This window comes from Emys orbicularis, chromosome 3 (genome assembly GCF_028017835.1).
Source record: "Emys orbicularis isolate rEmyOrb1 chromosome 3, rEmyOrb1.hap1, whole genome shotgun sequence".
NCBI classification, from domain to species: domain Eukaryota; kingdom Metazoa; phylum Chordata; order Testudines; family Emydidae; genus Emys; species Emys orbicularis.
This window is the reverse complement of record NC_088685.1, coordinates 47898084-48023741: the sequence shown is the minus strand read 5'-3', so window position 1 is coordinate 48023741 and position 125658 is coordinate 47898084. Positions and strand designations below refer to the sequence as shown.

Sequence of the window (125658 nt, the reverse complement as noted above, 5' to 3'; positions counted from 1 at the left end):
GCTCTCGGGGAACCAAGTGGAAGAGGTCTTGCAGGCTATCCCAACTTAGTGGTGTTGTGACTGAGATTCGAATCGAGGTTGCTGCGGCCACAACACGGGGTATCTTTACACTGCAATTAGACGCCTGCAGCTGGCCCCTGCCAGCTGACTTGGACTCGTGGGACTCGGGCTACCATCTCACAGGGTCGTAGAGCCTGGGCTCCAGCCTGAGTCTGAGTGACTTCACAGCAATTAAACAGCCCCTTAGCCCGAGCCCCGAGAGCCTAAATCAGCGGGCAAGGGCCAGACATGGGTTTTTAATTGCAGTGTAGATGTACCCACAGAATACTAATCACTGTACAGTCACAGCTTTAATAGGATTGGCACAGACACTGGGCTGTTTGAAATTAGTATGCTATTCTCAAACCAAGCTGACATCGATATGCTGTCAGCATTTTAACAGAAGATAGCAGCAAAAGTACTGCATCCCTTGAATGAGCAAAGCCAAGAACGTTAATGAAGCTTTGTTAATTGTATATAATATACATGATGTCATTGCTTTTTAAAAAGTATGATATTATGTCAATGTATTTTAATATTAATATCATGTTTTGTCTGTGGGGGATACATGCTATGCAAAGTAAGAGCGGCCTTAAGCAATATGGAGCAAGAAAACTGGCCCTCTTATCACCACAGAAAATTTAAACATTTGATACAAAAGAGGTGACACCAGTTGGTGCAAGGTAAGAAAATTAACCAGGGTCCAACATCATGAAGTTAAAAGTGAAACCACTGCAGCCCAGACAGTGTGGAAGAAGTTTGTTTTCCCTCCTCAAATACTGTGGCAAGACAATGCAGGGTCTGGAAAGCCTCAGACTTGTACCACTGTTTGTTCCTGGGTGTAATGTCTTACAGAGTTGCTGGTATGTGGGTTCACTCTAGGGAACAGTTTCCAAGTCGCACAGTAGATCTGAGATGCTGGGACATTGGAAAGTAAAAACTGCCTATGTTGGTGGCGATAAGCACTGAGGACCACTTCAGGTATGGACCCAGGGAGTGTTACTTTAATTGGCTTATGTTCTGTTTCATACCTAAACTTCCTGTGGTGATAAATGGAAAGATTTTTCTATTTTGTACCAGTTTTTTATTGTGTAATTAAAATAAAAGCAAATTTAAAATTACAGAAGTATGTTTTAAAGGAACAGCAAGCTTATAACGTGGGATTACACCCTGGTGGCCTATACTGGAGGTGGTGATCTTGCACCCCCTGGTTCATAATTTGAGCCCAGTATTTATGGTGGTTCAAATGATTACAATTATTGTGGTCTTGTGAATGTGTTGCTGGGTAATAAACTTTAAAAAGAAGGCATAGATAGAAAGATAACAATATGAGAGAAATGATTATGAAGAAAAGGGGAAAAAAGAAAGGCAGTGGAAGATAAGCCTGGCTTGACATGAGAAATTAAACATGGGGGAGGCCTCATTTCTTGGAAGACAGTATTAGGGAGGTATCAGAGGGAACCGAGTCAGGCAAAGAGACAGAACTGCTGGAGGTCACCCCACCAATAGAACTGCCCCCATAGAGTGGAGGGGCACCTATAATGGACCCAGAGCTAAGATGGAACCTAAGGTCACACAGAGAATGCAGAACCCCCTGCTAACACCAGAACTTCCACACGGACTAGCACTAGATGAGAGGATGCATTCTTTTTCAGAGAGGAGGGAGGTGAGATTGATCTGCAAAGCTGGGGACTAACACACCCATTGCACTTTCCTTTCCCCTGGCCAAGTAAGGGGAAAGATCCTGAACCAGGAAGTGGCCGGGCTGTTTGGGAGTGGGAGCTGCATGGCCACAGGGAGCCGGAGGTAAGCCCTGGAACTGTGGACAGTGCCTATGTGCTGGAAGAGAGAGACTGAACTGGAGAGGACACTCCAGGCACGAGGCCTGAAGAGCTGTGACTCTCAATTAGTCGGCCCAGGAACCCAAACACCGAGACGACGCATGGGGGTCATGTGCCCCCCTCCCCCCCTGATTTGTTGCTTGGTTTGTACTGAGCATGCTCACACAGACTGAGCATGCTCAGTAACACTGCTGAAGTCGGTTGCCCTCACTCTGCACCCCACTATCTGCAGGCACGGGTTGTCTCTGCCCAAACAGGAACCGCTGTTACTCACTTTGAACTGTGTAAGCCTCTGTACCTGGGATACCTGCAACCTTTCCCTCTCCTGCCAGCCCTCATAAAATACTCTTCACTTAGCCACATTTCTCAGAGGTTATTGGGACACTGTCCCCTCCTCCCCCCCTGAAGGCCTAGCTGCGGAAGCATCTGCAGTGTTTTCTCCAAGTTGTGGTCTACCAGGCACACTCCTGGCCGGGTGTTTGGGTTTGGTGTACAATAATCCCCCTTTGGGGGTTTGGTGTACAATAATCACAACAATAACTCCCATAATTCCCTGGGTACTGCTGCCAGGGAATTTTCTCTAATGGGAGGCCAGGATGCATGCTCCGCTATTGCTCAGGGTTCTACTGGGCTTTAGAAAACCAATCAGTGGCTGCAGCCAGGTGATGGAGGTATACTGCAGGTACCTACAGAGAGCCAGGGAGAGAGCAGCTGTTCATGACAAAGGGCTACGTAACCTCCCCTGCTGCAACAGTTGCATCCATGCATTTATCAAGGATGCTGTTCGGCTGATGGAGCACTGCTTTTGTGTCCTGACCACAACCACAGTTGTTCTCGACCTGAGATGAGCAGCAGTCATGGGCAGCGGGTACCATAATCTGGGGGAGGCTGTGCCTCTCCAAACAGCCAGGTGTGGCCCTGCCCACATTCCACCCCCCAGTCCTTCCCCCCCACTCCATTTGTGGCTCCAGTATCCCAGTGCTGTCCCCAGCTGGGGCTGGGGCCGGGGCCATGCCACCCACCCTCCTGGCGCTCCGGGGCTGGGGGTTCTAGCCTCGGATGGGGGCCGGGGGCCATGGTGGGGCTCTGGGCTCCGGCGAGGGGACATAGAAGGGGTGGGGCCTCAGGCAGAAGGGGCATGGCTGGGGGCTAGCCTCCCCCAGATGGTGGTTCACACGCTGCCCATGGCAACAGTGATTGTATTATGGTTAGAATGAGGAAAAAGGCTCTTTCTGTACCTCTGTGGTGAATTAGCCTCAAAATTGCAGAGTCAGAACAAAAGTATAAGATCTCTGATAAGAGTTATCTAAACTGGTTACCCTATCAGTTAGTTGCGCACCAATGTGGTTTTGTGATTTCCAAAATGGGTGCTGTTCTCACAGAGGCTTGCATGTCAATGCATTGCTTGTTGCAGAGGCATATGCTCAAAGTGAACAGTGTGCCAGATATCACAGAGAGATATAAACAATTGGGCTTCCCAAAAGGCTGTACCTATCAATTCCACCTGTATGCCCATTCCATTCCCCACCCCCATTTCCTCCCACAACCAGCCCAGGCTTCCAGAGTGATGCAGGCCCTAGTGGATCATCACAGCAGGTTCTTGGTCATGCACAGAGGGTGGGTAAGCATAGCACAGAATGCCAGAATTTTCCAAAGCTCTGTACCTTCCAACGCAAAGCAGAGGGGTACACTCCTCTCACCAAACAACATTGCCAACACCAGTGTCTAATCTATAGATCCTGCATTTGCAGAGAGGTGGACTGGGTAATCCAATGGGACTTTTCTAATTTCTCTGTTTCTCTCTTGTGTTCATCAGAGATCTTTCTCTCTACTGCTTATCCTTTGGTAAAAAAGTTTAAGTATTTTGCTTCTCTTATTTCACCTCTATCTTTTGTTCTCTCTAAAAATATACACTTCCTGCCTGTATGTGTCTCTCTTCTTTTTTTTGTTTTTTATTTCACTGAAATATAGTTGCACAGTCTGATTCTCATTTACACTAAGGACCTGCAACAGTACATTTGCACACCCTTTAAGGGCAAAGCACTGAAAAAGGGCCTTAGTGCAAATGAGAATTGAGCCCTAAGCATCTGTTCTAGCTTTCCTCTTCTCATCTCTGACTTAGGTTATGGCTACACTAGAGCTTACAGCAGCGCTGATGCAGCTGTGCCGCTGTAAGCTCTTTAGTGCATTGGCTCTCACCCTTTCAGACTACTGTACCCCTTTCAGGAGTCTGATTTGTCTTGCATACCCCAAGTTTCACCTCACAAAAAACTACATGCTTACAAAATCAGACATAAAAACACAAAAGTGTCACAGCACACTATTGTTGAAAAATGGCTTACTTTCTCATTTGTACCATAAAATTCTAAAATAAATCAGTTGGAATATAAACATTGCACTTACATTTCAGTGTATAGTATACAGTGCAGTATAAATAAGTCATTGTCTGTATGAAATTTTAGTTTGTACTGACTTCGCTAGGCTTTTTATGTAGCCTGTTATAAAACTAGGCAAATATCTAGATGAGTTAATGTACCCCCTGCAAGACCTCTGTGAACCACTGCTCTAGTGGACCTGCTCTAAGCTGATGGGAGAGAGCTCTCCTGTCGACTTAATTAATCTACTCCCAATGAGCGGCCGCAGCCATGTTGGCAGAAGAAGCTCTCCTGCTGACAGAGTGCTGTCCACACTGGGATTTAGGTTGGTGTAACTTATGTCAGTCAGGTGTGGTGGTGGTGGTGGGGGGGCTTATTCACACCCCTGAGCTACATAAGTTATACTGACAGTAGTAGTAGTGTAGATATAACCTCAATCAACACCTTTGCTCCCTCCTGGTCTGCTAGTGTTCAAAGATACCCGTGTGGCTCATTCTTTTTCCTCATGTCTGGTTCAGAAGTTATCTTGTAAAATAAATAAGACTGTTCACTTACGTGGCTTTTTTTTCCCTACAGATCTCTAAAGTGCTTTACAAAGGCCTCCCCAGTTTGTGGTCTCAGAAGAGGACTGGAGAGGAGCTGCCAGGAGCTGGGCGGTTCTGGTAAGGAAGCCCCAGGTCAGGGGAACAGACCTGTTTTAGCTGCTGGATTTATTTAAACGGCAGTTTGTTTGTTTTCTATTTTGCAGTTGAGCTGAAAATTCTTGGTGCAACCAATAAATGGTGCTCCGCAGAAAGGGCCTGAGCAGACTCTGGGTGTGGTGTTTAATCCTTCCTGGGCTGGGGGGACAACCAGCAGATACACTGACTAATATTTTTGAAAAGTGGCAAACAAAATGTGAGCTTCCTGACCCAGAGCATATCTACCAGGTTTACACCCAAGAAACATAAATTCCCTCAAAATGGGATTTACAATGGAAACGCTGACAGTGCTTCAGATGTAGCACATAGCAGCAGAACGGGCACCAACTAGTCAGAGAATGAAATGTCCCAACCCAGGAAAACCTTGCATCTGCCCTCTGTGTAGCTCTTTTCCACGTAATCTGAATGCACTAATAATTAAAATATTTAAAATATTGATTAGATGCAAATTATTTGCATAATCACTTTATCAAAGCACAGATATTGTTATTACAGATACAAAGGTGTTGGCATAACGTCCAATGTGGAGAACCATTTTGTATGTGGTCCAAGTGACAGCTGGCATTTCTATGATGGAATTTTTGAGTTAAAAAGGAAAGGAAGTGGAGATATTCCAGCCAGAAATGAAGAGTTCCTCAAGTTCCTTGAAAAGGAAAGTGTACCAAGCTACATTGCAGTTTACTAGCATCACTAAAGATGCTAGCTGGTTCAACTAATCATAGTGTACGGGAATAGGGTAGTATCCCTGGAAGTGGTTTGTGAGCCATAGTCTAGAGACACTCACTGTGTTCTATGTTCTGGAATCTACCAGAAACCTGCTGGGGCAGTAGTGTGCAATAAGTCAATTCTTGGATGTTGTACAGAGTTTATAAGCATGATTAGCTGGGGGTCAGATGTGCCTGGTACTTTCTTCATATTACCTGTGTTTTGTAAAACAAGCAAAAGGCACAACACTAATCATTAATGTATTTCTAACACAATACAATTTGATAAATGTAGCCATTTTCCTCTTCTCCATTTGTCTAAGAACAAACGAGGGTTCCTATAGACTTCCTAATATCTAGCTGTCCATATCATTTCTGTGAAAACATTACAGACAGATTTGTAGCAAGTTACTTGACTTGTTGATTTTTACATGCCTTAGAAAAGGAGGTGCTGTATTTGGCAGAGTGCCGCAGGTTAGTGGCGAACTGGGACGAGCACCCTGGTTCCACAGGTCCAAAACCATGGGCCTCTATCATCCGAGTTAAACAGAATTGTTGTAGTTGTTAGCACTAGATCAAGTAACTATTCAAGAATTGAGGTGGTAAACTGTAAGTAATGGCTTTTGTTAAGGATACTGCAATAAAGACATTTGCTACTTAACCCCCCCAGGATTTTAACCTGACAGAATCATTGTGATTCCCTTTTGATTATTTGTACTGTATTTGTATTGCAATAGCGCCTAGGAGCCCCAGTCATGGACCAGGACCCCATTGTGCTAGGTGCTGTACAAACATAACTTACGAATTACTATCATCTCAACCTTTCCTGGCCATTCACACATTCTTGGTGCCAACACACAACACTGCCAATTCTTAAATGTCAGAAATCAGCCATTCTAACTTGTTGCTGAGAATAATTGACCTTAATTTAAAAAATGTATGTAGTCATCTCTGTTATCAACAGCGTGGGCTGCTGTGCTAAGACTCCCATAATGCTGCTTTCACACATTGCTTTGATGCCATTGCTATACACGCTGTTTTTATTAGCTGGATGGAAACGAATAAATCTGCCAATAGCTAATGAATAAGTAGGATGGGGTTTTCTGATGAATCTTTGAATATGAATATGCACAGCTATTCTACTCACTGAGAGATAAGCCAGAACTATATGTCCTGACTTGTGTTTTCTTTGCAGTCAGAGTTCTCAACAAAGAGCTAGATCAAAAGTGTGATGTTTTTAACTGATATGATCAATGCTCCAAACAAGAAATGTACCCAGGCAACTACCTCAATGTTGGCCAAAACAAGAGGAAGAACTGGAATCATTTCACTGAGGGTTTTCATTAACATCTGCCTTCGTTAACACCTGTGGGAAAACGCTGTATCCTGGCTTCCATTACTAGTGAGCATATTCTCTGAACAGCTTCCATTACATCTCTTATTATATAATAAAATACAACAAATACTCTTTACTAAAAGCATCCACATGCGCTAATTTCACATTAAAAGCAACATTCAAGTGTTGAAGTGGTCTGTTTTAGCACAGATTACACTGAAGCAGCATGCTTTACGTTTTTAATGAGCTAGCAATGACTGCCCAAAATTCAGTACATTACAGCAATAAACTGGAGCATACACAACTCTTAACTTGTGTAATGATAGCATCAGGTAGTGATGCTGCAGGTATGAATGCAGAGGCACTTTTATATGTTGGCTAGAAGAGCTTCTGGCACCAACCAGGGTTACCTGAAGCTATAAGAGTTTCACTGTCCTCTATGACTATTCCTTTTGCACAGGTATTTGGGGGATGTAATTGTGTGTGTGCGGGTGCTTTCTGTAGCAGAGGCTAGGTTGAAGGCAGTGATGTTCTAGAAAGAAGCTCTAAAGTAAAACAGGTAGAGACACAGTAACTTTAGAGGTAATGCTGTTTTCCTGATTCTAATAAACAGCCTTTGTCAATGTTAGAAGAAAGTAACTCCTTCTGTAAGCCTTTACCTTTGTTTCAATACATTTTGGATTTTTTAAATTAACCTTCCTGAAGAAAAAGCGTAACCGAGCCCCATTTTGGTTACAAAGTTTTTAAAAAAGGCAAATCCCAACCTCAATACTTTATTTCAGTGTTAGAAAACTGCCTTTCATGCATGTCACAGTGCTCTACATTAAATGACAGAACAATATAATGAGACAAGCCTAGTAAGTAGAACAATATGTTTTAAGCCTTTTTAAAAAATTGTAATAACCAGCCAACTTTTTATATTTTTGAAAGTAAAGACCACCACTAAAATGGAATGGATAAAAGCCTGACGTTTAAGGCTAGCAAATGGTAAAAATGTAGCTGCTAGACCAGGGGTGGGCAAACTACAGCCCGGGGGCCACATCTGGCCCTCCAGATGTTTTAATCTGGCCCTCGAGCTCCTGCTGGGGAACAGGATCCGGGGCTTGCCCCGCTCTGGCGGTCCAGCTGGGGAGTGGGGTCAGGGGCTTGCCCCACTCCACTCGGCTCCCGGAAGCAGCAGCATGTCCCCCCTCCGGCTCCTACATGTAGGGGCAGCCAGGGGCTCTGCACGCTGTTCCCACCCCAAGCACTGCCCCCGCAGCGCCCATTGGCCGGGAACCACGGCCAATGGGAGCTGCAGAGGTGGTGCCTGCGGACAGGCGTAGGAGCCGGAGGGGAGACATGCTGCTGCTTCTGGGAGCTGCGTGAGGTAAATGCTGCCCAGAGCCTGCACCCCTGACCCCCTCCCGCACCCCAACCCCCTGCCCCAGCCCTGATCCCCCTCCCACCCTCCAAACCCTTTAGTCCCAGCCCAGAGCACTGTCCTGCACCCCAACTCCTCATCTCCAGCCCCACCCCAGAGCCCGCACCTCCAGCCGGAGCCCTCATCCCCTCCCCCACCCCGCATCCCAAGCCCCTGCCCCAGCCCAGAGCCCCCTCCCGCACCTTGAACTCCTCATTTCTGGCCACACCCCAGAGCCTGCACCCCCAGCCAGAGCCTGCACCTCAACCCCCAATTTCGTGAGCATTCATGGCCTGCCATACAATTTCCATACCCAGATGTGGCCCTCAGGCCAAAAAGTTTGCCCATCCCTGTGCTAGACATAAACCAGAAAATGATATGTGTATATACAGAAACCACAGTACACAAAACGTGAAGTGCTTAGCCTCACATGCTAAGGATAAAACATTATATTAAATACACAGAGAAAGAGGAAGCCTGTTAAAGGCCTTTAAATAATGGAGTCATATGAGAGAAACAAGAACAGTCAAAGATCAAGGACTAGATTGTATAACTTTTATTCCTCTGGCAAGCACCTGCTCACATGAGTGGTACTATTGACTTTTCACCAGCGAAAGTAAAATTTATACTCTTGGGCCGCAGGTGAGCTGTATCATATTTTTAAAAACTACAATTTGGCATGTATAGACACTCATGCAATATTCCAGTTGCTAGTTTAATGTATTAGTCTTGCCAGGAAAGAATCAGGTCATGCACCACGGTCCTGATCCTGCAAACGCTTACACGTGCTTAACTTTAAGCACAAGTAATCCTGTCAGTGCGACGACTCAAATGGTTTAAGTTAAGCTTGCTTTTAAGTGTTTGCAAGGTCTGGGCCCAAGATCATAGTGGCATAAATTTCTCAGATGTTTAGGTCTTAACAACAGACTAAATTTAGGCATGCAACCTAGAGCTAGAGCTTGGATAGAAATTTTAAATAAGCTGAATAAACAGGAAGTTTGAATAATCAAAAGCTACAGCCCAAACGCCGTGCCAGTGGCACAGAAAAAATGTCAGGTGCACATATCTCAAAATACCTTAAAGTGGAAAGATGAGCAAGAGATCTGAAAAACTTGGATTTCAGTCTTTAAATGTATTTGTAGTGAAAGATTGTCCAAGTGGCATCCTAATAAGAAATACAAGGAACCTCAAAATTCAAAAGAGTGTATATTCATGTATTGTCTGCACATATACAGGATAATTAAACTACAGAAGTATTAAGTGAACCGATACAGTGTTATTGTTGATTATTTTTTATTATGGTTGCCCCCTGGCTATGCGGCAGCCAAAATTTGGGTCCTGGAAGGGTGGTTTCCCTTTAGGTGAGAAATCAGTGACATGGAGTCATAATGTATTATTTACAAAATGTATGTATTATTTACAAAAATGTACACCAGCCCTGTTGCCTTGAACAGCAGCAGGAACAAACTATCTGCAACCCTCTTTTGTAGAAACCCCGGATAAGCCACTCTGGCCCCTGTCCCAAGAAGTAACTATCTTTTTGTATCTACTTCTCTTCAGGGACCCACAGAAACTCCGTCTGCTCACTCACGCCAACTGCTTAAAACACATAATGTTGCAGCCTCCAACCACTACGTTTGGAAGTGGAAAACCTTGTTAGCTCCACACTCCTCCACTGAGGCCATGTGGTCTCTGGGGTGAGCCTGGACTGCTAATCTCATGCTATCCCCTGGTGACTACTTGCATTACACCCAATCTTTCTGTAGAGAATTTCTCCCTGGGTGATTACTTCAAGTTAAGGCCGGAAGGGACCACCAGATCATCACACTTAATGGACGAGCCATTCCATACCTTTTTCATAACATTGCTATGGTTTATATTCTGATAGTGCCTAGAGGCCTCAACCACAATCAGGGCTTCATTGCGCTAGGCACTGTACAAATACATTGTAAGAGACTGTCCTTGCCACGAGGAGCTCACAATTAAATGGTTGAGACAGATAAAGCGTGGCAGGGGAAGGAGAGGTATATATCTTATTATATGTATACACACTCACATGAAAAAAGAGCACTTATCTCTTGATCTAGACAGTCCTTGATAATTGTGTGAAGCACGGAGCACAGTACAGCTGTCTAAGAGAAAAACACTTTCGCCTTTTCAGGAATAAACTTATACCGAAACACCTTCTATCCAAAATCATCTTGGATTTCTGGCGATGTTACCACAACGCACATTACCTTTTGTAGACCCCACTGCAACTGTAACCAGGTGCACTCTTGTAAAACTCTTGTTTTCAGGGGTGACATAAGCAGGATTTGGTCACAGGCCCAATCCATCTCTGTAGAACTAAGTTATCAAAAGTGATCAGTAGTTTTGGGTGTTTCAATTTTTGGTTGCCCATTTTGAGAAGTTATCTCAAGCTGAGTAATGAAAAATTGAAGCACCCAAAATTATTGGTCATTTTTGAAAGTTTAGGCCTTAACCTACTACTCCATGTATCGCGTGCATGTGGGCTTTTTCAGTATGTGTGGTAATGGGCGGCATGGTTTTTAAGAGAGGTTCAGGCTCAGCAACTACCTGTGCTTGCTGTCCTCACAGATTATATGACCATAGGTGACAACAAGTTCTGCTGAGAAAGAGAAAGCAGGATATAAAAGACAGATCCTGTCCTCCAATATGGAGAGAGAAGAGAATATTTGGGAGTTTCTCCAATGGGAAAAGGCTCAGGAAAGGGTAAAGACTTCCTGGAACCTTATCCCTCTGCCTTAGGAGAAGGACTTCTGAACTCCTGATACAAAATTAAAAAGGTTACTCTCACCCTAGTGAGTATGCTGACAAGAATAAAGAGGAATTAGAGAGAATTTGGACAAAACAAGTGAAGAAATCCTGAGAAGGCACAGGTTGGAGGGGATATATATTGTGTGTGTTAATGAGATTTTATTACACCACACCTCAGGAGGGAAGAGTTTGCACATGTCTGCATTTAGTCCAAAATAAATTAAGGAATGAATTTAAATTGCAATAGCTTTCCCAGAATAACTCCCCATGGAATAAGAGAGTCCACACACAGGAGCATTGGAACATTTTTATAGTGGTGGTGCTGAAAGCAGAAACCATGTATTTGGTTGTTATTACTACTTCAATCCAGGGGGTGCTGCCACATCCCCAATGCCCCTAGTTCCAGCACCCCTGTCCACACATGGAGCTATTGCAGAATACTTATTTTGGTCAATTTCCCTATGTAGATAAGCCCTTTGTTTTGGAACATCAGTCTTCTCCTGCCATTACATAGGACCCAGGAAGGAAAATGAGGCATGCTGCACTAGAATTTTGGAGAGGGAAACAACCCCTTCACAACATACTTAGTGGTAAGGATATATGTATACACAAAAATTGGCACTGGGAAGTTAAGAACAAGGCAAATCTGAAAGCATTTGACAGCTGTTTTTTTTCTGACTGGTTTTCATTCCTTTTGGTTACTATTCCTTGTTGGTATTATGTACATGCTATGTTTGGGTTTTTTTTAAATGAATAAATCAGACCATTTACAAAATGCTTTCCCCCTGACTCTTCCACATTTAATTGTCATGATTCACTATTTGCGTCAAGCAAAGGTGCTGTCTTGAATAATTTTACTACTGGCTGTGGTTACATCAAAATGGATAGGAACCAACAATCACAGATGGAGTCTGACTTTTTTCAGTGTAGCTGCCATTGACTTTAACTGAAGAGGAGGGTGCTCAATGCTTCTGAAAACCAGCACTATTACCATCTCCAGGGATAAATATCCAAAAGTTGGACAGTGAAAATCTGGAAAAGGTTGGGAAGGATGTCCTTGTAGAAGATTTTTTTATCAGAAAAACAGCGTTCTCCATAGCTGGTGAGTATTCATTGCATTATGGGTCTGATCCTATGTCTATTGAAGTCAATAGCTTGGATTTCAGTGGTGCAGGACTGGGCTCTCTACGTCTTCTTTTTGTTTAATTTTTGATATCTACTCCTGTATCCCTTTTTGTGCTTGATTTCTTCCTGAAGTGTTTGTCTCTGAATTAGACTATAAAGGCAAGGATCTTGTCTTCACATATATCTGTAAAATATGTTCACCTGTGGTACTGTATAAACATGAATAGTAATAAAATATATAGGCATATGGTTTCAATTTGTGATGTTTGTTAAAAGTGAATGCTATAACTAATTGCTCCTGGAAAATGAATTAGAATAGCTGATATTCTCATGGAAATATAGTGTCATATTCATACCTACCCAATTATTGTATATAATGTAGTAGACAAAGCCTACTTCAACAACTGTTGTAAGTTGGGGAGGTGAAAAAGATGGGGAGGTGCAGCAACTGTTGACTGAATTTCAGAGTCCACAACTGTAGTGTTGCACCTTGAAATTGTGAGATCTATCTTCCTTCCTTCCATGGAGTGGATTGTGATTAACACTGCAATCCACGCACTGTACCCCCAAAAAGAATACACAGATGTAGTCAAGGATCAGGCTTCCAATCAATAATTCAATGTAATTCAGAGTTAATACTTAAACTTCAAGTCATTCCCTTGTGCTATTACAATTATAGCACCCAGAAGCTGCTTTCTGCAGTAATTAAAAGACATAGTCCCTGTCTGAAGAGTTTAGAATCTAAATTCAGATGTGAAACCGTGAGGGGAATAAACAAATAAAAGGCCGGGGAAGAGAGAAGTAGGACAAAGCTTCATGGCCTTTCTGCAGTTGTGCACCTTCTTCAGGGGGTGGGGGAGGGAAGAATGGCAAGCTCCAGGATCGTCTGCCTCAGAGCTGAGGTACCCCTGGAATCTTGGCCCATCCACTGTAACGTGAAACAAGAGAATGAAACCAGTTCTGCTGCCACAGGAGACACTGTAGTTTATATGAGACAGGATTTTCCCTGAGAGAGAGATGCAGGCTGAGCACAGACCTGTGAGTTAGAAGTTCCTGAATGCCAGTCATAGAATATCAAGGTTCAAAGGGACCTCAGGAGGTCATCTAGTCCAATCCCTTACTCAAAGCAGGACCAATCCCCAGACAGATTTTTGCCCCAGATCCCTAAATGGCCCCCTCATGGATTAAACTCACAACCCTGGGTTTAGTAGGCCAATGCTCAAATCACTGAGCTATCCCAGTCCTAGTGAAGATGCTAATACCCTTGCCTAGGTGGTCACTTAACCTCTCTGTGCCATGTAGGTGGCTAGAAAAACTACTGATGATACCTCCTAATCTCAGAGGGGTGGTTTATTCTGTGTAAAGTGCTTTCATGATGCTGAGTGCTCAGTGTTTTTATCTTCCTTATTTGCCTTTCATCCTCTCTTTTATCTTCATGCCTCTTCCGTCTTTTTCTGGCTCTAGCCACCCCTTCCTTTTTAAAATTCTCCTGCATTTTCCACGGACAGCTCTATTGGCTGCCAACAAGGGCCAAGGGGATGATATCTGATGGAAAGATCCACAGAGCTTGCTGTTTTCTCGGATCAAGGCAATCACAAGGTGGCAGGGCTAACATTGATGTCAAATAAGTATGTATGTGCTCCTGAGTGGCTAGGATAAGAAGTGTCAACACTGGGAGGTTTTTAATTACAGTTTCTATCTGAAATGGGAAGGAAATATAACATGAGAGGAAGATGTACTAGCAGGAATGAGAAATACAAATTTAATTATTTGACCTGAATTTTCGTTGTCTTGAAACTATATATTTTCCTGTTGCTAGTCACCACCTGTTCCACCTACATGGTAGAGTTGGCTCTGGGAATCCACAGTAAGTTTGATATTTCAACCCAGGTCTGAGCAACAGAGCTAGCTAGGTTAATATAATATTTAGGTATAATCCAGGCCTTAGAGAGTAATCAGTTGCCTACAGCACTGAGTACTGCGATGAGATGTAAAAGAATAAGTGAGAATGAAAATCCAATTACAACCTGTCAGTAAGTCTTCAGTTTCTCTTAGGGCAGCAGCTTCTGTGTTAATGTGAATCACAGGAACTGGGTTAGAAATGTTCAGACAGGGCATGACAGTACATTGTAATGGGTGGGAAATTGGCCACTGATTTCAATGGGGGCAGGGCTAGCCTGACATGAATTACATTGGGATGAGATGGATAGCAAAAGCACTCTCAAGGAATAAAGTAAATATTAAAAATACAAATGCCAGTAATTAGCTCATCTCTAGGAAAGAAGGGTTAGTTTATTCACAGCTGGTCTTGTGCTGTGGTGTTAAAATAGTCAGAACAAAGTTTCAGCCAATCATCTGTTTATAATACCTGCCAGGCAAGAAACACTGAAGCAAAAAGAAACTTGGTCAGAAACTTTTTCCACGAGGATCAAGTAATTATGTAGTTGGACACAGTTGTACAAACAGCATGAAGAGGAGCATTTGTGGTTGGTACAAAAGAAGAAAATACTGTATTCAGTAGAGGGAGTAGATATTGAAATTTAAACCTAAGACTTTTAGTACAATATTTGATTTAAAGGGAGCTGTAATCATATCCCCCTTACCTTGCTGATAAAAAACCTGAAGCTGCCTAAGTAAGCCTGGACAGAAGCCAATGAAACACAAGATTGAGGATTTTGGACTAAATGGGAGAGTGGCAAATAATGAATGGTGATGTCTATAACCTTCTAATCAAATAAAATATAATAATATTTTTAAACATTTATATCTAGCAGTGCCTGGGGCTTCAAACTGACATAAAATTGTAGCAGAAAAAATATCTATTAATCCAGCTCCATACCAATGTGGAGTTGTTCCTTGAAATATATCTTTCAATTTTTTTGTCCCCCCTATTTTAAATATCTCCACTACTTCTTTAGATTGTTTCATGATTCTCTTATTGTCAAGAGATTTCTGCCTAATATTAACAAATTATTACTCTTCCTCCTTGGTATTTATACCCTTAAATATTAGTAGTTATTTATTATGTCCCACTTAATCCTCATTTAGCCAAGCTCTATAGTACATATGTAAGGAGGGAGTGTGTCTAATGACTACAGCGGTAGCTGTCATGTCATGACTCGAGTTCTGTTTTCATCAAGGACTAATCACTTATTCCTGATTTCCATAAGTGCTCAGCCCTTCGCATAAGCATTGTGAGAACTAATGTTTATGAAGTACTTTGAGATTCTTGCATGAAAGATGCTATATGAATGCAAAGTATTATTTAAAACTTCCTCAAATCTGTCTGTCCAAGTCCCTGATCATTTTTGTTGCTGGGCTCTGACCTCCTCCTACTTCATCTACATCTTTCTGATAATGAGGTGCCAATAACTTACTGAACACAGCATTCCACCTGCAGTGTCAGTGGATTTCTGCAGAAAGGGGCCTTCGTGTCATTAATAAGAGTAATATCTTCGCTCATGGTGCAGTTGTGATGTATGTTCCAAACCCCTGACCTATGATGTCATGCCTCAGTATACACAGCCCAAAAATCTGACCTCTTCCTGAGCCTTTGGTTAAAGTATTACTCTTAATACCAAAGCTACATTCCAAATCTGAAAAGCTCTTAAATAATTAAACCACAATCTGTTTGATTGCTTAATTCTGATTACCGGATAATTCTGAGATTGCATTTCACTTTTAATGACCTTGTCCTCTTTTTCTGATTGATAACCAGGTCTGCTTGGGCACCCTCTAGAGATGTCTGGGTGAGCAGGGAAACAGCTGCTGATGGGCCACTTGCAAACTGTCACACTGGGAACCTGCTAGCAAAAACAAAACCCCTCTCCCCTATCTCTCTACACTACCTAGGCTGGAGGAGGGGCTTTTAGCAGTGGGTGAGCTAGCACTCGCCCACATCCCGGTGCTCAAAAGGATCTTCCTCCACTAACTAATAATGGTCACTCCCTCCCTCAAATGCTAGCAGTTGTGGGAGAAGGAGACAACCAGCCAGGCAGGCACACAGGGCCTAATGCAAAGCCCTTGAAGGCAATGGAAAAACTCCAGTTGACTATAGTGGGTTCTGAGTCATTTTCGTACTTTTATACCACAGTGACTGGGCACTTGAGAGATATGGAGTTCACACCTTATATATCTGCTATGGAATAGTCCCATTAGCACCTTCATTCTGCCTCAGAGGGCTTTACCGAGCTCCGCCTACCTATCCTTGGAAGCAGTATCTCTGCTCCCCCGCCTTCTGCTTCTCTTCTTTTTACATGCAGCTCTGGGGTGGTACTTTTATTTTAAAAAATACTAGATTGGGTCTTAATTAGTTAAGTATTTTTCAGATTTCGAAAGCTGTTTTGGCTGTGAAAGTAACACTTTAAGGAATCATAATTCATCCATAAACCAGAGACACAAATGTGTTAGACAGCAGACTGCTGGGGCCCAAGGAATGAGTTTATCTAAAGCACATTTTCAAGCCAATTTTAGCTCTACAGGTGTGAAAACACCTGTTCCATTCTATAGGCATGCAAAGACAACTTAACTAAAGTGGAAAAACAGCTCTGCTCCTTCTCCCATTAAAATTAATGGCAAAACTACCATTGACTTCATTAGCAGCAGAATTGGGGCCATAGGCGGAAATGAATATTCCTCCAATGTCTAAAAGAAATGGATTTCAAACTTAAGAGCCTCTTAAGTGGCAACTTGTTTGAAGTGCTGCAGCTGAGATATCTTGAGCTTGATTTATCAGAAGTGCTGAACACACCACGTTCCAGGTGAAGTCAAAGAGGGATGTGAGTGCTCAGTCCCTTGGAAATTATGGCTAACTCTCAAGTCATACACCCAAAGTCACTGGGTGCTTTTAAAAATGTAGGCCTTGGTCTTTCAGACATAATGTGCCTTGTGAATTTAGGGTTCAAGACAAAATCCTTACTCTGACAATGTTCTCTATAGATTTTTTAATTTTTCTGTTAATAAAAGAGTGATCAATGATGCAGGAGCAGGTGATTATAGAGAGAGAGAATGTGTGTGAGTGTATGTGTATAGAATTTTAAATGGGAAGATATCACCCATCCCCCTTTTCTCTCCTACACTTCTGCGATCTATTCATCACAATAAAATACTAACTAAATTTGAAATCCATATTACTTTTGGCAGTTTATTTAATAAAGAGATCTACAGTGATATTCCAGTCCAATACTGAGACATGAATTGGCAGATAAAACTTGGAATCTTACCAACGTGTACTTTATATCATCCAGCTAAGAGCCATGATAGACAAAGTGTTGCTGAAAACTGGCCCTGAAGGGCATTTTATAATTACAGTACTAATGGAATTACTCCACCAGTTACTAACTTACTTCAAAATCTAAACTGCGTAACAGAATCAGAGAAAATAATGTAAGTAAAACTACTTCAGTAAAAATCCTTTTTTAGCATGTTTTCAAAGTAACAGATTTTTATTTAAAGCTTCTTAACTAGCAATCATCAGAAGATGCAATTGCTATCTCCCTTACCATCCACACAAATCCTAGTTTTTGTTTTTTAAATAGACTGCTGATGGTCAATTTGTAGATTATAATAATTGTTAGTCAGAGTGATTTAGGACTGAAAAGTTGAGCAATTTAGGCCCGCCTTACATAGTGGCAAAACAGTTTAAAGCTGGTTGTGGACAACCAGGGATAAAAGCCCCATAAAGCAGTTTTATTTTGTTTGTTTTTTATTTGGTTTAAAAATGATTGACCCTTGCCACTCTAGCCAACCAAACTGTGTTATAATCTTGTGTGACAGACCCAGACCAGTGGGGTACAGGAGTCTGGTAGAGGGCAAATATACTGGTCACTGGATGAGTAGTTTTCTGTTCCCTGAGTGACCAGACCTATTGGGATCCAGGAAGTGGGCGGGCGAAGCCCGCCCACTGCTAAAGGATCCCCCCCAGCCTAAGGGGGGGTCCACAGGACCTGGAGACCAAAAAATTACGGGGGACAACTAATAAAAGAACAGGGACAGGAGTGAGGTCAAAGGGTCAAACGAAGCGAACCAGACGGGGACACCGAGCAGAGAACCCCGGACAGCGCCCACTGCTCCTCGAAGGCGTTAAGGGAGCCAGTGGACGCCGCCCAGAGGAACTCTGCCCGGATACGTGAAAGAACGGAGGACCTGAAATACGCCCCACAGTCACAGGAAACTCCATCGGCCAACCTCCTCACTCTGGTTTTATAGATGGCCAATTTCGCTAGGGCCAGAAGGAGGTTGACCAGGAGGTCCCGCGACTTTGTGGGGCGACGGATAGGGAGTGCATAAATAAAAAGGTGAGGAGAAAAGTGCAACCAAAATCTTAACAAAATATCCGTGAGGAGCCGGAATAGGGGCTGCAGCCTGGCGCACTCCAGGTAAACATGCGCCAGGGTCTCCCTCACGCCGCAAAAGGGGCAGGTGTCTGGGATAGGGGTAAACCGCGCCAAGTACACGCCCGTGCTCACGGCTCCGTGAAGGAGCCGCGAACTGATGTCCCCGGTGGGCTTCGGGATCAGAGCAGAATAAAAGCTGGCCCACCGGGGCTTCTCACCCTCCAGAGGTGGCAGAAGGTCCCGCCACTTCGTATCGGGGCGGGACGCGAGGGTGAGGACATGAAGAACATGGAGCACGAGCGTGTATAGATGTTTCCTTGGTGCGGTCCGGAACAGAACCGGCTGCAGATGGTGCAGCCGGCTCATGGCGAATGGACGGGGAGGGGGCTGGTTGGGTCCACGGAGCAGGGGCCCGATGAAAAAGTCTGGAGGACTCGGAGTGGAGGGTGGGCGGGGCGTGCCCTCTCGCAGGACCCGGTCGAGATAATCCCGAGCAGCGGGCGGCAAAGCGGCCCTCACCTCCTGAAGTACGTGCCGGGGAGTACGAGGTCTGGAGAGCCCCCATGCGCTGAGCGAGCGTCAGGGGATCCAGCCAGTCTCCCCGGTCGTAGTCCAGGAGGTCTCCGACTTTGGTGACTTCTGCCAGGACCAACCTCTGGCGCACCATGGGGGACTCCGCCACCTGCACACGAAGCTGGGGGTTGTGTAGCAGGGGCTCCGCGAGGAGATCTGCCCCCACGGTGGCCGCCACGGACCTGGTCACTGAAAACAGTTTCCAGGTGCGGAGGAGGTCCTGGTAGAAGACCGGCAGCTCGGAGAGGCCTCGCGGAAGACCTCTCGGATGGAGACAAAGGAGCTGCCGGTCATATCGGAGCCCTCGGAAGCGGCGCAGGAAGGCGTGCGCCAATATGCTCCATGCCGGACTACCTGCACCATAAAGGAGCCTCTGCAGGGCCTGGAGGCAGAAGACGTGGACCTGAGCGTGCAGACACTTCAGGCCCTGCCCTCCCTCCTCCAGGGGTAGATGGAGAACCCCCTCAGAGACCCAGTGCAGTCCTGACCAAAAGAACTCCAGAATCAACGTCCGGAGGGTGGTCAGGAAGCCCGGGGCCGGGACCAGGGTGTTGAGCCGGGACCAGAGCATGGACAGGACTAGTTGATTGAGCACCAGTGCTCTCCCTCGAAGGGAGAGACACCGGAGCAGTCCTGTCCATTTCCGGAGCCGCTCCGACACCCCGCCCTCTAAACCTAGCCAGTTCTCCGGCGGAGACGGATGCGTGGCAGAAAGGTAAACGCCGAGATAGAGCAGCGGACCCGCGCTCCACCGGATGGCCTGAAGCGTGGGTGGGAGGGAGCTCGCCTGCCACCTGTCCCCTACCACCAGGCCAGAGCTCTTGACCCAGTTGACCCGGGCGGAGGAGGCCGCCGAATAGATGGTCTGGCAAGCCTCCACCCGCACCAAGTCGCCCGGGTCCTGGACCACGAGGAGCACGTCGTCGGCGTACACCGACAGGACCAGCCGCAGCTCCGGCTCCCGCAGCACCAACCCTGCCAACCTCCTACGGAGGAGACAGAGGAAGGGCTCGATCGCCAGAGCATACAGCTGGCCCGAGAGGGGGCACCCTTGACGCACTCCTCGCCCGAAGCTGACCGGTTCGGTCAGGGTCCAGTTGAGCCTGACCAAACACTCTGCGGAGGCGTACAGCACCTGGAGAAAACCCACAAACTGGGGCCCGAAGCCAAACGCTCGCAGAGTGCCCAGGAGATACCCGTGGTCCACCCTGTCGAACGCCTTCTCCTGATCCAGGGACAGGAGGGCGAACGACAGACCATCCCTACACCCGAGTTCCAAGAGGTCCCGGACCAGATACAAGTTGTCGAAGATGGTGCGGCCCGGGACGGTGTAGGTCTGGTCTGGGTGGATCATGTCCGCCAGCACGGACCCTAGCTGCAGCGAGATGGCCTTCGCTACGATTTTATAGTCCGTGCTGAGGAGCGAGATGGGACGCCAATTCCGTAAATCGCGGAGGTCCCCCTTCTTCGGCAATAAGGCGAGCATGGCTCGCCTGCACGAAAGAGGGAGGACCCCGCCCTGCAAGGACTCGGCCCAGATGGTGACAAGGTCCGGGCCGAGGACGTCCCAAAACACGCGGTAGAACTCCACGGTCAGCCCGTCCATGCCCGGAGATTTATTGGTGGGCATGCGGCGGAGGGCTTCTGAGAACTCGGCCAGAGTGAGAGGCAGCTCCAGCCAGTCTCGGTCGCCCGCGCTGACCGTCGGGAGTTCATCCCAGAGCATTCTGCAAGCGTTAGGATCGGTCGGATCCGGGGAGAAAAGGCCTGCGTAGAAGGCCCTGGCCCTCCCGCACATTTCCGCCGGATCCATGAGGGGGGTGCCGTCCTCTGCTAGAAGGCAGGTGACGTGCTTCTTGGCCCCCCTCTTTTTCTCCAGGGCGTAGAAGAAGTGGGAACCGCGATCCATCTCCCGAAGGAGGCGGATGTGGGATCGAACAAAGGCACCTCGGGCCCGATGGTCCTCGAGGGTCCGGAGCTCTTCCCGCTTCTCCCGGCATGCTCCGCAGAGGGATGGATCACCGGGGCTGGCGGCCAGACGCCTCTCCAGCTCGAAGACCTCCCGTTCCAACTGCCCTATCGCCGCATCCCTCCGTCGGCTGGCGCCCCGGGTGTAGTCACGGCAGAAGAGCCGGGCGTGCACCTTCCCCAGGTCCCACCACCGCCGTGCCGAGGGAAAGGCACGCCGCTGCCCTCGCCAGGCCAGCCAGAACTCCTGGAAGGACGCCACGAAGCCCACATCCGCCAACAAGCTATTATTAAAGTGCCAATAGGCCGGCCCTGGCCTCTCCGCGCAGAGAGAGGCTGTCACGGTGGCTAGATGGTGATCTGAAAAAGGGGCCGGACGGACGCTGGAGGAGTGGGCCCAGGAAAGATGGAAGCGTGACATATAGATGCGGTCCAACCGGGAGTGGTACAACCGATGGACCTCCACTCGGACAAAAGTGAATGTCGAAACGTCATCCGGGTGGTGGTCGCGCCAGACGTCCACCAGGGAGTGATGTTCGACGATCTCCCGGAGGACATCCGCAGCGGCCGGGTGCTGCTCGGTCCCCGAGCGGTCCCGTTCCTCAAGGGTGGCGTTAAAGTCCCCGCCCAGGACCAGGCACTCGCGAGGATCCAAGGTGCCGAGGAAGGCGGACGCCTGCTGATAAAAACACAACCTCTCCGGGCCCAATGTCGGGGCGTAAACGTTGACGAGATTAACCACAAGCCCCTCCATGCGGACCCGGAGGTGTAGCAGGCGGCCTGGCACAGCCTCGGCGACCCCCAGCACCTCGGGCCGTAGGTCGGGGGAGAACAGGGTCGCCACTCCAGCTGTACGAACTGTGAGGTGGCTAAAATAGACCCTGTCCCCCCACTCCAGCCGCCAGCTAGCATCAGCGGCCGGATCCGTATGGGTCTCCTGCAGGAAAATCACAGAGTACCCCCCCTCCCGAAGGAAGAAGAGCACCTGGCTCCTGCGGAGACCCATCCTACAGCCCCGGGTGTTTAATGTTGCAAAGATGATCGGTGCCATAAGGAGGGCTGGGGGGGATCCTCACCGGCAGAGACGCTCACGGCCTCTGTCGGGCCACGCAACAATCCGTGACCTACCCCGTGGGCGATTAAGGAGTCACGGAAGAGGCGGACCCGTTGGTAGGCCGCAGCGGTCTGCCTCCCGGTCCTCTTACCCTCCCCCATGAGGGCCCTCGCGGCCCGGAGGATCTGATGAAAATCCCCCCATCGCTGGAGTGCAAGCTGTACCTTGTTGCGGGAGCCACGGACGTCCTCAAGGAACTCCCGTAGCTCCTCTCTCAGCGTATGGGGGGGTGGGGTCACTGATCTATGGCTTTCCCCCAGTGGGGCCCCTGTCACAGCCCCGTGGCCCACCGAGACGGGCAAGCAGGGGGCAGACCCTCGACGTGGCGTCCGATGGGCCGACACCACGTGGCCCGCCTCAGATCCTGGCTCAATGGGGGGCGGCGGAGGGAAAATAGCAGCCCCTGGGGGGTCGGGACAGGGAAAAACAAAGGCCGCTCCTTGGGGGTCATCCTCTGGGATATAGAAGGAGACAGCCCCAGGGGCGGCAAAAGCATCACGGGAAGTGGAGGGGACAGGGACGGGGTCAGTGTCAGGGGTAGGGCTGGAATCAGGAATAGGGACAGGGGAAGGGGCGATATTGGGATCGGGGGTCCCAGCAGCCAGGCCACTGGGTGGGGGGGGGTAACACCCCGCAAATGGGCTCAGGGATTTGCGGGGAGGGAGGTGGGCCCTCGGCGATGCCGGGCTCGTGCTCCAAGGCAGATGGTAAGGCCACGGCATCTGTAGGTGGAGAATCAACGATGGGGCCCCCACCCGGGAAGGAGGTTGGCTGCCCCACAGCCACGAGGGAGTCCCCGGCGACTCGGGTCCCGGCTGCGTGGCACTGGCCGTCGCCTCAAGAGGCTCGGCGTCTGCTAGCGGGGTGCCATCTGCGGCCTGGCTGGTGGAAGAGTCCAGGGGCTCCTCGGAGGCGGGAACGGAGGCAGTGGATAAGGGGACGGAACACGGGGAAAGGGGGGCCGAGGCGAGGTCGTTCAAATCGAGGCCCACTGGCAGAGGGTCGTCCTCCCCCTGGGTAACCGGGGTCAGACCCAGGGCCTAGATCTCCTCATAAATGGAGGGGAGATCACCTTCCACCACCCCAGGGTTCTCCCCGCTAGCACCCAAAGCGACGCTCGCCTTGGTGCTTGCAGGGGCTTCAGATTGTAAGGGGACGAGAGGGGCCTCAGCAGGGGCTTCCATAGGAAGGGACTCTGGAGGAGGGGCGATATTACCTTCCAGTGCTGCCACGGCATCCCCAGCCGGCACCATTGAATTGGAATCGGCAGGGGGCAAAGCGGAAGGCTCGGCATCGGTGCCCCCCTTCCTGGTCTTCCTGGGGGCTACCGCATCAGGTGGGAGGAGCGGAGCTCGAGCCTTCCGCTTGCCCCGCTTCCCCTGTACTAAGGACCAGCCCTCCATGGCATCATCCGGGGGTTGGCTAACAGGGGTCGGGTCAGGGAGCAAGAGCGAAGGCTTAGGGACTCGGGGAGGTAATGGAGGGGCAGCATGTAGGATGGAGGAGCCACCCTGGGGCATGCCCTTTCCTATGCCCGGCGGTATCCCTACCTCACCCTCCTCCACAGGCCCCGCCAGATCGCAGGCGGCAGAGGCGGGGCCCTCCCGCTCGTCTGGGCACACTACGGGAGATACCCCTTGGGCCCGAGCGGGAGCGTTGTTGGGCCGGAAAGGAGGAGGGGCGGCTTCGGGCGCCGGGCAGCCAGGGGCACCGGCGATGACGGGGCCGGCACCCTGCCGGGGCTCGGGGCTCCCGGATGCCCCTCCGTGCTGGGCCAAGGGGCAGTCCCTCCGGACGTGTCCCATCGCCCGGCAGAGGTAGCACCGGGCCTCCCCCGTTGAATAATGCACCCGGTAGCGGGCCCCCTGGTAGGGGACCAAGAAGGACCCCTCAAGCGCCTCACCGTCACGTGCCGCCGGCTGCAGTTGTAACTGTACCTGCCGGCGGAACGAGAGGACATGACGGAGGGCGGGGTCTTTGCAGCCCAATGGGAGAGGGCTGACCACAGAGATTGGCCTCCCCAGGGTAGAGAGGGCGGGTAACAGGGCGGCATTTGGAAGGAAGGGAGGGACAGAAGTCAGGACCAGTCGGGCGCCCAGGTCTTCTAGCGGCTCCAGGGGGACGTACATGCCCCCCACCGCCAGGCCCTTCTCCACTGCCTCCTGGGCGGCGGCCTCCGCTGCTAGGAAGAAGACGACCTTTCCGTACATCTTGGAGGCCGCCACAATGGCCGTGGGCCCCACCACCCTCGCCAACGCCCGCATGTAGGTCTCCACGTGGGGCGAGGCGGGTACCAGGAGGCAACGGAAGCCGTGCTTCCTAGTCAAGGTGGGGAAAGGGCCCCGGCCGCTATAGATGGTAGCGGAGGCGGTGGATGGGGGAGATGACATAGCGGCAGGCGGGGGGGCCGCCGCCACCTGGGCGTATGCCCTGGGGGCTGGGGGAGGGACACCCACAGAGCTGGTGGAGGGAACAGCAGGGAGGGACGCCATGGCCGGTTGCAGGGCCGCGGCAGTGGGGGCACCCCCTGCCATGGAGGGCCTGGCTTTTTTAGCGGGGCCTTTACCCTTCTTTGTGCCCTGGCCGTTCCTGCCGGTTGGAGGGACTCCCCCAGAGTCAGAGGGGGTGAGGGACGTGGCAGCAGCGGAGGTCACCTCGTTATCCACCGCTGCCAGTGCTCCAGCAGGGGTGGTAGTAGGTGGCTCGGCAGCGGCGGTTGAGGTAGAGGCTAGGGGGGACGATGGTGGGGCGGGTGGAGGAGGGGCAGCAGGGTCTGCCCGAGGGGTCTCACTCTCCTCGTCCCCTGCCATAATGAGGACGGGGGGAGAGCAAACACTGGAGGGGGGGGAGGGAAGGGGGAAGCAGGTCGACCACTCCTCCCCGCTAGGCTGTAGGCAGGGGAGGAGGGCGCCAAAAAAAAAAGGGGGGGGTGGATGGGGGGGCTATCAAGGGCTAGGGGTCAGTCACTGACTCAGGGAAGGTTTCCGGCTCCTCTTGTTGCACCAAGGAAGGGAGGATATAACAGCATTGGGGGGTGCAGTGAGACAGAATCAAACTAAAACGGGGAGGGGTACAAGCGCATAGGAGGGGACATGGGCGCACGAGGGGAGGGGCTAATCAGGGCAAGGGGACCGCAGGGGGAAGGGAGCAACCAGGCGGGAAATGGGGCAGAGGAACCACGGGGCTAGCTTCAGAGGCTGGGGTGGGTCAAACAAAGGCTGCAGAGGGAAAGGGCGGGGCAGGCAGACAAACTGGAGCTAGCGAGGGGCTGGGGCAAGGGGGAGGGGCAAAAGGCAGCAAGGGGCAAATGGGTAGGCAGCAGGGGCAAAGCTGGGGGCTTGCTGCAGCGGGGAGGGGGTCAGTCCAAAAGGGGGGGTACATGCACCCACGTGCGCTTGTAACAATAGGAAAGTCTTTGGAAGCTGGCTGCTGTATCAGGCCCAATGGTGGCAACAGGGCATAGCAAGCCTAGGTGAGCAGCTGAAATCCCAGAGGCAGGAGCTCAAGGTAGATGGTAAGTAGCCAGTGGGGGTGGTGGAGGGGGCAACGATGATGGTGGTGGTGGGGGTCGGGGGACACACAGATGGACCAGGGGGCAGGCTCCACACCACACCCCCTGTGTCCCCACAAACACAGTCTAGATCCCCACCACAAGAGCACAGTTCAAAAGTTACTCAGTCCGGGAGGGCCCCCTCCACAGCGGTCTGTAGAATTCCTACGCGCTCCCCCACTGGCAGATGGTCCTCTTCTTCTCCTCAGGGCTCCAGCAGCTCCCCAGCAGCAAACGCAGCAGCTCCAGGCGGCAGTCTGGTGGCCAGCAGGAAGGACCCTTCTCAGGTGGAGGTGGTGGTGGCATCCCCAGCCGCAGGAGCAATGGCTGGGGTCTCTCCCTCCCCTCCGCTGGGGAGTGGGCCAGCAGCCCCCCCAGGGGCTGTAGCTGGAGCAGCAGCAACCAAGGGTGTGGGTGGGCAGCCCCCTCCCTCCAGACCAGAGGGCTACAGGAGAGTGATCTATTAGTCCCAGGTCAGACAGGGTTTCTGTTCCTTGAGTGACCAGAGAAGGGGCTGTACTAGAGTAATCAGGAACCTGCTAGAACCAGTTAAGGCAGGCAGGCTAATTAGAACACCTGGAGCCAATTAAGAAGAAGCTTCTAGAATCAATTAAGGCAGGCTAATCAGGGCACCTCGGTTTTAAAAAGGAGCTCACTTCAGTTTGTGGTGGGAGTGTGAGGAGCTGGGAGCAAGAGGCTCAAGGAGTTGAGGGTGTGCTGCTGGAGGACTGAGGAGCACAAGTGTTATCAGACACCAGGAGGAAGGTCCTGTGGTGAGAATAAGGAAGGTGTTTGGAGGAGGCCATGGGGAAGTAGCCCAGGGAGTTGTAGCGGTCATGCAGCTGTTACAGGAGGCACTATAGACAGCTGCAGTCCACAGGGCCCTGGGCTGGAACCCAGAGTAGAGGGTGGGCCTGGGTTCCCCCCCCCCCAAACCTCCCAATTGACCTGGACTGTGGGTTCTTCCAGAGGGGAAGGTCTTTGGGCTGTTCCCCAACCCACATGGTGAATCTCTGAGGCAAGAAAATCCACCAATAAGAGTAGGACCCACCAAGATAGAGGAGGAACTTTGTCACACTTGTTTATCTGCAAAAGTTTAAACTAAACTTAGGGTTTGTTTGCAAGTGTAATTCTGTCAGTCCATCTAATAGAACCATTAGGGAATTGTGACATAGGCTTAAACATGATTCCCTAATGGTTCTACAACATGTTGTCCCAAACAAAAAAACGGTGTCAATCCAATTGTCTAGCCTAGCTAGTCCCGCACTTTAGATGGGCCCTCAAAGTTGTTTTATCTGTGTAGACTCTATGCTAAGGGGACTGAGGAAAACCCTTCCTTCCTCCTGGACCTCTTAGTTTGTGCCTCTAACTCAGAGATTCACAAACATTTTGAATAGTGTGATGTGAAACAATCTCCATTATCTCCCCCTTCTACTGTAATTTCCATGGATCATTTCACCTCCTAGTCATGACTGCATAAAATCATTGTGGCAATTACAGCAATTGCTTCCATAAAGTATGAGTATTTAGGAGCTAGTAACGTGATCAGCCCGCTCTCCATAGACTACAATCGATCCACAGACCAGTTTGAGAATCTCTGGTGTAACTATTGAATAACTTTCCAACTCTGGAGAATGCATTTTCCTCTGTACTCTCCTAGATTTTCCATTATTATTTTCTAAATGCTACAGCATACTCTTTACTATGCCTCTGCACTTTGCTACCCTTTTTATGGCTTCCTCTTCCCTCCAATTCCACTACAAACATTTGAATTTTCTAAATCACTGCTTTCCATAATAAAATAACAGTAGTCAATGCCTACATTAAATGAATAACCAACTAGTTATGTTTTCAAAATTTAAAATGGTTTCCATCCATCTTGGGGATTTCAATCACACCCACCACTATAATAACTAAGGCTCAAATTCACAAAGATACTTGGGTGCCTATCTGCCTCTTTAGGCCACATTTAGGTGCCACTGACGTTCTCAAAACTGCCACTCAACTGTTGCCTAATCCCATAGGCACCTAAATCTCCTAGGTGCCTATGTTCCTACTGGTCAGCATTTGCAAAGCCACCCAAGGGCTGACTTCTCCCCACAGCAAACAGGCTCCTTGGAGTGCTAGTACAAGCCAATGCCCTGATGGCCCCAAAGGGTGATTCTCAAACTGGGAGGTGGTGGGGGGGCTACACCTACCTTGCCCATGGGGCCCAATCCTGTAGGCGTGCTCTGAACACATCAAGGACCTAATACTTGCCACATCCCACAGCAGGTGGGCTGGATGCAGATGGGGGGAGGGGAGGCAGTATATCATCTGTACAAAAGACAGCCTGAGGCAAGCAGGTTAAGAATTTTTTGGAAAAAAGGTACACACATCCTGGTGGTTAGGACAGTCACCTAGGATGTGAGAGACTTGGGTTCTTGTCCCTGCTCCAGACTTCAACTCAAGCCTCACATCCCCAATGACTACCCTAATCACTAGGTTATTGGGTATTCTGGGATGGGTCTTCTCTCAGCATCTCCTGGTGGAGCTGTTCTGCTTTGTATAAATATTTATTGAAGCACAGACTTAAACTTGAGTCTCCCACACCCTAAGTAAGTGCCCTAACCAGAGATTTTTCATGAGGGTTCATGGCTGAGGATCCCATCTGACAGGAGGCATCTTTCTCTGGTCTGTCCATCAGATGACTAATACTGAGATCAATGGGAGTTAGATCCCTCGATGTCCTCTGAGGATCTGGGCCTTATGCCCTGCTGCTTTGCTCAGCACTTCCGGCAAGCTTAAGTGACTCCCTGCTCAGCTTGCTGGCTACTGAGAATCCCTTCCTTTGGTGCCTCTCTCCCCGCATGCATTGAAAAGGGAGCCCTGGTGCCTAATTTGCAGCTGAGAATTCCACTAGGGAGCAGTGTACATAGAGATTAGTCATTGCACAAAATACCTTTGTGAATCTGGATTTAAGTGCTCTCAGGTAAATTTGATCCTCTGTGAATTTCATGAAGTCTGCTTTTCTCCCTTCCCTGATAAAGTGAAGCTCTTCTTGGAATGTGCAACTTTTTGTTTAATTTATCTTAACTAGCAGAAACTCACAACCTACTCATTCAAACAGTTCACACTCACTCAATTTCAGCTGGCTGGCTGCAAGAAGCTGTCATTTACTTTCATTTGTGAAATTCCTTTTTGAGGAGGGAGAGACACATCAGGTAAATATTGATCTCCATTCTAGTCTCCAAGCCAGTCACTATCCCCAAATTTTAGTATATTATGTTATTACCAAAGAGATGGCAACATCTAAACCAGGGGTGGGCAAACTTTTTGGCCCGAGGGCCACATCGGGGAATAGAAATTGTATGGCGGGCCATGAATGCTCACAAAATTGAGGTTGGGCCGTGGGAGAGGGTGAGGGTTCTGGTTGGGGGTGTGGGCTCTGGGATGGGGATGGGGTTGAGGAGTTTGGGGTGTAGGAGGGTGCTCTGGGCTGGGACCGAGGGGTTTGGAGGGCGGGAGGGGAATCACGGCTGGGGCAGGGGTGCAGGAAGGGGGCAGGTTCCAGGTGGGGGTGTGGGCTCTGGGGTGGAGCTGGGGATAAGAGGTTTTGGGTGCAGGAGGGTGCTCCAGGCTGGAATCGAGGGGTTTGGAGAGCAGGAGGGGGATCAGGGATGGGGCAGGCGGTCGGGGCATGGGGAGAGGCTCGGGGTGCAGGCTCCGAGTGGCACTTACCCCAAGCGGCTCCTGGAAGCAGCAGCATGTCCCTTCTCCGGCTCCTATGCAGAGGCGCGGTCAGGCAGCTCTGCATGCTGTCCCATACGCAGGCACCGCCCCTGCAGCTCCCATTGGAGTGCTGGAGGGGGCCATGGGAGTGTGGGACCATGCCGTGGCTTCTGGGAGCCGCATGGTGTGGCTCCTGACCCTGCACCCCGGCCGGAGTGCCAGAACGGGGCCGAGCCATGTGGTCCGTGGTCCGGCCCCCGACCCAGCACCCCGGCCAGAGTGCCGGAGTGGGGCTGAGCTGCGTGATGCAGCCTCGACCCTGCGCCCCGGCTAGAGTGGGGCTGAACCGTGTGGTGCAGCCCCCGACCCAGCACCAGAGCAGGGCTGAGCCACATGGTGCAGCCCCCGACCCTGTTCCCCTCCCCGATCGACACATTACTATTAGTTAAGGCTACACTTTAGTCACAGGTATTTTTAATAAACAAAAATTCACGGCTGGTGACCTGTCCATAACTTTTACTAAAAATACCAGTGAATAAAACTTGGGAGGGGGGCTGCCTGGGGGCCCCACGGGTGCTGGGGGAAGGTGGCCCAAATGCTTGGGGGGGACTGGGGTGGGTGATGGCACATGGCACGGGACCCCTGCTGGTGCTGGGGGAGGTATGGGCAGCGGTGCGTGGCCCGGGACCCCCGCTGGTGCTGGGAGAGAATGGGGGGTGTTGGCGGGGCCAGCAGGCTCCCTACCTGACTCCGCGCCTCCCTCCCTCCCTCCCCCAGCAGCAGCAGAATTTGGGTTTGGGAGGGGGCAGTGGGTTGGGGCACGGGATGGGGTGAGGAGGGCTCTGCGCATTGCTTATCTGGGGGGTTCCCCGAAAGCGGCGACATCCCCCTTGCTCAGCTGCTAGGTGGAGGCGTGGTGGTCAGGTAGCTCTGCGGGCTGCCTCCACCCAGAGCATTGGCTTCGCTTTGGGAACCACGGCCAATAGGAGCTGCGGCAGCGGTGCCTGCAGGCAGAAGCAGCGCACAGAGCTGCCTGGCCACGCCTCCACCTGGGAGCTAAGCGAGGGGGACGTCGCCGCTTCCGAGGAGCGCCCCCCAGGTAAGCGCCACCCAGAGCCCGCCTCACCCCATCCCATGCCCCAACCCCCTCCCACACCCAAACTCTGCTGCTGGTGGTGGCCTGAGACTGACCCAGCAGCGGCCGGTTCGCCTTGTGCAGGGACTGCCTGTGCTGCCCCTGAGCCAGGCGCATTGGCCGCTGCAGAAGTCATGGAGGTCACGGAAAGTCACAGAATCCATGACTTCTGTGACAAACTCACAGCCTTACTATTAGTTTATCTCACAATTCCCTCCCTTTATTTATTGTCCTTATTTCCTGTGTTAAAGACTATCTAATTTGGATGGCAAACACCCCTGGAGCAGGAGAATTTTATTTCTCTATTAAGTACCCTAATTTCTGGAAAGAAACCCAGAATATAATTTAACTGTGGATACTGTAACTTTTGTAAACACTCAGATATTCTTGTGAGGAGTTGGGTAACTAGAGAGAAAGAGGATAGTTATCTAGAACTGTATTTATTATATTACACAAAACTACATTAAACTACTGTAATGTTATTAAGATTGCACAGTTAAGCACTCAAACGTTAGAAAATGGCAGAATTATAGTTGCCTATGAAACCTTAATTCAACCCCTTATGCATATGAATGATACTCTTTAATTATATGATCACATGATATTTCTCCACAGGATCTATGCCTCACTCAGTGCACAGGCTACAGCTTTTCAAAGAAAGGGTCACACTTAGTTAACATGGGAAAGATAATATATTTTCCCTAGTCTCATTCTCAGACACAGCTGAACTGTTTTGGCTTAAAATTTTCCCCAAAAATTCAGCCTGAGGCAGACACTTGGCATGCAAAATTTCAGTCCAAACTGTTGAAGTTCAGCAAAGTTATAAGCAACTGAAAACAAGGTCTTATGAGGTACATCTACAATGCAAGTGAAGGTGTGACTGTAGTGCAGGTAGGCAAACCCTTGCTAGTTTTAATCTAGGCAGCAAGGGTAACAACAGCAGTGTAGATGTGTCAGCAGGGCTAGCGACCAGAGTACAAGTGCTCCTGACACTGGCAGGGAAGGGTCAGGCAACCTAAATAACAGGCTGTTCCAGAAGCCCTCTCCATTTAGCAGTGCTAATGTGATCAGAAAACATCAACAGGGGACAGTGAAAGAATGTATGGGATGGTTATTGCCAGGCTGGCCGGCTGGGCCAAAGTCCTGCCTTGCCCTGCATGTTACCCCTTTGCTCCAGACATTGCCTGTGCGGGAGCCCACGGGTCATTAACCCTTGTGCACTGTCCTGAACGCAAGCCACGCTCAGTGCAGCAACCTCCTGCACCCAGGGCCGGTGCAAGGATATTTTGCACCCTAGGCGAAACTTCCACCTTGCGCCCCCCCCTCCGATGTCCAGCCCCCACCTTCCTATGGCCAAGTTCCCCCCAGGGGCCCAGATGTTCACAAAGTGCAGGGGCCACGGGGGGGGGGGCTGCAAAGAGGAGGATCGTATGGGGGCTCTTGCAGGGGGTGAAGGTGGCAGAGAGGGGAGTGCATGGGATTGTTGCAGGGGGTGGAGGTGGCCAAGAGGTGGAGGGGGCGGGGGTGTAGTGGCAGGGAAAAGATTGCACAGAGGCAAAAGGGGTTCGTTGCAGGGGGTGCAGTGGCAGGGAGGGAGTGGCACAAGGGAGAAGTGGGCAGGAGGGGGTTGTTGCAAGGGGCTGGCAGGTGGGGGGGTGTCTGTGCCCGGGGTTATTGAAAGGGGTGAAGGTGGCACGGAGGGGTTTGCACAAGGGAGGAGCGGGCAGAAGGGAGATGGCAGGTGGGAGGGGGTCCCCGAGGTTGATGCAGGAGTGAAGGTGACCGTGGCTGGCTGGGGGTGTGGGGGGGAGTTCCTGGGTGGAGGTTGCCCAGAGGCAAAAGTGGCAGGACAGGGTGGGTTGTTGGGGCAGGGGGTGCACAGGGAAGAAGGTAGCTGGTCAGTGGGTGTTGGAGGGGGTGGCGCTGGCTGGGGGAGGGATGCCCGACTCGGAGGAGAGCTCCGGGGGCGGCAGGGAGCCCGACTCGGCCCGCGGCGTGGGGAAGAAGGCACAGCTGCTAGCGCTGGACCCTCCCCTTCCCTGCTCTGCCACCGGCTGCTCCCCTGGGGGGAAGGACTGGCCGCGCCGCGGGCAGCCCCTCTGGAGCCGGGAGGCGGGGAGCAGCGGCAGCCTTGTGTTCCGCTGTTTAAAAAAAATGTTTGGGGCACCGATTTTTGGCGCCCCCAACCACTTGGCGCCCTAGGTGGCCGCCTAGTGGTTGCACTGGCCCTGCCTGCATCATTTCTGGGCCCGCTCTGCCACCCGCTCTCACTACAGGGGGTAAGATGACGAGATGTCCCAATCTTATAGAGCCAGTCCCGATATTCGGGCCTTTTCTTATTTATATAAGAGTCTATCCCCATCCCCTGTCCTGATTTTTCACATTCACTATCTGGTCACCCTAGCAGGGGGGCGGGCAGTGTCTGGGCTGACCCCCGCTGGGAGCTGCCAAGTCAGTGGCCCGCACTAGCAGTGAGGAGGAGTGGGGGAGCCTAGGCAGCACCTCCCCACAACCGACCTGATTGGCCGCCTCGGCCGCCGGCTGACTGGGGTGATGAGCCGAGAGTTTGGGTTTCCAGCGGCAGACAGCGGTGAGCTCAGCGCGGACCCGCCCCGCATGCGGAGTGGGGCATGCTCTGAGCGGCACAGGGGCCCGGCTGGATGGGAGACATAACGGTCCCGGGCCGGGCTGTGTAGCTTTGCTCGGGGGGGCTAGAGGGGAAGGGCGCGATGGGGCGCAACCAATCCCCAGCCCCGCCATTCACTCCTCCCCCAGCCCCACTACCCCCGCCTCCTCTGGATCGGACCTCGGATCCCAACTGCTCCTCGGGATCGTGCTTCACTTGTCCCCATGCCGGTGCTTTGCCCGTCAGCAGGCGAGTCTCTGCCCTTCGCTCCCAGGGCTCCCCTGCCAGTCAGTCTCGCCCCCTTCTCCCCGCCCCGTCTCTTCCTGTCCCTGTGGGGCTCCCGAGTCCCGAACGTTCCATTATCCCTGGATTGGTCCTGGCGATCATGACGTCATAGCGCCCCCCTTTCCAGACAGCTTCTCATTTGTCCCCAGCACCATTGTTACGTCACAATCAGCCCACGATTTACTCAGGGGACCGCACTTCCCTCTCTTCCCCCCGCCTTCCTCCGCGCGGCGCCCGGCCCTTCCCTTCCCTCCCCGCCTCGCCTCTGCAGCGTGACAGCGCCGGCCGGCAGCCGCTACCTCGCCGCCTCCCTCCTCCAGCACCAGCTGCCGCCGCCCGAAGCTGCTCGCGGAGTGAGGAGAAGGTAAAGTCCTGCCGGGCAAACTTCCCTAGAGCCTCCGGGCCGGGTCCCTGCTGCCCCTCCAGGGGGAACGGCAACTTGTGCTGCCCGGCCCGCGCCTGGGGAGCGGCGGCGCCCGTGGGGTGGTGGTGGTGAGCTGGGCCCCCGCAGCAGCCTGTGGGAGCAGCGGTTGGTGGTTGGGCTGGGAGCCGCTGACAGACGGTGCGGGCAGGGGGAAGCGGCGGCGGCGGCCGGGTGGTGGAGGAAGCCTGGTGCTGTTTCCAGGCAGCGTTCATGCAACCGTGCGGCTGCACGCAATACATAAATAAATAAATAAAAATCAGAACATGAAAGGGCGCGCGGTGCATCCGCCGGTTGGGCGGTGCTGCGTCCAGGCCCGGCGAGTTGGAGCGTACTGCCAGGAGCTAGCGCTGGCTCTCGTGCCTGGGGAAGAGGGCTGGGGAGTAGCTGGAGCTTTTTCGACGGCCGGGAGAGTCGCAACAAGTGGTGCCTCTGGTGTCCTGCTGCTGCTTGGGGATTTTCCATCCCGGTGCGCGTAGCCAGGAACCGCTCCTGCACCGAGAGCTACTTCGGACTCATCCCCAGCGCCCTGCTCCCGCTGGCTGAGGGGATCGCGACCATTTCCTAGTTCCGGAGGGCAGCCGTGCTCTTGGGGCTGGGAGCCAGGAGTTCTGGCTTTTCACCTGACTGGCTGCGTGGCCTCTAGTTAGCCACAGAGCCTCCGTGTGTCTTGGTTTAAATCCCCGCTGTAGCACGGTGGTTAGAATCCGCACCTCATTCCCATCGGTGTGAGATTAATAATGAGCGCTTGCAAAGCATGCTGAGATCCTCAAATGGACGGAGCTGTGAAAGTGCAAAGCGGTGCATCATGCTGGTGGATAAACTGAACATCAGAGGGGAAATTTCCCAGATTGACTATTACTGGGGATTTATTATTGATCTACAATATATTGCCATATGAATGGAAAATGTGCTGGTTTGGTAATGTCTGAAGGTTCTTTCATTTTATGGAATGTAATTAAGTGAAAGCAAATGGGGGGGGGAGGGTGGAAGGGAGCATAGACTTTCACTTGAAGCTTTTTCTTGATTACAACCACTCAAGAGTGTGATGCAATTTCTCATTACCGTGACTACTGCATCCTCTTTAACTTCAGCAGCAGCTGACTTCCTCCTTTTGCTTGCTTGACACACAAGTAGAGAAAGAGGGAATATAGAATGGAAAGCAGGGAAGAATTGTTCCCAGAAGTCGAGGTGTTAATCATAAGGGAATTGTAATCGTTTGTATAATATCCCCAAAGGTGCCCCTGAAAGAGTTAGATAAACTGCTCCTGAGGGAGGGCTAAATCCTATTATGGTGTAAGAAGATTTCTGCTGCCTTTCCCCCTCATGTGATATAATACTAATCCATAATGTATTTGGATGGGAAGAAACAAATTCCAGATTGAACATGTTCCGTGAATAAGAACAACACACAGATTTTGATCTTAAGGAAGCACCACTGTGCATTAGTATCAGATGAGGTAGGGTTTCAGTAGAGGTGACTGGATATGAACAGTATTTTGGCAATCTAGATTTAGAGCTGGTGGAGAATGTTTTGATTAAGTGTTTTTCTGCCACAAAATTCCAGTTATTCAAAACTGAAACTTTCTGTGGAAATAAATCCATTTCTATGAGAATTTCATTGGGAAGGTTTCTTCAGTCTAGAATGGAATTTTTGGTGAAAACAAGAGAGACACACCAGATAAACTCAATAGTTAGGGCACTCACCTGAGATATGGGAATCAGGCAGAACAGGGACTTACTAAATATTCTTTAGGCCAGACAGCAAATCAGGCAGAGCAGAAGTTTGAACTTGAGTCTCCCACATCCTAGGTGACTGTCCTGACCACTGGCTATTCTGTGTATGGGTATGTAAGAGAGAGATCTTGGTTTTTCATGGAAAAAATTCAAACGGTCTTTATTTCGTTCTGTATTAGAATTAAAACTATTTCTGAAACCTGAATTTTTTGCAAACAGGAAATCTCATTTTCTGGCCAGCCCTAAACTACCTACACTTAAAAAATGGAACAATACATATGAATTTAAGGGGAAATTTCTGAGTGAGTGTGGGGGGGCAAGCTATTATATTCCATTTATGCAGAGCCATAGAGGTGTGCAATCCTTTTAAAAATGTGAGAAGACTAGGTATCTGTCCTGAATAATTTATTAATCCTTGTGTTACTTAACTAATTTAGATTTTAATCAGGTGAAAGAGCAGACAGGATGGTCTCGATGACTGAAAGGCATTGGTGTTGAGGCATTTTTTTTAAATATAGACATAATGCCTAAGGTATTGTACAAGGTATTTCAGTGTCAGCAAAACTACACATTAAAGCTTTGTGGAAGCCAACTAACAGTTCTACATCTTCTCTACTTAAGTCCCTCCACCTCCTTCCCTAAACACATTAGTCTTCAAAGCCCCTAATCTGACTCTTAAGTACACCCTCCCAGCCTACATCCATGTTCAGATTCTTGAGAGGTTCCATATTGTAGCCAGCATCCTTTCAACTGTAACTTTGTTGTTGTCAAAAGACCCAAGACATATCCTCTCCAGAGGTGAGCATGTTGGCTGCACAGCGCTCTCAGCCCAGGGAGCAAGAGACTAGCATAAAGGGCCTAACCAGTTGTGGGAGTGCATAATACAACCATTATGCCTCCCCGTGTCCTAATTGACATCTGTTGGTGGGGGGAAGAGTCAGATGCCTGTCTCTGATCAGCAAAGCATTGATGGCTGCTGGTAAAAGTGCAATGCAAGAGGCTCAACAGGGGTATTATTGATTGGGTGATGGGGGGGAACTAATACTACTGTAGATAAGGTGCTGGTCTACAGAGTAGGAAGCCACTGAAAATGAATCTGTGCTACCTGAAGCACAGTTATGCTGCTGAAGCTAAAAGAAGGTAGGTGTAGTGGTGTGAGGAAATGAGTACTTATGTTACAGTAACTTTCAACAAGGCTTTGTCTGAGTAGTATTTTCCACAAAACCTCCCACCATCACATTATCACTCGTGGCAGCCACTGTTGGAGCATTAGTGTATTCAGGCCATTGGCAACTGCTAACATTTTAATCATTTGGTTTACACTAATGCTCTTGGTGGACTTGGCCTGGTGGTGGTTTATGGCTGTATAATTTAAATGTAGATTCAGGTAAATGTATTTAAGAGTAGGTTAGATAAATGTCTATCAGGGATAGTCTAGACAGTATTTGGTCCTGCCATGAGGGCAGGGGACTGGACTCGATGACCTCTCGAGGTCCCTTCCAGCCCTAGAATCTGTGAATCTATGAAATGCTATACTGTATTGGTATTGAGTTGCTAGTGTAAACAGGAGGCAAGTATTCAGATTTTCAGGATGGGGGGGGGAGGAGTGGGTAAAACATCTGAGCTTTGTCTATACTAGTACTTATACCATTGTCCTGCCTCATTGGGTCTTATGTACACTGGTAAACTTTGTGGCTGCAAGATACCACTGGTGTAGCTTTGCCAATGGTAGTAGTGATGGAAGCTGTAATAGAGACAGGAATCACGTGCTTACCACTGTCATCTAAATCTGTTCAGCAACTATGCCTGGAGTTCTGTAACATGGATGCTAATTTTTCTAGGGTGGACTAGACAAGGTTGGCGTAAGGAGAGATCAACATCTTTTGATGGGGAATTGGGATAGTTGCCAAATGAGGACTTGTACCCATCCCATGTGATGGGAACTGCACCTGTGCTAATGGGATGCAGGCCAGCTACAAATGTCTATCAGTATTTTTCTGAAGACTTTTGATGCCATTAAATTACATGAGTTGGTCTAGAGGAAATAACTTTTCACCTTTGTTGCATGCCGGAGCCTGATAAAAGGACATTGTACTTAAATTACCAAGCTTACATTTTAAGACTGTTTTTAAAGGTGAAGACTTCATTACTGGATAACAAGACTCACAGGTCAAGTAAACTGAAAGAGAAGCCAAAGTTTGCTTATATAACTGAATTCCTTGAAGGGTACATATTGCTTAACAAAAACACACTGGAAAAACTCCAGGGGTGTCTCTAAGTGCCTATTATGCTTAATGTCTTTATTGAAAATGAGTTAATACACTTGCACATTGACACGCAGAAGATTTGTAACTGCAAAAGAGGATAGTAGCAAAAATAACTGACATGAGTTCTGTTGTGTAAGATTAGGAAGAGACTGACAAAATGGACCTTTTGTTCTATTATATAGTGCATGCTGTGTTTTAAAACTGTTACATGTATGACACTTGTATATTGTATTTTATATGTCTCATCTACTGATGTATCAAGTATCTCGCCTGTTACATTGTTTCACTGTTAATACATTGGTGTGGAGAAGTGTAAACAAGGTCAGAGGAATTCTCATATCACATACTTGGTCCCTGTTAACACAAGGGTTAGAATCAAGCATTCAAATAGGAATTTTCCCTTCTCTATCCACTTCTTTTCCTCTGACCATTTAATGTCATCTAGATGAGGAATTAAATAGAGATGAAGTGATTAATTGAGTTGAAATATGCAATTATGTCAATTAAGAAATATCTAATTTGATAAGAATCCCAGATGATGGGGCTCCAGACCAGAATATCTTAAAGTGGGTAATCTTTTGCACCTCAGTACTTATGGTTGTTTGGAAATGGGTTGAAGACTCATGTTTTTAAAACTGAGAAGTAGCTTTTTTAAAGATTTCAAACCTATTTCATGTCCTTGCTGAGGTTCCTAAAGTAAGCATCTTTTTTAAAGTAATGGGAGTTACAATGTTTAGGCCTGGGAAGTTTAAAGTGGCTGGGCTGTGTTCTAAATCGACTGTTGGGGGAAATGTTTTGTTGTAAATTATATTCAGGTGATAATTGAGAACCTTCCAACACTGGACAGCCCTTCTTTCTGTGCCTTTGCCACTTTGCTGTCCCAACCTTTGTGGCCATACATGACTCACTTCTGCTTCAGCAAGGCTTGAAAAAATTACCCAACTCCTGTGCCCAAAGTCTACTTACCAGATTGAAATGCATCAGTGCCCTATGCCACCCTCCTCTCGCCCCATCACCCAGTGGTCAGGTATCACAACAGTCCTTGGTCTATTGCTAGCTGAACTGTGAGTTCCCAATTAATGTCCCCTCCCCTGCACAAACTATCTAAATCAATGTGTGTGTGTGTGTGTGTGTGTGTGTGTGTGTGTGTGTGTGTGTGTGTGTTTCAAGGGGATGAAAAATGAATACTATGATGCCTGTAAATACATTAACTAATGCTGTACCTGCCACACCCTCTCCCCCCCCCCCCCAATGAAATTAATGCTGGCCAACCCTCTTGCACTGTAAATACATTCGTTGCCCCTAAATATAGTCCTCTGTTGGGGTGATGGGGGGCTGAGGTGTCTCTCCTCCTGGACTGGACCCCAGCCCATGCAGAAACAGGGAGAGGTGCGTTGAGGACTGGAGAGGCCCTGGCCAGCCTGAAAAGGAGCGATAGCCCTCTGCCTGTCTCCCTGACAGAAGGCTCTTGTATTGGTGACCACCTTATCAAGCAGAGTGCCCTTCCATGGGTGGGGGGTGGATTTTGAGGGATTCTGGTGAAGTGGTATACTGCCACTGTCCCAGCTAACATCTGTTGGGGTAATGGAATCCCCTACGCTTACAGAGAATCTCTCCCATCCCAGAAGAGGTAGTGTTGGAGGGACCCCTTCATGCGTGTAGAGCTTTCATGGGGCTCCTAGTGTTTCTAGTTCCACATGGTGGTGGCTATTCCTCCACTACCCTAACAGGTGGCAGTTGGGCCCCCTAGTCTCCTATAGCATTGGTGGTGGTGGTGCTGGCATTGTTTCTCTGCAGATGTACAAAGGTGCTCCATGTTTAATTCCACACTGCCTTTGTAGATGGAACACCTGTCTTAAGCTGGTTCACAAGGCTACCATGCTCCATCAAAGTTCCACTTCATGATGCCTACAAGAAATTGGCAAACTAGGCACCTATATACTTTGATATCTCTCATGCTATGTGCATTAGTAGCATAGTGACACTGAGTAACAAGGTAATCTTAATGATATTGCCTTTGTCCTTCCCCTCTCAACCCTTCTACACTGCTTGTGTTGCCTCCCTTCATTGTTATGTCTGAAATTAGTTTGTGAGCTCTTTGGGGTAGTGCTCCTATTTTCCTTTCAGTATTGTGAAATACTTAGTGTTCTGTGGAGAACAGTGAAATATTAATGTAGGGGAATATCATGAAATTGATCATACTTAGCACTTTTCATCCATAGATCTCAAAATACTTCACATGGTGAGTAAGCATCTGTGAGAGATTGACAATATCCTGAACAAACTCTATGGAATTAAGATAAACGTTATTGAATTAAGTTAACCTTATTGAATTAGGGTTAATACCTCTGGTGTACATTGTATTCAGATGCATTTGTGTATGTGTTATTGAGTAATTGTATAACTTCCATGATAATGTTATACCAATAGAATAAAAACCAGCAGGATCTTAAGAGGGATAAGGCAAAGATGCCACATTTATTGTAAATATAATGATAAAGCAAAAGATAAAAGTAAACAACATTGACTACTTATTCCTATCACTACTTATTCCTCTCTCTCTCTCTTGCGCGCGCGCGCACACACGCACATATTCATTCACACAATCATTCATTCAAGTTCTGTATTGGTGTTATAGTTACCAGCCTAGAAGTTGCTCATGCCAAGTTACTGGCCAGGTATCTTGGTCATGAGGATGGAGCCGAGTCCGTGTCAGGTGCACCTGATGTTCCTGGAGGCTGGCAGCAGAACCAGAGGCTCAAAGTCCTCAATCTTTAGAGTCCATTCTTATAGGAATTAATTCCTATGTTAGTCTATGGGAGCTGTTTCATCCTGCTGTTGCTGACTCAATCAGCAGATGGCACATTCCTGGTGGCTCCACACTGTCCAAAGTTTGTGTTTCTCATCCTTCCAGGTGATGGGGTGGATCCCAGTTTACCCTCAGGGGGTTGTCTGGTGGTCCTACTCGACACATTCTTCGGCCGACGGATACTCCCTTTCTAGGCTGGCACCTCCCTAACCATTCATGTACATCAAGCATTCATCAACATACATTCCATATCTTAGCCATATTTTAATTTACTGTCTCCACCACTTTCGGGGTGTGTGCTAATTCATTTGAGACTCCTGGCCCTTTAATCACAGAGGGTGGGGGTCTGTTCCTAGGAGCTGTTGCTGTTACAATGAAGTGAAAGTCACTTAACGGCTTATAGCATTTGTTTACGTTGTATCAATTACTTCAAGAACAAAGTCAATTAACTTGTTTGTAAGTTTTACATAGTAATAAAGTATCTTTCACAGGACAGATACAATCAATGGTTTCTACAGACAGTAGCTTACAAGTTTTAACAGAAGACCCACGAGATTTTTGTACTTGGTGAAACTGTTGAATTTTAAAGTGTGGGGGACAAATTATGGGGGGGGGTCACTGTCACTTGGGGGAATCACTGTTAGTACCTTCTTTAATATCCCTACAAGAAGGGTAAATAGGAGAACAGCAGGGGCGAGCAAGCAAATTCACTCAGGTTGTGAAATCTCCAGAGAAGCCATCCCCATGGAAAAGGTTTGCATATAGTAATTGTCTCTGGAAAATCCAATTTTAAACAGACAAAGAAAGGGGTTTTTGGATAAATAGCCTGGCTTTAAACTGGCTCAGGGCCTCCTTCCTGATCAGGACCTCTGATGCACAGAGGAAGGATTGGAAGGACTTTGCCTACTGAGGTCCAATAAGACTCTGATTGTTCTGAGTGAAATGGTGATGAACTTTTAACCACAAAGAATCCCCCTTGGGTGGGGGTTTGAAGGACTCCTCCTACCAGAATCCATGTTAGGGCTGAGGTTAACTCTAGTAAGCTTATTAGCATGCGTGTAGTTTCTTTTATTGTTTTTGGTGTTTTCTCTGTAATACTTTTTACCTTAATAATAAAATAGGCTCGCATAGACAGAACTGTGTGGTACTTATAGCTGTAGCTATTATACCTGTTAAGTGTCTCTGAAGGAGGAAGCAAGCAGGTGCCTTTGGCAACTGGTCTGTGCTGGGAATAATACAGTGAAGGCAAAGAACTGTATAGCTTGGACATACCCAGTCAGAAGGGAGAGAGATGCAGGTCCTCACACAGAAAGTCAATGGCTGGGGAGCCAGTGGGTGCCCTTGCTGGACCTTTGAGGGGAAACGCACGTACAGTTGTCCTGAACTGTGACCGCATTGTCTCCATTTTACATGATGATGATCATTGTAAAATATATAATTTATAGCATGTGATAAATTCCCCTGTTTGCTTTGAGCTTCTCAACTAGCTTGTTGTTGAAAACCTACAAAATCCCTTTATCCTGCAGGTTCTTGCAAACTTTATCATGTAGAATCCAGCATTTTAGCTCTGGAAATAATTGCCATAATAAAATAACAGTAGTCAATGCCTATATTTAAAGAATAACCAACTAGTTATGTTTTCAAAATTTAAAATTGTTTTTGTATTCAAATCATCTCGATGAGAGTACTTAAAAATGGTTCAACTAAATACTGGACTACTTCAGGAATATGATTAGTGGAATGACTTATCCAAGAGGAAGGGAAGGGAGCTGTCTAGATTGCCTTCTCTAAGGTTCACTAGCATTGATCAGTGTAAATGAGAGATTTCCGTGTTTTTAAATGCACCTAAGGTTGTTGTTAAAACTTTGTAGCAGCTCCCCATGTTTTGATTCTTACAATGAAAATAAACACTTCCTTGAAATCTGTTTTAAAGATAAATTGAATAGGCCTTGTGACCTACAGATTTACACAACTAGAATCTCTCTCTGTTTAATTAGTGAAATTAACTCTCCTAAATACATTCCCTTGGTTTCTCTGATTGTGTGTAAAATAGGAGATCAAGAACAGACTAGTTCAAAGTAAATGAGTTCTGAAAGCTTCTCCAGTGTACTTTGGTGTATATTAGAGAATTTATTTGTATTTTCTTAAGATGGTTAACTTGTATTAAACACAAAGTTCCAAGGCATTTAGAGAGAAAAACAGTAGTGTAACCATCTCCCTTACCAGTCCTCCAAGCTTAGCAGTTATAGTTATCTAGAATTGCTAACTCCAGTTAAAATTGAATCAGACTGTTTCTCTTGAGCTCAGTATTGCAAGTTAAAACAACAGTCAGTCAGTCCGGGCACTGCATCCACTCCACTGCATCTCGGGATTGTGTATGCTTTTTACTAAAACAGAACTTTTACCTCAGTGGCTATGCTTCATTAATGGTAGCTACTTCAATGACACATCACATTTCTAGTTGGTAGGAATACAAACCTCTTGCATGGACCTCTAGTTTCTCTGGATTTATTAACCTTTAGTTTAAATTACTAAACCAAAAACCTGTCCAACAGATGGGGATATTGTTTATGTTGGTTTCATTTGTCAGGTTACAGTAAAGCTTGCAGTAAATGAAGCTGGCTTGTTGTTTTTATGTAATATCAAACTATAGATCAGGGGTCTTAAATTTTTCCTCCCATGATCTAAAATCCAGCCACATCCTTGTACCCTTTGTGCCACTTTTGCAATGATTTAAATGAGATGCTAATTCTATTGTTACCTCAAAGGATCTCCGCTCCCCTCCCTTCTGTTCACTACCTTGAGGAGAAAAGTAGCACTCTTCTTCTCTCTGTGGTTGGAAGAATAACTCCTCTTGCTCTCTACCCACAGGGTTAGAGCTCCTGTTGTAGAATTAAGGTGATGGACTTCAGCTCAAATGATGTTCTGGCTGTTGAGGAATATATGGCATGGGGGACTTCTTTTGTTAGTGTCGCAGTTCTTATGGATGTTGCTGATGGTGATGCTTTGAAGGGTTTAACCCAAACTGGCATGTACTGAGATGAGGAAGTAAACATTTAATTTCATATAACTTACAGTATTACTTGGATTTATGCCATTCATTTCAGTAAAATATTGATGAGATAAGTGGCTTTTCTTTGCTTCCACTTTAAATGTTATGTTACATTTCATATTACTTTTTATATTATATTTAAAGTGTCACAAGTGAATCTTTAAGTAGCAGATGTTTACCATGAAAGTCTAATTGTGTATTTTTTTTTTTCTTGAACCACAGGCTTATAACATTTGTTCTTTCCTGACCACAAATGCTGCTTGCTGGCACCAGCTCTGAATTGTTTGTCTCAGACTAGGGCAGCAGATCTGTCCATCAGTCCATACTTGTACAATGGCTTTTTAGTTTCTGCTAAGCTTTACATTTGTCATGTGAGGAGCACAGTTCATTGCATTCATCAGTTCCTGATTATAGGAAAGGCAGCTCTGTTTGTTACAGTGATCAGAATTTCCTGTTCACATCAAAAATATATATTTTCTGAGCAGGAAACTAACACTGACCAACAAGCCTAGCAACTTTAGGTTTGTGTCCACCATTTTCCTTCTTCGTCACTCTTTCATCACTTTTCTGCCTATAAAAATGTCTAGCCATACACTTATTTACATGATCTGCTCTAGTGGCTTTGACAGTGTCTTTCATGTTCATTATTTTAGTGATAATTCTGATTAATTTTCTCACTTTCCCTTATTCTTTAAAGCCTGTCTACACAGCAACTGTAACCAAGTTTCATAATCCATTCATGACATCATAATTTGAATCAGCTACAACAAACAAGGCTGAGCTGTGCCCACACAGCTTCTCTTTTCACAACAGTCACATTTGTGCATCCATGCCCACCACACTGCCTACTGATGTGTCCATACATTCTCAGGAAATCTGGGCAGTTCTCGTGTAGTCCCTCTACATGGGAAATGCACACAGAGAGCAGCACCAGGAGCCCCTGGAGCAATGCACTCTGGCACACCCTACCACACCGAGCTGGGAAGAAGTGTTCCTGGCGAAGCTGGCTATACATGCGTGTCTAGGAAGCTTTATCTATACTGTAGAAAACCAGGATGATCAGGTTATAGGAAGACAAGCATGTTTCAGCCTAAGTCAATGAAAGGGTAAAACATTAACTGCTACCTTTACTTCTGGAATATTAACTATACTGTCTGGGCAAAAACAATGTTTAGAGTCATTTGCATCCCTGAGGCTACACACCGTGTTAAGTTATTGTGAAAAGAGCATTGTCCTGACTTTTAAACCCTTCACCAACTACCTATATAATTCTGAAATCTTCAGAACTGCCTCCTGAGCAAGATAAAGCCTAAATCTTTTAGCCTTTATTTGTGACAAATTCCTGAAACCTATATCTTCATTGCCCTTTGTTTTGTCCTTTCAAGGGCAATAATAATCGTGCTTTGAAACAGAAACCAAAGCAAGAACATGGCACTCTATCTTAGGGCTGACAATGCCTTATAGAACAAACATAGCTTGTGTTAATTTTTTATCCTTCCACTGATTTCTCAGTTTCTCAGTTTCCCATTACAGGGTGGTTTCAGTGTAGAGGTGTGTGTGTGAAGAGAAACATTAGCATTTTTTCCAAGGGGTTTTTCTATAACTCTGCCTAAAATCAACTGTCTAGTTGGCTTATGTCTACTCTAATCCATTCACTAGATAATTAATTTATAAATAAAATCATGGAGCAGTTGCAAGACCATAGCTAAAGTTGCACAGCGTAATTTGTTTACACGAACTCACTTGCTCACTCTGTTGCTGGAAAGAAAGAGACTGGTGGAAGGAACAGAAGGTAAGATTACTCAGGGAAGAGGAAAAGGATGCAAGACCACTTCCCTGTTCGAGAACTTTTTATTGTTGTTCGCTTTATTTATATATAAAAATCATTGGCTGTTGCCAAGACTGTAAGTGAATGGCCAGTTTGAGGTGATTTATGAAGAGGTGTGGATTATGCCTTTTTTTTTTTTTTTTTTTTCCCCCTTCATCTTTTCCTGGCTGTTCTTTCTTGCTTTTACATCTGCCCGTCCCATCTGGTCTGTGTGTGTCTCTATGTTAAACATTTACTTTTAAAAGCCATTTTCCCAGTTACAGAAAATTCTTTGGGAGTTTGTCTTGCAAAAGCAGATAGTCCAAGGTTGGATTGTGTGATGAACTGCAGTAGGGGGTCTCCATATTTGATGTGGGGGCAAGGAAGGGGTCAGGAACGCTCCTTAAAGAAGTACAGATCTTTATCAAGCATCCTCAGCAAGGTTGCACCTAAAATCATTGGGGTGCAGCTTAACATTTTTCTTCCTACAGTTAATTTAAACAAAACTATGGACAATTTTGTTTTTTCCCTTCCCTGTTCTCCCACCAAATTATCAATTCCTTAGTGAACTCCAGAAGGGTGGATTAGCCCTGATTGTCTAGAATAACACTACTAATTTTTATGTTTGTTTTATAAATAGCACCTCTGTGTGCAGAGATTAGGTACCATGGTGATAGGCACACTAGACAAACCTTTAATCACTGGAATTTACTTTCTAACTTTATTCCTTAATAAGAGAGATGGTTTGGACCAGATCATTTTTAGCTTTCAAAAAGTGGTAAGCATTAGAATTGCAGTAACAGCAAAGTTTTAAGGGGAAAAAAAAAATCAGGTGCAGCGCTGTATGTGAAGACTAGCCCTATTTTTCCATTGCTACAATAGACATGAATAAAATTTGTATGGATACATACATGGTTTTTGTATATAAGATTAATGATTTAGGTCTGAGCAGAGAGCTATGATGCTTGGTATTATCATGACAATACCTCAGACTCCCTATCGAATTTGGTCTTCTGTAGATTGCTATTTTTATAGTTTGGCTCAAATCATTGCCATGGATGGCAATTTTCATTTTAAGTGTAATGTATTATGAGACTCAAAGCTAACTCCTCTAAATACAACCCCTTTCCTCCAGGATCTTCACTTTCTGGTTAGTCTGAAAGAGGCAAGAAGCTATCGTCACTGACTCCAAGCAAATAATGTGTTTTAATATGGCTAAATGTAAATGTATACATCCAGCTGCAAAGAATGTAGGCCATACTTGTACAATGTGGGTCTCTACTCTGGAAAGCAGGGACTCTGAAAAAGATTTGAGGATCCTGGTGGATAATCAGCTGAACGTGAGCCTCTAGTGTGACGCTGTGGCTAAAAAAGCCATGCGATCTTGGAATGCAGAAACCGGAATCTGGTGTAGGAGCAGTGAGGTTATTTTACCTCTATATTTGGCACTGGTCTGACTGCAGCTGGAGTACGGTGTCCAGTTCTGGTGTCCACAATTCAAGAAGGATGCTGATAAATTGGAGAGGGCTCTGAGAAGAGCCACAAGAATGATTAAAGGGTTAGAAAACATATCTTATAATGCTAGACTCAGAGTTCATTCTGTTTAGATTAACAAAGTGAATGTTAAGGGGTGGCTTTATTGCAGTCTATAAGTACCTAAGTGGGGAACAAATAGTTAATAATGGGCTCATCAATCTAGCAGAGACAGATGTAACACAATCCAATGACTAGAAGTTTAAGCTAGACTAATTCAGTCTGGAAACAAGGTGTAAATTTTTAATGGTGAGAGTAATTAACTATTGGAACAATTTACCAAGGATTGTGGTGGATTCTCCTTCACTGAAGATTGGATGTTTTCTAAAAGATATGTTCTTGGAATTACTTTGCGCAAGTTCTGTGGCCTATGTAATAGAGGAAGTCAGACTAGATGATCATAATGGTCCTTTCTGGCCTGGGAATCCATGAATCTATTTAGTCATTTGGCTGAATCCCTGTATTTAAATTTCTATTTTTTTTTTCTATATACTTTAACTTTTATCAGTTGTGGTTTTTCTTGGACTGTGGTACACTGTGTTTTAGGTTGTGCCAAAACATTGGGAGCGGCTTTCTTTGAGAAGTCTTACAATATATTTGGCCTTTTCACAGCTAATATTCTCCTGTTCCTTAACATTTATTCCTGTCTTGTCAAAAATCTGATTCCTGAGTCAGATCCATCTTTCTTGTGTCCCTGTTTCAGACAGAAGCAAAGTGAAATACCTTTTTAACAAATCAGCAGTTTCCTTAGTCTTCTGAATACTCCACGTTTGGCCTTTTTTCCCTCTTTCAGTTCACCTTCTTAAATATAGTCCCAAAATCAGAACTATTTATAAATTCCTACTTGACATTGTGTTTTTTTGCCATTTTAAACATTTTTGCTTTCACAATTCTACAGTTCTCACCCAATCATCCATATTTTTAAAGCTATGTGTATAACATACATCTGTTACACACTATTAAACAGAAGCTAATGTAAGTAATTCTGCTTTCTGATTATACAGACATCTGGCATTTGTCTAATGTATATTAAACCTCCTTTTTGCTATGGTGTCAGACCTGGTCTTTGCTTAAAACTTAGGTTGATATAGCTATAGGACTCCGGGACAGGGATGCTGGGGGTGTGGCAGTACCCCTTGCCTTGAAGTAGTTTCCATCATATACAGGGTTTATAGTTTTGTTCAATGACTTTCAGCACCCCCACTATAAAAACTATTCCAACGCCACTGCTCAGGGGTGTAAAAAATCTGTATCCCTGAGAGCCATAGCTATGTTGGCCTTATCCCTGGTGTAAACACAACTAGGTCAATGGAAGAATGCTTCGACCTAGCCACCATCACTCAGAGAGGTAGTGGTCTTACAGTGACAGGAAAAACCCCTTACATCGCTGTAGGCAGTGTCTATGTTCCAGGGCTATGACTGTATAGCCATGGTGCCATAACTATGATGCTGTAGTCCCTGCAGCATAGACCAATCTCATTATCTCTTAATGTCAGACTAGTGGGTGTGGAACCTTAGGGCAGGTCTACACTATGGGGCTAAGTCGACCTAAGTTACGCAACTCCAGCTACGTGAATAATGTAGCTGGAGTCGACTTACCTTAGGTTGACTTATTGCGGTGTCTACACCACGCTGGGTTGATGGGAGAAACTCTCCCGTTGACTTACCTTATGCTTCTCATTCTGGTGGAGTACCGGAGTCGACGGGAGAGCAATTGGTGGTTGATTTAGTGGGTCTTCACTAGACTGGCTAAATTGACCTCCGGTGGATCAATCGCTCTGCATCAGTTCCCCAGGTAAGTACAGACAAGCCCTAAGATCTGTGTAGCAAAGCTTCAGCAGAGGTGTTTTAGCCTGGAGTACCTTGTTCTGAAGCATGAAGACTGCTTTTCAGAACACAGAATAGCTATAAGATGAGTTGAGCTCTGTCTTCTGCTTTTTAGATGGCTGGTTAGTCTTTAGTGTCTTCCTTTTTGGAGCAGACTCTTCTATACCAAAGGGCAGTGTTTATCCCATAAATCATTGCATTTTGGGGTAGATGCATTAAAATAGTAAAACTTTGTCTATCCAAACTTTAAAACTTGGGTTTCAGTATAATTGGCTTCTTTGTACAAATATGACACTCCTTTTTTTTTTTTTTTTGAATGGAAATGATAACTTTGTAGTGCTTTTTGAATATCTGGATTCTTTTGAAATTCTTGTGTGTTTTGTGGTGTTGCATGCTGAAGACAGAAATTATTCACTGTACCAAAGTATTTGTCCCCACATACTGGAAGGAAAGGTAAACTGCTGCATTTCAGCTTGCAGAAACTAAATTTTTGGGAAACCAGAAAATTACCCTTGTGTAGTGCCAGAGGCTTCACCAGTGGACCTCTGTGAATGCCCATCCTGTATCTGAAATCCTAACTTCTAGGGGTCACAGGAGGGCTGCAGCACATTTGCAAGTTCAGGGTTGCCCATAAAGCAGCATTTTTCCAAAGTGTGGGGCATAAAAAACTAGCTGAGGGAGCTTGGAAAATGTTAAAAGCTGACATCTTAATTTATACACCACCTGGCAGGGTTGCAGGGTGTGTGTATGACTAGTTGTTTTTTTGAAGGGGCTGTTCAATTTTCAAAAGCTTGGCAAATGTTAAAATGTGGTGACTGTATACTTCATTTTGTACACCCACATTTTCATTGAAAGCCTCCCCCAACAACTTGATCCAAAAATCTATTACTTGCAAATGTAACTTTAAGCTTCTATTAAACTCATGCACCCCTGGAGTGAGATGGGGAGGGAGAGAAATGGAAAACTTAGGTGGAGAATGTAACAAGCTGATAAGTCTTTGGGAAACTCTAGGTAACTTTTAAGCAGAGCAAGTTCCTCAGTGGTCTTTACTACAAATTGTACATTTAAAGTTTCAATATGATTGCACTAAGCATTTCCCCAAGTTGTGTTGAGTTGAGTCAGTTTTTCCAACAAGTTGATTCATGCTGTCTCCTGCCTGTGGAGAAAAGTAACCTGTATGATTACTGCAGAATAGAAGAAGTTGCAGTGTTTGATGCATTCTGGAGCAGAGGTCTCTGATGAAACATCTCAAAAGCACAGCCAATGTCTGCATAAGGAGATTTACAGATGAAAATATTTCTGTAGTTACTCTACTGTTGGGTGGATAGCTTTCACTGGGGTAACTGACTGAATTCAGAATTTTGACATGGAAAATCCCATGTCAAATCAAACTATTTGTCTGTTTAGTTTAGTTTCCCACTTCTTGCAGAAGCCAATATCATGTGCTTTTGGTAAAGGTGAAGACCCCAATAACTGTAGCCAATTTTACAGTGGTAAAGGGAGAAAACATACAGGTGAGAATTCCTGGTCCCCACAGGTGATCACCCTACACCTGGTAGTATGAGATCAGGCTATTTTATTATCTTGCATAGCAACAAATGTTGGTGATAAAAGTATTTAGCCCTCCTTAAAAATTCAACCATAGTCCTGGACTCTGAACTTCTGTGGCAGTAAATTTCACAAGTTGACTACATGCTGCTCCAAGCAGTATTTCTCTTTCTTGGTTCCAAACTTCGACCAACCATTTACATAATATGAGGACACTTGATGAAGAAAACAAAAAAGGAGGAAATGCTCATTCATTTTGGCCTTTATAACTTTGAATGAATTCCACAGTCAAGTCCCTTCTAGCTTTTTTTAACCACTTTACTGGCTTAAACAATCTTAGTTTTTGATAGGTATACCACAACTGGCGTGCACTATCATTGCCCTTCTGCAGATAGGTTTGATTTCTTCTGTACCTTTCTGGAAAAGAGATCATGACAGGGCACATTATTACAGAAGTGTGCTTACCATTTTTCAAAATGGTAAGCAAATTTTTGGCACTTTTTTTTTTTTTTTTTAAAGTTGTTTGTTTTAACTAAACTTCCAGCTCTAGGGTTATGTTTTGAGCAGCATATGGCGATGACATAAAGACTGTTACTGGAGTCCTAATTCCATTTTCTTCTTCCCTTCCCTCTCCCACAATTATTCCATCATGTTTTGTCTGGGGTTGGCTGAGGCATTCACTCTGCTTTTTTTGACAGCACAAAGGATATATGAGAATACTTTCCTCCATTGTTCAAGGGTCTATAGTGAACAGTGTCCATTGGCACAATGTCAACATCTTAGAATCAAACTTAGCAAGCAGTGGTGCAGCCCTGATCATATGGTATTAAGTAGCTATTTTACAAGACCACAATGTTGGAATATTAAAGACATTTTTAATTTAGGCTTTCAGAGTGTCCTCCTGTATCCCCAGCTACAAGTGGTCCCTCAAGCATTACCATCTGTGATGCTGTAACTTGCTATATATCCCTCAGTGAACACACTGTCAACCTCCTAGGACCCTGCTCTGTCACCCTCAACTTCCTTCCATGCCTCTTCCTATTTGTTTCCCTGCTTTTTATCGGATTAGGGTATCTAGTCACCGTGTGATCCCTGGATAATCTCTTTTTAACTAATCCTGTTTATTGGATAGCTATCCTCCGAGTACTCTTGCCAGGCACAGTATTTGACTTGTCCAATAGCAGTGTAATGGCTCTTATTCTCTGACCAAACAATGTGCATACTTTAAACTAATAAATCAAAAGCCATGAGCAAGGCAACACCTGAAATCCAAGCTAATTCCTTTAGGTTCTGTTTTGTACTTGAATGTCACTTGCTAAGATTTTTTTTTTCTTTCACATTTCTGTTTGACTTGGCAAGATGCCATTCAAAAGCTGCAACAGCAGTATTTGTGCAGTAATAGAAGGGTATACTGGCAATGAGTGTCCTTTTACAGCTGTTAGAAAGTACATTTCTGCTTTATGATATTCATAGGGTTCAAACTTCTTTTGGCATTGTGTAGGAGTAATCTTCCCCCTCGCCCCGCTTCTCCAATCTTAATTCTTACATCTGAAATCCAGTTCATTAGCCAATCAAAGATGTAGATTTCTTATGGACAAAGGGCAAAATTCTCCTCTTGTATGGCAGTTTTCAGGTCTGCTGTTCTATGTGGATTTCCTGGGAGGCCCAGAACTCCCTTTGATGGTAGTGGGAGTTCTGTGCTTGTAGGGAGAGTACAACAGTGGAGCTGGAAACTGCCATGTAGAACAGAGCATACCTTTCAGGTACATGAATTCTCTCAGTACTTTAGGAGTGGCCAGGTGATTGGACCTTTAAACTCTCTTCTCAATAAGTGTTTTCCATGCATACCTGTGGATTTCAGCCATGGAACTAAGTGCCTTGTGGAAGAGGGCTGCTTAGCCTGTGCATTTTTTAGCAAGAATCCCAGTCGATGCAGACTCCAGGACACCCTTCTTCACTATATCTCTTGATAGAGGTTGAAGGTTGAGATGTTTTGCGTGGAAATTCACAAATAATCTGAGATTTAAGTGGTCTACTGTATTTAAAAAAGAGAGAGCAAGAGATTAAACCTGTTTGCAAAACATATCAAGTCTTACACTCAGAAAAAAGCAGAGCTAGATAGGAATGATATACTTTGGCCTGGTATATGCTGGGGGGGGTGAGGGATGTAAGTTATGCAACTTCAGCTACATGAATAACCTAGCTGAAGTCGACATACTTAGATCTATGTACTGTGGTGTCTTCACTATGGTGAGTCGACTGCTGCTGCTCCCCTATCGACTCTGCCTGTGCCTCTTGCCGAGCTGGAGTACAGGAGTTGACGGGAGAGCGCTCAGGGATCAATTTATTGCGTCTAGACTAGCGTTTTAGCGTCCCTTCTGACCAAGTATGTCAGACTCACGCTGTCTTTTGTCCTCTCTCTTGCCCATCAGTTATTGTCTGTGATCCTTTTGATCTTAAAGGTGTTAGTGTGCCTTAAAATCAGGCATCACCCCATGAAAATACTTACCCATTTTTATTATGGTAGTATCCAGACATTCCCATCAAGAAAAGGGCTCTGTTGTGATAGGGACTGTACAAAGATAGACATGTTCCTACTTTAAAAAACTTACTCTAAGAAGACAATTTACCTAATATCTGCTAGCCTGAAAATTAAGATGAGTGGGGTGAAAAATACCTGTTGGGCCACACCCTCAAGGTCATGCCCTTGGTGTTTAAAGGAATAAACTGTTGCCTGCTGTCTATCTTGCACTGTATTTAATTATAGTACCTGTCAACTTTCTATTATGCATTTAAAGAATGTTAGTTACCATGCTTCTCTTGCACTTGTTTTATCTTCTTTCCTTTCCTGGCTTCTTTCTTTCTTTCTCAGTACCCTACCTACTTCTCTCTTCTAATTTATCCTATCAGAACCTTCCACTCTCTCTCAGCCGCCAGCTCCCAAACTCTCTCAATCCCTTCCCATCCACTTCCTCATATATAGCACTTTGAAAACTTTATCGTACAACTTTAATTGTTAAACTGCTAAACTAAGATGAGAGGCCCTACTATCTGTGGACAACACCCTGGTGAGAAGTCAAAATCCCTGGCACTTGGAGGTTGCTTTTACTTCTCCCAGGGGCTAATCTTTTATAGCCTCTGGCTAGTAAGTATCTAGTAAACTAGTAGGGAGTTGTTCCTGAAGGCAGAAGGGGAACTCTCAGGGATCCCTGAATTCGTCCTTATACACCTCCACCCCGATATAATGCGACCCGATATAACACGAATTCGGATATAACGTGGTAAAGCAGTGCTCCGGGGGGGCGGGGCTGCGCACTCTGGTGGATCAAAGCAATAACGCGGTTTCACCTATAACGCGGTAAGATTTTTTGGCTCCCGAGGACAGCGTTATATCGAGGTAGAGGGGTAGTATTTTCTAAATAGATCTGCAGTGGTTTCTAACCTTCCCCTTTTTTAGTGAGAGAGTATCCCTTAGACTGGAATAGGGTACATCTTTCTAGTGAGGAGACTTGTAGATTGTTCTGCTTTATTGCCTTGTCTCAGTGTTCCTATTAATGTATTTTATTTAGTACTAGGTGTTCCTTGTTCTTGGCTATCGTCCCTAGTTTTCTTCTTCAGGCTTAAGATATTTATCACAAAGAAATCATAGAATATCTGGGTTGGAAGGGACCTCAGGAGGTCATCTAGTCCAACCCCCTGCTCAAAGCAGGACTTTTCCCCAGACAATTTTTTTTACCCCTGTTCCCTAAATGGCCCCCTTAAGGATTGAACTCACAAGCCTGGGTTTAGCAGGCCAATGCTCAAACCACTGAGCTATCATTGTCTGTATCAAGAGACTGAAATATAGGATAATGTCATGATAACTAATTTTCAGCTTGAAGGGGGGAAACACATCTTTCTTATACATTTTCAGTGTTCTCGTACTTGCCAGTTACCCTGCAAGGCCTGTAGGATTTTGGATATGTCTACACTGCAATTAGACACCCACGGCTGGCTGATGCCAGCTGACTCCAGCTTGTGGGCAGGGGCGCTATTTCAGATTGGGGTGGGGGGGCAACTTTTTATTGTGATTCCAAGGGCTACTTAAGCACCTGAAAACTCTAGGGTTTTTTTGCAGATAACTTAGAAATTAGCTGATAGGAGCACTGTATCTAATTCCTATATTTAAAAAAGAGGATTTAATAAATATTAGATCCACTCAACTCTAATACGAACATGTTCTCATATCTTGTGTCAAGTCACTTAAGTAACACTGGTTACAATTAAAATTTTAATGTATATTCTTTGTTACTAACTCTTGAATACAACAATTGAAACAATTGTAGAAAAATCTAGATGACTTTCTATCACTTTTTTGCAGTTCACCAAGCTTGGAATAGATCATTTAAATTTGGAAAATCCTACTAGGGCAAGGCCTCGTGTGTTTATACTGCACCTGCCTGGGGCTCTAGATGTGTCCCCTCACTACAAATAATAGACTAGAAACTAATCTTAAACACGAGTGAAACTGACACTTTCATGTCATTTTCACAGTATTGCCAATCCCAAATGTTCAAAAATCATGACTCAGGCTCACCAAAAATCATGAGATTAGCTTTAAAATCATTAAATTATGTAAATTGTATAACAGATTTGGGGTTCTTTTTATTTGCCTTCTGCTTTTTGAGCCTTTAGGGTGCACTGGGGTCACATTTTGGAGCTTTCTCCACAGGCACGAGGACTAGAAACTTCATTTTTCTTTAAGAATGAAGGCTGAAATCATCACATATCCACTTGACTTCAGGAACTGGGGCTTCAAGGAAAACAATTATGAGACTCATGACAAAATTATGAGAGTTGGCAACACTGCACTTCTGTTTGAAGGCTAGTTACTTTCCAGAAGGCTCTTAAACACAGCACTACAGCGATGGAGTTGCAGTTCTCACAGGAGAATATTTAAAACCAAACACCAAGAAAATTCTATATTTTAAAGATGAGAAAAAAATTGACACTTCTGAGGTATATCGGGCCACTGCAGGCAGGAAAGGAAAATAAACAAGCACGGGAGCTCTGGGCAGCTCCTCCTTTAGAAAGAAAGTTGGAGGGTCAAATCTTCTAGTCCTTAATCAACTAAAACTTCTATTGCCATCAGTGCCTCCACGTCTAGATATAAACATCACAGTGACCATGTGATAACATGTGTGGTCAATAACTATACACTTCATACTTAAATATCGGAGCCATCTTAACTAGAGTTACACATCTTATATACATTGGCTCAGGGACTGGATTTTTTGGCATATTCTGAATGGTGCTGACCACACAGATGGTGTCCAGTGAATAATGCAAATCACGACAATAATCGTCGACTTTATGGACTCTGGATGCAGTTTCTGTTCTTTGTTCTGGAATTGGCCTGAATACAGCTGAAACCCTAAGAATTTGAGGCACAAACACATCTGATACTTATGACACTTTCTCATTCCTTCCTTTTCTCAAACAAAGAACAAAAAATGACCGAGCAAAATGGTTTTCAGTTAAAATGTAAAATTGCACAGCAGCCATTGCTGTACAACCCAGCATGGGGCAGAACTTGCCACCCCTTGGGAGTTAAGTGATTTCCTCTCATTCTCCATCCTTCCTAACCTCTGAGCTGCTTTTCATGCTGTCAACCATGACATTCATCCTGGGACCATTTGCTGGAGTCTCAGAGAACTGGCTGCCTTGGTTTTGCTCCTATATGAGTACTTCCCCCCCCCCCTTTCCTCTCTCTCTCCCCCCCCCCCCCCCTCCAACATGCAGCGCAGAGAGAGAGGCTGGTCTTCTGGATAGGGAGCTAGCCCTGGAAGACCTGGGTTCTACTTGCCCCCCCCCCCATGGACTTCCTGTCTGACCCCAGCCCAGTGCTTTAAGGACAGAATTTCAAAGGTTTTTAGGCACCCAAAGATGCAGCTAGATATCTAGTGGGGTTTACAAAGCACCAAACCGTCTAAGTGCATCTGAAAATCTCACTAGGTGCCTAAATACCTTTGAAAATCTGGCCTTTAGTCTGTGTATGTGTCAGTGCCCCATCTGTACAATGGGGATAATAGCACTGCTCTACCTCACCGAGGGGCTGGGAGGAGAAATAGGTTAGACATTGTGAGGCACAGCCTCATACCATGGTGATGGGGGTCACATAAGTACCACAGAGAGTGGGAACTTCTCTATACACTACTAGCCCATCCCTGAGTTTGACCCCTTCTTTTTACCTACGCCCCCAAATCTCCCCCTTTTCTGAATGTAACCTAGGCTCAGTGCTTTGCTGTATTTTTTTCTAAGCCCCCCCTTCCCCCCCCCCGTGTTCTCTCTCTAAAACAACTTCTCCCTGCACAAAGGGATTCCTCTTTTACAGGCTAAACTTCCATATCCTTAATTTACTCAGTTATCTTAATCACCCTGCCTCTGTTTGTAAACAAAATACTGACTCCGTGCCCCAGCGGCACCTCTCCTCTGCAGAACTTAGGCCTTGTCTACACTGCCACTTTACAGTGCTGCAGCTTTCTCGCTCAGGGGTGTGGAAAAATATTCCTCCCCCCCCCCCCCCCCCCGAGCGCTGCAAGTTTCCGACAAGTGTAGACCGTGCACCAGTGCTGGGAGCTACTCCCCTTGTGGGGGTGGGGTGTTTTGTTTTGTTTTGTTTTTTTACAGTGCTGGGAGAGCCATGACTACATAGCCATGTTAAAGCGCTGCCACGGCAGTGCTTTAACATTGCTAGTGAAAACGTACCCTTACATTTCACACTAATGCTGTGCTGTAGTTGAGAGCTCCACCTGGGAGCTTACACACCCCTTGTATGAAACTCGGGGGGAGGACTTCCGCCCTCCCCTGCCCCTCCTAATTGGCACCCTTGCTTGTGGGGCTCAGGCTAAGTTTAATTGCAGTGTAGATGTTCAGGCTCGCACTGGAGTCCAGGATTTAGGTCCATGCAAAGTGGGAGGTTCCCAGAGCTCGTGCTGTATACATGTTCGCTCTTTACCACAATGGCTCCAGGGTTAAAAAGAGCTATTTTTAACCCTGGAACCATTATATGCACCTGTCTAACGCCTTTCTTTACCTACATTTCCAGTAGCATATAAATTGTTCCTTTGGTTTCTTTAAAGTATGTGCCTTTGAACCCACCTTTTTGTTCCCTGTGTTTTATCTCTTCTTGTCTCATTTAGTGGGGAAGCCCAGCATACAAGCTCAGTAGCTTTTTTTTTTTTTTTTTTTTTTTTTTTTTTTTTTTTTTCAAGTTATGCCATGATGACCCATCAGCATATTTTAGAATTTATCACCAATGAAAGGTGGACCAAAATTCTGAAGCAGTCTGGTAGATGTTCAGTGGCAGAATAAACATTTAGAAATAAGTTATCATTAAATTTAAATATGAAAATAATGAAATCAGTATGATAGTCCCTATGGTGTTTGTTTACATATTACACTTATTTTATGTGACACTTTCACTTCGAAGTATGCAGACAATTTTTTTTATTGCTAATGCAAAGTCACACTGTAAAAGTTGAGGGAAAGTGGGAGGCCTTGGAGGAGACTGTTGTGGGGCTTGGTATCCTCTAGGAAGGCATGCAGAGGCAGTTTAGAATTGTGGGCGGAAGTATGATGGCTTGGTAATATTACTAAAATCAGCAGCAAACAGTTAATGCTGCTGATTTTGTATTTTTAGGTTTCAGCATTAACAATCAGTTGCAATAAATGGGGAAGCCCATCTCTTGGCTGTTGTTTCAGGCTGTTTGCAAACTCAAGAAGGTAACACTACAACAGTTTCTACTTTACTTGTATTTTGAGGATTATCTTTGTAACCATGAGGACTGAAAACATCACCTAAAAAAATCAGGCCAACATTTTCAAAATTGGGCACTATCATGGATTCATAGGGTCTGATCTACTCCCCAACCTGTAACCAGTCCCTTGTGAGTGACCCATTTGGTGCACTGAACCTCAAGGGTCCACATCGTTCCACAGGGGGCAAGTCTGTGGCCTCCACAACTCTGAAACGGTCTTCGGGCACTAGTGGTCCCCGTCTCTCTCTGTGGCTCCCTGCAGAGTCCAGCCAAGCCAGACTCCTGCAGGAGGCTTGTTCTTTACCCTGTCAGGGCACAGTGCTCTGAGTGAGTATTTGCAGTGATAGGGCAGCCTTACCAAAATAAGGTAACAGTTTATTGGTCACCTGGCATACAGAATTTGAAAGTCCTTAAGTTAGTAGAGAACAGCAAAGGTTAAGACCGGGTTTAGACTGGCCAATCCCAGGGCTCTTTTTTTTTTTTAAATTAATGGAGATATCCTATCTCCTAGAACTGGAAGGGACCTTGAAAGGTCATCAAGTCCAGCCCCCTGCCTTCACTAGCAGGACCAAGTACTGAATTTTGCCCCAGATCCCTAAGTGGCCCTCTCAAGGATTGAACTTACAACCCTGGGTTTAGCAGGCCAATGCTCAAACCACTGAGCTATCCCTCCCCCCACTTGAGCTATGCTGTTGTAGGAACCATCTCCACTTCCTTCCTCAGTCTATTTCTTTTTCTTTAGGCCCTCCCAGGTGAGAGTCCTGTGTCTCTGTGAGCTCAACTCTTAACACAGCTCTTCCCTTTGTTCTCCAGCTCAGGGTCTTTGCTCTGCTTCCATGCCAAGAGCTATGGGGAAATCTCCTTCCTCTTGGCTGTTGGTTGCTAGGTATGAATGTTCCAGCCATTGGTGTTTCCATTGTCTTTTTTTCCTCATCTTCCATTCACATATGTAGGCTTTCCTCGGGTCTCCAACCATGTGGCTATTTGAATCCAACACCTTGTTTCTTCCCTTTACACTCAGCTCATAGCAATACAAAGCCCAGAGGGAAACTGAGGCATGCACAGGAATCCTAAAATATCACCAAAATTCCCACATTTGTCTCAGGTGCCCATAGTTAAGTTCCCAAATCCCATTGTAAGCACTGAATAAGTGGCCTGACTTTTTAAAAAGTGCTGAGTCGCAGACACTCCCACTGATGTCACTGAGTGTACATCTAGGCTGCAGCTGGGAGTGCTTCCCACCTCAGACAGAGGGACCCTAAAAATAGCAGTGTAGGTGGGAGTAGCACAGGGGGGCAGCTTAGGCTAGCCACTTGAGTACAAATCTGCCCAGACCCCCTGGGTATGTACTTGAAGAGCTAACCAGCGCCACCGCCTATACTACCCCTGTAGTGTGCTAGATTGAGCAGGGCTAGTGCATGTCTGTCTCTGTCTGTCTGTCTAACCAAACTGGGAAGCAGGCCCCCAGCTGCAATATAGACGTACCTTGTTAATGGCTGGCTACTCCAGACTCTCGAATGTAGATTTATTTAATTCCTAAACTAGGATTTAAGAGCCTGACTTTAGGCATCTACTTTTGGAAATCTTCTGCAGCGAAGGGGGAAGTCTATTTACTGCGGCAGAATGAAGAATACGCAGGACACTGCTTATAAGTACTTAAAGCAGGGACCTTACTCTATATCCAGCCCAAAATACATTAGCTATTTAGCACTTAGCTATTTAAGAAATATTTGAGTTCACAATTTTTGGACGTGGAAACACTGACTGAAGTAGCAACTATATTACAGTCTGATCAAGAATGTTTAGAATACAGCATGTTTGACATAAAAATACATACTTTGATTCAAAATAGTGGGAAAGAACTTGCTTTATCACATTAAAAAATTGGGAAAAGATACAGTACTTTGTCACATTTAGTGTAGTTCCTAGTCAGGGACAAATGAGGAGGAGGTGAAATTCTGTATCTAAATGGATTGGAAGAAACCCAGCTGCACTTTGAGTCGTTGCAGAAGTGTATGTTTGACGTTAACCCTGCTGATTCAGATTGTTCATAAAATCTGTGCACACAAGCCAGGGTACAAAAACAACTGTTGATCACTGTGTAACCTTTCACCTGCATTTTTATTTGGCATGTGAATGAAGGCAAATCAATGGTCATCTGTTTTTGGATTAAATTGCAGAATAGCATTAATCCCTTCTCAGAAATATGATGTGACATTTTATCCTGATTATAACATAACACAGGACAATAGAATGAGACAATACAATACAAAATGCTTTATTGGACATATTGTACTTTTTTTTTCATGTTTTCACCCTGAGTGCATTGCACAAATTGCATGACTTGGAACTATCGCCAAAACTGAAGATTTTTTTTTTTTTTTTTTTTAAGGAGTCTCTGCCTGAGACAAAGTATTTTTTAATAGGGAAATCTCCCAAAGGCTTGACTTGTTCATTCAAAATGAAACTTTTCCCTATACAGAGATTTTTATTGCTGAATTGGAAAGTCAGAGGCTTTACCAAAAAAAAAATCTGGGTAACTTTCTAAAGATGGATGCTGCCCAAAGACGCTAATAAACTTTAAAAATGAAAACAATAGAAAGGTGGCCAAAGAAATATGATCCATGGGAACATTTGTTATGTTTTTTGGAATAATACACTATCTAAAGAAGAGGGACAAGCCATACTTAAAATTATCTGTAGTATGACAAATATATTTAACATTACCTTCTGTTTCTGGTTATACAGGAACCACTTATGACACTAAACACTTCCCATGAAGTGTGCTTTTTGCTTAAGGCTGTACTAGCATAAATTGTGTTGTGTGAATGTAAAATTGCAGGATGGAGAATTAAATCCATAGTGTCGTATTAAAATGTGGCATATAGCAAAAAGAAAATAATTTAAATATTAACTCCTTGGAGTGTTGTCATCTGTCCCCCGTCTGTGATTTAAAAAGCTGAAGGAAATGCTGATATGGAATGAAATTTTAGAAGACACTACATCCAAAACAGTCTCCCTTTTCACCTGTAGTCTGCTTCATTAACATAGAGATTTGGAAGACTGTACGAAAGGAGCTTTATCACCCAAGACTTTTCTTTCAGAAATATGCCAGATTTAAAACAAAAAGCCTAGGTGAAAGAGCGTGCTCTTGGTACAGGGTGCTGTGAATTTCATAGGACCCATAGCAGATATCAGTATTTCACTTACGCAGGAAAGAGTTGTAGTAGGGAAGGAGTGTTTAAAAACATTGGGCCGTACCCTGTAACTTCCTTACAGCTGATGAAGCTATATTGATTTATGCTAACTGAGGATCTGGCTCATTCTTTCTAATGGAGAAGAAGTTTGGAGCATTAACTGTTGTAGGGAAGTTTAAAAAAAAAAAAAAAGGCTGAAAAGACTTGGATACTCACAGCAATTTGGTTAAGGCTTGCAAACTGTTTGTTGCAAGTCTTTCCTGCTGAACAACTTCCATCTTGACGTGTTATCTCTTATTGATTGGATAGAGTTTGACGCAGTCTGCCTGGTGCTGATTCTATTGCCACTTCTGTCAGTAGGTAGAGCAGTAGAGACAGTCACGACCTTGGTCTTCCCTATCTCAACTGGCTTGAGTCCCAAGTTTTGTCTCCTTTTGAAAAGTCAATGACTAGGTTGGTTTTAGATTGCATTATCTCATGTCCCATTTTTAACCTGTCTGGCTGAAATGGATTTGTAGAGTATGACAGTACTGCCACTCAAGGTACAGAAAGTGAATAGTTGTGAACCACGGAGTTCACGTATAAAGAGAGAGAACTGCACTAGCCAAATTTGACTGCCTGTGTCTGGGCTGTAATGCCATAATTTTGCTATGGGAAGAGGAAACTAGCAACATATATAGACTGTTCCTTTAGTACACTGAAGGAGATTGCTACTTCCACCCCACAATCACATAGCTGTCTTCAGACTGGTAAGTGCTTCAGCCTTTCCTCATAACTGGTGCTCAGCTAGTAGAGTCTTTCTGGGCCTTCTTCCCTATGCATCCAAAACTGGCTGTGCTACCCCAGGTGATGCTTCAAAATCATAATACCCTTCTGATGCAATTCAGGATCCTGTTTAATGCCTTCTTCAACTGCCCAATGCATTCCCATCTTCACATTCCTGCTTACTTGAATCTTCATGTTTGTTAAATGACTTTGGTTATTTACCCAGCAGTATGCGGATTCCTTTAATGATTTTATGTTTGTTTTATATTGCCAAGCATTTGTTTACACTAAAATCTATCAGATGTTTCACAGCCCACTTGAGAAAGTTTTCAGAAATATGTGAATACATCATAACTATTGCAAATGCTGCTGTCTTTGGCCAATTTTCCCACTTTACAGGCACAATCTGAGAACAGAGTATTTGTGGTATGCTGTCCACTGCTCCAGTCTAGTTTAGATAGATCTCATACAAATACTGTTAGTAGCCATACTGATATTTAAAAAAAAAATATTGCTAGATCATCAATTCTTTTGAAGTTTTACTATTTAACTCTTCTGGGAATGCCTCTTCTGGGAGTATTGACAACCTGTTTCACCAGTCTTTCCCTTATGATAGTCTCTTTTGAAAGGTTGGGGAGCCTTTGCCACCCATCAGTACTATGGCGGCTAACCTGATTAATTATATACGTACATTGGGTCTTTGATCTCCATTCAGTAACCTAAGATGTAATCATTCTTGGTTCAATAATTTGAATAATTAGACTCAGTATAATTTTGTGAGGATAGTGTTAGTGGTTATTCCTTGCCTACATAAACAATGTTTATTGGGAACATTCACTCTCCCTTAATATGAATGCCGGGGAACTTTGCTGTGGAAATCTATTGCATATACCTATTGAATAATTTATTGTCTCTAAAAATTAACTGTAAAATAAAAAATACTGAGGTCATGTCTACATTTATAAGCCTACACCGGCACAGCTGTACTGATACAGCTGTGCCGCAGTAAGATTGCTCCTGTAGCCGCACTATGCTGACTGGTGAGAGCTCTCCTGTTGACATAAAACAACCAGGTCACACACTGCATGTTTGAGACCCCTGCTCTAGAAAGTGTCATCAAGATGTGGTTTGCTTGGGACTTGCATTTCCTAGATTCTGGAATATCACTAATTGTCAAATATAAGCATTATATATAGGCAAATGCTCATGGTTGCTCCAACCTTTATTTTCCAGTGCTAGAAAATGTCTGTTACAAGATCTTAAATATTGCACAGATTGAGTTTTTACAACTTGCTTCATTTCTCCAGGAAACTTTCGTTGTTCTTCTGAGGTGTTGGTAAACCACTTTTTGTTGTTGTTGTTTTGTTTTTAATTAAACTGCAGCAGTTGAAGCAGAGTTTAATTTTGGATAGTAACTGGCAAGAAATTTGAAGAATGTTCCCATGACCCTCTGAAACAAAAGCTGACTGTTTGTTTGAAAAGAAATTCATTTGTATAATAGAAAAACAGAATGAAACATTTTTTTGTTTCTGCAGACTGACACCAAGGCTAGTTCATCCTGCATTTGTACCCATTTATTCTACTACATGATGATAATGGAACAAAAAAAGTTACATTAGAGAAGCTAACTTGTTAAGTGAGACTTCTGCAGGAAGACTTTCTACTGTGGAATGAGTTTCTCTTCTGTTTTGTGAATGGGATTGAAAAGTAACTACACTTTATTTTCCTTAGTTACCGCTATACTTCAGCACTATGCAGTTTTTAAAATTACTTAGCTCGCTCATATCTCTGCTGCCCTTTTGCATAAAGAAATGATTGACATAGAAATATGGTGAACCAGTTTTGTATATGAATTCAGTTAATGCTATTAATTACTAACTTTTAATATGCTTCTCTTCTGTTTAATTTTTTTCTTTAAAAATATCCGAATAAGAAGCTGATTGTGGTGTATCCAGTGATGGTGTTCTATAACTGAATCAATTTCTTGTTAGAGCAAAGTAATGGCTAACGGGATGAGCAAATGGAGATTTCAAATATAAAATTGATGACCTACTAGGGAGTACTGCGCCTTAGGGGTGCATCTAATGACAGAAGATTTTCCACATCAGTTGATTATCTTCTGGGAAGTTAAGTTCCTTGCCTTATTCTGTACCGCCTTTGGCGTGTTTGGATCAGAAACATATTGCAGCATAACCTTTTCTGTTAATTTTTATTATTCACAGGAAACCAGTATTTGAGGGTGTCCAGGACATTTATATGGGCACTGGTAATTTGTGTAGATCCAAAATTTTGATCTAATTTTAAAATGGTTGTATTCTGATGGAGAAGCCCCTTGCTTGTTTCAGTAACATTGTTTATAAAAAGATTGCATTGAAATGTACAAACGCATCAAAAATAGTACTGGAAAATGGAGAAACTAATGTCATTCTATATACCTAAAATTATTTTAATCCATCACTTTAACCCAAGCAGGCTTCGACATCTGTATATGGTCCAGTTAAAAGAACATACTGGAGATCCTGCTATAAAGGGACTTTAATAGTAGGTCTCTCCAGAGCAGTGAGGAAAGATTGATGGAGGGGTGTGTGTGTGTGTGCGCATGCACGCGCGCTATACTCTTTTGGGGGGGGGGAAGACTTGGAGATTCCTTCCAACTCTTCTGTCATAGGGTGGAGAGGGGTATGGAGAAAAGAAAATACTGTGTAATTAAAAGTGGACAAATTCATTTGTTTTCTTTGCAACAAGGGAAGTAGAAGCTGCCTTATCAAAAATGAAATTCCAGCTCCTACTTGCCTTCTAAGCAAACATTGCAATTTTGAAATGTTTTGCAGCCCAGCATGCTGGGCTTGGGGCAGGGGAGAGCATGTATCATGTTCTTGTCTTCTCCTGCCATTTCAGTTTGGTGAACAGAATTCTTTGGAGTCATACAAGGAATGGTGAGAAGACTTTCGTGTTTTCCCTCTTTAAGTCCTGGGCTTCAAAAGGTTATAGGTTACAAAAGCAGTGTGGTATCATTCCAGGGTGGGATCCTTTTAAAACTAGAAGAAAAAAGAGGCAGGTATTAATGTCACTTGTGCACATGGGGAGTATTCCACAAACCATTATTTAACATGGTGAGGTGAGAGATGTCTTTCCCCAGCTGAGGGTTGGGGATCATTAACCTAGACTGCCTTAATGTGCCTTGTGTGGTCGCGGTGCAGAGCTAGGAGAGAGTTCTCCCAGCACTCTAAAAAAAAAAAAAACCACCTCAACAAGAGGCGTAGCTTCCAGTGCTGGGGCACTGTTTACACTGGCGCTTTACAGCGCTGCAACTTGCTGAACTCAGGGGGGTGTTTTTTCACACCCCTGAGCGAGAACGTTGCAGCGCTGTTAATTGCCAGTGTAGACAAGCCCCGAAGGGTTTCTTACTACTTGCCTCCTTGTTGGGTTAATGTCCTCACCTATTTTGGAGGCGTACTGTTAAAAGCACAAAGAGATGTTGCCACCTGTTAAGATTTGTTTAAATATTTAAAGTAAAGTTCTGTAAAGTTTACAGTTTACACGGAACTGTAAACATTTAGAACAAGGACACTTGCTGGGATGATTGTTTTTTTTCATCTGATTTAGAAGTTCTCTTGCCAGAGCTATTTTGGCATTAGCTCTTAGCACTTGACCTTGGGTTGTCTCTTCTTTATTATTACTATATTTCAAACGTTGTGTGCAATGTTCCATTAGACTTCTGTCTCAGATAGGGTGACCAGATGTCCCGTTTTTAAAGGGGCAGTCCCGTTTTTTGGGACTTTTTCTTATATAGGCGCCTATTATCCCCCACCCCCTGTCCCATTTTTTCACAGTTGCTATCTGGTAACCCAGTCTCAGACATCCAGCAATGGGATTTAACCATCTCTGGTAAGGCTTTTCTTAAAATTTTCATTGCTTAGGGACTGTGTGTGACTTGTATTGTTGCTTCAAACGATCACCATGGAAATATTCCATGTGAATAAAAAATAACGTGTTGTGGGGGTTTCACTGTCTCTTTTCCTCCCTCCACCCTCAGCAGCTGAGGGTTAACACTAACATTGAAATCTGAGAACTATATTAAATAACTGAAGAGACTACTTTAGCAGCAGGTAAACAGTGGGCAAATTACAGCCTCATGAGCAAAAAGACCATTTTGTGCACAGCTGACTATGGCCAATAATAAAATCTTTTGCAGATTTCAGGCATTGTACTTTGACTTTTAGAAGTGTAAAACACTTCAGCAGTGCTACTTTACAATAAGAGGCCAGTAACATTACCTTTATATTTAGGAGGCTGATTATCTTTTGACCCCTTCTCTGTACTGTGCTTTCTGGTTCGGCTTTATTCTTCTGGCTATTTTGCCATTGTAGAAGTTTTTAGAACTGGAGCTTTCACTTGTTCTAGTAAGTTGCATCTTCCTTCTTCTCTCCTCACCCCACTCCCTCTGCCCCAACCCTCTACACTATCCTAGTCTTTCAGACTTTCAGCCAGTTTAGTTTTCTGCTGCTGTCCATCACTGTAGAATCTGAGCACCTTCCACGTAAAGTTGATAGCAATAGCGAAGGTTGTAGTGGACTCCATGGAGTCTCTGGCTCTTCCTTTCTGCTGTGAAAATTCTGATTGAGAGGTTGTCTTTGTTCTGTTAGTTTGTTTTAGGTCTTGGGGCGGGGGGGGGGGGGGTGATGTTGTGGAAGCCTCCCATTGCAAGGAAACAGCTCCTAATTAACTGAAAATGTCTGTGAAGTTATTAAAAATTCCACACACCCATTCATTTTACACTTCAAATGGTATTTTTTACTTTGCTGTTCTAAACTAAACGCAGCACTTAGTATTGCCAGCTCTTATGACTTTTATTGTGAGTCACATGATATTTGGTATCTTGCATAAAGCCCTAGCTTCTGGAGAGTAATAATAAATGTGCGAATCTCACCTTTTTTTATGAAAGTTTCTAGTCCTTGTGGTTGCAGAATAAAGCTTGAAAAGGTGATCTGAATATACCCTAAACTGGGCCCCAAAATGAGAAAACAACAAGAACCATGAAGTTATTTAATTCTTGGCTTAAAAGTATTGAGAAAAATCTCAACCTTCCTGGGACTCAGTGTTTGAGCACTTGGGTTTGGAAATATTGAACTTACAACTTTCTGCAAAGGTAGCAGCTCTTTGGGGCTGGGACAGTCTTTCTATGGGCTTATCTACACACACATTTTGTTTGAAGCAGATGGGGAATGAACGTACCCCACACTAGCGTGCCCAGCAATAAGGGTGTGTCTGCACCGCAATAAAACACCCACGGCTAGCTCGTGTCAGCTGACTCGGGCTGTGGGGCTATAAAATTGAAGTGTAGATGCCTTGGTTTGGCATCTGGGCTCTGAGACCCCACAAGGGAGAAAGATCCCACCCAGGCTCTGACATTTACACTTCAGTTTTATAGCCTGCAGCACAAGCCTCATGATCCCGAGTCAGCTGACACTAGCTAGCTACGTGTGTTCTGTTGTAGTGTAGACATACCTTAAGTGTTTGTCTGGACCCTGCCGATGCATTTCATTAGCGTGCTTCAGTCTGCTCAAAGCAGGGTAGATCGAAGCATGCTAGGGAATTGTTAGTGCCTGTCAGCAGGGTCCACATGGATGCTTAATTTGTGGCAGGTTAGTTCAGGGTGGATTGATTTAAATCAAGGCCAATTTAAATCTGTGATTTATATCGCAAAGTGGAAAGCCTCAATTTGAATAATCAATTTTTAATCTACATTTCCATTTGTGCTTCAGTTATTGTCTAAAGGAAGGTGCATTCTCATAGGTTGATATAACCATTAAAATACGTTGATTTACAACTAAATAGAGCCTTTACCCTGGACTTGGTAACTTTTTGCTACCTAGGAGGGTACACTGTTATATACATTTAGTTAAGCAATTATCTAGCTTAATGTTTTAAGATTCTTATTAATTGTACAATTTTGGTATGTTAGAAAATGGTGAATAATGTATTGCTTATTGACTAGAGCAATTAACTTTTTGCTCATGAGTTATGTAAAGCTGCATTCAAATGGTAACTGAAATTTAATTAAACATGCACAACAGCATATAAAACTTACTTATTAAACAAAGCAACCTTAATTGTTTGGCATACATAAACTTCACTGCCCTCCCCCCACCCCAAGAGCTGGAGAGTAAGTTTTCATGGTAGGCTGAGTTATAAATATGAATGATGAGAGAACTGAGCCAATCAGAGTTCAGATAGGGAGAAACTACAAAATAGGAGTATGAGGCCATCCAGATGGGATCAGCGGATGATCCTGATGAGATACATGCTGGTGTCTCTGGAATCAGAAGTTTGTTCGCAACACCAGTGGTGACTTTGCCAGTCTTTCCCATCCAGTAGCACAGACCGCCCCCCGCCCCCTCCCCAGGATCAAGCTCTTTATCCAGTACACAACCTTTGTGCCAGATTTATAAAGCTTGATCTCAAAAGTTAGATATTTTTCCCCCTGATTCTTTCTTTATATAGAAAAGCAGCCTTTAACTCAACGTTTTTTTCATAGAGGCTCATGGATTCAGCATATGTATTCTTTATTGAACTATTTTGGAGGTTATGATAAGATTAAGGCCTTAACATGTTTTATATTCAATTCAGATTTAATTTTAAACAAGTTGATTTTTTTTAGAAGAAAAATTTATTAATTAAATAATCAAAATCCAATTTAAATCTTTTTTTCTGAAAAAATCATTTAATCCAACATGGGCTAGTGCGGGTGGATTTACGCCGTAGCTTGCCATGACCTTTATCACCTGCAGAAATAACTCTTTTCTCACTCTCTATTTTTATAGGTTGTACGATGGAATCCCTGGATCAAACAATCAATAGCTACCTGGATGTCTGGCTCGGGCCAAGAGGTAAGTTATTCATTTTATAAATATGCACATTTAATTTCTAGAACCAAAGTTCAAATGCATATATTGGAGTATAAAAACTGCCATAGTGGAAGAGATTGGCTTTCTAGTATCCTGAAGCTAATAGTAGTTTGTGTCAGCTGCTTTGGTGCCCATAAACACCCAATTGTGTAAAACTGTGATGTTCAGAGAAAAGGGCTTTTGACGCTACTGAGTGATCGGCTTATGACTTGAAGAGTGAGGAATGAAAGACCTTGAAACTTTATCTGAGCTAATGTACTGCAGCTGCTATTCTTATTTCTATAAGTGTCGACCTGTTTTTTGGTCTTACTCAGCTAGTTGCCTCAACAATACCTTGCAACACGAAATCCTACCAATTAATTAAATGTTGCATGAAAAATACCCTGTTTTAAGTTTGCTCTTCATGAAGTACCCTCTTGTATTGAGGGAGAAGGTAAATAAGAGTGTCTGTTACTGAAGACCAGTCATTCATGAATTAAAATGACACTATCCTATCCTCTCCTTTTTTTCAAATGAATTAGTTTTTGTTTGGTCTTTTAAATTTTTTCTCATGTCCCTAATGCCTTATGCTCCTAATCCATTTTGCTTACCTTCTTTCGTTTTGATTTTTTTCTTCTCTCCTTTTTTGAGATGAGGTGACAAAATGAATGCCGTATTCTAACTAAGGAGATTCTATCTGTTTTATGTACTGGTTTTATAATATGCTATGTATTTGTCATGTTGTTTTGAAAACATTGATCTGAAAAAAAGTACATCTAAACAATTTGCAGGCTTCCCTTCTCAACACTTACCAAGCTTTAAGGCCTCATCTTAGGGCCTCATTAATGATCTGGATGATGGGCTGGATTGCACCCTCAGAAAGTAGATACGCTGCAGGGTACGGATGGGGTCCAGAGTGCTCTAGACAAATTGGAGGATTGGGCCAAAAGAAATATGATGAGGTTCAACAAGGGCAAGTGCAGAGTCCTGCACTTAGGACGGAAAAATCCCATGCACTGCTACAGGCTGGGCACCGACTGGCAGCAGTTCTGCAGAAAAGGACCTGGGGATTACAGTGGACGAGAAGCTAGTGTCAAAGTTAGACTCAGGACTCATAGTTTGTCAGACCACTCTGTTTTATTAGCACAGCGCTCTGCTAATACATTCAGATAATGTGAGCCCCCATGCAAGATTCAAACAGTCTTATTTATACAGATAAAAGGGTGCGAACTAAACAAAGGGACAGAGAGAGCAAATTGAAGAATTTGCCTAGGACACAATATGCATATCCTGTTTCCTTATTAGCTCTTATAATACTGGTCTACAATTTTTGAGAAGTCGTCTGCTTCAGAGATAAAATGTGCTATTTATTATGTATTTTGATGTGCTGAATTCAAATATGACAATTAAAACAACTGGCTACTGTTTCTAAGATATTTAAGTTTTTACATTTTATGTCTATGTATATTGTGTAAATAGTAGAGTTTTAATCATAAATTGTAAACCTAGGTCTTTTCATGTGTTTATGGTTGCTTTACATGATAATATTTCACCTGTCCTGTTTATGTAACACTTTAAAAATCAGCAAAAGGGTTATATAAATAAATTTATTATGAAACAAAAGGCAAAAAACTATTATGTACCTAGTTTAGTCCTATTCAGTGTCTACTCGGCGCTTCTTGGCTTGTCTCTTGTATTCATTAAATGGAGCATCTCTTGTCACTGTCCAGCAATAGTCTGCAAGCATTGAGGGGCTCCATTTGCCCTGATAGCGTTTCTCCATTGTTGCAATGTCCTGGTGAAATCGTTCGCCGTGCTCGTCGCTCACTGCTCCGCAGTTCGGTGGAAAAAAATCTAGATGAGTGCAAAAAATTTATCTTTAGTGACATGTTGCTACCTAGGCTTTTGTATGCCTTGAGGAGGTTTTCCACCAACAACCTGTAGTTGTCTGCCTTGTTGTTTCCGAGAAAATTTATTGCCACTAACTGGAAGGCTTTCCATGCCGTCTTTTCCTTGCCACACAGTGCATAGTCAAATGCATCATCTCGAAGAAGCTCACGAATCTGAGGACCAACAAAGACACCTTCCTTTATCTTAGCTTCACTTAACCTTGGAAATTTTCCATGGAGGTACTTGAAAGCTGCTTGTGTTTTGTCAATGGCCTTGACAAAGTTCTTCATCAGACCCAGCTTGATGTGTAAGGGTGGTAACAAAATCTTCCTTGATTCAACAAGTGGTGGATGCTGAACACTTTTCCTCCCAGGCTCCAATGACTGTCGGAGTGGCCAATCTTTCTTGATGTAGTGGGAATCTCTTGCACAACTATCCCATTCGCAAAGAAAACGGCAGTACTTTGTGTATCCAGTCTGCAGACCAAGCAAGAGAGCAACAACCTTCAAATCGCCACAAAGCTGCCACTGATGTTGGTCATAGTTTATGCACCTCAAAAGTTGTTTCATCTTGTCATAGGTTTCCTTCATATGGACTGCATGACCAACTGGAATTGATGGCAAAACATTGCCATTATGCAGTAAAACAGCTTTAAGACTCGTCTTGGATGAATCAATGAACAGTCTCCACTCATCTGGATCGTGAACGATGTTGAGGGCTGCCATCACACCATCGATGTTGTTGCAGGCTACAAGATCACCTTCCATGAAGAAGAATGGGACAAGATCCTTTTGACGGTCACGGAACATGGAAACCCTAAGATCACCTGCCAGGAGATTCCACTGCTGTAGTCTGGAGCCCAACAGCTCTGCCTTACTCTTGGGTAGTTCCAAATCCCTGACAAGGTCATTCAGTTCACCTTGTGTTATGAGGTGTGGTTCAGAGGAGGAGGATGGGAGAAAATGTGGGTCCTGTGACATAGATGGTTCAGGACCAGAAGTTTCATCCTCTTCCTCGTCTGACTCAAGTGAGAATGATTCTGGTGCATCAGGAACCGGCAGTCCTTCTCCGTGGGGTACTGGGCGTATAGCTGATGGAATGTTTGGATAATGCACAGTCCACTTTTTTTTCTTTGACACACCTTTCCCAACTGGAGGCACCATGCAGAAGTAACAATTGCTGGTATGATCTGTTGGCTCTCTCCAAATCATTGGCACTGCAAAAGGCATAGATTTCCTTTTCCTGTTCAACCACTGGCGAAGATTTGTTGCACAAGTGTTGCAGCATATGTGTGGGGCCCACCTCTTGTCCTGATCTCCAATTTTGCAGCCAAAATAAAGGTGATAGGCTTTCTTAACCATAGTGGTTATACTGCGCTTTTGTGATGCAAAAGTCACTTCACCACAAACATAGCAGAAGTTATCTGCATTGTTCACACAAGTACGAGGCATCTCTGCTCACTTTAGCTAAACAGAAATGTGTCCCTTTGCAAACTCAAACACTGACAAATAAGAGAGCACGACACTGTATGATTTCTAGAGCTGATATAGGGCAATTTGTTCATCAGAGTGATGTAAGCTTTGTTATGATTGCATCATCCATGACTTCTAGGAATAACATGATGCAATTCATATCATGTATGATGCAATACCAGCTTCAGATTGCATCATTTATTGTTTTGCCTAAAAAGCAAGTACTGTCCAAACCCAGTCATAGATTTATTCATAGATCCAGTCAAAGATGTATTTTAGTCATTTCTGGTTTAAATTGAGATCCCTTCCCTTTATAACTCACTTATCCTCCGCCATTCCCAAGTCAAGGGTCGTATATACTGACCCAATAGCATATCTTGAAAACTAGAGCCAATCAACAATGTTAAGCATCATTTTCGTTCTCAGTGACCCAGAATTAGTAATGTTTGACTACATTTATTTCAGAAGCATTTTGGCTGTAGAGCAGTATAATCTAAGGCTAATGCTTCACCAATCGCCCTTAAGTGGAACAATTGATTAACAGTTTCCTGACACCTGGATTGCAGCATTTCATACAGCATTCTTTAATTCATTCTATTTCTTTAATATAATTCATTTCACTTTCACACTGGATATGAATCAACTGTGTGCCCTTGTTGCCAAGAAGGCAAACGGCATATTGGGCTGCATTAGTAGGAGCATTGCCAGCAGATCGAGGGAAGTGATTATTCCCCTCTATTCGGCACTGGTGAGGCCACATCTGGAGTATTGTATCCAGTTTTGGGCCCCACTACAGAAAGGATGTGGACAAATTGGAGAGAGTCCAGCGGAGGGCAACGAAAATGATTAGGGGGCTGGGGCACATGACTTATGAGGAGAGGCTGAGGGAACTGGACTTATTTAGTCTGCAGAAGAGAAGAGTGAGGGGGGATTTGATTAGGGTGACCAGATGTCCCGATTTTAGGGGACTTGTCCCTCGTCCCGACCTTACATCGGTCGGGACGCACTTTGTCCCGATATCGGGGGGGACCGCGGCAAGCCGGCACTGCCGGCACCGCTCACCTCTTCTTCCGGGCCCTGGGGCAGCGCAGCTGAGTTCCCGCTGGCCGGCAGGCGCCTGCAGAGTGCTACAGCCCCACTCCCCAGGCACGCATAGAGGCAGGGACAGGGCTTGTAGGCGCCGGCAGCAAGCCCCACCCCGCCCCTGCCCCCCTCAACCTGACCTGTGCGTGAGCTACGCGGACAGGAGCCAGAGGGATGCTCCCTCCTCCCCCCGCCGCCAGCCCTGCGAACATGGCTGCAGCATGGCCGTGCTTCTCCCTCCTGCTCCTTGCCTTGCTCCTGCCCGCGCAGTGGCCCCTCTGCTTGGCCGCCACGCACCTGGACCGGTGCTTTGCCGAGCGCAAGTGCTGCACCGACCCAGGGTGCAGCAGTAAGTGGGTGCGGGGCGCTGGGGTCCCCGGACGGGACCTGCCTGCTGGATCCTGAGGCTAGCACTGCGGGGAGGAGGCTGTGCCAGGCAGGCTCTGGGAGGGAGGACGGGGGGGGGGGGGTCCAATGCCGCTCTGGGTAGCCTGTGCGGGGTGGGGTGATGATGCTGCAGGGACGGGAGACCCATGGGGAGGCCGGGGTGGAGGCAGTGCTCTTGGGGCCGGCCCTCGGGCAGGGCCATGGGGCCGCACCTGTGGGCACCGCAATCCGGCCGCGAACCAGATGCTTCTCCGTCCCTTTGAAGGGTCAGTAGCCCGGCGTCCCGTCGGGCGGGTTCTCCCACGCGTGCCGACCCAGCCCCAGTGCAGGGTGTGAGGGGAGGCGTGTGTTTGGCCATCGGCTCCCCACCCCCAGCTGCAGCGTTGGTACGTTCCGAGTGGAGCGGGAGGGGACGAGTGGCAGTTGGCCGAGAGCGGGCAGAGGGAGGGGGCTGGGGGACGTGGCTTGAGCGCACCCTCTGGCGCTGGGTGTGGGGGGGCGGGGTCCAGGCACGCACGGGGGAGGGGCTTGTTGGTTTTTTTGCTTTCCCCCCCCCCCCCCCGCGTCCCGATATTTCACTTCTGTCATCTGGTCACCCTAGATTTGATAGCAGCCTTCAACTACCTGAAGGGGAAGCTCAGCTGTTTTCAGTGGTAGCAGATGACAGAACAAAGACCAATGGTCTCAAGTCGCAGTGGGGGAGGTTTAGGTTGGATATTAAGAAAAACTATTTCACTAGGAGGGTGGTGAAGCACTAGAATGGGTTTTTTTTAAATCCCGGCTTGACAAAGCCCTGGCTAGGATGATTAGTTGGGGCTGGTCCTGCTTTGAGCAGGGGATTGGACTACATGACCTCCGGAAGTCTCTTCCAACCCTAATCTTCTATGATTCTATATCTACACTGCAGTCATGGGATGTGATTGCAACTCGCCTAGGCATACCTGAGTTAGCTTTAATGGAGCTAGCTCAAGTATCCGAGCAGCTGTAGCTGAGTGGGCATCCGCATGGGTTAGCTACCTGAATAAGTGCTGAAGGTTGTGGGTGGGCTTGTGCGGCCTGTGCTGCTGCGATTTCAGTGCTCCCGAGAAAAGCTAGCTCAGCTAGAATAAAGCTACTTTGAGTATGTTTATGTGAGCTCCAGTCACACCCTATGACTACAGTGTAGATTGCCCCCAGGCTACAGTATGGCTTCTGAGCTCCAGTAAAATAGAGCTGGAGCCTCTTCACTGCTACAGGGTGTCTAAACTGAATTGGTGTGAGCGTGTATTAAACTGTATTTTGATCCCATTATAGACAGGCCTCTATGGAATGGGACAAGCTGACACCTTCTCCATGACTATTTCCTTGTGTATTTCAGTCCAAAAACTGATTTTGTAAAAAGAGCATCATATTTGTCTGAATATTTTTATATCCATATCAAATTTGTTCAGTTTACTGTTTAAAAATGTGTCTTCTGCTTGCCAGTCTTGCAAACTCCCCCTGGAATCAGACTGCCAACTGGGCTGTTTTCCTTCTCATGCATCACCAATAAAAAAGTTCCAAAAGCCAAATTATGCTGAATAACACTTGTGTAAAATCAGCATCCTGTTTGGGTTTACACTGGTGTAACTTATTGCTTGGAATATAGTGTGTGATGCACAATAAGGAATCCAATTCCCTCTCTTAGCCATACTGGCTCCTAAGGACTAGCAGAAATAAAAACAGTAAGAATGTACTTTTGTTAATACAGTAAGCAGATATGACTTTGGAAACTAGCTATGTTGATGATAAATTGAGGCTTTCAGGGAGAGAGGAAGAAACAAACGAAAAACAGCATGGTGAAGTTTATTAGCTTTAAAACTTATTCAGAATCTTCTTCTGTCCCAAATACCAAAGATAGATTTCAAGTAATAGTTTAAAAACACTTAGCAGCAATAACTCCCTTTTGAAAGCAATGTTTTCATTGGGAGCAGTATTACTTACATTTAATCACACAGTTGCTAAGCAAAATGCAACCTTGCTATATATGAAAGTTATTGTGTAATTCCGAACAATCAGCATTTCTAGTAAGTTTATTTGCTGTTTTTCTATCAAGCATTTTCTTTCATTCACATTGGTTCATGTTAGGTGATTGAGAAAATGTTTTCCTGACAAGGCTTATAGTAACAATGTTTTAAATATTTCCATTTACTAAATTGCGGTAGTAAATTTTGTATTTTTTTTTTTTCATTTTATTTCAGATCCCAGAGTAAAAGGATGGCTTCTTCTGGATAACTATATACCTACATTTATCTTCTCTGTCTTATACTTATTAATCGTATGGATAGGACCAAAGTACATGCAGAATAAACAACCATTCTCATGCCGGGGAATTCTAGTGGTCTATAACGTTGGACTTACGCTACTGTCACTTTATATGTTTTATGAGGTAGGAGGGTTTTTTGTTTTTGTGTGCAGTACCCTATTTAACCCCCATTTACACCAAAAGCCTGTCTGTTGTTCATATTGTTGTCCTAAACTTGGTAAAATAACTGCCAAAATGTTGCAACAATTCTTCAGTGGTCACTTCTTCAAAGAAAATCACCGTTATTACTAAGTTCGTACGAGCACTGCCATTAATACCCTAGACTCTAGGGCCTAGAGGATGGTGTGCAAAATCTGTACAAACTCAATAGCAAAATAAATTGTTCTGAAATGTGAAGCTCTCCTTCAGCACACAATGAAGAGGAAACCTCAACTTTCTTGACTTGTTATAGTCCTCAGGTAAACCTCGGTAGTATTTGAATAGTTCCTAACTACTCCCCTAAAAGAGAACCACAGTCAGGCTGCTCTAAGAATGGGTAGTTACATCACATCTCACTAGGGAGTGTGGAATATAATTTTATTTAAATGTATTAGAGCCACATCTTAATCCGTGCTTTTGTACATTTGAGAATCACATCTTCTAAATCATCTTGGTTGTTCTGAAACAGAAATATGTTAGCACACTTGGGATGCCAGTGTTTTCACAAAGTTAAAACCAGATTATTTAATATAATTCCTTCAACTTTGAGTGGTACTGTGTGTCTGTTTTATTTTACAAGATAGAGATCCAGAAACTATAAATTCCATCCTACCCCATCAACCAGATCAATAAGAATGTTCACAGTTAATATGCTGGGGTTAATTTTTTTTTTCTGTATGTACTTAAAAAAATCAAGAAAGTTAATTACTTTAACATTTTAAGCTTCATATCACTTAAATAATTGTGTAAATGTGATAGGTATGTGTATTGTCTGAGATTACTCCATGCAAATATATAAAATTAAGCATAAGCAATATCACCACAGACTTCATGACAAACATCTTAATCTATGGCACAAATACAAGTGCAGATTTCTTTGGCATTATAGTAAGTGTAGATAAAATTCCCATTGCAGCTGATCTCTTCTCTTCTAGCACGCAGAATAATACTCATATTTTCCACATGAAATTTTTGTAACAGGGTAGGAGGATGGCCTAGTAACCACTAAGAAGTCTTTTCCATTACTAATGTCTGATTCTGTGAACTTAGAGCACTGGACTGAGACTCAGGGCACCTGGGTTCTGTTCCTGGCTCTGCCACTGGCCTACTGGGTGACTTTGTGCAAGTTACTTTCCCTTTCTGTGTGCCAGCTTCCCCATTTTACAGATGGGGATAATGATACTGATCTCCTTTATTAAAGCGAACTACTGATGGAAAGCACTATACAAGCTAAGTATTATTATTATTATTTATTTATTTATTATTAATTCATTATTTTTTCTTACTTAAAAGTTATTCCTTCACGCTATTCCATATACAATATTCCGTAAACTTTATATGATGTAAAGCCTTTATAGTTTTATATTACAGCTGAATGGCTTCTCTTTTGCATAGCGATCTCCCCACTTATTAAGCACCATTTGCCTTGTCAACTCAGCTAAATCAAATGCATGTTTATATTTTTTTAACACTCGCCTGGCATTACTCATGTGGCTTGGAAAACTGCCATAAATTCACATAGTCAATGTGAGTTCTTTGATATGGTGAAGGGAAAAATAAAACTTCACCTGTAGGCTACATGATTAGTGGCTAGAGCTTAAATTTAACTAGACTGTCATTGAACGTAGTCTTTGCTACTGCAAATATATAATGCAACTTGATTTTTCAGTGTTAGCGTTATATTTAGTGATCTTGCTATCTGCATGAAAATATCCATTCAGCATTGTCTGGCCAGACCACAACTTTATTCACTTAAAATATCTGGAAATGCCAGCAATAAATTGTACAGTGCAGCTCTACATCCTTTCCTTAATCACTTCCAAATAATTCCCAACCAGGTCCCAGCTATCTCGCTGCTGGGACCCCAATGTCCTCACCTCACTTGAGGTGAAAGGGGGTGGGGGTTGGCTCTGCTGTTCCAGACGTAGAAACCCCAGACCCCCCTTCTTCAGTTCCCTTAAGGGATGATTTCCTTCAAATCCTTTCCCAATCCATATTATCCAATAACTATATCCTTTCCATAGAGTGCCTGCTCTGATATCTGCCATGAGTTTTATGTACTAAGGTGCAACATTACAACCTAACTCCCTTACTCCAACCTACTGGATCCCAAACTTACTGTGGGGAAGGAGAAAAAGCCCACCCCACTTCGACCAATCTGGCAGCAAGGGGAAAATTCCTTCCCAGCCCCCCAGGGGAAAGGGCAACTAGCAATACGCCCACAGCAGATCAAAAGGGAACCTGGTCCTTTTGTCAAGTTCATGGGTGAATGCTGCCAGCCTGAACCCAGTAAAAGAGAGGCTGTCTGGGGCTGCATGGGGTATAAATCAGACATGGGGGGGGGGGGGGGAAACGCAGAAATTGGGTTGTTGGTGGGGGGGTTTTCTTGTTTTGTTTTGTTTTGTTTTGTTTTTGTTTTGGATTGGCTCCTGCTTGGGATTAACTTGATTTTTGGCTTATTGTGAAAGTTGGGGTGCTTATTTACTGCGTGAAAGTTGGCAACTGTGGTATAAATACTCCCCACATGTACACTCTTACAGCCAGCGGGAAGGGCGGTGCAATGGCCTTCTCTTTGCCTGGCCCTAGCCGCATACTGTCCATCTCTGTAAACTTTCCTTCTTCTCCCTACCTGTTGTAGAGGAGCCCTTAAAGGGACAATACCCCTTTTCTCCCAGCTAGCCAGACAGAGACCTCCCCCCACCTTCAGTGGTGAGCACATTAGTGGGTGCAATATAACTATTTTATAAATAGGCACCCACAAAGCTACAGTGTTATATTAAATGTTAATGGCCTCAGTAACCTGTGTATGTTTTAGTAAATATTAAATGCTGTGACTTGGCATTTTGTAATCTAAACTAAGTTATATGTATACAATGCATTTCTGTTCAGCACCGCAGAAAACTTCTAGGGTAAAGAAAATCAGTTCTTCAAACCCCTGGATAACCCCCCTTCAATAGACTCTGCATTGTGTCCATATTTATGTAGTCCTACGGTGGCAGAGTTGAGGGCAAGCATAATAATGGAGTGCCAGCTAAGACCCTGATCCTATGGAAAGCTTTCACACGGGAGGAGTCCTACTAACTTTGGTTGGACAACTCACTTGCATAATATTAAGCCTGTGCATATTTGCTCCATACCACCAGTGTTGACAATTCACAATTCCACTGTAGAGCATCTCTTTTGCTAACAAGAAATATCACAATGTTTATCCTGTCCAGCATCTTGTTTGCAAATTTGGTGCTTTTATATGAAATTTGGCAATGATGTACTATGGACACTTCATTGCATATTCATATTTGACACTCATGTCTACACCTTTTTTTAAGTACATAAAACATTTAGCAGCTTGCAGTTACTGTACCTGATATTGTATTTGGAATCTTGCTGCAATTTTATTAATGGTTGTGAGTCATGACAGGAACACCATTTACTAATCTTGTTTAAAAGAAAGAGTTTTCTAGAATCTGAGATAATTGGGTCAGCATACAACTAAATCAACATTCCCAACTAAGATATGATTAAACTTTACAAATATGTGCTCAATTCTAAAGGACAGAAAGCCATATTGGTTAAGACAAATTTTTACACACTTTCCTTCTATTTGCTTTCTTAAGATCAGAAAAATAAGGTTTGAGTTTCTGCCTCTTCTCCATTTTAACCTAAAATTCTTGTGATCTGAAGTCCCCCTGTTCACTTGTATTTGCCAGTATGCAATATCATTGGGTCCCTTGTTTTAATTGGGAAAGCTTCCTGACAGCATGGAGGCTAAAGTTCTGTGTCTGTATCAACAGAGCAGCAAGTTTGTACATATTGCCTCACTAACGTGCCTCAATCCAGACCTTCTGTTAGTGAAGGTCCACTGTACAGTTTTATTTTGTGCAAGGTTTTTGATACAAACTGTAACCCCAAAGCACTTTATAAAGTTCAGTAATACAATTATAAAATTAAAGTAAAAATGAAAGCAGACAGGGAGAAAGTAACAGGCCATAACCAAGGGACAAAAACAAACTCTTAACTGTAGGGTGTTCACTTTTTGTTAATAAAGATTCTGCTTTGGTTCCTCAGAACTAAATGACCATACTGTTAATTTTGAGTAGCATTTTTAAAAATTGCCTTTAGAATGGTTAACTTTGGGTAATTTAAATATCACATGCTCTGTATTTCTGCTGGAAACTGCTCTTTCATTCTGCTACAGTCAGTCTTTTGTAGACAGCTGCATTTCATAAGAAAAGACATGTCCATGATCTAGCATTGACAGTGTCATTAGGAAAAAGAGTTGAACTCCACTTGGGTTCCTGCCAAATTAAAAGTACAGCTACAGGACTTCTCTAGTTACAGCTGAAAAGTGCAGAGATTCATAGGCCCTAAGTGGTTAGGGGACTTACCTATGCTATAAACACAAGATTAGTCATTCCCAAGTGACTCAAGACTTACTGCAGAGCCAGTTGATACCAGCAGTAAGGTGGACTGGCCCCATCTCCTGTAAACAGAGAGGAGGTGTGGGAGACAAGTTAGTAAACTGTTGTTCATCAAATGATAGCACAGAATTTTGAAGGTCATGTAGACAGTAACATTAATATAAACAACGTGTCATACCAGTACTTGCAGCTATGTAAATAATACATTTGGGAACAATTACTGATCAGGTCAGTGTGTCCCATGTGTGGCTAGTTCCTTAATTGTCTTTTTTTTTTAAATGTGCTGATATAAGGTAGAGCTAATAAATGTTGCTAAAAGAAACTTGAGTAAATTAGAAAAAGCAAGCATGATTGATTATTTTTCATGTTTAGAAAAAGCAGAGCATATTGTGAGCACTTCTGGAAACAAATGAGTAGTAAGTTATTTGAAATAGTGAAAGAATTGACATTAGAAAAGGGCAGGCCATTTAAGTGGTTAACTTCTACAAGACCTAACTAGGACTAATTTACTACCCACTCTCCAATTCTGAGGTACTTGCAAGTAAATTAACACCTCTTATCCTTATCTTATTCAACTACATCGTTTTCAGTGGTTCTGTAAAACACTTTGTAGCCCAAGTCATCCCTAGTGACACTGGCAGAGAAACCCTCCTATATTAGTACTTTGTTGGCAAGAACTGTGATTAAATGTTCTTGCTAACCCAGTTCCAGCATGAGTATAGATGGGGCCAGAAATGGACGACTCTTGTTCTGAATACTCATTTCTGAACTGTTTTTCCTAGTTAGGACTGAACTACTTTTTGCACCTGGAAATTGTCTAAATCAGCTACCACTCTTCTTCTTCTTCTTCTTCTTTTTTTTTTTAAGTGCTCCAAATGCCAAACTTTATAATAGCATGGATAATTTAATAGAAACATTAATGGGGGCTGGGGAAGACTGCTGGGAATCTCTGGGTATGTCTACACAGCGAGCGGCAGCCTGTGGCAGCAAGTCTCAAGAACTCAGGTTGGCAGACTTGGGCTATCAGGCCTTGCACTACTGCGCTACAAATAGCTGTGTAGACATTGGAGTTGGGGCTCTGAAGTCCTTCCTCAGGTTTCAGAGACTGAGCTCCAGCCTGAGCCGCAATGTCTACACAACTATTCTTAGTGCAAGCCTGAGTTTGTCGACCTGGGCTCTGAGTCTCGCTGCCATTCGTTGTGTAGACGTACCTCATGGAAATGTCTACACTGCGATTAAAAACCTGCAGCTGGCCAATGCCAGCTCACCCAGGCTCCCGGGGGGTCAGGCAAAGGGACCATTTCACTGCAGCATAGACTTGTGGGCTCAGTTTGGAGCCCTGGTTCTAGGACCCTGTGAGGTGGGAGGGTCCCAGAGATCAGGCTGCAACCCGAACCCAAATGTCTACACCACAGTTAAATGCCCCTTAGCACAGGCCAGCTGTGGGTGTCTAATTGCAGTGTAGATATACCCTACAAGGCTAGAAGCAGCCAAACACAACCCCTTCAGTTCAAGAGCTGTAATGGGAACATAGTGGCAAAGAAAAAAGAAATGAAAACGTACAGCTTGGTTCAAGCTTGGGGGAGACGGTTGGGAGATGTCCAGTTAATCTCCATGCCAGATTCCAACACTGAAAAAGAGGGCGAAGAGATAAGCACAGATATAGGTAGGGGTAGGGAATTGGACATAAGAAGGAGGGGGTGGATGGACAGTACGGGGTCCGTACCAAATTGCATAACTAATGGGAGAAAGGATAGACAGCATACAGTAAGATGTTTATACACAAATGCGAGAAGCCTAGGTAACAAAATGGAGGAATTGGAGCTCCTGGTCCAAGAAATGAAACCTGATATCATAGGAATAACCGAAATGTGGTGGAACTGTAGTCATGACTGGAGTACAGGTATGGAAGGGTACGTGCTGTTTAGGAATGACCGGAAAAAAGGTAAAGGTGGGGGTGTGGCATTGTATGTCAATAATGAGCTAAAATGTAAAGAAATAATAAGTGATGGAATGGATAAGACGGAGTCTGTATGGGCAATAATTACACTGCGTAAAAGAACTACTAGAGCCTCCCCTGAGATACTGCTTGGGGTGTGCTATAGACCGCCGGGATCTAGCCTGGATGCGGACAGAGAACTATTTAATGTTTTTAAGGAAGTAAAAACTAATAAGAGCTGTGTAATCATGGGGGACTTTAACTTCCCAGACATAGATTGGGGAACAAATGCTAGTAACAATAATAGGGCTCAGATGTTCCTAGACGTGCTAGCAGATGAATTCCTTCATCAAGTAGTAGCTGAACCGACGAGTGGGGATGCCATTTTAGATTTGGTGCTGGTGAGTAGTGAGGACCTCGTTGAGGAAATGGTTGTAGGGGACAACCTTGGCTCAAGTGACCATGAGCTAATTCGGTTTAAACTAAATGGAAGGATTAACACAAATAAAACTCTGACTAAGGTTTACGATTTCAAAAAGGCCAACTTTAATAAATTAAGGCAACTACTTAGGGAAGTGGATTGGGCTAACATACTTAGAGAGCTAAAGGCAGATGAGGCCTGGGATTATTTCAAGCTGAAGTTGCACGAGCTGTCCGAGGCCTGTATCCCGAGAAAGGGGAAACGGTTAGTAGGCAGGAGAATTAGACCTAGCTGGATGAGCGGGGCGTCTCAAAGGGGCAATTAAGAAAAAACAGAAAGCGTACAAAGAATGGAAGAGGGGAGAGATTGGCAAGGAAACCTACCTTATTGAGGCCAGAGCATGTAGGGATGCAGTGAGAAAGGCCAAAAGCCGTGTAGAGTTGGACCTCGCGAGGGGAATTAAATCCAATAGTAAGAGGTTTTATAGCCATATAAATAGGAAGAAAACAAAGAAAGAGGAAGTGGGACCGCTGAAGAATGTAGATGGAGTGGAGATTAAGGATAATCTAGGCATGGCACAATATCTAAATGAATATTTTGCGTCGGTCTTTAATAAGGCTAATGAAGGGCTTAGAAATAGAGGGAGCAGGACAGAGGGGAATAAAGGAGGGGCGATTGACATTACAGTATCAGAGGTGGAAGCCAAACTTGACCAGCTAAATGGGACTAAATCGGGCGGACCGGATGATCTTCATCCTAGAATATTGAAGGAGCTGGCGCGAGAAATTGCAAGCCCCTTAGCGATAATTTTTAATGAATCTGTAAACTCGGGGGTGGTACCGTTGGACTGGAAAATAGCTAATGTGGTTCCTATTTTCAAGAAGGGGAAAAAAAGTGACCCGGGTAACTACAGGCCTGTTAGTTTAACTTCTGTAGTATGCAAGGTCTTGGAAAAAATTTTGAAGGAGAAAGTAGTTAAGGACCTTGAGGTGAATGGCAATTGGGACAAATTACAACATGGGTTTACGAAAGGCAGATCGTGCCAAACCAACCTGATCTCCTTCTTTGAGAAAGTAACAGACCTTCTAGATAAAGGAAATGCAGTGGATCTAATTTACCTTGATTTTAGTAAAGCGTTTGATACTGTGCCGCACGAGGAATTATTGGTTAAATTAGAAAAGATGGGGATCGATATGAAAATCCAGAGGTGGATAAAGAACTGGTTAAAGGGGAGACTACAGCGGGTAGTACTGAAAGGTGAACTGTCGGGTTGGAGGGAAGTCACCAGTGGGGTTCCTCAAGGTTCGGTTTTGGGTCCTATTTTATTTAATCTATTCATTACTGACCTCGGAACCGAATGTAGGAGTGGGCTGATAAAGTTTGCGGATGACACAAAGTTGGGAGATATTGCCAATTCGGAGAAGGATCGGGATATTCTGCAGGGAGACTTGGATGACCTTGTAAATTGGAGTAACAATAATAGGATGAGATTTAATAGTGAGAAGTGTAAGGTGATGCATTTAGGGATGACTAACAAGAATTTTAGTTATAAGTTAGGGACGCATAGGTTGGAAGTGACGGAGGAGGAGAAGGACCTCGGAGTCCTGGTTGATCGCAGGATGACTGAGTCGGCAATGTGACGTGGCTGTGAAAAAAGTTAATGCGATCTTGGGATGCGTTAGGCGAGGTATTTCTAGTAGGGACAGGGAGGTGCTGCTTCCGTTATACAAGGCGCTGGTGAGACCTCATTTGGAGTACTGTGTGCAGTTCTGGTCTCCTATGTTTAAGAAGGATGAACTCAAACTGGAACGGGTACGGAGAAGGGCCACTAGGATGATCCGAGGAATGGAAAACCTTTCCTATGAAAGGAGACTCAAGGAGCTCGGTTTGTTTAGCCTAACCAAAAGAAGGCTGAGGGGGGATATGATTGCTCTCTTTAAATATATCAAAGGGATTAATACCAAGGAGGGAGAGGAATTATTTCAGCTCAGTAGTAATGTGGACACGAGAACGAATGGATATAAACTGGCCGTGGGGAAGTTTAGGCTTGAAATTAGACGAAGGTTTCTAACCGTCAGAGGGGTGAAATTTTGGAACAGCCTTCCGAGGGAAACGGTGGGGGCGAAAGACCTCTCTGGCTTCAAGATTAGGCTAGATAAGTTTATGGAGGGAATGGTTTGATGGGATAACGTGATTTTAGTCAATTAGGCATTAACGTGCCATCGCGGGTAAAATGAGGGTCCGGCTATAGAATCTTGCCTGTATGCTCGGGGTTCTACTGATCGCCATATTTGGGGTCGGGAAGGAATTTTCCTCCGGGGTAGATTGGCAGAGGCCCTGGAGGTTTTTTGCCTTCCTCCGCAGCATAGGGCAGGGGTCGCAGGCTGGAGGATTCTGTTGTGGGTGGGTCAGCTTTTGTGGCCTGCATCATGCGGGAGGTCAGACTAGATGACCATATTGGTCCCTTCTGACCTTAAAGTCTATGAGTCTATGAGTAAGCTGATAATGTCCATGTGATGGGGGGGTGCCCAGAATCTGTGTCATAAGACCTGTAGGCACAAATTACTATCACACACAATGCCAGGAAATTGACAACCACCTATATAACACAGGTAGTCTTTTGGCTGGCTGGAACATACCAGCACCGAAAGGTTTAGTATTTAAAGTAATCTTGAAGAATCCGAATGTAGCAGAATACTAACTCTTCATGATTTCTTCAGACAATAAATAATTCTGAAAATGTGAATAATTTGACACAACGGAGGAAAAGTGAACTATTTCCAAACAAGTAAAACTGTCGACATAATTTGAATTCAGTACCTTTTGAAGTATTAGGCATGGGGAAAGTTTTGGTACAATGGAAATGTTCAGGTATTATTTTTGCCATCAGAAGGCACCGGGCGTGCAACGTGAAGGCTGTAAAACTCCAGCAGTTTTCCTTTCCTAGTTCATACTCTGTGCACATAAAACTTGGTATCTTTTTTTCTTCAAAAAGTCAGAAATAGAACTTACTTTTTGTCTAAGTGCCTCACTTCTGCAGAAAATAATCAGCTAAAAAACGTTTCTGTGCTCTAAAATAGGTTTGTTCAAAAACACACACAAATCTTTCAAAACTTGACGGGGATGGGACCTTTACCTGTCCTCTTTAGTCCAGAACACAGTAATTGGAGCAGGAAGGGTGGCGGGGAAGAATATGGAACTGTTATTAACTTGGCTTTCAATCACTACCATGATTCAGTTACTGTTTCGGGCTTAAATTGTAACCTAATGTCACATTTAGATGTCCCAGAATCAGTCAGTAAAGCTGCGGCCATGGTTCAGGTGTACTGTCAAGTGCAATATTTTCATCAGATGATACCTTATTCTTTCATCTTGTCAGCTGGTTACAGGAGTATGGGAAGGAGGATACAATTTCTTCTGTCAGGACACACACAGTGGAGGTGAAGCTGATATGAAGGTAACATTACTTGTTATAACTCTCAATTGCTACTTGAAATTTTCTCTTTGCAGATGAGTGAAGAGCAGAACAGGATTTATCTAAACAGGCTCGGCTCCCCCCCCCCCCCCTCCATTGTGCTCAGTCCACAGAAAGTACATGTTGAAACTTGGCAGTTAGTCCCTAATATCATCTAATCACTAGGTCCCTACTAAATTCACGGCCATGAAAAACGTGTCACAGACCGTGAAATCTGGTCTCCCACTGCGAAATCTGGTTTTTTTGTGTGCTTTTACCCTATATTACACAGAGGAGACCAGCGTTTCTCAAATTGGGGTTCCTGACCCAAAAGGGAGTTGCAGGAGGGTCACACGGTTATTTTAGGGGGGCTCATGGTATTGGCACCCTTACTGCTGTGCTGACTTCAGAGCTGGGCAGCTGGAGAGCGGTGGCTGATAACCTGGCACCCAGCTCTGAAGGCAGCACCCTGCCAGCAGCAGTGCAGAAGTAAGGGTAGCAATACCATGCCACTCTTAGTTCTGCGCTCCAGGCTTCAGAGCTGGCTGGCCGGACAGTGGCAGCTGCTGACTGAGGGCCCAGTTCTGCAGGCAGCAGCACAGAAGTGAGGGTGGCAATACCATACCATGCCATCCTTACTTCTGCGCTGCTGCTGGTGGCGGCTCTACCTTCAGAGCTGGGCTCCTGGCCGCCGGCCGCTGCGCAGCAGCGCAGAACTAAGGGTAGCAGCAGGGCCGGCTCCAGGCACAAGCAGGTGCTTGGGGCGGCCAAGGGAGAGGGGCGGCATGTGCGGTAATTCGGGGGCGGCAGGTCCCTCACTCCCTCTAGGAGATCGCGGCTTTTTTTTTTTTTTTTTCCCCAATTGTCGCCGGCCCTGGGTAGCAGTACCACAACTCCTCCTACAATAACCTTGCGACGCCCCCCCACCCACAACTCCTTTTTGGGTCAGGACCCCTACAATTACAACATCATGAAATTTCAGATTTAAATAGCTGAAATAATGAAATTTATGATTTTTAAAATCCTATGACCACGAAATTGACCAAAATGGACTGTGAATTTGGTAGGGCCCTACTAATCACATTTGGTATTTGAAAAGACCACTTGAGGCTGGATTCATGTTTGACACCTACTATGCCCATTACTGCAGCATCTCGGCACACTTAAATTTAAAAAAAATGAGTTTATAACAACTCTTCTCCTCCCTGCACCTGACCATCCTGCTGTGAACTGCTTTTCCCCATCCTCAGCAAAACACTTCTATGATATGTAGAGTAGATGTTTTCCACAGAGAGCAAAACGTTGGTTAAACATCCTGCCTTGTGTCTGTCTTTAATAGCCTCATAAAATATTCTCTGTCATCCTTCTCAATTATAGCTGCCTCTTTAGACTCGTGTCTCTTACAGAAAACTTGATGCAAGGAATGTGCTGAGCTTTCCAATGATTTGCCATGAATATCTAGAAGTAGTGAGATGTGTTCTGTTGACTTGAGAGAATTGCAGGGACAACTCCTGAATTTATTATTTTTTCCCTCCTCTCCGTGTAGATTGTACGTGTCCTTTGGTGGTACTACTTCTCCAAACTCATCGAATTCATGGACACCTTCTTTTTCATTTTGCGAAAAAATCATTACCAGATCACTGTTCTTCATGTCTATCACCATGCATCCATGCTGAACATCTGGTGGTTTGTTATGAACTGGGTGCCTTGTGGTCACTGTAAGTACTGTGGAGGAGAGAACCTACAACAGACCTATGTTTTATTTAAGGCCAAATTCTGCCACGGGATGCATATAAGCAACTCCCATTGACTTCAGTCTCAGGATCTGGCCGATCTTGCTTAAAATGCAGCAAAAAAATTAAGTTGCTTTATTAAATTACAAGCAGTACCAATAGTTGCAGGTATGAAGCTGCCTGTAGGCCCGTCCTGCAATGATTGAACAGTGGAAGCGTTTCAGTGTAGATAGAGAATCGGTTTTGCAGGAAGTACAATCTATTTGCCTGCTGCTGTAGCGTGGCTCTGACACCTGTGTCAGCTGTGCTTACTTGCTTTCACAGCACATGCAAATATTCAAGCAAAGCTTCCAAGGAGAAACAGGTTTTAAGTCAGGCTTGGAAGCCTGCTACAGGTATGTGTAAGGTGGCTAATAACTGCTAGAAATCAAACAGTTGTCTGAGTCCATCAAACTTAGCTCACTCGGGATGTTTTTCCCTTTAATTTATCCTATTCTATGGGTGGCCATAACAAATTATTTCAGTTAAAATCTTTGTCCCATGGGCACTCAGGAACTTGACTGAATGCTCTTTTGCCTCTTCCCATCTCTCTTCTTGTTTAAAACCTTACTAAATACTGCTGGCCTCTTGCAACCTCACTTGGATTCTTTTAATTTCATTTGCTTTTAACTGACGTTGCTTCCCAAATGTGTTAGCATAAAAATATGGGGGAGGCAACAATAATGTAGAGGAATAGCATAGCTTGTGGGTCAGTGATTTTGTTGATAGACATTAGCATAGCTTTGCTGAAGGAAAGTTTTTATGGGATCAGTCTGTGTCACCAACCTGGTGTGCATAAGAAATACCAGTTGTGTGGATAGAAAAGCTGCAAAACTCTCAAAAGCCTTCTTGGTTCTGAGAAGAACAGTACAGAAACTGCACTTATTTCTTACTGTCAACATATGTAGCAAGTAATATTTAACTTCAGAAGCGTGCATGTGTAACTATGTTGTTCTAGAGTAGTGGTGCAGACCCCGTTGGAAATCTTTAGACATAGGTCGGCAGACCCCTTGGGGGTCTGCAGGCGACAGGTTGAAAACCACTTTTCTAGAGAGAAGTCAAGCACCTATTTGTCTTAGCTTTACAATAGTAAAAGCCGCACAATCACACATTTAAATGGTCTTAAAAATGCTTGATAACTCCCTGTTTGTTGGGTTTTCTTTTTTTTCAAGCTAGCTGTTCTACTTGGGCTTTGATAGCATATGCAATTTAGTGATAGGCAGCGAAAACTTAAAATCCTTTTAATGACAGAGAAGCCATTGTAAACAAAGCCAAATAAAATGGGTAAACTGAGCTTTTGAAAATCCCCAGAATGTTGTGTCTTGTAACCAAAAGCAGACTGCTAGTTTCAGTGGAAATGCCTGGCAAAGGAGGATAGGTCTAAAATTAGACCTGTGAGGCTTTGGTTTGTGGACATGTTTGTGCACCTCCACCCTCTTGTCTCCTCAATTTTTCTGAGCAGACAGAGTGTTGAAATGTACAACAATCCTAGTTGGATAAGTGGAGCAGACAGGTAGGCGTGGAAGGTTGACACAAAATGCACTGATCGTGTGCACAGTTGCAAAAGGCCCTGAGCTTATTGCTTATTTGAGAGTCTGATTCTTTTTTAGCCTTTCGTTTTGGGGAAACTGATTATTTAAAAAGGTCCTGCTGACGTTTTAAAATGTCACCTTCTGTGGCTGTCCATTTTAGCACTGTTCAAGGTCCGTGTGCCAACTTGTGTTCTGTATTAAAATGCTCTCTTTCTTCCCATCTCCATTTTAGCATACTTTGGTGCCACGCTTAACAGCTTTATCCATGTCCTGATGTACTCCTACTACGGATTGTCTGCTATTCCAGCTATGCGCCCGTATCTGTGGTGGAAGAAATACATCACTCAGGGGCAGCTGGTGAGTTATTCAGTGTTTGGTTCCCTGCCAGACTTCTCTGGCACTGGAGGAGCTGTTTTTCCCTGCCTGTAATAAAGGGAGGGAATTTTAATTTCTTGACTGAAAGCTAGTAAACTAGGGGAGGGCATTTTGCATTGTGCTTAGCATAATGGGTGCTTCTGGGCAGTCATCGTAACATAATAGTAATTTTCAGTGAGAAGGTTAGCGATGCCTCTGTCCACTCATCTCTGATTTGCAGCTAAATTTATTCCTATGTCATAGCACTGGGCTTTCTGTGATTCTGTAGTGAGAATGCAGGGAAAAGCTAAGTTTCTTCCCAAGCACTCTGAGCCAGTGCATTCTTCTAAAGCATTTGTTGGTCATGAACTGATGTTGCAATGACCAGCTGGAACCTGCATGTGACTCAGAGTCCTAGGTAAAGAGGCCCTTTATTCTAATCCTGCAAAACAGTTGTCTTCCTGCCTGGTTTTTATGTACAGTTGTAAATGGTTCTCTAAATATTATTCAGTATTTCTATCCTTCAACTGCACTTTAAGTAGGTGGATTTAATCACTTTTATAATTTTGTGTTGTACTCTTTCCCACATCTATTTGTATTGTTCTCTTATACCTGCGCTGGTGCCTAGATGTTTTGTGTAGAGCATGCGATGAAGAAGAAAAATAGTTGAGCAATGTGTTTGTGTGTAGTGACAGTAATAAGACTTTGCTCTTATGTAGTACTTGTAATCTGTAGATCTCAAACCACCACATAAAGGACGACAAGTGTTCGCCCCACTGTATAGAAAAGGAACTGAGGCACAAAGAAGTGATTTGCCTAGGCAGATGGTTGGCAGAGCTGTGAATAGACTCAATTCAATGAAACCTTATTGGTATGACAACCTATACAAGTGTTGCCAAAATATGAAAATGGACACCTCCGGTTTCTCTTAGAGATTGGTATAATACGTCCAGGACAGAGCTACGCACTGTCGGCAGTTTGATTCCCTGTGTCCATTTGTCAGCAGTGTTCATTCTTGATCCCGTGGCAGGTCGATGTGTTGTGTGGGGCTGGCTGCACCATCCTTCTCCCAGGATTAGGCACCATTTCTCCTCATCACGTTTTGATGACCATAGAACCCAAGTCTCTGAATGCCTAGTCCAGTGCCCACTGCCTAATGGTAGCCCTGGAAAGGCAGTCTTGCCTGCACTGTCCAGTCTGGGGATGCTCGGTTTTGTTTGTCTTGCAGGGAAACAATCTTTCTATTTTTAAATAAATTGTCCTTAATCTGCCAACTTCCCTGTAAGGGTGAAACTTGCTTCAGGCCCTCTGCAGCACTTAATTCCTGAACAGTGTTTGCACAGAGGGACCTCAGGCAGAGAAAACCAGCAGAGGTTCCTCTGCACCTGCTGCCGAAAGGGTCTCCATGGTGGCCTCGGGTAGGCCAGCACAGAGGTCCTAGGGGACGGACCCCGAGAGAGCCACCACATGCTATGGTCCCAGGTAGTGTGGCAGTGGATTTCACCTCCCAGATATTTCCATGCTCCATCAACATTGAGTCTGAATACTTCATTTGGATGGGCGGATTTTACCCTTTAATCCATTTAAGATCAATAACTCCTGCACAGGATTCACTAAGTGCTTTGAGGTGAAGCAATATTTGTAAAATAAAGAGCTTTAAAAAAAAACCCCAAATATTATGGTCCGAACAAAGGTCTGTCAACAAATGTTTACTAAAATTCTTATTCCTGTCATAAAGGCTGTCAAGGCTGCTTCCCCACTTTGAACTTTAGGGTACAAATGTGGGGGCCTGCATGAAAACTTCTAAGCTTAACTACCAGCTTAGATCTGGTCCGCTGCCACCACTCCCAAAATGCTAATTCCCTTCCCTGGGTAGCCTTGAGAGACTCTTCACCAATTCCCTGGTGAATACAGATCCAAACTCCTTGGAACTTAAAACAAGGAGAAATTAACCATCCCCCTCCTTTCTCCCACCAACTCCTGGTGGATGAAGATCCAAACCCCTTGGATCTTAAAACAAGGAAAATCAGTCAGGTTCTTAAAAACAAGGCTTTTAATTAAAGAAAAAGGTAAAAATCATCTCTGTAAAATCAGGATGGAAAATAACTTTACCGGGTAATCAAACTTAAAGAGCCCAGAGGACCCCCCTCTAGCCTTAGGTTCAAAGTTACAGCAAACAGAGATAAACACTCTAGCAAAAAGGTACATTTACAAGTTGAGAAAACAAAGATAAAAACTAACACGCCTTGCCTGGCTGTTTACTTACAAGTTTGAAATATGAGAGACTTGTTCAGAAAGATTTGGAGAGCCTGGATTGATGTCTGGTCCCTCTTAGTCCCAAGAGCGAACAACCCCCAAAACAAAGAGCACAAACAAAAGCCTCCCCCCCCACCAAGATTTGAAAGTATCTTGTCCCCTTATTGGTCCTTTGGGTCAGGTGTCAGCCAGGTTACCTGAGCTTCTTAACCCTTTACAGGTAAAAGGATTTTGGAGTCTCTGGCCAGGAGGGATTTTATAGTACTGTACACAGGAGGGCTGTTACCCTTCCCTTTATAGTTATGACAAAGGCAAAGTCTCTTCAGACTCACTTTAGTGACCATTTTGACTTGTTTAGAAATCATTTCACTAGTTCTTGGTCTGTTGGTTTGTTTCCCCTTCTTTTCACTACTGTGCTCCTATTTTTTTTCTCTTTCAGATTCAGTTTGTCCTGACAATCTTCCAGACAAGCTGTGGTGTTGTTTGGCCATGTGCCTTCCCTATGGGATGGCTTTATTTCCAGATCTCCTATATGATTTCTTTGATTATCCTCTTCACAAATTTCTACATTCAGGTAAAACAAATGTTCATTCATTCTTTGCACCAGTCTTATTTGAAAGCCTTGAAACGTGTGGTTTTCCCCTCTTCAGTATAAATGTGTTTTCACTATTGGCACTTGTCAGCCCTTCATCATGTATGCTGTATGTGCAGCTCAGGAAGATTAGGAATTTGAATAACAAGTTGATGAACACCACCAAAAGTGCTTAGCTAAAGTAATGTAAAGTATAAGTGTATAGGAAATGGTGCTCTGCTCAAGGAGCAGCTTTCCATTTTGAAATACAGTAGTGACCTGTAAAGACAATTTTCAATGTACTCATGTAAAGAAGTGTCATGCATTATCAAAGTTGCAAAAACAATGGCTCAATGTCACACATGTCATAACAACTTTTAGGAAATTGCTCCAAATCGTGACTTGTAAAATAATCCCTTGCCAGAAATACATAAAACTATTTGGAACTGTTTGCATTGACATTTGCTTTCTCTCCTCCCCTCCCCCCCCCCCCCCCCCCGCCCCCAAAATACAGAACACTAGCATGCTAGCATTATGTCTCTGGCTCAAAAATTCAGCATAATAGCTACTGAAAAATTATCTCTGAACGTGTTGAAGACTCAGTGTATATCACTGTAATCAGAGTCCTGTGCTAGGATGTGCAAGTCAGTGCACATGTTTAATTACTCTGAGGGAACAGGCCCTTTGTATGTGATTTAAAACAAAACTTTGTGCACGTCTATGTATTTTAGACCTACAAAAAGAAGGCATCCTCCAGAAGGAAAGAATATCAGAATGGCTCTACAGCCGCTGTGAATGGGTACACAAACAGCTTTTCTTCCCTCGAGAACAATGTGAAACAAAGAAAACAAAGAAAGGATTGAAGACCAAACTGAGAAACCATTTTGATACCACAGACAACAAAATTATCTGATTGTAAGCACAATAAGAGTTGTGCACTGATACCCTAACAGCTACTGTAACTATTCCTGCCTAGAATAGTGCGATTTATGTAGGACTTAACCTGTGCAAACGCCCTAGAAACTGTATACAGTTAAAGTTAATAATTCTAGCCATCACTGACCCCGCTATAGACTGTGGAAGGGAGTATTATTGTAGTATATGACACTGCTGTTGCCTTACTAGTGAATATAATAGGTGCTGAATTATGATTCACAGTTTCAGAACACTGTAATCCAAACTCATGTTTTTTACTGTAGATTATGCATGTGATTGTAAATGTAATTTGTACAATGTTGGTTTCAGTAGGTAAACACACATGCCTTAAAAAAAAAATTAAAAAGCAGGGCCCAAAGCTTATTAATGGTTTGAAAATTAGGGTATGTTTCAACTTTGAGTTGATTGACTTATTAAAAAGTCAATTTAGAAAAATCCATTGATCGTTTTACTGTACTGTATGTGACGCATAATGTTAAGTATCTCCTACATGTTACAGTGAAATTGGAAATAGCACCTTTAGTTTTGTATATTTGGCTTTAATTGACTAAAGCAGTCACAATTAAGATGGAAGTTTATTTTACCTTTTTTAATAGATCTTATTTTTTTATTTTGCATATGTCACTAATGCTTAAACAGTCCAGCAAGACTTAAATATTAATTGTCTCTAAGAGTTAGGGAATATACAGGGAAGGTACATCTTGGTTTTTTTATTTCTGTGAATTGCTAAATTTCAAAGCAGTTTTTAATACTGGAAACTCTGCCAGATTCAAGCATTGTGGTACCATAGCCATATTCATGTTTCAAAAGTGACTGGATAGTCTGACCTTAGTAAAGTTCTTTTAAAAATGAAGATAAAGGATGCTTTTCAAATGTAATTATTCATATTTAAGTTGGCATTTGTATTGCTATTTGTGTAGCACACTTTAAGTCATTCTTAAAATGTGCCTAGCTCACAAAAAGATATTTTTTCCAGAAAGTAAAATTAAACCGATTAAGTCACACAGACAGATCAAAAAAATAAACCTTTGGAAATGTGCTGGAGAAGAGTGTTTGTTTCCTGAGTGTAAACTGTATAGATCACCTGTAACTTTTTGGCTTGTTATCTACAAATTTGTTTAGAACTGCTTGTTAAAATTCCTATTAATGTAAAATCTTGCCTTGCACACATGAGGAGTCAGTTGCAAAGCAGACATCTTTAGCTGGTATGTTATCTACTATCGTGGAGTTTAGATTATGAATACTTTTATTCATTGAGCTCAGAACATTTAACTAATCATGCAAGACATCCTGTTGGTCATTTGCTTAAGTTTGTATGTTAACTATTTTGTTTGATATTTATATAAATATCAGAGTTTTACCATGTTTAACTTTTTAATTTTTTGCACATCTGTTAGGGAAATAATGAGTTTTCCTATTAGCCTTGGGGGTTTTCTTTACTTGTTTTAAAGGAGACACAACATCTGTTTACATTTACATTATCAAAGCTTGTGTGTCTTCATTTCTAGGTACTGGTTTGCACAGTCTTTACATATTTCAGTACAGCAGCTGTAACGTTCAAAATACGCTGTCTGCGTGTGCTAGAAATAAACCCTTAGCTCATCTGAATATACCTACATTGTTAATGTTTGACATTGTTTAATCATTAAAACATTTTTGATTATCTCTGCCTGAATTCTATAGTACTTTATTTTATGGATTTGATATTGCACCTTATTTTGTATGATGCCAAGTGAGAACTATCATGGTCATTCGAAATAAGGGGGAACTACAAACACTTAACACACACATACATCAAATAAATTCCTTACAAGAAACATTGACAGCTACCAAACACTTAGCAGTTCCTTGGCTATAATTGTAGAAATAATTATCCACATGGGTGGATTAAACCTCTTAAGTGGAATTACTGCCTCCTTACATGTAGAATGGGATGTGTCGTCTGAGCACAGGACAAAAATTCTAGTCCCAGCCATAGCACCTAATCTTCCTGACTGAGAAACCCAGTCTCTAAAATGGCAATAATGCACCTATCAAAAGTACTGAGGAATGATTAATGTTTGTAAAGCCTTCCCTAGGCTCTGCTGCCCTTATCTTTGTGCCCTAACTGTACCAAAAGCATTTAATTGATCTTATACAATGCCCATCACCATGGTATCTGAGCACCTCACAAAATCCATAAAGTGTACGCAACTACTTATGGGCTTGTTTACACATGGAGTTATTCAGGAACAGCTGTTCCTGAATCACATGTAGACAAGCACTAACTCTCTTCCCTCCAGTCTGCATGCTGTTGTGAGAAGGCTGAATCAAGGAAGTAGGCTTTGCTTTTTGCTCTGAAGGTCCAAGGTTATTCTGATGTCTTCCAGGAGTGAGTTCCATTTTTGTGGGCCAATGATTAAGCAAGCTCTGTCTCCTGCACTCATTAATTTAACTCCTGAGGTTGACATTTTCATTGAGTGGAATGTAGCAGTCCTGGGGGGTTTTGATCACACTGGGCAATGCAATCCCTCAGGTAACTAGTCTCTTCCATGGAGAGCTTTTAAAATGAAGGCTAAAACCTTAAACTGAACCTGGTATTCCCTGGGGAATCAGCAGGGAGAGTGGAGTACTGCAGCGATGTGCGGTGAGGAGCATTTGTTGCTGGGTTTCTGTATTCTGAACTAACAGTACCTTTTAAGGGCAGCGGCTTCATCACTACAAAACAATATAATAATTAAACCTAGCAGTCATGAATGTCTGGTTCCCTGTGGCTGCATCCAAATGCAACAAGAGAGAATGCAGTCTTGTAGCCAGCTGTCAGTGGAAGAAAGGGTGGAAATTGGAATGTTTCACCCACACACAAACCAAGTCACTTTAAGATCCACAATGGATCTCTAGCTGTTACATACTATATTGCCCAATAGTAAATGAAAGGTTTGAGAGGGTGTGTAGACTCTATCAGCCTTCACTATACTATACTGATCAGTGAACAGATTGGGGCAAAAAACTGAGCACTTTAATAGAGAGTGGACAGTCAGGAAACCTAGTACACCTCTACCCCAATATAACGCTGTCCTTGGGAGCCAAAAAAATCTTACCGCGTTAGGTGAAAGCGCGTTATATCGAACTTGCTTTGATCCGCCGGAGTGCGCAGCCTCGCCCCCCCGGAGTAATGCTTTACCGCGTTATATCCGAATTCATGTTATATCGGGCCGCGTTATATCGGGATAGAGGTGTATGTATTCCCAGCTCCACTGCTGACCTGTTTTGTGACCGTAGATATGTCATTGCACCTGTCTGCCTCCGTTTCCTCACTTGTGACATGAACAGGAGTACTTGTGGCACCTTAGAGACTAACAAATTTATTAGAGCATAAGCTTTCGTGGGCTACAACCCGGGTTGTAGCCCACGAAAGCTTATGCTCTAATAAATTTGTTAGTCTCTAAGGTGCCACAAGTACTCCTGTTCTTTTTACGGATACAGACTAACACGGCTGCTACTCTGAAACTTGTGACATGGGGATTATGATAATTTCATTTGTAAAACACTTTGATGGATGAAAAGTCTATATAAGGGAAGTTCAATTTTAATAGACGCAACTGTGACTGCTGCCATCTTGGCAGGGAGTGAACTGGGGATCTCTAAAAGCATGAGTCTCTACAACTCGGGCTAAATAGCCTATGGACTGGACACAGTGGGGATCCATCAGACACTGGCATGGGGTTCCACGGTGCTTTGGTATCTACTTGAAATTGTACTGAATGACCTAAATCACATCATCTGGGTTAGGATTCTGTATAGCTAATACGTGTTGTGGACTTGCCACACTGCTTCAACAATATCCAGATCCTGGTGCATTTCAGGTTAGAGTGTTTCAGAGCTGAATGCTTTGTATAAATAAACAGGAAGTGGATAGAAGTGCTGATGGATTCCTAGAACATGCTGTTCTGAGCAATGCCAGTGTGAATCTGTGGATATCCCTGAGTGCAGCTGCCGCCACCACTTCAGGGAATATGCTATTGTTCACTTGGATGCTAGGATGGGGGAATTCACTTTGTTTTTTGTGTGCATGTGCGTGCATGTGTATGTGTGGCGGGGAGAGGGAACAAGCTTTGGAAACGAAAAGTAGCTTTTTAAAGCAACAGCAGGCATTGCATCAGTGCTGTTCATTCTACTATTCACCTTTTATCATCAGGCACTGAAAAAACAAACAAGAGTAGGCACGCAGTCTGGAATATGCCTTAGCATGTGGGTGCCGTGAGGATTGTAGGGTGATCATCATCATTTGTGACTCATGTGCAGAATGGTATGTGTGTAAAGAGAGAGTTGCTATGCCTTTGTCTTCACTGCAGATTTAATTGGGTTCAGCTGTGGGTTTTCCCTGTAACCTGCTCCCTGTTCACTCAGCCACAAACCATGGGTGGAGACTGGGGGGCACTGCCCCCTCAAGCTGGATACATTGCAGAGGCAATGAGGGGGAGCACCCAGCTTTCTCCCTTAGCCCCATGGGTGGTGGTTATCAAAGGCCAGGGCAGGCTAAGCCTCCCCTGACCCAGGCCATGGCCCATGTTCCTCTGGGAAGCCCCACCTACCTCCCCCTCTACTGTAAAGCTAGTGGGGGCTCTGCTCCAGCCAGTGGCCGGGGGCTCAGGCCCCACTAGTGGTCAGGGCCAGCCTAGGGTGGTGCTTGGGCCGAACCAGTGCAGCTGCGGCAGGCAGGCTGGGGCTCCTCCCGCCATGGGGGAACCTCAGGTGGAAAGGGTGTGGCCAGTTTAGTCCTGCTTCCTCCCCACGGAGGAACAGTGGGGGTGGGGGCAAATGGTGATGCAAAGCATTGTGCCTGCCAGTCAGTTTGTCCATGGACTGCCTCAGGGGAAGGCAGGGAACGGCTCCTGTTGACTCACCACACAGCCCACGAGGGGAAACTGACCAGCAGGCACAGAGCACTTGGCATTGCTGCTCGCCCTCCCTCCCCCTCAGCTCCCTGGGGGGGACATGGAGGAACGGGGTGGGGGGGCAGCTAGGTGTTCTCTGCTAGCAGGTCAGTTTCCCCTTCACAGTCTCTGTAAGGGGAGGGCAGGAAAGCAGTGACCCAGGCCAGCCAGGCGGCTGAGCTGCTTACCAAGTGTCTGTGCAGCGTACAGCCCAGGTGAGTGACAGAGTGAATTACTCCTGGGGAAATTGGAATTCTGTGCCTGGCTCAGCTGCTGGGGGGAGAAGGGACTTCCTCTTCCCCTGGAACAGATAGGGCCGGGTCAGACCCACCCCTCCTTCGCTTCCTCCCCCATCACTCCTCTGCTGCAGGGGGAAGAGGTCACTGTATGGAGAGCTGCCTTCCTCGTGGGTCCAATCCCCTTGCATTCGGCCCCCCTGTCAAGCCCCCACCCCACACACTTGAATCCCTACCCCACTGAGCCTCACCCCCTGCATCCAGAGCCCCTGCCAAACCCCACCCCTAGATCCCCTGCCAAGCCCCACTCCTTGCCCCCCCCCACCCCAGATATAGAAGTCAAACTACGCCTATGCCACACACCTCAATCTGTACCATATGGTGAAGCAGTCAACATACCTGAGGATGAGGGCAAACACAAAGTGGCTTATTCCGTGTATTGCTAATCCAATCTAACTGCAGTGAAAATGTACATGATGGTCCTCCAATCCTTTCCTGGAAAACACCCGGGCACCCCTCCCTCTCTACCTCTTGCCATGTAAATGTGCTCTGACCCTGACAAAGTGGTCTACCTTCATGTCTCTCTGCTAGTGTCCTGAAGTCCCCTGCTGCTTGCAGTTTCTCTGGCTTCACCCATCTCCAGTGGCAGAACAATGGCCAGTAAGAAGCCCATGTAACACCATGAAGCCACCTGGTTGGAGGATCACACCAGAAACTCTGGGCCAAAGAAACCAGAAAAGTACAACTAAACGCCTCAAAGAGGACTATTGAGCTGTATGATGGTATATGTCAGCAGTGGCTGGCTGATCACAGGATCAAGTGGACTGGACAGCAGTACCGAGAGATGATAAAGGGGCTCAAAGTGAGGTACCAGAAGACAAAGGGTAAAAATAAGGAATCCAGTGTTGCCCAATCTTTATAACTGGACAGCCACAAAGAGCTGTGGCCTGAAGTTGGTTGGTGCCTGTCATAGTAGCAACCTGCTGGTGGACAGCAGTGGTGAGGGAAGCTGTCAAGTCGAAGAAGGAGGCCTTCCAAGAAATACTCGTGAACCGGACTCCTGATATGACTGAGAGGTACCAGCTGGCCAAGGGGGCTGCGCCTGTGGCGGTTATTGAAATGAAAGCCTGGGCTTGGGAGGAGTTCGGAGAGACCATGAAGAATGACTACGGGGCAGTCTCAAAGGTGTTCCAGCAAACCATTTGTCATCTTAGGAGGGGTCGGCGGGACATTGCCCAGGCTGTTCTCAGCAAGGGTGGTGAAATGCTGACCGCGACTGAGGAGATTGTTGAAAGGTGAAAGGAGCACTTTGAGGAATTGCTCAACCCAGTGGACATGCCCTCCCTTCAGAAGGCAGCGCCGGAAACCTCCGGTGAGATCGGATCTATTTCTGTTGTTAAGGTTGCTATGGTGGTAAAGTGCCTTCATAGTGGTAAGGCAGCAGGGGTGGATGAGATTCCTCTGAAGATGTTGAAATCACTGGACAATGTTGGAGTGTCATGGTTAATGCACCTCTTCAATGTTGCATGGAAGGCGGGTGCAGAACCTCTGGACTGGCAGAGCAGGGGGGTGGTCCTGTGTAGTGGTCCCTCACTCTCCAGTGGAGAGGGAGGCTACTTTACCTTGTTGTAAGGTGCTGTAGTCTTTGGGCTCGGGTCACACTGGCAGGGCCAAGCCGAACACAGTCTATGGTTCTGGGCCCATCTAACAGAGGCAAACATACAACAATAGTCTGGGGCTCCTGTCCCCACCCTTGGGTGAGGCAGCGCCCGACGTAGTCCTTAGCCCCCTCACCTCAGCTGGGGCTGACACCAATTAACAGTCTGGGGGCCCTAGCCCTCAGGGCGGGGCAGGGCTAGTAGCAGGCTCTAACTTAAGCCTCCGGGCCAAGGCATCCAGCAAACAGACAGAGTCAGTAGCTCTAGCCTGTGGGGCAGGGCAGAGCAGGCAGCCAGCATACCCAGTCTCGGGTTCAAGTTGGGGTGAGCACCCACACAGTCTAGGGGCTCCCATGGGGGTTGAGCACCTGGCAGGCAGTCTAGGGTGCTAGCAGGGGGTTCACGGAGCTCAGGCCTCCTGACCTAAGGGGTGGGGGGAGTCAGCCACCCCAGGATTGGGGTGGCAGTGGGGACGCAGACCCGCCCAACTCCACCACGTCCCAGCCTAAGGCCCTAACAGTGGCAGAGTAGCCTGCCACTTGGTCGGTGGGGATGCAGCCGCAATATGCCAACCTAGAAGTGGTCAGTCCTGTAGCCGGACAATCATCGGCTGCCCCCTGGCTACTTCCTACCTCCCTGGAGTTTGGTACCTCTGGCATGCACTGGTCCTCGGGCTCCTCTGGGTATACAGCCGATGGTAGTCCCAGCAACTCCTCATCTGGATCCATCTTCTCCAGCGGCAGGGTGCAGCAGAGCACCGATTCAGCTCCCGGGTGCCACAGCAGGGCAGAGGCATTCGTCTCCTCCGCTGACTCCTGCCCAACTGAGCTGCAGAGCCTTCCCTTTATACTTCCTGCCCCGCCCTGGTACTTCTGGCAAGGGGGGCGGGGCAGGTTCAGTTCAGCTCCGCCCCCCAAGGGAAGTGTAGTGATCCCTCGCTCTCCAGTCTGGGGGAGGCTACTCTGCCTCACTACATCCTGATATTTAAGAAAGAAGACCAGAGGGTGTGTTCCAACTATAGGGGGATCTCACTCCTCAGCCTCCCCAGCAAAGTCTATGCCAAGGTGCTGGAGAGGAGGTTATGCCTGTTATATAAAGCCTCCGCTCAAATGCAATTGTAAGATCTGTAACTTGTATCATTAAGTTCTGCAACCTTTTTGCAGACTTTGTAACTTCAGTTATTGTTAGCATAGCCTTTTAAGTTTTGTAATCTTTGCAAGCTCTGTAACCTTTTCAAGTTACCACTTATATGAACTTCCAAGCTTTGTAATATCCCATCCCTCAGAGAGAGTGTGAACGAGGGAGTGGGAACAAGGGAGTGTATGTGGGACTGGGCGGAGAGGAGCTGCAAGGAGAAAAGAGCCCAGAGACAGGAGACAGGTGTGTCTGATATAATCTGCCCTGAGAAGGCAATCCCGAAGTGCTGTAAAGAGAAGAAGAACCTGGTATGCATGAAAGGAACTGGTCTGGGAATGCTTCTCGGTGATGGACACAGAAGGAAAACTCAGTGTACGTGACAGGAGCTGCCCAGTTCCAGAAAAAGGAAGCAGCCATGCACACAAGCAGCTGCTGCTCCTTGACCTGCTCAGCAGCTTGGATTCGTGACCGCAGGCGGACACACCAGATCTACCACATTTCGGCTTCTCGGTCTCCATGCTGTCTCTGGTAACTCTTCGCCTGTGTAAGTGTGTGGGTGCATGAGGGTATGAATGCGGTGAATATGTGCGTGTATGAATAAGCTCCATCTCTTTCCTATCTGACCCAACAGTGGCATCGTAATAAAACTAATACAAGTGTGACCCTGGGTTGGTTTTTAGGGGAACAGAGGTAACAATGCCCATTAGTTGAACCTCGGATTCAGGAGGAACAATGCGGATTCTGTCCCGACTGTGAAACTATGGACCAACTCTTTGCTCTCTCGCAGATATTCAAGAGGTCATGGGAGATGGCTAATTTGGTCTACCTTTGTTTTGTAGACCTGGAGAAGGCATATGACTGCAATCCCCGAGATTTCTTGTGGGAAGTGCTGTGGGAGCATGAGGTGCCATTGCCTCTTTTACGTTCTATCCGGTCCCTCTATTCTCGGAGTGACAGTTGTGTTTGTATTCTTGGCATTAAGTCGAATTCGTTGAAGATGGGCATTGGACTCCGCCAAAGGTGTATCTTGTCCCCACTCCTATTCATGATTTTCCTGGACAGGATAGTAAGGCCCAGCTGAGCTGTGGAGTGCATCCGGTACAGGAACTCGGCGATGGCATCGCTGCTGCTGATGTGTTTCTTGTTGCTTCAGACTGCAGTCTCTGACGTGCCCTCGAATGTTTCACTGCCAAGTGTGAAGCAGCTGAGATAAGAATCAGCACCTCCAAAGCGGAGGTCATGGTCCCATCCAAGAAGAAAGTGGACTGTTCTCTCCAGGTGTGGGGGAGCAGCTGCCCTTAGTGGAAGCGTTAAAGTATCTAAGGGTCTTGTTCACGAGTGATGGCAGGTGGGAGCATGAGATCGACTGGCGGATTGGTGCGACGGCAGCAGTGATGGTGGTGAAGCGGGAGCTGAGTTCTTGGACGAAGCTTTCGGTTTACAGGTCGATCTACGTCCCCCTCCTCACCTATGCTCATGAACTTTAGGTAATGACCGAAAGGAAGCGATCGCGGGTACAAGCAGTGGAAATGAGGTTTCTCCTCAGGGTGGCTGGACTTACTCTCCAGGACAGGGTGAGGAGCTCAGCTATTCGGGAAGGCCTTGGAGTAGAGCCACTACTCCTCCGGATCGAGAGGAGACAGCTGAGGTAGTTCGGACACCTGATAAGGATGCCCCCTGGGAGGCTTCCTTTGGGACTCTACAGGGCACGTCCCACTGGGAGGAGGCCCTGAAGCTGACCCAGGACTCACTGGAAGGATTATATCTCCATTCTGGCCTGGGAGCGCTGGGGAATTCCCCAGGAGGAGCTGGCACCCGTTGCAGAGGAAAGGGAGGTCTGGTCCTCCCTACTCTCAAAGCTGCTGCTGTGACCCTCACCAGGAAAAGCAGCATAAAGGAAAAAAGAAGAAGAAAGAAGAATTTATAACTGGACCATGTTCTGAGCAGTGCCTTGAACATAGCCCCTGCCACAAGATACAGAAAGATTTCCTTAATGTAGACAGAAGGTCTCCTTGCTAAAGCCTGGAAAATTGGTCCTTTCATTCTGGGATCTGAAGCAGCATGACATCTTGTAAGGTTGCAGCATCCTCAAGCAGGTTTAACATAATCACCATTGCTGCTCTGTCTCCTAGGTCCTGGACCCCACCCCATCTTCCAAAAAATTTCAGGGAGAGTTGGAAGGTAAAATTAACCATTTCTTTTCCTGGGGAACTTCCTTTATGAAGCATTGCAACAGGCTGAAGTTTGCTGGCTGAGAGAATCAGCAAAGAATGGCTTACTTTTGAGATAAAATGTGTTACTTTTTAGTTGTGGCTCCGTACAGTGAGTATGAAATTATAGGGAGTCATGGACACTAAGAAACTTGTTTTCCCTCGGTGTCAGAACCATGTGACAGTATCAGACTCACTGAGGGAGGCGATGACACTTCAGAGACTGCTCAGGGTCAGTGAAAGGCTTCAGAATGTGAGGTCAAAGCAATGGAGATGCATAAGGATTGCTCCAGATAATAGATGTAGTCTCCTAATTCAATGGGTGAGGGGTTAGAGAGGGACCAGGCCCAAGGGGGTCACTGGCCTCCTTGCACAGCTTGGGACCCCTATCTGTTCAAACCCTGCACTTATTTTAGGGATATTTCCAATGTTTATAACCCTGGAGGACAGCACAGCATTAACTGCCTTGCAAACCTGAATGACCACTGTGTCAACTGTGGATATACCAACTCCACATTGATTACCAACAGCTCTGTAACAGTCTGGGGTTGCCAGCTTCTACAAGGCAATAGCAACATGCTTCTAGACAGAGCATTATTGGCTCCCTCAGCTGGGTGTTCTGCTGCTTGAGGGCCAGGGTAAGCTCCTTGCACAACAAGAGAAATGTGACTCTCCACAGGTGAAAGCTCTGGGCCCACTGCTGGTCAGCTGATGTTTCCATCACAACGTGGTTCCACCAGTATGTGCATGTGGTTCTGCTTAGTGGGTGTCTGCCATGAGAAACAGCATCAGCTCGGTCTATGCCTCCATGGCCACGTGGTCCCATTCTGTTGTTACTGGGCCTCTGCTTGTACTTTCAAGCTACTGCCTCCATCTTCTCTGGGTCATATGCAGTCTTGGGAAACTCCTGCCACTGTTTCTGGGCAGTAGCTTCTGCAGGGGCATGAAAAAGAAACACTGCATCTATAAAAAGCAGCAACTGTCAGTCCGAGTTACTAGGGTAAGCAAGATCAATACCTTGAGTACGTAACAGCACACCACCACACCACTGAGTCCTGCCAGGAAGTGAATTTCCCAGGCCTAGACAATTTCCTCCCACAATCCCCAGAATGAGCAGACAAGTTGCCCACCCTGCAAATGTGAGCATACAGCGAAGTAGTGAGTTGTGGTACTATGAATCATGGGATACATACCCAAATGTATTGCTTCTCATGGCCAGATACAAGACTAGTGCAGAAACAGGGCATGAAGCAGTGTGCTGATGTCACCAATGTGGTCATGCTGTAGCGGGTTAGGCTACAGGGCATTAGCTAATCCATGATTGCTGAATCTATCCTTAGCCTGCAGTGAAGCTATAGCCTAAACTAAACCGCACCCTCAGGGATGATGATGCAGCTGTTTGCCACTCCCTTCTTATTCTTATGTGTTCAACAGTACATGAAGGGAGCCATTCTAACTATCTGGGATGAAAGGAGAGTTTGTGTGTAGAGCTAACAATAACAGTCGAAAGGAAAAGTGGCTATGGGGAGTTACAGACATCATGGTACGACTTGGACTATTGTATCCAGAAGTATGCTCAACTGGGTGTGAAACCACTTCACGTCTGTCAACCGGCAGATGGCTTTATTTCAAATGAGTCTAGCCTGATGCAAGTAGTAACAACTTCTTTTGGGCAGCTGAAACATTTTAAAATGTGATAAAGAATGTGAGGCAAATATCTGCTGAAGGAGGGACTTCAAGATACCACAACTTGTCTATGCTGTTTATGTTTGAAACAAACCTGTGGCCAGTAGAATAGGTAACAAATGTTATTATTTGAGGCACTTCCTCAGGCTGGCAAGTCTGTGCCTGGAATTTAATTTCCGCAGGTAGGGAAAAGGAGACAGGGCAGAGAATTCGCTGAACATTTCAGAAACTCCAAAGAGGTTCCTTTAGAGTTTGGTTTAGAAAATGGATACCAGTTCATGGGGGAATAGAGAGAGGTTCTTTTACCCTTTTTACATGCACTAATTCCCCATCCCTGATAAGGCACCATATCTGATTTTATGAGATTATTAAACTGTATCTGCCACCTTGGGCTTTCTCTATAGTTCTTGGTTAATTGCAACAACAACAGATAGCATTCTTGCATCTTCAGCCAGCTGCCTAGTGTCCACACCAGCACCACAGGTAATGTTCTGTTGCCAAGTGATATTTGGCCATGGTGAAGCTGTTTAGAATGGAGCAGAGTGAAAATCCCAAATGGCTTCAATGAATGTTCATCCTCTTAGCATCCCTTTCCCAACTGTTTCTGTGCAGTTGATTCCACAGGTAGTCACTCTTTCTATTTGTTAGGCAGCAAACTTGCCCTTCATTAATTAAAGGAGATTTTGAGAATCTTCCTTTTGTGCCTTCCAAAGGCACAATGTGAGTTAGGTCCCTGACTCCTTTTTGTGCCTTTGCAGAATCTGCCCACAAACCCCATTTGGAGAATTCCTCTGCAGAAGCTCCCCATAGGAGTAAGGCTGTCATGCTAGGTACTGTTCAACTGCATGTCTATAATAAAAAGCAGTTCATGCACTGCAGAGCTTAGTCCAATTTAGGATAAGATGCAGCAAGTGGGTTTGACAAACAAACAGAAGGAACCAGGAGATGATGGGGTAACGGGGTAGGAAACGTGGTTCCATAGACTAGATATGTGCACAGCTAGATGGATTAGAGATTTAAACAAAAAAATCAGATATAAATTAACCAATACATTTTAGATTTTAAAAAAATCTCTATTGGCCATGGACCTAGCCACTTAATGGCAGTTTCCTGTAGGCATCATGATTGAAATGGGTCTTCAGTAGGGATTTAAAGAAGGGTGTTCATGGGGCTTTGTGGATAAGATGGGGAAAGGTCTACCATGTGTAATGAGGGGCATAGATGAACATTTACAGATTAATATTACCAGCCTAGTTTCCATTTCATTGAAAGATTCTTGCAAAGCATCTGGAAATGGCCTCTCCCATCGTCTTACAAGGATTTACCAATGCAGTTAAGGAGTTTCTTTAATTTTGCCTGCAGTTTCTGTGCTCCAAGAAATGCTGTAAGGGGCAGTTGCCTCCTTCTACCATTGCTAGGAGACAGGCTGGGGAGACCATCCAGTGTGAAAGGCGTCTGCTGGTGGAATCTCCCAGGAAGCAGGTGGGAGAGCTACAAGAGGAGGTGGCTAAGCTGAGGAGCATCTGTGCACATAAGGAATTCATCAAGAGTATTCCTATGGAGATCTCCAAGGCTGAGGAAGCTATCCAGCTAGAGAGGACTGCTGTCACACCACGAAGGGGAGAAAGATACGGCTCTGTCACAGGGAGGACACTGGCTGCTGTTTACTTCTGGCAGCTGGCAGTGCTCTCCACCCCTGCTGCCAACCCACCAACTACAGTGATGAAGAGACATTATGCTGCCCTGGCAACAAGGGATGAGGAATCACCCCCCAAAGATGGAAGTGGAGAAGCTCTGTATCCCCAAAGCTGGGAGGATTGTGGCCACCACTCCCCAGAGGAAACATAGGGTGGTGGTAGTCGGTGACTCCCTTCTGAGAGGAACAGAGGCACCCATCTGTCCGTCTTACATGGCATCCCAGGAGGTGGTGCTGCCTGCCACGGGCCCATGTCCAAGACATTACAGAGGGATTGTTGAGGATCATTCAGCCCTCTGACTACTACCCCATACTACTTATCCATGTGGGCACTAATGATACTGCAAGGTATGACCCTGAGCAGATCAGAAGTGACTACGAGGCTCTGGGAGTAAGGGTGAAGGAGCTGGGGGCACAGGTGGTGTTCTCTTTGATTCTTCTGGTCAAGAGTAGGGGCCCAAGCAGAGACAGACGCATCCTGAAGGTGCATGCATGGCTGTGCAGATGGTGTCACCAGGAGGACTTCAGTTTTCTTGATTGATGCTGTTCCGGAAAGAAGGACTGCTAAGCAGAGATGTGGTCCCCTTTGAGGAATGGGTAAAGCATCTCTGGATACACACTGGCTAATTTAGTGAGGAGGGTTTTAAACTAGGTTTGATGAGGGCAGGTGACAAAAGCCCACATGTATGTCAGAAACATGGAGACCTGGGGGAAGGTTTAGAATCAGGGGGTGGGGTGAGGGGGAACCATGGGCTATTATAGCAGAGACAAGGAAGAGATAAGAGGGAACATAGAAGGGAAATCAAATCCGTATCTTAGATGTCTGTATATTTATGCAAGATGTATGGGGAAAAAACAAGAAGAACTAGAAATACTAGTGAATAAACAAAGCTATGAGATAGTTGGCATCACAGAGACTTGGTGGGATAATACACATGACTGGAATATTGGTATTGAAGGGTACAGTTTGCTCAGGAAGGACAGGCAGGGGGAAAAGGGATGTGGTGTTGCCTTGTATATCAAAGATGTATACACTTGGACTGAGGTTGAGATGGAAATAGGAGACAGAGTTGTTGAAAGTCTGTGGGTAAGGATAAAAACTAAAAAGACAAGGGTGGTGTTATGGTAGGGGTCTGCTATAGACCACCTAAGCAGGAAGAAGAGGTTAGATGAGGCTTTTTTTTTAAATTACTAACAAAATAATCCAAAGCACAGGACTTGGTGGTGATTGGGGACTTCAACTACCCAGACATTTGTTGGGAAAATAACACAGCAGGGCACAGATTATCCAACAAGTTTTCGGAATGCATTGGAGACAATTTTTTATTTCAGAAGGTGGAGAAAGCAACTAGGAGAGAGGTTGTTCTAGATTTGATTTTGACACATAGGGAGGAACTGGTTGAGAATTTGAAAGTGGAAGGCAGCTTGAATAAAAGTGATCATGAAATGATAGAGTTCATAATTCTAAGGAATTGTAGGAGGGAAAACAGAATAAAGATAATGGATTTCAAGAAGGCAGACTTTAGCAAACTCAGGGAGTTGGTAGGGTAGATCCCATGGGAAGCAAGTCTAAGGGGAAAGCCAGTTTGAGAGAGTTGGCAGTTTTTCAAAGAGACATTATTAAGGGCACAAGAGCAAACTATCCCACTGTGTAGGAAAGATAGGAAGCAAGGTAAGAGACCACCCAGGCTTAACTCGAAGATCTTCAATGATCTGAAACTCAAAAAAGAGTCTTACACCTACAAAAAGTGGAAACTAGATCAAATTATGAAGGATGAATATAAACAAACAACACAAGTATGTAGGGACAAAATTAGAAAGGCCAAGGCACAAAATGAGATAGTTAGCTAGGGACAAAGAGGGTAACAAGAAAACATTCTGTAAATGTATTAGAAGCACGATGAACACCAAGAACAGGTTAAACCCAGTGCTTCGTGTTGGGGAGGAATGGGGGTGGAGAAAGACAATAACAGAAAATGTGGAAGTGGCAGAACTGCTAAATAACTTTTTTCCCCCAGTTTTCACTAAAAAGGTTAGTAGCGATTGTACGTCTAACACAGTGAATGCCAATGAAAATGGGGTACGATCAGAGGCTAAAATAGGGAAAGAACAAGTTAAAAATTACTTAGACAAGTTATATGTCTTCAAGTCATCAGGGCCTGATGAAATACATCCTAGAGTACCTAAAGAGCTGAATGAGGAGATATTTGAGCCATTAGCGATTATCTTTGCAATCTCATGGAAGACCGGAGAGATTCCAGAGGACTGGAAGGGGGGGAAAATATAGTGCCAATCTATATAAACTGGAATAAGGACAACAAAGGGAAATTACAGACCAGTTAGTTGAACAGTACCTGGAAAGATAATGGAGCAAATAATCAGGCAATCAATTTGCAAACATCTAGAAGATAATAAGGTGACAAGTAACAGTCAATATAGTTTGTCAAGAACAAATCATGTCAAACCAACCTAACAGCTTTCTTTGACAGGGTAACAAGCCTTGTGGATTGGGGAAAGTTAGATGGTGGTATATCTTGACTTTAGTAAGGCTTTTAATATTGTCTCGCATGACCCTCTCATAAACAAATTAGGGAGATACAGCCTAGATGGAGCTACTATAATGTGGGTACATAACTGGTTGGCAAACTGTTCAGTTATCAGTGTTTCATAGTCAAACTGGATGGGCATATCGAGTGGGGTCCTGCAGGGATTATTCTTGGGTCCAGTTCTGTTCAATATCTTCATCAGTGATTTAGATAATAGCATAGAGAGTACACTTATAAAGTTTGCAGATGGTACCAAGTTGAGAAGGATTGCAAGTGCTTTGGAGGATATGAGCACAAGCCAAATATGAGTTAATAGTGTAACACTTTTGCAAAAAAAGCAAACATAATTCTGGGATTTATTAGCAGGAGTGTTGTAAGCAAGAAACATGAAGTAATTCTTCTACTCTACTCTGCACTGAGGCCTCAGCTGTCCATTTCTGAGCCCCACATTTCAGGAAAGATATAGTCAAATTGGAGAAAGTCCAGAGAAGAGCAACAAAAATTATTAAAGGTCTAGAAAACATAACCTATGAGCAAAGATTGAAAAAAAAATGGGTTTTAGTTTGGAGAAGAGAAGACTGATGGGGGACATAATAGTTTTCAAATACCTAAAAGGTAGTTACAAGAAGGAGGGTGAAAAATTGTTCTCTTTAACCTCTGAGGACAGGACAAGAAGCAATGGGTTTAAATTGTAGCAAGGGAGGGTTAGGTTGGACATTAGGAAAAAATTCCTAACTGTCAGGGTAGTTAAGCACCAGAACAAATTGCCTAGGGATGTCGTGGGATCTCCGTCATTGGAGGTTTTTAAGAACTGTCAGGAATGGTCAAGTTATTATGTAGTCCTGCCTTGAGTGCAGGGGACTGCCCTAGATGACCTATTGAGGTCCCCTGCAGTCCTATACTTCTATGATTCTATGTGACGATCTCACACAGTGAGGCAACATTGAGGTAGAGATGAGTTAGGCTGGTTGTATATCAATGCATTTTTCCTTTCATTGCTTTTCCTCCAGTATTTAATTATGATTCTTTTGGAAGTTTACGCTATCCTTTGGTGAGGAGGGAAATGAGGCCATGGTATTTACATACCAACTGCAAACCAATGTGCACTGAGTGACTAAGAAACACTCAGTTGAGTATCATACACCAGCTAGTCAGGATCACACGACAAGTATATTACATCTGGACTGAACCATAAATTTTATGAAGACATCACCAATTTTCCTGTGTCCCAGAAAAGAGCTCAGGCACAAGCAGTATCCTCAGTATTTCTCTCTTTGTTAGAAGAAAAACTCAGGGAACTTCTAGAATGGTTTAACCCTCAGGTAGATCCTGATTCAGCCTTCTCAAAGACTTCACCAAACACCTGGTGTATTCAAATCCAGGGTTGGTTTGAGTCCATTGCTAATGCAAAGAGCAGGTGTAACCCATGTACCTAACAGGGAGATATCATAGAATATCAGGGTTGGAAGGGACCTCAGGAGGTCATCTAGTCCCACCCCCTGCTCAAATCAGGATCAATCCCCAGACAGATTTTTTACCCCAGTTCCCTAAATGGCCCCCTCAAGGATTGAGCTTACAACCCTGGGTTTAGCAGGCCAATGCTCAAGCCACTGAGCTATCCCTCCCCCCCATCTCTTTAAGAGATCTATGGGGATAATATCTATGTGGGTGGGGAAGAATGAGTTGTGCCTGGTTCATTGTTGCGAGGTAGATGCACAATTAACACGCCACATCCAGAAGTTTCTGGAATTGGGTGTGTAGTTTGGGGTATGCTCAATAGATTCCCTGCTGCTGAACTCAAATTCCATGAGGGCAAGTAGTCAGGGCAGCTGCTTTGCAAAAGGCCATGTGCCCTGTGTGGGTTGGCAGAAGCTAAGCCCAGGAGTAAAAAGCAGGCTGTTTTCCCTAACTCTGAGCATTTTACAGCCAGGTTTTTTAAAATCTACATACTTAACTGAGTGGTTGGTTAGCTGACTAGCTAACTGAGTGATTTCAGCAGAGAAGGAAGAAGAGTCTGCATGGATTCAAACTGAAGATTTCTACAAGCACGTGGAGGGAAGATGTTGCTTTTGACTCAGCAGATTATAGATTTGGAGATCTTCTTAGCATATGTGCAATGTGCCTCAGGTGGCACATGACCAGGATTCATCACCAAATTTGGTCCCCTGTGTGACGGTTGGAACCCCCATCTGGGATGCCACCTGATGTGCTGGGAGCCCACTGCATCTTGCTGTTCCACCAGCCTGGGCTTCCTCACAATGTCCTTGCTGGGCCAGGCCCTCAAGCCTTCTCTAGCACACACACGGGTAAGACCACACCCAGCTGCAGACACAGACTGAAATAATCTCTGTGTGGGAAGATTCAGCTCAAGGATTTATCCAGCACTCATGTGCACACCTTCTTTTGGGTGTAAACCCAAAATAATATTGTCTTGTGCTGTATAGAGAGAGCTGCACAATGCAAACTCATAAAAATCACCCCCTTCCTCAAGGTGGAGAGAAATATACAATGCTTTTTGCCTCCCCCTCTCCCCACCAGATATGAATTGCACAAACTGGGTTTTGAAATGAACAAGAAATAAGTTTATTAACTACAAAAGGTAAATTTTAAGTGATTATAAGGGACAGCAAACAGAACAAAGCAGATTACTGAGCAAATAAAACAAAACATGCAAACTAAGCTTAATACACTCAAGAAACAGGTTACAAAATGTAATTTCTCACTCTGTGTTGTTTTAGGCAAGTTCCATAGTTTCTGTAGCTTAGAGTTCCAGTTATTTCTCTTTACATACTGGACCCCTGTCTCAGCCTGGACTCAACCCTGCCTTTCCCTCCAGGTGTTTTTAGCAGTCTTCCTTCCTGGGCAGGCAATGGAAGAGAGTCCTGAATGACAGCCTTAAACAGAATTTACATAAGGCAGGAAGCCTTTGTTTCCAGTGGAAAAGTAACAGCAGTGTCCAAGGTGGTATTTTGTACCAGGTGACCTTATCACATGACCTTGCAGTGTCAGGGCAACCATGAATCATAGAATCATAGAATATCAGGGTTGGAAGGGCCCTCAGGAGGTCATCTAATCCAACCCCCTGCTCAAAGCAGGACCAATCCCCAACTAAATCATCCCAGTCAGGGCTTTGTCAAGTCTGACCTTAAAAACCTCTAAGGAAGGAGATTCCACCGTCTCCCTAGGTAACCCATTCCAGTGCTTCACCACCCTCCTAGTGAAAAAGTTTTTCCAGATATCCAACCTAAACCTCCCCCACTGCAACTTGAAACCATTACTCCTTGTTCTGTCATCTGCTACCACTGAGAACAGTCTAGATCCATCCTCTTTGGAACCCCCTTTCAGGAAGCTATCAAAGCAGCTATCAAATCCCCCCTCATTCTTCTCTTCAGCAGACTAAACAATCCCAGTTCCCTCAGCCTCTCCTCATAAGTCATGTGCTCCAGCCCCCGAATCATTTTTGTTGCCCTCCGCTGGACTCTTTCCAATTTTTCCACATCCTTCTTGTAGTGGGGGCCCCAAAACAGGACACAGTACTCCAGATGAGGCCTCACCAATGTTGAATAGAGGGGAATGATCACATCCCTCGATCTGCTGGCAATGCCCCTACTTATACAGCCCAAAATGCCATTAGCCTTCTTGGCAACAAGGGCACACTGTCGACTCATATCCAACTTCTGGTCCACTGTAACCCCTAGGTCCTTTTCTGCAGAACTGCTGCCTAGCCATTCGGTCCCTAGTCTGTAGCAGTGCATGGGATTCTTCCGTCCTAAGTGCAGGACTCTGCACTTGTCCTTGTTGAACCTCATCAAATTTCTTTTGGCCCAATCCTCTAATTTGTCTAGGTCCCTCTGTATCCTATCCCTACCCACCAGTGCATCTACCACTCCTCCCAGTTTAGTGTCATCTGCAAACTTGCTGAGGGTGCAGTCCATGCCATCATCCAAATCATTAATATTGAACAAAACTGGCCCCAGGACCGACCCTTGGGGCACTCCGCTTGATACCAGCTGCCAACTAGACATGGAGCCATTGATCACTACCCGTTGAGCCCGATGATCTAGCCAGCTTTCTATCCACCTTATAGTCCATTCATCCAGCCCATACTTCTTTAACTTGCCGGCAAGAATGAGACAAGGTTTATTTGTAAGGTCCACAGGAAGGTACTCCTGGGAAGATGGGGGGATCCACATCTTTGGAGACTCATTGTCTTTTCCTAATGGCCCATTAAGGCTGATTGCTTACTGTCTGGTGGGCGTTTCCCAATCACATAAAGAACAGGAGTACTTGTGGCACCTTAGAGACTAACAAATTTATTTGAGCCTAAACTTTCGTGTGCTACAGCCCACTTCATCAGATGCATAGAATGGAACATATAGTAAGAAGGTTCTCCTGTTCTTTTTGCGGATACAGACTAACACGGCTGCTACGCTGAAACCTGTCATTATCCCAAGCACATACTCACACATTTGTAATTGTTACATAGACAATACAGAAATGATATATGCATACAAATTGAATAAACACATTCAGTAAATCATAACCTTTTCAATAATACCTCACATGATCCACCTTGCATAAAACATATCTTAGTTATGCCATATTCATATCATAACAATACTTCTATGAAGAATATGGGGTGTAACGTCACATGCTGGTTGGATCATTAGCTTCCCCAGCTTGGGCCAGATACTGACGAGAAGTGTGATGTGAACACTGCTGACCAAAGACTCTAACTGAGACTCAGGTGAACTCAACCTAAGCTTTTGGAATCTCTGGGTGGCTTCTCACTGTTTTTTTTGTGGGGACTGACCTGTTCAGATTTAATTTTTTTTTTTTTTTTATGTTTAGGTATAACTGTGAAGATAATGTATGTGGCTTATAAAGTAGCCATGTTATGTTGTATAATTGTTGTTATTATTAATATTTCTTTATAATAAGATTTTTATAAAGTTGGTACTTAAGACTTAAATTCATTCCTTTTGTACTTTTGGACTTGATTGTGGGGAGGCTGACGCTGTGCAATCCTTACCGAAAATCCTCAGTGACTGAATTCTGGGTCTACAGGTGCTTTTCTATGCAAGTTGGATTCTTTTAGGCACTGGAGAAGGACAATGAAGTAAACTCTAGCCCACCCAAAGATTACAAATTGGCACCTGAACAGACAAGGGCTTGAGGATTGCTCAGCATTCACCTCTGATTTCTTTTTGAGGAGGATTGCAGCAGTTAGTTATAAAATAATTTAGTGTTATTGAATATTGTTATTGAATGTGTACACTGTATAAATATTGTTCGATCCCTATAGGACCATTTTGATCACTGAGGTGTCCCCTGTGGATAGTACAGCAGAAGTTGAGAGGGCTGTTGGAACTTTCGGTCATGTGATTAATATGAGGAGGGTGAAAGGAGAACAAAAAGAGATGATTCTTTGTGAAGCTGAAAACCCATAGGGAGGAACTGTTTGTTGCAGAAGCCAAGCAGAAATGGGATGTGACTCCTACTCATTCTGAGGTTTTGCCGTTTATGTCCATTGGTTCTGTACCCAGAGTGCAGTGATCAGGGATATTCTGACAGAGGCATAAAGATTGATACACGGTCTGTGATTACACAGGCACAATAACAAGTTAATGTGTTATTCTGACAACAGAAGGGCTGTAGAACAAACCTAGCAGTAACAGTGAGCTGGAGCAGGCAATTCCTTCTAGCCCTCTGGGAATGAATTCACTATGCAACCAGGCCCTCTTGTGGTAGAATGTAAAAGAGCAGACAAAGATGGGGATAGAGGACATACATCATCACCTCTATACAGCATAAAACAAAGGGCATTAATAAGTAATTGCTGCTGAAATAAATGGCAAACACAGTGTCCATTTGCTGACACCTAGTACAAGCCAGAGTTGTGTACAAAAGTGTATAAGAATGGCCATACTGGGTCAGACCAATTGTCCATCTAGCCTGGTATCCTGTCTTCCAACAGTGGCCAATGCCAGATGCTTCAAAGGGAGTGAATAGAACAGGGCAATCATCAAGTGATCCATCCCCGCTCATCCAGTCCCAGCATCTGGCAGTCAGAGGCTTAGGAGCACTCAGAGTATGGGGTTGAATCCCTGATCATCCTTGCTAATAGTCATTGATGAACCTATCCTCCATGAACTTATCTAATTATTTTTTTGAATCCAGTTATAGTTTTGGCCTTTACATCATCCCCTGACAACGAATTCCACAGGTTGACTGCATTGTGTGAAGAAGTAATTCCTTATGTTTGTTTTAAACCTGCTGCCTATTATTTTCCTTGGGTAACCCCTGGGTCTGATGTTATGTGAAGGGGTAAATAACACTTCCCTATTCACTTTCTCCACACCATTCATGATATTTTAGATCTCTGTCATATCCCCTCTTAGTTGTCTCTTTTCCAAGAGAACAGTCCAAGTCTTTTTAATTTATCCTCATGTGGAAGTTGTTCCATACCCCTAATTGTTTTTGTTGCCCTTTTCTGTACTTCTTCCATTTCTAATATATCGCTTTGGAGATGGGGTGACCAGAACTGCATGCAGTATTCAAGGTGTGGGCATACCATGGATTTATAGAGTGACATTACGATGTTTACTGTATTATTATCGATCCCTTTCCCCTTTCCTAAGGGTTCCTAACATTGTTAGCTTTTTTGACTGCACATTGATTAGATGTTTTCAGAGAACTGTGCACAATGACTCCAACAACACTTTCTTGAGTGGTAATAGCTAATTTTAGACTCCATCACTTTGTATGTATAGATGCGATTATGTTTTCCAATATGCATTACTTTATACATATTGTTAAATGCAGTCACAGAACATCAAATTTCACGATCTTTAATCAAACACTTTCATCTCCGCATATACAGAATTTGTTTTGTTTTGTTTTTGTTTTTTTCCCCTATTTTTGAAGCTCAACTTTAACCTCTCTAAAGATCCATTTTGGATAGCAGGATATAGAAAAGGTTTTGATGAACAGAGCTGTCATCTGTTATTTGCAAGGTAACAATTTGAAATGCCCTCAAAACAGATTCTAGTAGTACTGATGACCAGAATATTAAGTCACTTGACAGGGCACTGAACAAAATAATATATTCTCCCTTTGTTTCACCACTGCTGTACACGTACAGCAGAGAATTTGTAAACCAGATCTATCATTTTTTTCCAATATGAGAATAAAGTCTTCATGCAAACTAAGAGGGCGATTAAAAGAAAGCACATGCTATATAATGGACTGTGATATTTCTAATCTTCATTGTACCAATGACCTTGGGAGATAAACGTTTTGGAACAAAATAAGAGCTGTTATAACAGAAATGGTGAGAGTGCAGATCTGTGTATTTTGATATCCAGGAAATCTAAGACAGGTAGTTTTATGTCAGAATGTGTTATAATTAGAGGTGAGCAAACATATTTAAACAAGGTGGGGGGAGGTGGAAACTCAGCCTACATCTCAAATTAACCTTTCTGTAAATTCATCCGGCAATTGCTTTCAGCACAAGACATCCTGTAGCTCTTGGGCAGCTGGAAATGTCTGATAATTATTTAGATGGTGTCATCAGTGCATCCTGTGCTTCACAAGTAAAATGTGCTAAGCAAAGCATAAAATGACTGCACTGGTGAGTACAATATCAGATGGAGATTGTAAACTCTTTGGGCCAAGGAATGTCTCTTTTTGGTCTGTGTTTGTACAGCACCTGGCACAATGGGTCCTGGTCCATGACTAGGGCTCCTAGGCTCTACAATAATACAAATAAATAATATCTAATTATTAATAATAACACAGAGAACAAAAGGGGAGCGATCGGTGCTCTAACATCTCACAAGATAGGGCTCTGAGTGGTGTGTGGGTGTAGGGCTGGAATGTTCCCTGGAACAGACGGATTGTCAGATTTTTGAGGCATGGCGAACTTGGCATAATTAGGAGGATGTTCCAAGCCTCTGGAGAAAAGCAGAACAGAGGAAGTGAGTTACGGGGACAAAGGAAGCAAACAGGAGAGAAGTTTGGATAGCATGTAAGGCAGTAGAGGAAGAGATGAGAGCACAGTTTGATGAAGAGCTTTAAAAATGAGCAGGGGAAGCTTAAACTTTCTGAGAAAGAAGCCAGTGAGGAGAAAGAGAACTGGCTTGGCAGGAAAGGAAGGTTATCTTGGCAATAGTGTTCTGAAGAGAAGAGAGACAAGAAGGGAGATTACAGAACATGTACTAAATGGTTCTCATTTTCAACAAATCCAGGAAGAGGTTCTTCATGGCTTCTAATATGATACTTGAACTGTACTCTAATCAGCTGTATTTAGAATCCAACTCCAACTTGGGTGCTTAATGCAGATCCTAATGCTTGATAACCCTTCCTGTGTCATTCCCATCAATTGCACCATTAGCACAATAAGTACAGTTTCCTTTAGAGTAGCAGCAAGAAATGGAACTCTCTGACTTTCAGTCCTCCTACGGTTCACATGCCTTATTATTTCAAACAGGCATATTAAGCATCCTAGTGGATCTTCCTTCACAGATGACAGGTCTCTGAATTGATTGATTTATCCAGATCAGCAGTGTAGGAATACTCTCTCATTCTTGTGGCTAGAAACTTGGTGAAGGATTCCATAGCATATACCAACATTACAACTCTCCGAATGGGACTTTCGGGTTCTTAATCACTGAAGAGCAGCTGGCAGTCTCTTTCAGTGTAAAATATTTTTTGTCTTCTAACTCTTCTTGTAGTTTTTGGTGGTTCACTCAGAACTCATCTACACAGGGAAATTAACTGGCATAGCTATAGCAGAATAAGCTATCCTAGTGTGGACACTATATTCCAGAACAAAGTAACTTTTAGCTTTTTTGCTATAGCTAAGCTGGTCAGTTTCCCCATGCAGACAAGCCCCAAGACTGGAGCCCAGTCTTTCTGCACAGAATTTAGTTTTTGATCTGTTTTTCTTTTAATGCTGTTGACCTCTTGACAGATTTAATTTCAAAGATTCAGAGCTTTTTCAAGTCTTCCTGTTGACTGAAGCTTTCAAGTGAAGATGGGATCTGCTGTTACCACCGTATAGTATTAGTTTCTGAGCTGCTTCATTTAGATAATTTGTTGGGCCTTTCACTTGGACTTGGTTGACTTTTGACTCTTCATTTACCTGATCATTTATTTTCTCCTGTCTGATTTCACTTGTCCTTAGCTGGCTTCAATCTGGTCCTGCTGGTCTTTCATCACTCGCAGTCTTGGTGAGGTTTGCCGGCCTTTGCAGTTTGAGCTATTTTGTCATCTTCATGCTTTCTGGAATCTCAGTCTTAGTTTTACATTAAAACAAATGTGGACCATCTGAATAAAAACCAAATTTTTTCTAATCGAGCCTACATTGTATAGGACCTGCCTGCTTATCAGTGCATCTGCAGAAAGTTACACAGAAGTGATTGGGGGGGGGGGGGGGAATGTGCTAGGACAAGTGTGGCCTCTGAGAGAGGCTCCTCTCCCTCCTAACTCTAGTCAAGTGCATGCAGAAGGAAGAAGGAGCCTTATAACTCTAATCAGCCAGCCTCTAAAACTGTAAGTCCTCAAGGGCATGTTGTGCCTTACCTTGTCTCTCAAGAACATGAAGCCTAGTTCGTCCTAGCAGGAAATTCAAAACAACTTCAAGCATGTTGAACTTGAGTAAAGTGTGTCCCTCAACATGTGTGTGGGGAGAGGGGGCAAGAAGCCTTTCTCTTCTTCCCCGTCTCCCCCTTGCAGTGCCTATGTTCAGGGGAGAGCAGGGACAGCTCCCTTCTATTGCCTCCAAGAGCAAAAGCCACCCCAAAGGGGGCGTTGCCCATGTCCCACCCTTCTCCACTGAGAGACCCTCTCTCCCAGAGCTGTTCCTAGAGCCGTGCAGCTCTGCACCACCTCCTATCTTGGCCAGTCTGTGCTAGAAAGTGACTTCACTCCTCTGAGGTTTCCCTCCCATTTTTTCCCAATGCTTTACACGTTATGACTAATTTTAACATTAACACATTTATCCAAAGTGTAGCATAATAAAAGGGGGGGGGAAATCACTCATTTCAGAGATTTTAACCTGAAATAACTAAGCACTAGATCAATAACTATGAGATAGCTCATCTTCCCTTCCTCCCTACCATGGGATTCTGTAAGTTACCAAATATCAGTTTCAGGTTTGCATTTTCGGCACTAGGTGGTGCTATCAATTCCTACATTTGCTAAAATGGTTTAACCATAAAGCTGTTCCTTACAGAAATAAAAATAATATTCGTATTAATGACAATGGATTCAATCTGATTTCATCAGAGTATCTATTAAAAATCAACTCACTAGTAAATTGAGGGCAAACTTTTCAAAAGTCTCTAGTGATTTTGTGTGTTTCCATTTTGGGGTTTTAAACTTGAGATGCTTTTTAAAGGGCTTGATTTTTAGAAAATGCTGAGCCACGCACTCTCAGAAAATCAAACCCCATAAAGGTGTCTCAAGCTGGGCACCCAAAAATTGAGGCATGCTCTCTCTTGATAATCTTGACCTAAAGTTTAGCTTTTACTTTACAAAAGACAATGGGCCAAACCCTAAGGCCCTCTGACAGCTTTGCCTGGTTTCAGTAGGAGTTTTGCCAGAATAATAATGGAGTAAGGACTTTAAAATATTGCCCAATGAAAGATAGGAAATAGGGCTGCTGGTCAAAAATGTTCCATTCAAACTGTTTTTCAATGGAAAATTAGTTTATTGACTAAACACAATTTTTTGCAACAAGTGTCTTCTTTCCTTGGAAAATTTTGACTTTTTGTTGAAAACCAAACATCTCAAAACGGAAACATTTCTATTCAGAAATGCAGCCATATTTCCCCATAATAGTTATAATTCAGGTGCCTTGTGCTTCCATTCTGCTCTGGGGTGGGGGTCCCCAGATGGGCTACAATCTCCCATGATGCGCTTTGGTGGCTCAACAAGAGATGAGACCATGGTTCATCATGGGACATGTAGCCTGGACTACACAGCTGAACAACACCTGCGCAACTGCTCACATTGAGGCACCATAATGGCATTTTCTAACCAATTTTTTAATTATTTTCAGCTGAATTTTTTCAGTTTTTGGTTTGTTTGTTTTTCAAAATCAAAAGTTGAAATTGTCTGTAGAGAATTTGGATAATATATATATATATATATTTCCATTTGTGTCAAAATTATCTGTAGGATAAAACCTATTTTCTGACTAGCTCCACTAGAAAATAACTGGAAAAGAGAGAGAGGGAGAGATCTGAATTTATTCTGAAAAGTTCTTTTATGTAATCCGCTTTTGACCTTGCATTTTAATGACTTCTTGCAAATATTACTTTATAATTTGTTGAAAAGCCAGTGTGTCAAATCCTTAATGGACACAGAGTCTTAGGTATCAGGAAATATTGCTTGATGTTTACCACACTAGAGCAATCACCTACAAAGAAAACCTTTGTCCTGGAGGCTGATGAAAGATCAAATCACGTTAGTGCAGCAACGTTCTATCAAAATAATGATGACAAATGTACTTGACGATTGGCTCAGAAGTGTTCTTCAGTTGCAGAAGTGCAATAACATTTCTGGCTGTTTAGCTGCAAGTTAATCATGAGGGAAAGGTTATACGTTAATCATTCATGGTACAATGTGAAGAAATCAAGTCATACAGAGCCTGAACACATTCTAAAAATAACGTAATCCTGTTAGAAAATGAAGAGGTCTGCAAGATGCAGACTTAGAGGACCCTTTGGCTTGACTCTTTTGTCCTTTGAAACTGAAGATCCCAGATCAAATAATGTCTTGGCCTTTTACAGAGGGTCACATAATAGCAAAAGAACTAATTATGTAAAAGCAATGTCCCAAGCTTACCTTTTAATGAAGTGAGGTCTGTTCCACAACCCACTGAAGTCAATGGGAGTCTTTCCAGCAACTCCACTGGACTTTGGCTCAAGCCCTGTAAAAGCATCATTATGATAAATTTGCCTAGAATTGTATAGAAAGTGGTTTCACAACACTTAAAATGGCTGAAGTCCTTAAACTTTTTCCTGCAAATTGTAGAAACATGTTCATCTTTTCATAGACAATGTAACATGGTTACTGTGCTAGATGGGTAAGTACCACTGTTTGCAGACACACTTCCAGTCAGCTCTCAAACTGGTATGGCTCCTTCCTATTTTGGAATGAATCATGGCCCAAGAAGTCATTTTGAAAGGAGGACAAGGGAGGCTCAGTTGCCCAGCAGTGTCATGTTTTAGCCACAACAGTGCTGGGAGGTGAGCTGGGCTCTTGCTCTCTCTTAGCAGTCGCCTGGAAGGTTAGTTGTGTGTGAGGTCCAACCATAACTTCCAATATTTTAATGTTTTTCCAGGGCCACTTCTCCCATGAACAGAGGGCAGAGGGAGGGATTGAGGGGGAGAGAGAGGGTGCACAGGAGGATTGTGTATTCTTGTGGAGCTAAAGCATAACCCTGCTCCATTCCTACTGATTCTCACCCTCTCTCCTACCAGTGCCAAGCTTTGGAGGAGATGAACCATGCTATAGATAAGCCTCTGATTACTGATTAACAGGCCTGTTGTCTCCCCCTAGTTACTATCACTTTAAGGAAGCATGTGAACTTTCAGGTGTAGCCATATTATGGAACTAATCTCCATCTTTTAACCCCATTTTACTTAGTTCTTTTCCTGCCATTTTAAAACCGGAAATCAAATCCAGCATGTCCAACAGAACAAACCCTAGTCCATTCCCAAAATCTTTCAGATGCTGCCTCTCCTCACTTGCCTTCTGGCCATCTTTAGTCTGTTAGCCTCCCAGTTCTAGCTCCTTAATGGCTCCACTCTGATTCCTTAGGCAGCTGTCCTATATCTTCAGAACTCTGTTGAGCTGTTCTATCACTCTTCTAGTAGTTGGCTTACTAGGAATGTCCTGGTAGATTTAGTGGCTTCCCCAAGTTACCGTGATTCCTGATAGTAGTAAGTAAAAAACATGGATGATGCCTTCTCAGTCCATCTGCTACTGTGACACTGTAGCAATCCCATCTGCCCCTATGATGATTGATCTATTTAGGGTCTCTGAAGTGGGAATGTTGTCCCAGTTTTCAGCACCTGTCCCAGCCAGATTTACAAAAATCAGAGCTTCATCCAGGTTTTTGCAAACCGCTGTAGACTCTGGATTCCTGAAGCAGTTGCCAGCCAGCTGAGTTGGTAAAGCTGACAGCAAGTTGGCTAAGCTCATGCATATCAAAGACCTGCCAATCCCATGTCGCTACCCTTTCTTCCCCCGCCCCCTCAAGCCTTCTAATGAACTCTTCTCCTCCTTTTCTTGCACAAGACCTAAAGCCAGCCTTCCCCTCTGCATACAATCAGGTCCAGGTAGAGTCAAGTCTGACTCTGAGTAGTACAGTGATATGCAGGCACCTCTGTTCTACCAGCACCATGTGCAGGTGGCTACTGTCCCAGACTGGCCAGCATCCATGCTTCCTTATCTTCCCTGTGCCAGAGATCAGCACTGCGATGGAGCAGTGCTCAGAGAGTAAATGGGAGCCTGATTCTGGGCTGGGAGGAAGGGGAGAGACAGGCCTGAGAGTGAACACGAGAGAGAAGTAAATGAACATCACCTTTAAACAGTTTGAAACGTAGACCTTGTAAGGAGTGTTTCATGTTACAGCCAAGAGATCAAGGTGTAACAGTACAATATTTGCCTTGCTCCCATCTTGAGCTGAACAACTAATCAAAGAGCAAAGGCTGTCATAAAACGGCTCCTGCTCTCAGTTTTTAGTGCTTCAGATGCAGTCTCTACTCCAGAGAGGATTGTTCATTCCCTTCTCTGTTATCAGACCCAGGCCTTCTAACCTTGATTACAGGCTGTCTGAACACAGTCCACAGGGCTTAAGTTACAATCTTCAAGTGGTTTAAGATTTTATTTTATTTTGCTGAGCCTTGCTGGTGTGCCCCAACTTTTTCTGATTTCCATTATTTTAGGCTGCCCACATATTCTTCCCCTTGGCTGCAGTACAGCTGTGAACTTTGCTCGGGAGCTGAACAGTGATGCAATCAAAATAATTTGACTGCTGCAGCACATGCTGCTGCTTTTGGCTTTGCCTTCTCAAAGATCTGCATGCTCCTCTGGGGTGGTGGTCATGTCCTCTAGATGCTTCCCTGGCTCCACCAGTCAGACTCCCAGATTCCTTTGTACCTTGTTCCCGTGTACTCATTACTATAATAACATTCCTGCATGGTTCTCCTCTTTGAGTGTGGGCCATAGGATACATGAATTCCAAGCTCCATACATGTTTTTTTCATTTTAGTTGATACGTTTATTTTCAAACAGGCTACTCTTTACTTTAAAAGCCCTTCACAATCCAGCCTGCTGTACCTATCCTGCCTAATACCTTATCACAAGATCAACTCCCACCGTTGTCTGCTAATGATGCCAGCTTGGATCATCCAGTTCTCTGCATCTTTGAGTGCTTCCATGCTTTTTCATGTCCCTCCCCTTACAAGCAGGAACAGCTCCCAGTTAAAATCCATAAAACCACCGTCTTGTCTTCAAGTCCCTCTTCACAGCTCACCTGAGCCATAATGGCTACAGAAAACTGCAACCTGATAATGGGAAAGATCGGTGTGGTCAGTGCTACTGACTCATTAAGCATTATAATTTTTGCTACCCATCACTCCTGCCCTCACCCCAGCACAGCTGATTGTCTCATCTCCCAATATTCTTGTCGTTTAGACTGCTAGCTCTTTGGGGCAGAGACTGTTAGTTACTATATGTTTGTACAGCGCCTAGCACAATGCAGCCCAACCTGGTTGAGGACTCCAGGTGCTATCAAAATATAAACATTTACTAATAAGCAATACATTACATCCTTGTATACTCTGTCCCACAGTGTTCAGTTCAAATAGAGAGCTCAACTTTAAAATGCAAGGCAAGTCATTAAGATGAAATCATAAACAAAACAGAAAACTAATGCTTGTGTACAGTGCTTCTAGGACATCTGGAAAAGCTGTAGCATTATTAGGTAGAGAAAACATTATGGCGGTTTAGCAGGTAATGATTGGGGTTTGTTTCACATGTAAGATGGCCCTGCTCCCTTATCAAGGGAGGCAAGACCATGTGAACTCTGCCTTGAAGGATGCATGGGCCTGCTTGGCTCATGGGGATCTTTTGGTCTACGTTATGGGGATTCTGCGGAGTTAGGTGAGTAGTTTCCTTTGTGATCCAGTGGTTTTGCTGCTATTCATTGAATAATAAACATGCCGGTCTAATTATATGATTCTCTCTGAACTAACAAGTTTTTAAATGTACTTGACTTCAAATGCCTGCAACTTCTGTGTTGAGCTGAATGCAACTTCTTTTCTGTCCCGGGATGCATCATA

The 125658-nt window shown here is 44.7% G+C and overlaps 1 protein-coding gene across 1 annotated transcript; it reads left to right on the top strand.

Moving 5' to 3' along the window:
- The first annotated feature begins 33883 nt into the window (after nt 1-33883).
- On the top strand, nt 33884-95791 carry ELOVL5 (ELOVL fatty acid elongase 5). Its single transcript, XM_065400910.1, has 8 exons — nt 33884-33962; nt 69185-69250; nt 76299-76486; nt 86719-86796; nt 88340-88511; nt 90330-90454; nt 93147-93281; nt 94010-95791. Exons 2-8 carry the CDS (start codon nt 69193-69195, stop codon nt 94139-94141), a joined length of 888 nt encoding a protein of 295 aa, XP_065256982.1. The 5' UTR covers nt 33884-33962; nt 69185-69192; the 3' UTR covers nt 94142-95791.
- The last annotated feature ends 29867 nt before the right edge of the window (nt 95792-125658 follow it).

Excerpts from the sequence above, each read along its gene's own strand:
- ELOVL5 (XM_065400910.1), top strand. The coding sequence starts at position 69,193 with ATGGAATCCCTGGATCAAACAATCAATAGCTACCTGGATGTCTGGCTC. Across the intron at positions 76,487-86,718 it reads CACTTTATATGTTTTATGAG|CTGGTTACAGGAGTATGGGA; the intron begins GTAGGAGGGTTT and ends TCATCTTGTCAG. Across the intron at positions 86,797-88,339 it reads GAGGTGAAGCTGATATGAAG|ATTGTACGTGTCCTTTGGTG; the intron begins GTAACATTACTT and ends CTCTCCGTGTAG.